Source organism: Pelobates fuscus, chromosome 5, assembly GCF_036172605.1.
Source record: "Pelobates fuscus isolate aPelFus1 chromosome 5, aPelFus1.pri, whole genome shotgun sequence".
Classification (NCBI taxonomy): Eukaryota; Metazoa; Chordata; class Amphibia; order Anura; family Pelobatidae; genus Pelobates; species Pelobates fuscus.
Window position 1 is genome coordinate 4,377,379 of NC_086321.1, and position 144,179 is coordinate 4,521,557.

General features: G+C 44.5%; 1 long non-coding RNA gene across 1 annotated transcript; it reads left to right on the forward strand.

Moving 5' to 3' along the window:
• Positions 1–36,090: 36,090 nt before the first annotated feature.
• Positions 36,091–86,335, forward strand: LOC134612344 (uncharacterized). The gene is made up of 3 exons (XR_010090924.1): positions 36,091–36,215; positions 67,620–67,675; positions 86,052–86,335. It is a non-coding gene; the product is annotated as an uncharacterized LOC134612344 (long non-coding RNA).
• The last annotated feature ends 57,844 nt before the right edge of the window (positions 86,336–144,179 follow it).

Consider the following 144,179-nt stretch of genomic DNA (forward strand, 5'->3'; position numbering starts at 1 on the left):
GGGTGGAATGTATTGAATGATTTCTGGAAGTCTGTAAGGCTTTCTTCTCCTTCTGTCCGTATTATGAATATATCATCAATGTAACGATATGTATATGGTTTGTGGGGCTGTGTACCTAAAACTCTGTCTTCTAGGTCAGCCATGAAAAAATTAGCGTATTGGGGAGACGTTTGTATGTGGGATGTTACTGTGTAAGGATTCCACATCCATTTTTACTAGTATAGTGTTTTCAGGTAGTTAATTTATCTGGTTACGTTTATTGAGGAAGTCTGTAGTATCCTGTATACATAATTGTATCATAGGCAGAGGGGAGGATTTTGTGTGTAAATGCTGGGAGTGTCTTCTGTAATGTACATGTATGATTGGTTATTTTGTAACACCCTGTGGGTGGTCCTACCTAAGGGAAACTGTCATAAAAGAAGGTTCTTTTGGTGCGATTAAACAGACCACTGCTTGACCCTCAACACGGAGCTCTGTCTTGTTCTTGGGGGGATTTACTGTATGCTGTTAGAGACTGATTGCCAGGAGTGTAAGCTGATTGTCTGCTTTTCCTGTTCGTCTGCTAGCAGCTATTTGTGAGGTTCCAGTTCGGGAGGTGGAGTGCTTTTGTATCCAGCTCGGGAGTTTTGGTGTTCTGCAGTAGCTGTGCCTGTGTCTCTGGAAGGGGAAGATCTCCTAAACGGCGGTTTAACCCTTTTATACCCGGGGTGCAGTTACAATTGGTGGCAAGCGGCGGGATCGTTCCTACAGCCAGAAGGACAGCTACAGGAGACACCATTTCTTTGGATTTACAAGTTAAGGGCAACGCATGTCCCAGTACAGCGACCCTGACAGCACCAGGATGAAACCAGCAGTGGCGTACAGCTACTCTATGAGAGAGTTTGACAATATGATGGGATTGCGGCTGAAGTTCTTCGGACCCAATCCAGCTGAGAAATACGTGCAGTCCATAAGGGACTGAGAGTTCAAGAATCTTCAATACCGGGCAGAAAGAGAAGGCCAGCTGGCACGTTGGGAGGAACTCCAGCGGCAGGTACTGCAGGGAATTGGGAGCCCAGTCTCCATTCCCCAGCGGCAGATACAGCAAGGAATTGGGAGCCCAGTCTCCATTCCCCAGCAGCAGTGTGATATGCCGGGAATTGGGAGCCCAGTCTCCATTCGCCAGCGGCAGTGTGAAGTGCAGGGAGAGGAGAGCAGCGTCCTCCCTCCCCAGTGGCAGGCTGAGTTACAGGGGGCAGAGGTAGTTGTTCCTGCCCTCCAGCAACAGAGTGATATGCCGGGAAGGCAGTGTGAAGTGAAGGGAGAGGAGAGCAGCGTCCTGCCTCCCCAGCGGCAGGCTGAGTTACAGGGGGCAGAGGTAGTTGTTCCTGCCCTCCAGCAGCAGAGTGGTATGCCTGGAAGGCAGTGTGAAGTACAGGGAGAGGAGAGCAGCACCCTCCCTCCCCAGCGGCAGGGTGAGCTACAGGGATGCTGGGCAGTCGGCTCAGATCCCCAGCGGCAGTGTTATTTTTTGGGAATTAGGAGCCCAATCTACATTCCCCAGCGGCAGTGTTATTTGTTGGGAATTGGGAGCCCAGTCTCCATTCCCCAGCGGCAGAGTGTCCAGCAGGGAATAGAGAGCCCAGTCTCCTTTCCCCAGCAGCAGGACTCTGTACTGGGAGTGGAGACAGTCGGTCTCCCTCCCCGGCGGCTGGAAGTATATATGGGAGAGGAGCTTGCAGACGGGACCGTGGTCTCTCCCCAGCGGCAGATTATTAATGTGCAGGGAATAGAGAGCCCAGTCTCCTTTCCCCAGCGGCAGAGTGTTCAATCGGGAGAGGAGCATGTTACCCCCTCTCCCCAGCAACAGCTTAGAGTACCAGGGTGTGGCGAAACCAGCTCCGCCACTGTGAACTGGAGAAGCCTGGTTGCTAGCCTCCTGCCCTGCGACTATGGCCCCTGGACATATTGCACTGTAAAAACTATATTTGGGCATGTAATAGTTTATATTACTGCTACTGGGCCTTTAAGGGCCATCCGTGGACCTATTGGGACTTTTGGGATACTGTACCTTTAAGACTGTGGAGCATATTACAGTAAGACTGCCTTTAGTCCTTTAATATCATGTATGCATTTATGTGTTCAGTTAACCTGGGTTATATGTATGCAGCATTCCACTGATTGTTCGGTAGAATCACTCCATTCAGTATATTGAGTGAAGCTACCGAACAACCAGACCACCCAGGAATAAGTGTGCCTCCAATTACCGTTTGCAACAATGTTGCAAACGGGTAATTGGCAATCATTGTAATGTATTCTTTGTCCTCTGGGTGGCCGCCATTCGGGAAACGAACACGTGGCAGCGGCCATCTTAAACTCCCGAACAGCGGTGTTTTGCCGTTGAGTGTCTGGAACTAAAATCGGACACTCGACTAGGCAAACACCGCTGAGACCTCCATACTTCCAGAAATTCGTATAGAAACTACCGAATGGCCCGCCGTTCGGTAGAAAGAACCCCACAAACAAGGGAATTCATTCAAACCCTCTCCAGGCTCTATAACACAGGCAATTCGCCTGTTTTCATTCCCTTGTCTGTGACCGACCGCAGGGCCAAAATGCATGGAACTGTTTTCGGATACTTTACCCATGCGGTCGGTCAAATCTTTGGAAACCCATATCTCCCGAACCGTTTATCCGAATGAACTGATTTTTGGATATGCATCTGGTGGTAAGTGCTACCTAACTACTTGGATTAATTGTGCGGTCAAGAAGTAAAGATAGCGATTAGGAAGGCCAAGGCCCCCTCCCATCTTCGGCTAATGTAATATCTGTCTGGATATTCAATGTTGCTTTTGTGCTCATATTAAATTATTGATCATGGTCTGTAGGTGGGTCAAGTCTCCTTTAGTAAGATTTGTTGGGAGCGCCTGGCATTGGAATAGTAGTCTGAGCAGTTAATTCATTTTTATGGCATGCAATCTGCATATCCATGAGATAGGCTTTTCATGCCACCTGTCTAAATCGTTAAGCAGAACTTTTATCAAGGTTGAGTAGTTTTCCGTATATAGTCTATCTGGGTCAGTAGTCAGGGTATTTGATCAAATTCAAGTAATTTTTATTGACTCAGTGGAATACAGCAGCACCACGTCCACATCCAATACATTGAGAGGAGGCATAGCTAAAGATCTAGGTTGATCTTGTACACTGATATATATATATTGATAAGTGTCCAGAAGTTCTAAGAGATGAAGCAGGGAGGAGTTTGATTCTGTGAGGGTGACCAGGACATCATCCTCATAAGAAGAAACTTTAATTTCTTCATTGACCACTCTTATACCTTTTATTTCAGGATGTGCTCAAGGAGTCATTGGCTAGTTTAATGGGCATTGAGGTACCCCCAGAATATGTGTTTGTGCTTGTGAACCTGTATGAAGGGCTTGGCTTGCTGTGATAAAATTTGATGTTCTTCACTGGAGAGACTCTCGCCTCACCGATGCTGTACGCCCTCCAGGGCCTCATACCAGACCTCTTTCCGGGCTTCATCCCACCAGTATGGGTCATTCTCCTTCTCATATAGGAACGCCGTCCGAGAACTAGCAGGTTCCATATCACTGTAGACAGGGACGCTGCACGGTAGATAGCTCTATCCCTCCATTTATAATCCAAAACTGGTGTCTCCATCCCACTCTGCCATCAAATGTGTATGTGGCAAACCTAGCCACTTCTGGACATTGCTGTACAAGGTTGTCCGCAGGCTGTAGGGGGGTACTGTATACTTTTGTGTTATGTGTGTATTATCTATGGCCGTTCGCATGCTGGCAGCCCTAAGCTACCAGCATGCAAACACTTCGTTTGACGAACTGCGGCTATCCGGGCCGTTCGCCAAACGAATACGGGCTCCCCAGGTGGACCACACACTTAGGGTCGTGTGGCGCTCATTAACCGATTGCAACAATGTTGCAATCGGTAATTAAAGGCTCTCCTAGGTGGCCGTCGTTCGACTACCGACCATGCGGCGGTCGGCCATCTTGGATCCTTTGTCTCTCCAGCGGTGTTCGGTCGTCGAGTGCCTGGAACTAAAAACGGCTACTCAATGATACGAACACCGCTGGACTTCCAGAGCGTTCGGGAGTTCCGCTCTCATCACATTTCGTTCCCCATCGGTGTTCGGTAGTTTTAAACCGAACTCGATGGTTAAATGTATTTCATGCGGCGTTCGGTCAATTCAGCTGGGAGCTGAGCGGTATTCTCCCAAAAGATGCGCTCAGACCCCAGCTATCTACCGAACGTTCGGTCACATTAATCTACCGAATGAAACTCAAAAAACTTATTTTAATGTAGATTGTCAGTTCTGCTGCACGAGGGGATAATCCACTTAATCGTCCATTTTAGTGGGAGTATCCTTCTCGTACAGCAAAGCCTGTTGGGATAATTATACTGCATGATGGGAGAAATCCCCTGAAACCACTGTATGGAAACCCCTTGCATGGGGAACTGTATAAATATGCCAGCTGTGAATAAAGCCAGTTAGTTGACTCCCAAACTGTGTTTCGTCCGGTTATTGGGAGGATTAGGAATATTGCCTTGCTTTCTAACTCTGACTGTGGATTACCTGAGATACCAACGGAAACCGTGGACTATACTATTGCATTCCGTTACAGTGTACCTCCGCCAATCGATGCTTCCTATCTGATGCTGAGGACCATAAGCACTGCATCGGACAACATAAGCACTGTAGACCCCACGAACTGCCGTAACTTGTGCAGCTGGAGGACCGATCGGGAACCGCAAGGTTTTTATGCTGAATGTAGTTCGAGGCCATTAGCGACTAAGTCCTCCTGAAGTCTATTTGCGTTTTTTGTCCATGCGAACAAGATGGCCACCAGCTCGTGGTCGAATGGCACTTCAAATGGCTTTGGGAGTTCGAACTGTGACTTCGAATGTTCGAATTGTTCCTGTTATAAGTGCCAACAGGCACAAATAGTGTTTTCAGATAGGTTTTAACACAGGCACCATAGTCATAGGGCAAGAGATTGGCAAGTATGCCCCTCCAAGAACCCGTGACGAAGTCCAGTTCGTCACATGAACCCACTTCATGCCCTTGGTAGTGACTACAAAGAAATCTATATGTGAGTTGGTTGGGTAAGGCACGGAGTAGAATGTATAATCTATTACTTCCTGGTGTTGGACACTCCATGGGTGTATAGATTCTGTTTCCCAGATACATTTGTTTAATAGTTTATCTTGGCTACCTCTGCCCTGTGATCTTGGTAGGCCACCCTTACAACTGTGGTCGACTGCATGAAATGACGCTGTGGTAAAGCCCCCCATCATTACTATAATCCTTCTAGGCAGAGAAGAGATCAGAGTCTTCAGGTCTGTCCAAAAATCCATGTCTGTGTCATTATGGCCTACTGCTCCCTCTCAATGTTCCCAGATTAAATCTAGGGGTCCTCGTACACTCCGTCCGAACAGTAGTTGGGCTTGGTTTGGATAGGTTTGGCAATACTGCAGAATGTCTTTGGAGATGCCAGGCCAAAAGAAGGGGTGGGTGAGCCGATATTTGGTTAGGCTGACCCCTACGTGTCCAGACAGGGGAATATTGTGGGGAGTAACTTGTGACATATCCCTCTGTCTTGGGACTATGCCTTTGGTTTCGTCTGTTTTTAGGTTAATTGCCTGTCCGTACCCCCCGTTCGTTTATTTACCAAACTCCTCAACAAACTGCCGAACGGCCGGCCACCCAGCATGGAAGTGTGCTGCTGGTTAACCTCTTGGCCTCATTAGAACATTGTGGTTAACCGCAGACACCTCCTAATTGTCAACGGTATGCTCGGTGGTCGTCGTTCGTCGTTGTGCGGTGGCCATCTTGGACGCACGAATGATCAGCGGTGTTCGTCGATGATATCATGGAACTGAAAACGGACACTATTTCTCCCGAACACCGCTGAAGCCGCCAACCTCCCTTCTCTGCCATCCATCGGTAATTTCCAGCACGAATAGACTTACCCCAGATAGCCATCCCATGGAGCCCATTTGTATACCGAAAGACAATGTGAAAGACTTTGGCTCCATGGCGATTGAACTGTGTGTACAGGATCTGAGCGCCATTCGGTAATAATGTGCGCTCAGATCCAGGCTATCTGGAGATACGTTAAATGTGGTCATTCCATTCATGTAATTTGAAGTTATTGATTTTTGTGCATTTTTATTACAATGTCTAAAATGGAGTTTAGCCTCTATCCGTGGAGATAATTGGAATCACTTCCCAATTATCTCCAGGATATAGAGGAGGGTCTTTCTCAGCTAAAGGGGAGTGTTTATGCTTGTGCCACTGTGATTGGCCACTATATTCATATTGTCCCAGTCTTCCATCTGGTCCCCTAGGGGAGTGTCCACCAGATGGAAGACCTGCATAAATACCAGGCAGGTAGCCCTCAATAAACCAGATCTCTGCTTAACCCTAAATACGGAGCTTGGTCTCATACTTGGGGGTATTGGATACATATGGTTCAGTCGTTCGGCTGTTTAGTTCGTGAAGGATTTCGTATGGTTCCTGTTCGGCTAGTTGGAGCTTTTGTTAGCTGCTTCTCCATTCGGAAAGGGAACGTCCTCAGCACTAGTAATCCCTCATATACCTGGGTGTACCGTAACATAACTCTCTTCTATATTTCTGGGGGACGACAAACTGTTGGGTAGGGACTGGTATGGAGCTGGCCATAATTTTCTCTGAGTCTCGGTACAATAACCCTTGATGCCAGGAATATCTCTCCCCCTATAATACTGCCGGTGTATTAGCCACTCTATATCTATATACCTACAGGGTAGGGTCACTAAGAGTTTCCTGTCCAAATTATTATCCTACCCAAGGTAGGAGCGAAAGGGTTTGGTCCTACCTGGATCTCAGAGTGCCAGAGGTTCTCCGTGGTTTGAGCCTGGGACCGGGTGGTGATTGAGTAGGTCTTGTTGGTTGTCTGAGAAGGCAGGAACACAGACGTTAACTGGCTGAGGTCGTTACCCAGCAAGACATCGGTGGGGAGTTCCTGCATTAGCCCCACATCGATCAGACCTGATCTGGCACCCCAATTCAAGTGTTCTCTCACAGTGGGTAGCCAGTGCACTGCTCCCCCTGCTACCCACACGGCTACAGAACCTCTGGTTCGGTAGGCAGCGGGGACTAAGTGCCTCTTTACCAGGGTTAGGGTAGCTCCCGTGGCTGGATTTCCATTCAGTTGGACAGACTGGCAATGAGGCCCAGGGTTGGCTGGGCATTGGTTTGAGGCTAGGTCGTTTCTGCCTGCGAGCATCTTGGTGCTCATCAGCTTGGCGGGCTGCTGTCTCTTACCCACTCTTGTATGTCGGGATTCAGTCCATTATAACATTGCTCCAACACGAACAGCTGCAGCGCATCTTCCCAGGATTTGGCTTGGTTTGTTTGAAACCAGACTAGGGCTGCCCACTGCATTCGGCAAGCCCATTCAGCATGAGAATTCTGTTTGAGCTTCTTCATTTCCAAATGTATCTGTCCTTCCCTGATTTCTCACCATCCCTCTTGACTCGTGTCTCTGACTGCCTCTCTGCTATCTCCAACTGGATCAAGACAAAGATAGAGTGATACTATGGGGTCAGCACTATTAAACCAGTTGGAAATAAATAGGATAAGGCAGCAACCCTATACAAGGGTTCTCTCACACCCTTGGAGGTAATCAAGGAAAACAAATACAAAAACAAGGTAGGGCTGCGCCACAAAACAACAGAACAATAGTGAAGAGAATACTATATGTTAAAAGGCCTGAACTTGTGGAGGCCTGAATTTGTGGGAGGAGTAAGTCCCCTACTTAAACTCCCAGCCCCTACTCACCTCTGCCTTTCAGCTGATTGTTTTGTCCCCATAGCAACCAGCAGCTATTTCCCGCCGTTCGGGCCTAAAAATGTAGGGGTAGGCTCCCTCTATCATATTCGTACAAATACACGCTTTTTTAACCGATTTCAGTGTTCACGCCAAAACAGACGAACGCTCGGCACTTTATCACGGCTTTTACATATTCGTACAGAAACTACCTAATATATTATTATTTATACAGGGAGTGCAGAATTATTAGGCAAGTTGTATTTTTGAGGATTAATTTTATTATTGAACAACAACCATGTTCTCAATGAACCCAAAAAACTCATTAATATCAAAGCTGAATATTTTTGGAAGTAGTTTTTAGTTTGTTTTTAGTTATAGCTATTTTAGGGGGATATCTGTGTGTGCAGGTGACTATTACTGTGCATAATTATTAGGCAACTTAACAAAAAACAAATATATACCCATTTCAATTATTTATTTTTACCAGTGAAACCAATATAACATCTCAACATTCACAAATATACATTTCTGACATTCAAAAACATAACAAAAACAAATCAGTGACCAATATAGCCACCTTTCTTTGCAAGGACACTCAAAAGCCTGCCATCCATGGATTCTGTCAGTGTTTTGATCTGTTCACCATCAACATTGCGTGCAGCAGCAACCACAGCCTCCCAGACACTGTTCAGAGAGGTGTACTGTTTTCCCTCCTTGTAAATCTCACATTTGATGATGGACCACAGGTTCTCAATGGGGTTCAGATCAGGTGAACAAGGAGGCCATGTCATTAGATTTTCTTCTTTTATACCCTTTCTTGCCAGCCACGCTGTGGAGTACTTGGACACGTGTGATGGAGCATTGTCCTGCATGAAAATCATGTTTTTCTTGAAGGATGCAGACTTCTTCCTGTACCACTGCTTGAAGAAGGTGTCTTCCAGAAACTGGGAGTTGAGCTTGACTCCATCCTCAACCCGAAAAGGCCCCACAAGCTCATCTTTGATGATACCAGCCCAAACCAGTACTCCACCTCCACCTTGCTGGCGTCTGAGTCAGACTGGAGCTCTCTGCCCTTTACCAATCCATCCATCTGGCCCATCAAGACTCACTCTCATTTCATCAGTCCATAAAACATTAGAAAAATCAGTCTTGAGATATTTCTTGGCCCAGTCTTGACGTTTCAGCTTGTGTGTCTTGTTCAGTGGTGGTCGTCTTTCAGCCTTTCTTACCTTGACCATGTCTCTGAGTATTGCACACCTTGTGCTTTCGGGCACTCTAGTGATGTTGCAGCTCTGAAATATGGCCAGACTGGTGGCAAGTGGCATCTTGGCAGCTGCACGCTTGACTTTTCTCAGTTCATGGGCAGTTATTTTGCGCCTTGGTTTCTCCACACGCTTCTTGCGACCCTGTTGACTATTTTGAATGAAACGCTTGATTGTTCGATGATCACGCTTCAGAAGCTTTGCAATTTTAAGAGTGCTGCATCCCTCTGCAAGATATCTCACTATTTTTAACTTTTCTGAGCCTGTGAAGTCCTTCTTTTGACCCATTTTGCCAAAGGAAAGGAGGTTGCCTAATAATTATGCACACCTGATATAGGGTGTTGATGTCATTAGACCACACCCCTTCTCATTACAGAGATGCACATCACATAATATGCTTAATTGGTAGTAGACGTTCGAGCTTATACAGCTTGGAGTAAGACAACATGCATAAAGAGGATGATGTGGTCAAAATACTCATTTGCCTAATAATTCTGCACGCAGTGTATACACAGTAATATTATTACGGGCATTCTCTTATTTCCGTTTGGTCACCCAGGACCAATCTATTTCGTACGATTAAAACACAAACACCTTGCTCTAAATCCATATTCGGCTAGTTCTTATTCAAATAGGCTACAGTATGCACTAAGTTCTATTTCACGAATTCTACTTTTCTTTACGTATATTCCCTGTTCGGTCATATTGCTACTGATACCTTTTTTTGTCAGTTTGGGGATATAATTAGCTTGTTTAAAAATCTGCCTTGTGATTTTCTTTCTATGTTAACCAGTTAATTTGTTTTACTACTTTTTAAAATATCCACGTCTATCATAAACGTACGGTTTCTATACACTGTGGCAGGATGGCCAGGCTCTTCACAAACTTCAAATGCAACAGTCAGGATAAAATAGTACTGCAGTTTATTGTCACTTTCCACAATATATACAAGGTTGTGCTCTCCCACAAAATAAAACAAAAAGAAAATAAATCCTACTCCAACTTGGAGACTTACTAAACAGTATTACTAACTATCCAACTGGCCAGCTAATCTAGTTCCCAGTTTTAAACAAAATGAAATACAGCACTTTAAGCAGGTTTCACACAGTACCTTTGTCTCAGGCTTAACTGCCCCCTCTCTCCCAGCTGTTAGATTCTCTGTCTTCAGAGGCTAACCTTTTAAAACCCTAGTGCTGGTTAATTACATTCACCTGGTATATAACATTCAAGGGGTGACTCCCACCAATTAACCCCATCATGCTGGGAATAGAGAGCACTCCAATCTATTACTAACATAGAAAGCCTCTCTGACCTTGCCGCAACACATATTTACCTATTAAACACTTCATTTTGTCACATATACTAATAAATACTGTTTATAAACACAATATCCGGCACATAAACGTCTGTACTATTCATTTTCCATATAATCACGCTGTCACATATTTTTGGCTTTACAGACTGCATCGGTTTATCGCTTTTTCTGCGCTAAAGTTGTTTATTTCAAGGTCTTTTATTACAGGAACAGGTATTGTATTTTATCACTTTGCATTATAAAGCCATAGGCCTAAAATGTTTACATATTGGGTTTTATTACTTACCTCCACACCTGTCGTTAACTATGGAATTTTTCTTCGGTTAACCCTTAGCTCCAGTATTATTCTAGGCTTCCCCCGGTTCTACACAGTTAAACCGTTTCGCATAACGTAATTTCTTTATGTCAAACCAAGGTATAGTTCACAACTCGTTTGTTACTACACCTCATATAAAACCACATATCACGGTCTCAAGTTCATTACTACTTTTCCACAGGCTTACGCCCACGGTACGTTAATTCTTTACTATTATTTCTACTCAGACATACGGTCATACAGCCATCAGGCTCCGGTAAACACCAAAACCTGACCCGGTACTCAGCCATACCTTCAGGTACTTACGTCTATACCCAAATACGTCCAATCGTCACCCCAAGGCCTCATCCAGCCTTCTCACAAATATCTATTTCAGCCCAGTCACACACTTAAACCTTCCAGATCCCTCAATGCAGGATCTCACGTTGCGCCCCTAACAAACAACCTACTCCCAATTCAAATCATACGCCACCACGATACGCATAAATACGTCAACATCTGTCTTAAAGCCTCAGGACTCTTCCTCAAGGACAGCATAAGACGAGACTTACCCCACTTATTACCACCAGAAGGTTCCAGATACCATTCGCTGGAAGTCAAGGTTAGTATCTACACAACATTCCAGTCCTCTCACCTTATCCTTAAATATACAATCGAACTGGCTACAGGGTCTAGGCTAATGCCTTAGCGCACCCTATCAGAAAACCCGTCCCAGCGAGGCCTTCCATCCCCCCCCACCTCAACACGGAGGTACGGCCCCACGCCCAAATCATAGTTACAAGCCTCGCATGCCCTACTACAGGGCGCTAGTCAGGGCCTCACCTGTCACGGCCACACGTTTTGATTTCTCTCTACTGTCACCGAGAGGCCAACATCCCGCCACCACGTCTGTGGCAACTACGTCATAAGCCAAATCATAGGTAGAGCCTCTCACCGCCACTTGGCATTAGCAGGGCCTCACCTATCCAAACATTCAACAGTTAAGTTTTTCGCTTTGGCATCTAGCATTACAGTCCAGTTCTTCCATATACACCACCCCACATACCCCGCCTACTTACCTTACGCCCCTTCTAATATATCTTTCACATAATCATTCCTTTTAGAATGTCCCAAGAACCTATTCCAACCAAAGAATTGACAGAAGAAACTCCATTCAGGCCTACCCGGGTCTCCAGGCGAATCACTCACTCTTTCAACCCCCACGTCCTTGAGAGCATGGACTATTCCCAAAATTACGGCCGAGCTTAGGCTCAGGGGAATCACCTTTCCGGCCACAGCTAGGAAGGCTGAACTTTATAGGCTACTTACTCACCAAGCCCCCGAGCCCAGGCCAGGGACTAGCTCTCAAGGACAACCACCAAGCAACAGCACGGCCACCCAGGATACCCTGGCAGAGATCTTGGCCAATCTACAGACCCTCAATAGCAGGCTATCTAAGGTGGAAAGCGCCATCTCCTCCCCAGGTACTACCACGGTAGTCCCAGTCGCTTTCAAGGCTGTACCTACTATACCAACATGCCCTCCTATACTCCCCCCTCCAGCACCGGGCACAGCCATTACACCATTTGAGTCACCAGCACACTCCGTCCCTGACTCTATCAGGAAAGATATCCTAGACGGGAAGGATGTGTGTCTGGTGTCCTTGCTCATAGCCTCACAGGATGTACTTGAGAACAAGGCATTCAATTACGGTGATATCTCTGTGGTGCTCAAGACAAGGGATCCCAGGCTTAATCATCTGGTGGGTTATCTCACCACAGGGTTCACTAAAGGGTTTCTCACGGGTATTGTAGCCATTCCCCCAGGTACAATAGAATGCCCTAATCTCCAGTCAGCACGTTTAGACCCAGTCTCCATAGACACTCTCATTGCCTCTGAAATCACCAACGGTTTCATGATCGGCCCCTTCACCTCTTCACCATTCTCCTCCTGGCGCACTAACCCCATTGGTATTGCTATTCACAAATATTCCCCCCAAAAAAACGTCTAATTATTGATTTATCGGCACCGCACTCCTCTTTTGTTCCAAGCATAAACGCACTCATTCCAGCAGACGAATTCTCACTTCAGTACGTAACCATCGACGACGCCATACAGTCCATCATATCATCTGGTAATCGACCCTGGCTTAGCAAAACTGACATCACAAACGCGTTTAAATTACTACCCATGCACCCCTCACTCTGGCACTTACACGGTGTTAAATGGCGAGGGAAATATTACTTCTCTACACGACTCACTTTCGGTTCTCGAAGCAGCCCCAAACTGTTCGACATTTTCGTAGAGTCACTATGCTGGCTGCTTCTGAACGTCACCAGGTGTCACTCCGTTATCCACTACCTCGACGACTTTTTACTAATAGAGCCAGGGTCACCTTCACCCACAGCAATCAGAAGCACTACTGCAATATTTTCCACACTTGGAGTCCCTTTGTCCACAGCCAAAACTATAGGCCCCACAACTAAATTGACCTTTCTGGGGATAGAACTGGACTCGGTTAACCTCAGAGCTAGCCTCCCCCACGACAAACTGTCACGTTTGAGAGGGGAGATGACTTGTTCCTGCGGAATGATGTTTGCACTAGAAAATAACTTCAGTCCCTTCTCGGATCCCTGAACTTTGCGATGCGCATCATTCCGCAGGGAAGGTCTTTCATATCCAGACTCCTTTGCCTGCTGCACGGAGTTCCGGACTCTGGCACAGTTTCTTTGGACCCCCACGCCAAGGCTGACTTAGCTATGTGGGGGAAGTTTTTGAAGGACTGAAATGGAATCTCCATGTTTATTCCCCCTCTCTCCACCTCTTCACCCATCATCCACACAGACGCAGCAGCCAATACCGGTTTTGCAGCCATTTTTGGGAACCACTGGTTCAGGGGCCATTGGCCCACTGATTCGGATGCCTTGCCAGGATTCAGAGAGACCTCAGCACTATTTGAAATTTATCCCATTGTGGCGGCCGCACACACCTGGGGTCATCTCTGGTCTGGCAAGGCAGTCAAATTCTACTCTGATAACTCGGCAGCTTGCGAAATCGTGAACAAAGGGCGATCATCTTCCCTGACCATCATGCGGCTGATTCGCAAGCTGACCTGGTTGGCAGCATCCGGCCAGTTTCACTTAGTTTGTTTTCACATCCCGGGTATTCACAACACGGCCGCTGACGCTCTTTCTCGTTCTCAATTTCAGGCATTTTCTCAGGCCAACGGCTCACCTACAACCATCCAGGACACCACGGTTCCACGATCTAATTCTGGATTAAGCACACTCTTGAACCACGCTAGAGCACTCACTCACCAAGCATTATCACCAAACACGGCTATCACTTACAATAGGGCTCTTAATATATTTAATAAATTCACAGCAGAGTTCGGTTTACAAGGTGACTTCTCTATTCAAACCATGGTGGCTTTTGCCTCTTTTTTCCACCTACACCTTAAACTATCTCACAACACCATTAAACTATATCTCACGGGGGTCCAGCACCACAGCCTCACCTTTTTTTTCCTAACAACACACCTTTCCTGTCTTCATACCCCGTCAAAAAGGTTTTGAAAGGAATATCAAAGGTTTCACCTCCACTCTCTACCATTAGATTACCTATAGATGGGCCTATCTTCAGGTCACTTAGCAATCTCCTTGACACAGCCCCATTCGACATCGGCACAAATACGGTGATCAAATCTGCTTTATAATCTCGCTTTCTACGGTTTTCTCAGACCTAGAGAGTTCACCGTAATTTGTCAAGGAGATACGAAGCTAAGACTTAAAATATCACACCTCACTAAAATAGAGGATCACTACCAACTTTCGATCCCTACAACTAAAACCAACCGGTCACTACACCCTACTATAATTCCTCTCTTCCCTACTGATAATGCCTGGTGTCCGGTAAAAGTACTAGACCACCTACGGTCAACTCTGCACGGTCACCTACTGGACTCTCCGCTCTTAACACTACAAGGGCACCCGTTAACCACAGCAAAATTGATGGTTCATATCAGAATTCTGTTATCTAAGCTCGGACACAACCCGATTGCATTCTCTAGGCACTCCTTCCGTATAGGAGCAGCCTCTAGCACTAACACACCGGTCCATATCATCAAGAGACTGGGGCGGTGGAAATCCTCCATATATACTGCATATATTCCACAGCCGGAGAAAGAGCTTCGCCAAGCTTTCAGCAACTTGGTTTTGTAAAAAATGCAATAAAGTGTGTATTTCTCGAATTTATCTTTTTGCCCTCTTTTATTTACAGGCCCACTCGTACGTTGGTTTCGGCACACCACAACCAACTTTGCTCACAGTTACTATCCATTACGTATTTAAATTCCGAGCACAAGTTAAAAGGCCTGAACTTGTGGAGGCCTGAATTTGTGGGAGGAGTAAGTCCCCTACTTAAACTCCCAGCCCCTACTCACCTCTGCCTTTCAGCTGATTGTTCCCACCCACCTACACCCTGTTATAATTACATTCTCCTTGGTGGGCCCTCTTTTATTTACAGGCCCACTCGTACGTTGGTTTCGGCACACCATAACCAACTTTGCTCACAGTTACTATCCATTACGTATTTAAATTCCGAGCACAAATATATATATATATATATATATATATATATATATATATATACAAATATAAAGACAGGTATCACAAAGGTAGGGTAGGGCTACGCCACGATACAACAATAAAATGTAGGTATATGTGTAAATAGTTCCAAGTGTCTTGTATAAGGTATTTGGGATTAATAGGGTATTTAGTGATCTTTGCACTTCACAGATGTCTGTATATACAGAGAGGGGTGATAAGAAGTGAAGAAGCTAATAGTGCATTAAATCTCACTGGGTATGAATAAGACAATACAATATAGGGTTACACTCACATTTAGTAGAGCTTAACCCAGCTCTGGTGTGTATAGTGTACAGCAGTACTGTAACAGACACCTTCCGTTGACGGATGCTCCTAGCACTTCCTGAGGACTCCAAGCACTGCAGACAACACCACAACCACCGCAGACTCCACAACCGCCGTAGCTTAACTGGAGCCGCGCCGTCTTCCTTCCACCCTGTATGAACCTCCAGCATCCAGGACCGTGTGGGGAAGACCTCTCCTCCAAGGAGAGCGAAACCGGAACAAACTCGCAAAAGAGCTAAGTGATTCAAGCTCAGGGGAGTACGCAAAGCATAGCAATCCCCAGTGTGATTATAACAGCTCCCTCCAATAACAAGACAAGGCTACGTTTTGAGGGATCAAGAAGGACTCTGGTTTAATTACACACACTCTGCTTTTATGCAATTCTCCCCTGCAAGGGAGACGCCCACATACAATTATGCATTACCCAATCACACAATTGTTACATCCCACATATTCCCTCCCCTTAGCCTGAAAGGTAACCCAATTATCCGTACAATTTAAACATACTTTTTACCCAACTTTCATAACTCTAAAACCATACATCCAATATTAATAACAGTTACTTATTATTAATCAGCACATTCCAAATACAAACATACCCAAAAATCATTCGAACCCGTTCAGCTGTTCGGGAGATGGGTATAAGTCCTTTGTGACCGACCGCAAGCACATTTTCATGCCCAAAACAGTTCCATGGATTTGGGCTGTGCGGTCGGTCTATTTTGCAACCGGACTTAGTCTCCAGCCGCGGTGTCGAAGAAGGTACGGGTCAGCGGTGTTCGTGCTATTGGGTAGCCGCAAACAGTTCCATAGATTTGGCTGCACACACCGCTGACCGCGTTCAAATAAGTTAAAATGGCCGCCGCCACATGTTCGTTTGTCGAATGGCGGCCACTTCGACGACTTCGGCACTACTGTGTTCGAAGTGCCAGTTTAAAAGTTGGAACCCTGCTCCAAAGCATTTAAAGAGCCAGGAACAGCATTCAAAAATCCATCATGCCCAAATGTAATTCTTACAGGGCAATACATTCCAGGGCCATAGTCGCAGGGCAGGAGGCTAGCGATAAGTCCTCTCCAATGCCCAGTGGCAAATGGCAGTTTGTCACAAGTACAATCCCCACTTAGGATATGACATGAGTGTTCTTGATGCTGAAGTTGTCGGGACCACAAAACGACAAAATAAAAGGGGATGGGGTATACAATAGTATTATACCAGTATAAAGGCCAGTAAGGAAAGAAATAATCAAATTAGATAATAAAATGGAGGGAACATTAAAACACTACTTGTTGGTTAAAAAAATAAAGAACATCTTATTTTTGTAGAGGTAAAGGGAATATAAATATACCATAAAATGAGAGTACTTAACCCTTTAAGGGCCGATGACGGTTCAGGAACTGTCACCGGAAACATCCCCTTAAGGACCGATGACAGTCCTGAACCGTCATAATGGAAATATTTACTTACCTGATCGTGGAACGGCGGCGATCAGGTAAGTAAATATTTCCATTATGACGGTTCAGGACCATCACTGGTCTTCAAGGGGATGTTCCTGGTGATGGTCCTGAACTGTCATTGGTCCTTAAGGGGTTAAGTACTCTCATTTTATGAGAGTTGCTTCCAGTCCGGGGGGACTGCCAGACAGCCAAGGCAGTCCCCCCTGGCGAATTAGGCCCCATATAACATGTACATATATGTATCTTATATACATAATGTCAAACTAAGTGTATTTTTATATTTATATATACTTATATTAATATAAAAATACACACACATATATATAGTATATATAATAACTATATATATTGTTTGTATATATATTATTATAAAATGTAAAAAAATAAGTAAATAAAAATAAAAATAATGTGGGGTAACCAAGCACTGTCAGCAAGGTATGGGGCTATATAGGCTGGTTGCAACCCCTCCCACAACTCCAGGCTCCGCCTTCCCATTTGTGGTCAGGGAAGAAAGACCTATACTTATAACCATTTAGTATAATATTCTAAGTCGGTTGTGGTGTGCCAAAACCGACATACGGGTAGGCCTGTAAATAAAGAGGGCAAAAAGAGAAAATATCAATTGCACACTTTAATACGTATTCATATATATTCTGTTACCAATGAGGTCTTATTTCGCCAATTGTTTAAAGGCTTGATTTACACCGGCCTAATTTTAGATGATATGTACCGGAACGTTTTGGCTGGAGGCTGAGGTTGCAGCTCCTATACGAAATGAGTGGCCGGTGAATGCTGCGGGATCGTACCCGATTCTTGTGAATGACAACCTTACGTATTTGATGAATTTAGAGGTAGTTAGTGGGTGGCCGTGTACGACAAAGAGGGGAGTGTGTTTGGGTAGTTCTGCCAAGGATGACATGAATTTGTCAAATAGTTGTACAGGGCACTAATTGTTACCGGTTGGGTAAAATTGAATGTCAAGGGGTAGACCCGTTTGATTGGTTTTGGAATGTCGTAATGACAGAGTGTAGTGATCACCCATTTTCTTTAGATGTGAAATGCGTAACATATTTGACTTGTCATTGCTGTTACCTATGGTGAGTTTGTTGGGTCGCAAAAACCCATAAAATGCCAGGTATATGGCTGTTTTGATAGTATTGTTCGTGTGGGTTTCAAATGGTTTGGTATTTATCATATCGGATAGTGCCCTGATTTTTAGGCATCGATTGGTTGTCATTTGGTAGGCTTAGGGTTTTCTAGGCGTTGAATGCCTTTTAGAATGTTTTTAATGGGGTGTGCAGACATGAAAGTTTTATTATTGGGATATGTGTTGCTTACATGATGCTGTATCCCGTTAGATAGAGTTTTATGGTGTTATGGACGAGTTTTAGGTTGAGGTGGCAAAAAGAGGTGAATGCCACCGTCCATAGCATCTAAAATATATTGGTACGTGCTTTGGTATTCTGCGATAAATTTGTTGAATAATTTTAGAGCTCTGTTGTATGAGCATTTAGTGTTTGCAGATAGTGCAACTTGTGCTAGTGCTCCATAAGTAATTTTGGTCCAGGATGAGGTCTTTGAACAGTGGCGTCTTGTTTGGCAGCTCCTCTGCTGTTGGGTGTAGCTGCCTGAAAACCTAAAAATTTTAACAGGACAGTGCGTCAGCTGCAGAATTGTGGTGACCAGGCACAGGCCCGAACTGGCCATCGGGCACACCGGGCAAATGCCCGGTGGGCCACGGTGGCCATGGGCCGAGGCCGGCAGGGGAGGTCCCAGGATCTCCCCTGCCGGTCTAAGCAGTGCCGGCACTATCCGAGCGCCGGCCCCCCTGTTTGCCATGGAGGGCCGGTGGGGAGATCAAATCTCTCCCTCACCGGCCCCCTTGGACAGACATGCGGCACATGTGGCTGGGGAGGGTGGGAGAGGACCCGGCGGAGCTCTATCTTGCAGCTCCGCCGGGTTCCTCTCGCGAGATCCGCCGCATTACCATGGCAACGACTGGATCTCGCGAGAGTGAACTCTAGCCCGCAGACTAGAGTTTACTCACCACTGGACCACCAGGGATAGTGTGCGACTGCGAGTGCCGGTCCCCCCCTGCCTCTCCTTGGTACCACCATGCTGGTCCCCCCCTCCCAGGCTAAAGGTAAGAAGGGAGGGGGGGATTTAACGCCTGTTTAGTTATTTTTATTCTTTACCCCCCCAAACAAACACACACACACACACAATCCATTCTAACATTCACACACAGCACTCTCACACCCATCACACACAGCACTCTTATACCCATCACACACAGCACTCTCACACCCATCACACACAGCACAATCACACCCATCACACACAGCACAATCACACCCATCACACAATGCACTCTCACACCCATCACACACAGCACTCTAACACCCATCACACACAGCACTCTTATACCCATCACACACATCACTCTCACACCCATCACACACAGCACAATAACACCCATCACATATAGCACTCTCACACCCATCACACACAGCACTCTTATACCCATCACACACAGCACTCTTATACCCATCACATACAGCACTCTCACACCCATCACACATAGCGCTCTCACACCCATCACACATAGCACTCTCAAACCCATCACACACAGCGCTCTCACACCCATCACACATAGCACTCTCACACCCATCACACACAGCACTCTCACACCCATCACATACAACATTCTTACACCCATCACACAAAGCACTCTCACACCCATCACACACAGCACTCTCACGCCTCACACCCATCACACACAGCACTCTCACACCCATCACACATAGCACTCTCACACCCATCACACACAGCACTCTCACACCCATCACATACAGCACTCTTACACCCATCACACACAGCACTCTCACACCCATCACACACAGCACTCTCACGCCTCACACCCATCACACACAGCACTCTCACACCCATCACACACAGCACTCTCACGCCTCACACCCATCACACACAGCACTCTCACACCCATCACATACAGCACTCTTACACCCATCACACACAGCACTCTCACACCCATTACACACAGCACTCTCACACCCATTACACACAGCACTCTCACACCCATCACACACAGCACTCTCACACCCATCACACACAGCACTCTCACGCCTCACACCCATCACACACAGCACTCTCACACCCATCACACACATCACTCTTACACCCATTACACACAGCACTCTCACACCCATCACATACAGCACTCTTACACCCATCACACACAGCACTCTCACACCCATCACACATAGCACTCTCACACCCATCACACACAGCACTCTCACACCCATCACATACAGCACTCTCACACCCATCACACACAGCACTCTCACACCCATCACACACAGCACTCTCACGCCTCACACCCATCACACACAGCACTCTCACACCCATCACACACAGCACTCTCACACCCATCACACACAGCACTCTCACGCCTCACACCCATCACACACAGCACTCTCACACCCATCACACACATCACTCTTACACCCATTACACACAGCACTCTTACACCCATCACACACAGCACTCTCACACCCAGTACACACAGCAACCTCATGTGGCGGAACCAACCTCGCCACTGTGAACTGGAGAGGCCTGGTTGCTAGCCTCCTGCCCTGTGACTATGGCCCTGGGGTGTATTAACCCTTCAAGAAGTATATTTGGGCCCAATGGATGTTTGTATGCTGTTCCTGGCCCTTTAAATACTTGGGAGCAGTGTTCCAATTTTTGAATGCATTCGAAGTGCCGAAGCCGTCGAAGTGCCGAAGCCGTCGAAGTGCCGAATTTGTCGAAGTGGCCGCCATTACAGTCGAACACGTGGCGGCGGCCATTTTAATCCAGTCGAACACGGTGAGCTGTACCTTTCCCTACCCTTCGACACTGCGGCTAGAGACTAAGTCCCGTTCGAAGATTCGAACACACGTTCGAACGGGACTTTGTCATTTCTGGGTGTAAAACAGACCTCTGGTAGACAATAGAACACCATGGAAACAACCCCGGTTTCACTTCGACACTTCGACAAAAGTCGAAGTGAGTTCGAAGATTCGAACGGCGCCTTCGGATGGGACTTTGTAACTTTTCAGAGCAGAAATAGACCGACCGCACAGCCTGAATCTGTGGAACTGTTTTGGGCAGGAAAATGTGCCTGCGGTCGGTCACAAAGGACTTCCGACTAACTTTTGAACTAATGGAAGGATTTGCATCATTTTTGAGTATGTTCATATTTCAAGTGTGCTGATTATTAATATGTGGTTGTGGCGAAACCAACATCGCCACTGTGAACTGGAGAAGCCTGGTTGCCCGCCTGCTGCCTTTGGATTATGGACCGGCAGTTAAACAGTTAATTTTACTGTGCAGAAAGATTTATTCCTTCCTTTCTGCACAGCCGTTCGGTAGATTCTATCTACCGAACAAACAGCCTTTTATCTGCCTCCCCAGAGGCGTGGGAAGCCGTCCGGCGCCGTTAATTGGCCACCCAGAAGCTGGCGTGTGCCCTCCATCTACCTCCCTGAAGCCGCGGTTAGCCGCGGCTTAACAAGCGTGTGCCGGCAATTGACCACCCAGTAGCTGCGGTTAACCGCAGCTTAATTGACTGTTACTGGGTGGTCGCGGTTACACATAGCCGCCACACGATGGCGGTGTTTTGGAGCTCTCCGGGCAGCCAACGCTTTTCTGGCCGGCTTTCATGCACTAAATGCGGACTCTTTTACGTGCAGGCACCGCTGAGCCTCCAGCCCCCTGGTTCCTATTCGGGACAATTTAGTTAAACACCTGGAACTTCGATAGTTTATTTTATGTGAATGTTTTAACCCAGATAGCTATGCCATGGAGCCTATTCGTGTAATTAAAGACTTTGGCTCCATGGCAATTAAACTGTATTTGTGTGGTCTGAGTGCCATTCACCTAATAATGTGCACTCAGACCTGAGCTATCTGGAGATATGTTACATGTCTGTGTTTTATGTGCAAAAAGTAACTTTGTGTATTTTAAAGTAATATTGTATCTGTGTTCACCACGTGCATAATGGAGTCTTGCCTCTGTCCTGGGAGATGATTAAATTACTTCTCAATTATCTCCAGGGCAGAGGGAGGGAAGCCAGGATGCATTGTGGGAAAGTATTGTGGCTGTATGTACTAAAATGATACATGTCTGTCTGTTGTTACAGTCTCCCATAGTAATGTCGTGAACACAAAATTTTCGGTTCGCGAACGGCGAACAGGAACTTCCGCAAACGTTCGCGAACCGGCGAACCGGGTGAACCGGGCGAACCGGGAGAACCGCCATTGACTTCAATGGGCAGGCAAATTTTAAAACCCACAGAGACTCTTTCTGGCCACAAAAGTGATGGAAAAGTTGTTTCAAGGGGACTAACACCCGGACTGTGGCATGCTGGAGGGGGATCCATGGCAAAACTCCCATGGAAAATTACACAGTTGATGCAGAGTCTGGTTTTAATCCATAAAGGGCCGAAATCACCTAACATTCCTAAATCACAATGGATATGGATTGACACCTGACATATGACATATTGACACCTTGACATATGGATTGACACCTGTCCTCAGAGACCCTGATACACACTGACACAGAGCAGAATAGAGACTGTTCCCCCTACATAGGGTCACTTGGCAGATATGGATTGACACCTGTCCTAAGGATCCCTGATACACACTGACACAGAGCAGAATAGGGATTGTTCCTCCTACATAGGGTCACTTGGCAGATATGGATTGACACCTATCCTAAGGATCCCTGATACACACTGACACAGAGCAGAATAGAGACTGTTCCCCCTACATAGGGTCACTTGGCAGATATGGATTGACACCTGTCCTCAGAGCCCCTGATACACACTGACACAGAGCAGAATAGGGACTGTTCCCCCTACATAGGGTCACTTGGCAGATATGGATTGACACCTGTCCTAAGGATCCCTGATACACACTGACACAGAGCAGAATAGGGACTGTTCCTCCTACTTGGCAGATATGGATTGACACCTATCCTAAGGATCCCTGGTACACACTGACACAGAGCAGAATAGAGACTGTTCCCCCTACATAGGGTCACTTGGCAGATATGGATTGACACCTGTCCTCAGAGACCATGATACACACTGACACAGAGCAGAATAGAGACTGTTCCCCCTACATAGGGTCATGTGGCAGATATGGATTGACACCTCTCCTAAGGATCCCTGATACACACTGACACAGAGTAGAATAGGGACTGTTCCTCCTACATAGGGTCACTTGGCAGATATGGATTGACACCTGTCCTCAGAGCCACTGATACACACTAACACAGAGCAGAATAGGGACTGTTCCCCCTACATAGGGTCACTTGGCAGATATGGATTGACACCTGTCCTCAGAGACCTAATTGTGTAATAATGGTAATACTATTACCTATTATATAATATTGGCAGGGGCAAGGAAATTCCCTCTAAATAGATGGGTATAGGCAGAGAGTATGGAGACCGGAGTAATAAAGTGTCAATAAGGTTAAATGTATCACAGACACACAGCCACCCTTTCTCTTAGCTAGTTTCCAGAAATGCTGGATAGGTAGAAGGGCTATAAAGACTCAAAGGACTCAGAAGAAGAATCCTCTAAACTAGCCCTAATCTCCTTAAACACCTTCAAGGGTGTTCTAAGCTAAAGCTCAATCTAAACGTTTAGATGACAGTCTGATTTCCCATCACAGATGCTGGCTAGGAATAACAGTGTGCAAGACAAAGAGTGGGTCTAAGTGCCCATAGTGCAGTAACGTGTCCCTAGTGAAGTGAAAAAGAGAATAACGAGCTGGCGCCCAAGAGAATAACGAGCTGGCGCCCTATCAGGGGACGTGTATATGGCATCGATTTTAGGAACCGGGAGATGGAAAAAGATGCTTGGTCGGTCCTCCTACTTCAAATTTGGGGCACTGCGCGTGCAATCTAATGTGCCACCAGATAGGAGTGGTGTGTTAAGTAGTACTATTCCTATCAGTTTAATCCCTGTTATGTGCCATTTTTTTGGTTTGGTTTTTGAAGCCACAGTGCAGCACCAGAGGGCCGAAGAATTAGGCATGTACACATGCCTGAAAAATTAGGTATTGTTGCAGCCGCTGCTGTAGCAGCGGCCATAAAATAGGATGTTTGTTTCCCAGTCAGAAAGTGCTCTAAAACATTGCGGCTTGAACCCTAGTTGGTGGCGGATAAGTCACGCAAGTCAACCGGCATTCAGAGCTAAAATACACCAGTGTGTGGACCATTTTTAGCCCAAGGCACCTCATCTCATCAGGCCTTTTTTTAGTTGAATGTATCGCCCACTGTCATTCCCTTCGGGATCCATCCCTCATTCATTTTAATAAAGGTGAGGTAATCTAGACTTTTTTGACCTAAGCGACTTCTTTTCACAGTGACAATACCTCCTGCTGCACTGAAGGTCCTTTCTGACAGGACACTTGAAGCGGGGCAGGCCAGAAGTTCTATCGCAAATTGGGATAGCTCAGGCCACAGGTCAAGCCTGCACACCCAGTAGTCAAGGGGTTCATCGCTCCTCAGAGTGTCGATATCTGCAGTTAAGGCGAGGTAGTCTGCTACCTGTCGGTCGAGTCGTTCTCTGAGGGTGGATCCCGAAGGGCTATGGCATGCGTAGGACTTAAAAAGCTCTGCATGTCCTCCATCAACAACACGTCTTTAACCCCTTAAGGACACATGACATGTGTGACATGTCATGATTCCCTTTTATTCCAGAAGTTTGGTCCTTAAGGGCTTAAAGCGTCCTGTCCTTGCCGGCGTGGTCGTTGGAGGAGGAGGTTGACTTTCACCTCTTCCCCTGTTAGATTCCCGTTGTGCTGTGACATCACCCTTATACGCTGTGTAAAGCATACTTTTTAATTTATTTTGAAAATGCTGCATCCTTTCCGACTTGTTGTAATTCGGTAACATTTCCGCCACTTTCTGCTTATACCGGGGGTCTAGTAGCCTGGACACCCAGTACAGGTCGTTCTCCTTCAGCCTTTTTATACGAGGGTCCCTCAACAGGCACGACAGCATGAAAGACCCCATTTGCACAAGGCTGGATGCCGAGATACTCATTTCCCGTTCCTCCTCCTCAGTGATCTCAATGAAGGTATGTTCTTCCCCCCAGCCACGTACAACACCACGGGTACCAGATAGGTGACAACGAGCACCCTGGGATGCCTGTTGTGGTTGGTCTTCCTCCTCATCCTCAAAGCCACATTCCTCCTCTGACTCCTCTTCCTCACAATCCTCTTCCAGCGTTGCCACAGGTCCAGCAAGCGATGCTGATAAGGCTGTTTCTGGTGGTGATGGTGACCACAACTCTTCCTCTTCCTCTTCACGCTCATCTACGGCCTGATCCAGCATTCTTTGCAGGGCACGCTCCAGGAAAAAAACAAATGGTATGATGTCGCTGATGGTGCCTTCGGTGCGACTGACTAGGTTTGTCACCTCCTCAAAAGGACGCATGAGCCTACAGGCATTGCGCATGAGCGTCCAGTAACGTGGCAAAAAAATTCCCAGCTCCCCAGAGGCTGTCCTAGCACCCCGGTCATACAAATATTCATTAACGGCTTTTTCTTGTTGGAGCAGGCAGTCGAACATTAGGAGTGTTGAATTCCAACGTGTCAGGCTGTCGCAAATCAAGGGCCTCACTGGCATGTTGTTTCGCCACTGGATATCTGCAAAGTGCGCCATGGCCATGCAGGAACGCCTGAAATGGCCACACACCTTCCTGGCCTGCTTCAGGATGTCCTGTAAGCCTGTGTACTTATGCACAAAGCGTTGTACGATCAGATTACACACATGTGCCATGCATGGCACATGTGTCAACTTGCCCAACTTTAATGCCGCCAACAAATTTGTTCCGTTGTCACAAACCACTTCTGCGGAGTCAGCCACTTTTCCACCTGTGCGTTCAGGGCGGACAGGAGTGCTTGTCCGGTGTGACTCTCTGCTTTCAAGCAAGTCAAACCCAAGACGGCGTGAGACTGCCGTATCTGGGATGTGGAATAGTACCTGGGGAGCTGGGGGGGATGCCGTTGATGTGGAGCAAGACGCAGCAGCAGAAGAGGACTCAGCCGAGGAGGTTATGGAAGAGGATGGAGTAGGAGGAGTAGAGGAGGTGGCAGCAGGCCTGCCTGCAAGTCATGGCAGTGTCACCAACTCCTCTGCAGAGCCACGCATTCCATGCTTGGCAGCCGTCAGCAGGTTTACCCAATGCGCAGTGTAGGTGATATACCTGCCCTGACCATGCTTTGCAGACCAGGTATCAGTGGTCAGATGGACCCTTGCCCCAACACTGTGTGCCAGACATGCCATTACTTCCTTTTGCACAATTGAGTACAGGTTGGGGATTGCCTTTTGTGAAAAGAAATTTCGTCCGGGTACCTTCCACTGCGGTGTCCCAATAGCTACAATTTTTTTGAATGCCTCAGACTCCACCAGCTTGTATGGTAAAAGCTGGCGGGCTAATAGTTCGGACAAGCCAGCTGTCAGACGCTGGGCAAGGGGGTGACTTTCTGACATTGGCTTCTTATGCTCAAACATGTCCTTGACAGACACCTGACTCTGGGCGGGAACTGCTCAAGGCGAGAGACGGAGTGGTGGATGGTTGAGAGGGGGCAAGGAGGACAGCAGTGATTGACGTGGCTGAAGATGCTGGACCAGAAGGAGGATGGCGGCTTTGAGTTTGCGTGCTGCTTGTACTCATGTGTTGATCCCATAGGCGTTTGTGATGTGCTATCATGTGCCTACGCAAAGCAGTTGTACCTAAGTGGGTGTTGGACTTCCCATGACTCAGTTTCTTTTGGCACAGGTTGCAAATGGCATCGCTGTTGTCAGAGGCAGACACACAAAAAAAAATGCCACACTGCTGAGCTCTGCAATGACGGCATTCTGGTGGTGGACATAGCATGCGTTGATTGGCGTGCTGTCGGGCTGACCCCGGGTGCCGATGCATGCTGTCTGACTGTGCCACTAGCTCCTTGCGACGACCTCCCCGTGCTTCCAACTCGTCTCCTCCTCCTCCTCTCTGTCTCCCCATCTGAACTTTCGTCCTGTTCTTCTTCTTGCCGAGCGGGCACCCACGTGACATCCATGTACGCAACCGCTTCACTTGTATCTGACAACTCAGCAAAGGAAGCAGCAGCAGGTACAACATCATCATCATCACACCGTACGTCCATGTGTGTAATGCTGCCTGCCTGAGACATATCCCTGTTATCTACATCCTCTGGAAATAATGGTTGCGCATCACTCATTTCTTCAAACGGATGTGTGAATAACTCCTCTGACATACCAAGTGAAGCGGCTGTGGTGCTAGTGTTGGTGGTGGCGGCAGGCGGGTGAGTGGTATCTTGAGAGGTGCCCGAAGCTAAGCTGGAGGAGGATGGTGCATCAAGGTTCCGAGCGGAAGCTGTAGAAGATTGGGTGTCCTGTGTTAGCCAGTCAACTATGTCCTCAGAACTTTTCAAGTTCAGGGTACGTGGCCTCTGAAAACTGGGCATTATTCTAGGGCCAAAGGGAATCACAGCACCACGACCACGATGGCCCCTGCGGGGTGGCCTGCCTCTGCCTGTCATTTTTTTTTTGGATTAGTGGTACTATGCGTGCAAGCTACTGTGAGACCAGATATGAGTGGCACTGTGCAGTGGCAGAGGTTGGCAGAGTACACGCTGAAGGCCTGACACACCCGCTTGAAGACAAGTAACTGCCTCACCACATTGTATTGGAGGAGCCTGGTTGCCCGCCTGCTGCCTTTGGATTATGGACCGGCAGCTAAAGGGTTAATTTTACTGTGCAGAAGGATTTATTTCTCCCTTTCTGCACAGCAGTTCGGTAGATTTCATCTACCGAACAAACAGCCGTTCACCAACCTCCCCAGAGCCGTGGGAAGCCGGCCAGCGTTGTTAATTGGCCACCCAGAAGCTGGAGTGTGCCCTCCATTTACCTCCCTGAAGCTGCGGTTAATTGCCTGTTAACTGTGTGGCCGCTGTTACACTTAGCGGCCGCTAGGTGGCGCTGTTCTGGAGCTCCCCGGGCAGCCAGCACTTTTCTGCCCGGCTTTCATGCACCAAAATCGGACACTTTTACGTGCAGGCACCACTGAACCTCCAGCCCCTGGTTCTAATTCGTATGAATTTGGTGAATGCAGGGAAATTCGGTAGTTTGTTTTATGTGAACTGTAGTAACCCAGATAGCCTGCCATGGAGCCTGTTCGTATAATTAAAGACTTTGGCTCCATGGCAATTAAAATGTATTTGTGTGGTCTGGGTGCCATTCACCTAATAATGTGCGCCCAGACCTGAGCTATCTGGGGATATGTTACATGTCTGTGTTTTATGTATAAAATGTGTCTGTGTGTATTTTAAAGTGATAGTCTGTTTCTGTGTCACCATGTGCATAATGGAGTCTGGCCTTTGTCTTAGGAGATAATTGAATTACTTCATTAATTATCTCCAGGGCAGGGAGGAGGAAACCAAGATGCATGGTGGGAAAGTATTGTGGCTGTGTGTACGAAAATGATACATGTCTGTCTGCTGTTTCAGTCTTCCATCTGGTCCCCTAGGGGAGTGTCCACCAGGTGGGAGACCTGCATAAATACAGGGGCAGGTAGCCCTGAATAAACAGACCACTGCTTGACCTTCAACACGGAGCCTTGTCTCGTTCTTGGGGGGATTCACTGTATGCTGTTGGAGATTTGACTGCTAGGAGTGTAAGCTGATGTCTGCTTTTCCTATTCATCTGCTAGCAGCTATTTGTGAGGTTCCAGCTGGAGTGCTACCTTATTCACCTATATCCAGTTCGTGAGTTCTGATGTTCTGCAGTAGCTGTGCCTTTCTGAGAAAAGGGGATTATCGCCTAAACGGATTTTAACCCCTCATATGCTGAAACGGTCCGTAACAAATGGTGGCAAGCGGCGGGATCGTTCCTACAGCCAGAAGGACAGCTACAGAACACCATTTCTTTGGATTTACAATTTGAGGGCAACGCATGTCTGAGTACAGCAACCCTGACAGCACCAGGATGGAACCAGCAGTGGAGTACAATGAGGGTGACATGGATGACCGGGATGCAATAAGGAAAGGCATCTGGTACCAGGCCCTGGATAACGTACAGTACCAGCGGGGCAAGAGTCTCCCCAGTGAAGAGCAGCGATGGCAGACACGACTGGCACTGCGGATACCCTTCCTGGGAGAGCAGCCCCTGAAGGGATGGGTGAAGGAACTAGAGCACCGGGTATGGCAGGAGCTATGGCTGGAGGATGCCTACCAGGCGCTCTGGTGGTTTATAGCACAGTATATACCCTGGACAGCCGAACATGACAAGCCAGAGGGAGAGGAGTTTGATGGTCCTGGCTTGTTATGGGAGTCCTTTGCAGAGCCTGGCTTCGGGAGCCCTGCGCAAACCAGATTGCAGGACATTTTCTATGAGAGGGAGGCTAGGCATGAGTGGGATGACCCCCATGAGGTAGAGCAAGACCTGGCTCACCTAGCAACCCTGGAGTGGGAACTGGAGCAAAACTACCAAGATCTCTTCCACTTCATTGGGAAGGCTCAGCAGGAGAGTAAGGTGACAGACCCAGATCCAGACCCCTTCCGCTGGGAAGATATTGTGGAGATTTACTGGGAAGAACCCCAGGTGGCCGGTAGAGATGGGACCGAGGTCTCTCCACCGGTCCTGCAGGGAATTGGGAGCCCAGTCTCCATTCCCCAGCGGCAGGCTGAGTTACAGGGGGCAGAGGTAGTTGGTCCTACCCCCCAGCAGCAGAGTGATATGCCAGGAGGGCAATGTGAAGTGCAGGGAGAGGAGAGCAGCCTCCTCCCTCCCCAGCGGCAGGCTGAGTTACAGGGGGCAGAGGTAGTTGTTCCTGCCCCCCAGCAGCAGAGTGATATGCCAGGAGGGCAATGTGAAGTGCAGGGAGAGGAGAGCAGCCTCCTCCCTCCCAAGCGGCAGGCTGAGTTACAGGGGGCAGAGGTAGTTGTTCCTGCCCCCCAGCAGCAGAGTGATATGCCAGGAGGGCAATGTGAAGTACAGGGAGAGGAGAGCAGCGTCCTCCCTCCCCAGCGGCAGCGTGATTTTTCGGGAATTGGGAGCCCAGTCTCCATTCCCCAGCGGCAGTGTGATGTGCCGGGAATTGGGAGCCCAGTCTCCATTCTCCAGCGGCAGAGTATCCAGCAGGGAATAGAGAGCCCTGTCTCCTTTCCCCAGCAGCAGGACTCTGTATTGGGAGGAGAGACAGTCGGTCTCCCTAAGCAAAAACTAAAAGTATGTATGGGAGAGGAGCTTGTTACCACCTCTCCCCAGCGGCGGATCATTAATGGGCAGAGTGTTCTATCGGGAGAGGAGCTTGTTACCCCCTCTCCCCAGCGGCAGCTTAATGTACCAGGGGGAGACTGTAAACCCCCCACCGGTGCAGATGGGACCGTGGTCTCTGCACTCACCTCACAGGGGGTAGGGACGGTCGGTCCTACCCCCCCACGACAGAGCTGTGTATCCAAGGGGGAGACAGTCCGTCTCCAGCAACCAGGCTCCAACCAGACTACTCCGGTGGTAGTACTGGCAACAGGACAGAGTACCGCTGGTCTCTGCCCACTCAGCAACCCACCAAGGCAGCCTACCGGTCCCCCACACAGCTGTGGTGAGGCACCTGGACATGGACAAGATTCTCCTCTACCCAGGTGTAGTAACCATTTATTGTGGGTGGGCTGTACTGTTTTTTCTGCTTTGTGGGTGGGCTGCTGGACTAACAAGGGCACTGACCGGCAGGAGGTCAGGTACCCTGTTAGTCTTTTTGGAAAGGGGGAGAGATGTGACGAAACCAATCTCGCCACATTGTATTGGAGGAGCCTGGTTGCCCGCCTGCTGCCTTTGGATTATGGACCGGCAGCTAAAGGGTTAATTTTACTGTGCAGAAGGATTTATTTCTCCCTTTCTGCACAGCAGTTCGGTAGATTTCATCTACCGAACAAACAGCCGTTCACCAACCTCCCCAGAGCCGTGGGAAGCCGACCGGCGTTGTTAATTGGCCACCCAGAAGCTGGAGTGTGCTGCCAATTTACCTCCCTGAAGTTGCGGTTAACCACAGCTTAATTGCCTGTTAACTGTGTGGCCGCTGTTACACTTAGCGGCCGCTAGGTGGCGCTGTTCTGGAGCTCCCCGGGCAGCTAGCACTTTTCTGCCCGGCTTTCATGCACCAAAATCGGACACTTTTACGTGCAGGTACCGCTGAACCTCCAGCCCCTGGTTCTCATTCGTATGAATTTGGTGAATGCAGGGAAATTCGGTAGTTTGTTTTATGTGAACTGTAGTAACCCAGATAGCAATGCCATGGAGCCTGTTCGTATAATTAAAGACTTTGGCTCCATGGCAATTAAAATGTATTCGGGTGGTCTGGGTGCCATTCTCCTAATAATGTGCACCCAGACCTGAGCTATCTGGGGATATGTTACATGTCTGTGTTTAATGTATAAAATGTGTCTGTATGTATTTTAAAGTGATAGTCTGTTTCTGTGTCACCATGTGCATAATGGAGTCTGGCCTTTGTCTTAGGAGATAATTGAATTACTTCATTAATTATCTCCAGGGCAGGGAGGAGGAAACCAAGATGCATGGTGGGAAAGTATTGTGGCTGTGTGTACGAAAATGATACATGTCTGTCTGCTGTTTCAGTCTTCCATCTGGTCCCCTAGGGGAGTGTCCACCAGGTGGGAGACCTGCATAAATACAGGGGCAGGTAGCCCTGAATAAACAGACCACTGCTTGACCTTCAACACGGAGCCTTGTCTCGTTCTTGGGGGGATTCACTGTATGCTGTTGGAGATTTGACTGCTAGGAGTGTAAGCTGATGTCTGCTTTTCCTATTCATCTGCTAGCAGCTATTTGTGAGGTTCCAGCTGGAGTGCTACCTTATTCACCTATATCCAGTTCGTGAGTTCTGATGTTCTGCAGTAGCTGTGCCTTTCTGAGAAAAGGGGATTATCGCCTAAACGGATTTTAACCCCTCATATGCTGAAACGGTCCGTAACAGCGAGCATCAGAGGTGGGAGTACGGACAGAAGATAGACGTAAGTCTTCAGCAGATCGTAAGGGCCTAGACGGGACATACTTGTGTGTAAGGGAGGATAGATAGGTGGGAGCAGCATTATGTAGACATTTGAAAGCAAGAACCAGAATTTTAAATTGAGCGCTATATTTTATAGGAAGCCAATGTAGGGACTGACAGAAGGGTGAGGCATGGGAGGTGCGGGCGGACAGGAAGATGAGCCTCGCCGCCGCATTCATTATGGACTGTAACGGCGCAAGTTGGGAGCACGTAAGACCACTGAGAAGCGGATTACAGTAGTCAAGGCGAGAAAGTACAGTGGAATGGACCAACACCTTAGTCGCATCTGGCGTTAAGTAGGGGCGGATGCGCGCAATGTTTTTGAGATGGAAATGACAGGATTTGGCGATAGAGTGAACATGAGGCTTGAAGGAGAGGTCGGAGTCAAAGAGAACACCTAGGCAGTGAGCCTGCGTGGTGGAGCTGATGGTAGCACCATTGACTTGGAGGGAGACAGACACAGGAGTAACAACACTTGAGGGAGGAAAGACCAGAATTTCAGTTTTGGTCAAGTTTAGTTTAAGGAAATGGGTAGCCATCCAGTTAGAAACAGCAGAGAGGCAGTCAGAGACACTAGTCAAGAGGGACGGGGAGAGATCAGGATCATTTTAAATGCAAGCTTAAGCTATTGTGACACCAGATATGAGTGGTGGCACTGGGCAAGTGGGCACAGTATCCACTGTGAGCCTGACACAGAAACTGGCAGACAACTAACTGCTATTACAGTGAAAAAAAATTGTTTATAAATGTTAAGCTTGAGCTATTGTGACACCAGATATGAGTGGTGGCACTGGGCAAGTGGGCACAGTATCCACTGTGAGCCTGACACAGAAGCTGGCAGGCAGGCAACTGCAATTACATTACACAGAAGAAAAAAAAAACAGACTGATGTTCTAGATGGGTGCTGTCCTTACAGCAGAGATCAGATGAGTCCTTCAGGACTGTAGTGGACACTGAATACCCTAGCCTAGCTATCAATTTCCCTATCTAATCAGCAGCAGCTAAACTTTCCCTCCTCTATCTAAGAATGCAGCTTCAGAATGAATCTAAAATGGATGCTGTACAGGAGGTGGGAGGGTGTGGAAGGGAGGGAGTGCTGCTAATTTGCTGGAATGTGTCTGCTGACCGTGAGGCACAGGGTCAAAGTTTGCTCAATAATGATGATAAGGGGGCGGATCGAACCGCGCATGTGTTCGCCTGCCGTGGTGAACGCGAACACGCTATGTTCGCTGGGAACTATTCGCCAGCGAACAGTTCGGTACATCACCAGTCTTGGCTAATGTTTGGGGGATTGGAGAACTACATACACTCTGGGGATTGCTATATCACAATACTCCCCTGAGTATAATCACTACCTCTTATAAGAACTGTTCCTGCTACGCTCTCTGTAATAGAAGAGGTTCACGCACTGGAAGCTGGATCCTGGTCTTGGGTCCAGGATGGGTGGAGGACAGCGAAACACCAACCAAGCTGCAGCAGTTCATGGGGTTTATGGTGGTTATGGTATTCCAATACAGTGCTTATGGTGCTCGCAAGTACTAGGAAGCAGCGACTGATGGAGGTACCCAGTCGGGGTGCCAGGCGGTCCGTCACAACGGGCATCTCCTAACTACTTTAGATCCTAATGTCATGAAACTGTTAGAGAATCTTTTTGCAGCTTATTCAAATAAAAATATCTTTACAAAGGTTCAATGTTTTTTTAAATCCCTGAAAAGGAAAACATTGGCACAGTGGCACAGTGATAGATAGCATGGCATGGAGTAGTATCTGGCTACAAGTTGGGAGAGCTACCTCTTGTTTAAATATCCAAGAATTACACTTTAAATTAATGCATAGATGGCATTTAGTCCCCACTAGAATGCATAAAATTAATTCTAATCACAGTGCCCTGTGTTGGAGATGTGGCCTAAGGGGAAGAACATTTGAACATGTTTGGTGGTCTTGTAGACTAGTCCATAATACATGGTCTAACGCAGAGGTAGGCAACCTACGGCACTAGTGCCGTGTACGGCACTCAAGGTGTCTTTGCACGGCACTCAAGGCTGCTAGAGCCAGGCTTTGGCCTATCAGGAGTCCCAGTGAAACTTCAGATATCTGCTAATACGAAAAGGTGGTGAAGGACAATCCTCAATTTATGCATTGCAGCACATAGAGTAAGTGATCTCAGGTCACTTCCTCCCAGAACTTGTGAATGGGAATCCACACTGTGGTAGAGCAGCCCACAGCGGATATTGCATCTCCTGCCCTTCACCTGTACCTGGCCAGCCTGGTCTCCACTGGAACCTAGGGAAGCCACCCATACTGCTAGATATACACAGAAATGCACAATAACCCTCCCCTCATACAAATAACATGAACAGCCCAAAAAATAAACATACACACAATCCGCACAAACGTAGCACTACTAACAATCCACATACATGCACACAACCCCACATGCAGCCTCTCACATGCAATACCCCAAACAGCCCCACACATACACACACTACCAAACACACAATGTGACATATCCATCCACACACACAATTCCACAAGCAGCCCCAATACACAGCCCACATTCATAGGTATCATACACGATACCACAAACTACTCATGAACATATACAATATAATAGCTCATATACGTACAAATACAAAGATACAAAGCAATTACAGTATAAATAACACAAGCAGAATACATACACACCTCAATTTAAAAAAAAATAGAATCGGCACGCTACGGGACATCACAATCCTATATGGGCACAGCGCTGCTAAAAGGTTGCCTACCCCTGGTCTAAGGGTTTTCTAATAATCTCAGATATTTTAAAGATTAAACTCACACCATCTCCAGAAAAAGCTTTATTACATTAAATCTGGATGGTATAAATAAGTGAGGCAAACCTTGACTATCTAGAACTTTATGGCCACAAAGTTAGTAATATCAAGAATGTGGAATAAAAAACAGGAAATTTCACTGATAGCTATTTTAAATCAAGTACATTTTCAATGCGGTATGGAGAAAAGCTAATTTTCGGCTCTTCAAAGCTTTGGTTCATATATAAAAATTTGGGAGCCTTGGTAAAATTCAGATCTTAAGTGCTATATTATCTGACTTTTCTTTCATTCTATTTTTCTTTTTTAACTTAGATCCATATGGTAGGGGGGGGGGGGGGGGGACTTTGACAGGTCGGGCAGACCATGTCTTGTCTTGTTGTATTTTTTACGATTTGTAAGATGCCACAGAACTTATATAGAGAGGATTTTTTTTACATAAATATCTAGTTGCATAAAGTATGAATTGTTTAGGCAGCTTGGTTCTGTATAGTTGGAGAATTGTACTTAGAATAACTGTTTTATAGAGTAATCAATCTCTGATACTCAAACTATGCATGAGAATAATATAAAAATAATAAAAAAAATTAAATCTGGAATTTAAAAAATAAATAAAAATGTACTTCTCAATTCATAGTGTGAGTTTCTTTGACTGCACAATAACTGTCACCAATGGCATTCTTCATTCATCTGTGTACAGAAAGCCCACAGACATGTACAGCTACCTCCACAATTCCATCCCAATTACACCAAACAAAGTGTCATCTACAGCCAGGCTAGGAGGGGACTAGGGGAGCGATGTAGAGGTGTCGGTAGGGGGGTTAAAAAAAAACCTCACATACGGCCATGACAGCGATGCTGTAAACAGAAATATCGTGGAACAAACACATTGCTAAAGTATCAGAAAGCCCTCAGTCGTGAACACATGTAAACTCAGAACAGCTTGGTTACTAAAGGGTTAAAATATTCTGACTGATTTCACCTTAATAAACATTTCCTGTTTCAGCTTGTCCTTCAGACGGGGTCCAGACCTGGATTCTCCTGGATGGGAAATGCTATTATTTTTCAAAAGAGAATAAAACATTTAATGAAAGTATTAATATTTGTAAATCGTGGAACTCTTCACTGGTGTCAGTGGTGGAAAAAGACAGCGCTTTACAGGTAATCAGAGACCTATACAGGTAATCAGAGCACCATACAGGTAATCAGATTGCTATACAGGTAATCAGAGAGCTATACAGGTAATCAGAGCACCATACAGGTAATCAGAGCACCACACAGGTAATCAGAGACCTATACAGGTAATCAGAGCACCATACAGGTAATCAGATTGCTATACAGGTAATCAGAGAGCTATACAGGTAATCAGAGCACCATACAGGTAATCAGAGCACCACACAGGTAATCAGAGACCTATACAGGTAATCAGAGACCTATACAGGTAATAAGAGAGATATACAGGTAATCAGAGAGCTATACAGGTAATCAAAGAACTATACAGATAATCAGAGCACTATACAGGTAATCAGAGAGCTATACAGGTAATCAGAGCACTATACAGGTAAACAGAGATATACAAGTAATCAGAGGGCTATACAGGTAATCAAAGCACTATACAGGTAATCAGAGAGATATACAGGTAATCAGAACACTGTACAGGTAATCAGAGAGATATACAGGTAATCAAAGAACTATACAGGTAAACAGAGATATACAAGTAATCAGAGGGCTATACAGGTAATCAAAGCACTATACAGGTAATCAGAGAGATATACAGGTAATCAGAACACTGTACAGGTAATCAGAGAGATATACAGGTAATCAGAGAGCTATACAGGCAATCAAAGAACTATACAGGTAATCAGAGCACTATACAGGTAATCAGAGAACTATATAGGTAAACAGAGATATACAGGTAATCAAAGAACTATACAGGTAAACAGAGATATACAAGTAATCAGAGAGATATACAGGTAATCAAAGAACTTTACAGGTAATCAGAGAGATATAAGGTAATCAGAGTGCTATACAGGTAATCAGAGAGATATGCAGGTAATCAGAGAGATATACAGGTAATCATAGTGCTATACAGGTAATCAGAGAGATATATCGGTAATTAGAGCTCTATACAGGAAATCAAATAATTATACAGGTAATCAGGGAGATATACAGGTAATTAGAGCGCTATACAGGTAATCATAGTGCTATACAGGTAATCAGAGAGATATATCAGTAATTAGAGCTCTATACAGGTAATCAAATAATTATACAGGAAATCAAATAATTATACAGGTAATCAGGGAGATATACAGGTAATCAAATAATTATATAGGTAATCAGAGAGCTATACAGGTAATCATAATGCTATACAGGTAATCAGGGAGATATACAGGTAATCAGAGCACTATACGGGTAATTGGAGTGCTATACAGGTAATCAGAGAGATATATCGGTAATTAGAGCTCTATACAGGAAATCAAATAATTATACAGGTAATCAGGGAGATATACAGGTAATCAGAGCACTATACGGGTAATTAGAGCGCTATACAGGTAATCAGAGCACTATACGGGTAATTAGAGCGCTATACAGGTAATCAGAGCACTATACGGGTAATTAGAGCGCTATACAGGTAATCAGAGCACTATACGGGTAATTAGAGCGCTATACAGGTAATCAGAGCACTATACGGGTAATTAGAGCGCTATACAGGTAATCAGAGCACTATACGGGTAATTAGAGCGCTATACAGGTAATCAGAGCACTATACGGGTAATTAGAGCGCTATACAGATAATCAGAGCACTATACGGGTAATTAGAGCGCTATACAGGTAATCAGAGAGCTATACAGGTAATCAGAGCACTATACGGGTAATTAGAGCGCTATACAGGTAATCAGAGAAATCACCTAACATATTATTAACATGTACCTGTCCTGGTCTGCAAATTTTACTTTTAATCACCATAAACATCTAATCACAAGTTGTGATAACAAATTTATAGATTTTTACATCAATGTAAATAAAAGTGTGGAATTTATCGTGTCAATCAGCTGTCAGCACTGTAGAGTCTGAGATGTAACTCCTGCTTTTTCTGCAATTTCTCTGAGTATGACATGAATTTGCTGGGATGTCCCCTCCTGGGAAGTTTGGCAACAATGAATGTTTTCCACTTTTGAATAATCTTTCTCATTGTAGTGTGGTGGAATCTCGGTAAAAATAAATTTAGTAGGCCGAGATTACCACGTGGCATGTGTACGTGCATATGCTGACGTATCGATCAGTTGGTTGCACGAGGCAAGATACGATCAGTAGTGTACGGAGCATGTGCAAGAATACAGGATATAGTATTCCCCCTCCTCCATTGTGCTGGACAAGCCATGCGGTCAAACAGGAAGTTAATTCTTATTTGTGTTGATTGGTTAAGAGAATGTGCGGGTGGAGCTTAATATGGGAGGAGTTATATGCCTATATAAGGAGCCTGCACTATTGTCCGGGGCTCAGAACTTGCTGTATTTTGGTGACGTTAGTCCCTCTGAGTCCCGATCGGTGATCCAATAAAGAATCTCTTCCTTCCTGAAGAAACCTGTGTCCATCTCTCTGTGCTTGGCTTCCGTCAGTTTCTCCGGTATCATTTGGTGCATTGGCCGGGAAGCTCATCGTTCAACGGTAGCTGAGAGGCAGAGGCGTGAGACGGTCTATCTTTGCCCACGTTCTCTACGGCTGCACCCCTGAACTTCTGCGTGGACCTCCCTTCGTCTCGGCGCCACTGGTCTGTTGTCCAGGAGATCATCGGCCTCTACGTGAGAAGTGCTGGGGTGTCCCCGTCGATGAGTGTGAACTCAGGTTCAGGAACGAGGAGGTAAGACAACTGCTGTTTTAGACGGCAGGACCCACTAGGGGTATACCGATTGTGCGGTAGGCCCAAAGGGGTTTTGAATCTGTGTATCTGCCCCCTCTGTCGGAGGGAAGGAGCGAAGGCGCACCGCTCGATCGAACGCTCTTTAGTCAGACCGTTTGATTTTGTTAGTCAGGCGGGGTCCTGGTGTAAATAGCCCTAGCCGGACACCGGTGTCTTGTCTAGACTAGCATTCTAGGGTGTATATTACGTTCGCTAGGTCGGAGGGACCGGGAGACTAAGCGGCGCCTGTGTAAATTCGGTTCGCTAGCTCTCAACCTATCTGGGCTAAGTGGGAAGGCGTGTAAATTTGGAACCCACTAGACTTTTGATAGTGCGACTAAGAGGCGCCTGTGTAAATTCGGTTCTCTAGCTCGCTATATGTGGTGATTGGGCAGTGTGGCTAACCAAAACGGGTGTATATAGTTTTAGGTAGTCCATCAAGGTACTGGCCAATAGTTTAGTTGGGAATTGTAAATGTGTTCACGATTGTTTAGTAAAGTGTATATCTTGTTAGATAGCGCGAGCTCAGCCGTCTAGCGAGAGTGTTAATAGTGTGTTGCTGTATCATAGTGCACGGTACCATAACCCTGTATATTTACTGACACTGTATATAAGTACTAATCATTGTCGTCCATTGCATGTTTAACACCATAACCACTAATAATTGTATTGTGACCTTAACTTGTGCTTTGACCTATGCTAACCGTACTGTAACCGCTATTTGTAAAAGACGATGTTACTGGGGTGTGTTATAGACGGGTAATTCGTATATAGAGAATTATAGCGTGGGTGACTGTATAGTTACGCCAAAGGGCATAATATTGATTATATAGTGACTGGTGTAGCAGCTGTGTGTGTACGGGAATTCCCTGAGTGTTTATTGTTATTGTGTACGTTTCACTTGGTAACCGTACCACGTGGTGCTGTTGCCAGAGGAAACGGGTGTGACTGTTGAATAAGTACGCGTGTATAGTATTCGTTGTCGACGACGTTCCATTGTTAAGTATGGGTGCGTCGCAGTCAACGATCCCGGATCCCTTAGGTTGTATGGTGAAGAATTTTAAAAAGGGATTCAAAACTTGTGATTTTGGGGTTAAAATGTCTCCTGTACGTTTGGTCACTTTGTGTACTAGGGAGTGGCCTACTTTGGTTGCGGCATGGCCGCCACGTGGCAGTTTGGATCCAACTCTGGTACAGCGCTTACACGTGGCTGTATCGGGTAGGCCTGAACTTTACGGCCAGTTTCCTTATGTTGATTGTTGGAGACAGGCCGTAAATGACTCGCCAAAATGGCTCCGGACATGCCACGAGGAGCAGTGTCGCCTCATGGTAGCTAGGACTTGTTCGTCCACTAGGACTGGTGTTAGGCCCATTTTGGACACGCCCCCTGAGTCCGAGATCCCTATGCCGCCCCCTTACTTTCCGTTAAGAGGAAGTGACGCAAATGCAGGAAGACCTGCAGCCCTCCCCTCATTACCCCCATCCACTTCCGCTTCCTCCTCCAGTACAGGATCCACCCCCCCTCGTACTAAATCTCCCCTTCCGGAATCAGAACCAACCCCCATTAAAAACGAATATCCTGATTTGGCGCCACTTCAGACTTCCGGTCAAGCTTCATCTAGCTCGACTCGGAGTGTTTTATTTACCACCTTTTCCCAAAACCAAGCTCCCACATCCCCATACCCTATTTCTCCCCGACTGGAACCCATGACTGACGCCCCTCCACGTAGCCCCATACAGACCCGACAGTTGACCGGTGCCCACTATCAGATGCCTCTTCGTCTGAATCCCGGGTCAGCCTATATCGATGCCGCAGGTCAAATGGCACACGCTGACCCTGTCTTCGTATATGTCCCATTTACCACAACCGATCTTTTAAACTGGAAGACCCACAATTCCTCGTATACCGAGAAACCACAAGCTATGACTGATCTGTTCACCTCAATAGTACAGACACATAACCCGACATGGGCTGATTGCCAGCAGTTATTAATGACTTTATTTAACAATGAGGAAAGGACAAGAATAAATCAAGCAGCCATTAAAGCATTAGAGGATAAAGCCCGTACTTTAAACCAAGCTAATCCATCAGCATGGGCCGCAACACATTATCCCAACACCGATCCCGATTGGAACGTAAATGGTGCTGATATGGCTCAACTCAGAGCCTATAGAGACGCTATAATTGCTGGCATGAAAGCCGGAGGAAAGAAAGCCATTAACATGTCGAAGACAGTTGAGGTGATTCAGAAAAGCGATGAAGCGCCCAGTGTCTTTTATGACCGATTATTGGAGGCATACCGCTTGTATACCCCCTTTAATCCGGAAGACGCAGATAATTCCCGAATGGTGAACTCCGCCTTTGTCAGCCAAGCTTACGGAGATATTAAGCGCAAGCTACAAAAGTTAGAAGGGTTTGCAGGTATGTCAATCACCCAACTAATGGAGGTAGCGAATAAGGTTTATATGAATAGGGAAACAGAAAGCAAGAGGGAGGAAGAGCGCAAGATGCGTAAAAAGGCTGATATGCTAGCGGTAGCGATCGCAGGCGTAGATAGACGGGGCCCAGATAGAGGCGATAGTAGATGGAGTAGGGAGCCTTTGAGTAGGAATCAGTGCGCGTATTGCAAGGAAGAAGGGCATTGGAGGAACGAATGTCCGCAAAGAGAGCAGTACGAGAGAGACCTACCCAGGGCAGGCTACGGAAACTTTAGAGGCAGAGCGAGAGGTAGAGGAGGCCCCGGAGGGAGTAATGGTTATAGAGGGAGTAATGGGAACAGAGGAAGTGTTAGGGAAGACAGGTATATTGCAGCGCAAAGGTCCCGCGATAGAGAAGGTAGGGGCTTCATAGGATTGGCTGACACGGTCATGGAGGACTATTGATACCGACCGGGCTCCATCCCCCTTGGTCGAGCGGAGCCTATGGTCGATGTATCAATAGGGGGAAAAAGGAGTGCGTTCATGATCGACACTGGTGCTGAACATTCAGTGGTGACTAATCTAGTTGCTCCTCCATCTGGAAGGACTATTACTGTGATAGGAGCAACTGGAAGAAGTGCTGAAAAACCGGTTCTTAAAAGTCGACTCTGTACATTGGGAGGCCACGTAATAAAACATCAATTCCTTTATATGCCTGAATGTCCAGTCCAATTGCTGGGACGTGATATGCTATCAAAATTACAAGCGCAGATTACGTTCCTACCAAATGGAACAACATCTTTAAAGTTTAATGGACCTTCAGGTATCATGACATTATCTGTACCAAAGGAAGAAGAGTGGCGACTTTATACAGCGTTGACTAGCCAAAACCCTAGGAGTGATGAGACATTATTTAACATACCAGGAGTTTGGGCAGAGAACAACCCACCAGGACTGGCCCGCAATATTCCACCTATAAAAATTGAACTAAAACTTGGGGTTTATCCAGTGAGCCTAAGACAATACCACATCCCGCAGAAGGCTAAGAAGAACATCCAATCCTATCTGGATAAGTTCATACGGTATGGTATCCTAAAATTCTGTACTTCCCCCTGGAACACCCCATTGCTGCCTGTTCAAAAGCCCGGTACAGATGAGTATCGACCTGTGCAGGACTTGAGAGCAGTCAATGATGCGGTTGTTAGTATACATCCAGTTGTACCCAATCCATATAACCTGCTTGCTTTAATTCCGGGCGGGGCTACTTACTTCACAGTCTTAGATCTCAAAGATGCCTTCTTTTGCCTCTGAATTGCCGCAGAAAGTCAATGTATTTTCGCTTTCCAATGGGAGAACGCTGTAACGGGCTCAAAACGCCAAATGACTTGGACAAGACTACCCCAAGGGTTTAAAAATTCACCTACCCTATTTGGTTCAGCCCTAAGTCAAGATCTACTGGATTTCGAGTCCATCCCAGGAGAGTGTGTCTTGTTACAATATGTAGATGACTTGTTGATAGCAGCAGTTACAAAAGAAATCTGTCAGCAAGCAACGCACGATCTACTGCACATTCTCTGGAAGGCAGGATACAAGGTGTCTAGAAAGAAGGCTCAGTTGTGTTTGCCAACTGTCAAGTATCTGGGATTCCATATCTCTGAAGGTCAAAGAATTATGGGGCCTGAGAGAAAAGAAGCTGTCTGCCAAATACCAATACCCAAGAATAGAAGACAAGTGCGAGAATTCTTGGGGGCAGCAGGCTTCTGTAGGATATGGATTCCCAGCTATGCGATGCTAGCAAAACCTCTGTACGCAGCTATCAAAGGTACAGAGCACGACCCCTTCTTATGGACCCAAGAACAGCAAACGGCATTTGAAGATGTGAAGAAGGCTTTGATGAGTGCCCCAGCATTAGGTCTACCTGATCACACACGACCATTCTACTTATATGTACACGAGCAAAGAAGAATGGCTGTGGGAGTATTGACACAGTACTTGGGATCATGGCAAAGACCTGTTGCCTATATGTCTAAGCAACTGGATGCAGTGGCCAGCGGACTTCCACCTTGTCTAAGAGCCGTAGCTGCAGCCGCCCTGCTAGTAGCTGAAGCCGATAAACTCACTCTGGGTCAAGAACTTTATGTACGAGTCCCACATGCAGTACAGACGTTGTTGGATTACAAAGGAAATCATTGGTTTAGTAACAGCCGTATGACCAAGTATCAAGCAATGTTGTGTGAAAACCCAAGAGTGCATTTAGAGACTGTAAACACCTTAAATCCAGCTACCCTTTTGCCACAACCTACTGAAAGTCAACATGATTGTTTGGAAGTAATGGATGAAGTATTCTCAAGTAGACCAGATCTTCGTGATTTTCCCATCCAGAACCCCGATGTTCAATATTATACTGACGGCAGTAGTTATGTGAAAGAAGGGATCCGCTATGCAGGATATGCAGTAACAACAATAGACAAGGTGATAGAAGCTCGGCCACTGGCGAAAGGAACATCAGCACAAAAGGCAGAATTAATAGCACTAACACGAGCGTTACAATTGGCTGAAGGTTTAAGAGTGAATATCTATACGGACTCTAAGTATGCGTTTTTGACCACTCATGCCCACGGAGCTTTGTATAAATAAAGAGGACTACTGAATTCAGAAGGCAAAGAAATCAAGTATGCAGCTGAAATCCTACAACTATTGGAAGCAGTGTGGGAGCCGAAAGAAGTCGGTATCATACATTGTCGAGCGCATCTGAGAGGAGATGGTGATGTAACCAAGGGAAATCGGATGGCAGATAGTGCAGCTAAGCGTGCTGCTGAATCAGGAAGACAGGAGTATGTGGGGCATATAGCTGCTCTTATACCAACTCCACTGTCCCAATGGACTCCAGTTTATACAGCTCAAGAAGAGGAGTGGTTAAAGACTGAACCGGGAAAGTATCTGGAGAACAAGTGGTATCAGCTAGAAGATGGAAGAATAGTCATACCAGCATCACTAGCGGTAGAAATTGTCCAAAATTATCACAACGGGACACATTCTGGGAGAGACAGTACTGAAGAATCTCTCACAAAACATTTCTACATACCAAGATTGTCCAACTTGACTCAGGCCATTGTACGAAGATGTGTAACGTGTGCTAAAAATAATGCAAGACAAGGACCAGTAAAGCCACCAGGAGTCCAGTTTATGGGGGGACTCCCCATGTCCGATCTACAAATAGACTTTACAGTGATGCCTAAATCGGGTGGACATCGTTACCTGCTGGTAATTGTGTGCACCTATTCAGGCTGGGTAGAAGCATGTCCTACTCGTACAGAGAAAGCAGGAGAAGTTGTAAGATTCCTGCTACGAGAAATAATACCCCGATATGGACTACCCTGTTCTATAGGATCGGACAATGGTCCAGCTTTTGTTCATCAGTGCCTACAACAACTGACTCATATGCTTGGTATAAAGTGGAGGCTTCATACTGCATATAGACCCCAGAGTTCTGGTAAGGTAGAGAGAATGAATAGAACTATAAAGAACCAGTTGGCTAAAATGTGTCAGGAAACCCAACTTAAGTGGAACGTTCTCTTACCCATAGCTCTATTGCGAATCCGCAGCACCCCTACCAGAAGGATGGGCCTCTCTCCTTTTGAAATCATGTATGGGCGACCACCTCCCGTACTTGGTAACTTAAGGGGGGATTTGAGTCAGTTGGGAGAAGGAATTACTCGGCAGCAGGTTGTAGAGTTGGGTAAGACTATGGAGGAGGTACAGAAATGGGTACAAGATAGATTACCTGTGAATATTTATCCCCCTGTTCATAGTTATCATCCAGGAGGTCAAGTGTGGATTAAAGAGTGGAATAATGTACCGTTAGGGCCCAAGTGGAGAGGTCCTTATGTTGTTCTTTTGTCTACCCCTACAGCGATAAAAGTAGCCGAAGTGACTCCGTGGATACATCACTCCAGGGTTAAGCCAGCAGCAGTCGATTCTTGGCAAGTTACAGCAGATCCAGAGAATCCCTGCAAGATCCGGTTAAAACGCACTACTCAGTCGGAGTAACGAGGAACTATTGTGGATTACAAATTTTATTATTTTTGGGATTTGGTGCGTGAGTGAGAAGGCCATAATAAAGCCTGTCCGCTTACCAACACATAGTGTATAAGCCAGGAAAGTCTCGAAGGGACACCTGTGAAGACGAGCAGAACTCCATTCCCTGCAGCCCTCACAGCCTGGAAGCTGAGGCGCCATCGCACGGACGAAGACTGAGGATGACGGCGAAAGATGTGCTTTTGATAGTGTTTATTTATATGTGTTTTTATATTCAGGAAGGTAGAGGTACCGACACTCCTAGCTGTGAGGTATGCATTAAGACTACGAGAACAGGTAACCATATTTCCCAAACCCTAATTTGGCATTCACAATACGAGTGTAAAGGAGATGTATCGAGATGTAGATACTTAAATATAGACTATAGTGTGTGCCATTTAGGAGTAGGAGAACCTAAGTGCTTCAGTCCGGAGTATCAACCTCGTACAATTTGGTTGACTCTCAGGAATGGAGATCCTCAGGGGACCCTAATTAATAAGACGGTGTTAGAATCCGTACATTCTTCGGGTGTTCTGCTATTTGATGCGTGTAAAGCGATATCGAGTGGTAGAAAGCCGTGGAATGTATGTGGGGATCTTAGATGGGAGAGGACGTATGGGTCTAATGATAAATATATTTGTCCCAGTAGTAAAAATAAATATGTAAGTCCTAGATGCCCAAATAAAGACTATAACTTTTGCCCATATTGGTCTTGTGTGGGGTGGGCGACTTGGGGACAGACAGTAGATAAAGACATGATAGTGACTAAGTTGCCGACTAGCCCATATTGTAAGTCTATGGAATGTAATCCCATCCATATACTTATAAATAACCCCGATAAGTTCTTAGACAAATATGGCAATTTATTTGGGTTTCAGATATACGGGACGGGTTTAGATCCTGGGACATTATTGTTTATAGGGATAGAGACTGATACGGTATCCTCCCAAACTCATCAAGTATACCATTCCTTTTATGAAGAGATGAGTATAGATAATAAGATCCCCCATAATGCTAAAAACCTGTTCATCGATTTAGCTGAAAGTATTGCCGGTAGTCTTAATGTTACCAACTGCTATGTGTGTGGAGGTACTAACATGGGCGACCAATGGCCTTGGGAAGCAAAGGAGGTAATGTCCGGTTCTGAGGCAGTTGACCAACTAATATCTACACAAGCCGATTATCATATGAGTGTTAGAGGTAAATCTGAGTGGAGATTAAAGACCTCCATCATAGGTTATGTTTGCATAGCAAGGAAAGGAATAATGTATAATACTTCTGTAGGAGAATTAACTTGTCTAGGGCAAAAAGCTTATGATGATGATACAAAGAATACAACTTGGTGGTCGGCTTCAAATGTCTCAGAACCATCAAACCCGTTTGCTAGATACGCCAATTTAAAGAATGTGTGGTTTGATTTATCCATCACATCTACCTGGAGAGCCCCAGCAAATTTGTACTGGATCTGTGGTAAGAAAGCCTATTCGGAGTTGCCACAGGACTGGGAAGGGGCATGTGTGTTGGGTATGCTCAAACCATCCTTCTTCTTGTTACCGATTGAAACAGGTGAGACTTTAGGTGTTAAAGTGTATGATGTGAATCATAGGAAGAAAAGGGGACCCATAGAGATAGGCACCTGGGAAGATAATGAATGGCCTCCCCAGCGTATCATAGATTATTATGGGCCAGCCACGTGGGCTGAGGATGGTACCTTTGGTTACAGAACCCCTATTTATATGCTCAACCGTATTATAAGATTACAGGCGGTGGTTGAGATTATCACTAATGAGACATCACAAGCGCTCAATCTTCTAGCGAAGCATAACACCAGGATGAGGACAGCAGTCTACCAAAATAGATTAGCCTTGGATTACCTTTTGGCAGTAGAGGGAGGTGTATGTGGGAAGTTTAACCTGAGCAATTGCTGTCTTCAAATAGATGACGAAGGGCAAGCAATAGCTGAGCTTACTAGCCATATGGTTAAACTAGCGCATGTGCCTACTCAGGTATGGAAAGGGTATAATCCAAGTAGTTGGTTTGGTAGCTGGTATGAGTGGTTTGGAGGGCTTAAGGCAGTGGTAGGTGGAGTCCTACTGATTTTAATGTTGTGTCTACTCCTGCCGTGTCTTATACCCCTAGTAGTTAGGTCTGTGCAAAGCCTGATAGGAAGTATAGCAGAGAGGAAGGCTGCTGCACAGATAATGGCGATTTATAAGTATAAGGCTTTAGATCAGGGAGAACCAATGCAGGAAGATGAGTGTTAAAAGATTCACATCATAAGATAAGTCTGGTCTGGTTCAAGGTAACTTGCGGTGTATGCAAACCAAGGTTAAGTGATGCCTCAAGTAATTGTAAAATATCAAGAGGCATCAAAGGGGGGAATGTGGTGGAATCTCGGTAAAAATAAATTTAGTAGGCCGAGATTACCACGTGGCATGTGTACGTGCATATGCTGACGTATCGATCAGTTGGTTGCACGAGGCAAGATACGATCAGTAGTGTACGGAGCATGTGCAAGAATACAGGATATAGTATTCCCCCTCCTCCATTGTGCTGGACAAGCCATGCGGTCAAACAGGAAGTTAATTCTTATTTGTGTTGATTGGTTAAGAGAATGTGCGGGTGGAGCTTAATATGGGAGGAGTTATATGCCTATATAAGGAGCCTGCACTATTGTTCGGGGCTCAGAACTTGCTGTATTTTGGTGACGTTAGTCCCTCTGAGTCCCGATCGGTGATCCAATAAAGAATCTCTTCCTTCCTGAAGAAACCTGTGTCCATCTCTCTGTGCTTGGCTTCCGTCAGTTTCTCCGGTATCAGTAGTATGATGGGATTTAAATTGTTTGGAATTGGCCCTATAACCCTTCCCAGTTTGATGGGCAGCAACAATTGCTTCTCTAAGATCATTCCTGGTGTCTTTCCTCCTTGACATTGTGTTAACACACCTGAATGTTCCAGACCAGCAAACTGCTAAAACTTCGGCTTTTTTAAAGGTGGTCACACTTGCTGATGATCAATTAATCTAGGGCATTTGATTAGCAGCACCTGTCTTATACTTAGCCTTTTAATTCCTGTCGAATTTTTCACACATGGCTTCTCCATTTTGGCTTTATTACTGGTAAATAAATCATGACACGGGGTAATATGCCATGTGTTTATCGGAGGTTCTATTTACCTAATGTTAAGACCTGCTATAGAATCGATGATTGTTATTATGTTATGGGGGCGTACTTTCTTATTCCCATAACTGTACATAATCCTCACAAAAAAACAAACAAGTGATTAATCGGTGGGTTTAAGTACACACAAGGGTTAATGATGGATAAGAGGCACAGAGAATAAGAAGATCCGCTGATCTACTGCCCTAAGTAAAAGCATTAGTTTAAAGCTATGCAGCCCCAGGAACGCAGTGTCCTGTGATTTATCTTACTCTACCAACATTCAGTGCGCACTTTGGAACGCCCACTCCATCTGATCTGAAATCTACGACTATACATGACCTCTTCAAAATCTCTCACTGAGACCTGTCTGTCTCCCGCTCCTGCTTCCTTCTCTTTCATTTGGCTACAATTCTCCCACACTCCCAGAACAAACAAATGTAAAGGAGCCGGTGTCGGCATCCTTCTCTCCACTCAATGTACCTTTTAACCAAGGCTGAAACGGTCGTCTGGGGTTGCTGTGTCTCACGTGCAGAGGGAACTTGCTGGCATTTCGGATCTGGACTGCCCGTATGGGTGGGACCAGTCTGATATGTTTCAGAGAAGTTCTCTCTGTAATGGCACAAGATGAGCAAAAAACAGCTTGAGAACTGTGCGGGGACCGACCGAAGGGCAGGCTATTTCAGCTGCTGCCCGTTCTCAGTATTCTCTTGCGACCCATTTTTTACTCACCACAATTTTAAAGGGATAATCCAGACGTGGACCCCTTGCTCACGGTGCCTAGGGAGATATCAGCTATGCCTCACTGATGATGCCTAACAAGGCTGAAACGGTCGTCTGGGGTTGCTGTGTCTCTCGTGCAGAGGGAACTTGCTGGCATTTCGGATCTGGACTGCCCGTATGGGTGGGACCAGTCTGATATGTTTCAGAGAAGTTCTCTCTGTAATGGCACAAGATGAGCAAAAAACAGCTTGAGAACTGAGCGGGGACCGACCGAAGGGCAGGCTATTTCAGCTGCTGCCCGTTCTCAGTATTCTCTTGCGACCCATTTTTTACTCACCACAATTTTAAAGGGATAATCCAGACGTGGACCCCTTGCTCACGGTGCCTAGGGAGATATCAGCTATGCCTCACTGATGATGCCTAACAAGGCTGAAACGGTCGTCTGGGGTTGCTGTGTCTCTCGTGCAGAGGGAACTTGCAGGCATTTCAGATCTGGACTGCCCGTATGGGTGGGACCAGTCTGATATGTTTCAGAGAAGTTATCTCTGTAATGGCACAAGATGAGCAAAAAACAGCTTGAGAACTGAGCGGGGACCGACCGAAGGGCAGGCTATTTCAGCTGCTGCCCGTTCTCAGTATTCTCTTGCGACCCATTTTTTACTCACCACAATTTTAAAGGGATAATCCAGACGTGGACCCCTTGCTCACGGTGCCTAGGGAGATATCAGCTATGCCTCACTGATGATGCCTAACAAGGCTGAAACGGTCGTCTGGGGTTGCTGTGTCTCTCGTGCAGAGGGAACTTGCTGGCATTTCGGATCTGGACTGCCCGTATGGGTGGGACCAGTCTGATATGTTTCAGAGAAGTTCTCTCTGTAATGGCACAAGATGAGCAAAAAACAGCTTGAGAACTGAGCGGGGACCGACCGAAGGGCAGGCTATTTCAGCTGCTGCCCGTTCTCAGTATTCTCTTGCGACCCATTTTTTACTCACCACAATTTTAAAGGGATAATCCAGACGTGGACCCCTTGCTCACGGTGCCTAGGGAGATATCAGCTATGCCTCACTGATGATGCCTAACAAGGCTGAAACGGTCGTCTGGGGTTGCTGTGTCTCTCGTGCAGAGGGAACTTGCTGGCATTTCGGATCTGGACTGCCCGTATGGGTGGGACCAGTCTGATATGTTTCAGAGAAGTTCTCTCTGTAATGGCACAAGATGAGCAAAAAACAGCTTGAGAACTGAGCGGGGACCGACCGAAGGGCAGGCTATTTCAGCTGCTGCCCGTTCTCAGTATTCTCTTGCGACCCATTTTTTACTCACCACAATTTTAAAGGGATAATCCAGACGTGGACCCCTTGCTCACGGTGCCTAGGGAGATATCAGCTATGCCTCACTGACAATGCCTAACAAGGCTGAAACGGTCGTCTGGGGTTGCTGTGTCTCTCGTGCAGAGGGAACTTGCTGGCACTTCGGATCTGGACTGCCCGTATGGGTGGGACCAGTCTGATATGTTTCAGAGAAGTTCTCTCTGTAATGGCACAAGATGAGCAAAAAACAGCTTGAGAACTGAGCGGGGACCGACCGAAGGGCAGGCTATTTCAGCTGCTGCCCGTTCTCAGTATTCTCTTGCGACCCATTTTTTACTTACCTTTCAACCAATCATAATTTCAGATGACTTAAAGGTTGGCAGACAATGTAATAGAGCAGTGGGGGGAAATGAGCAGCTCTCACTTCCACTCAGCCCTGCCAGTTTGAAAGATGCCCCTGCTGACACATGCCCACCGAATGGGCTAAGGTTATGGGACCCTGATGGGCCCCCATGGCAATCCAGAATTGTTGTGTGCAGCAGGCCCAAGGTTGCAGTATATTGCATACAGGCCACAGTATGTTGCATACAGGCCACAGTATGTTGCATACAGGCCACAGTATATTGCATACAGGCCACAGTATGTTGCATACAGGCCACAGTATGTTGCATACAGGCCACAGTATATTGCATACAGGCCACAGTATATTGCATACAGGCCACAGTATGTTGCATACAGGCCACAGTATGTTGCATACAGGCCACAGTATATTGCATACAGGCCACAGTATATTGCATACAGGCCACAGTATGTTGCATACAGGCCACAGTATATTGCATACAGGCCACAGTATATTGCATACAGGCCACAGTATGTAGCATACAGGCCACAGTATATTGCATACAGGCCACAGTATATTGCATACAGGCCACAGTATGTTGCATACAGGCCACAGTATGTTGCATACAGGCCACAGTATTTGCATACAGGCCACAGTATATTGCATACAGGCCACAGTATGTTGCATACAGGCCACAGTATATTGCATACAGGCCACAGTATATTGCATACAGGCCACAGTATATTGCATACAGGCCACAGTATGTTGCATACAGGCCACAGTATATTGCATACAGGCCACAGTATATTGCATACAGGCCACAGTATGTTGCATACAGGCCACAGTATATTGCATACAGGCCACAGTATATTGCATACAGGCCACAGTATGTAGCATACAGGCCACAGTATATTGCATACAGGCCACAGTATGTTGCATACAGGCCACAGTATGTTGCATACAGGCCACAGTATATTGCATACAGGCCACAGTATATTGCATACAGGCAACAGTATATTGCATACAGGCCACAGTATGGTGCATACAGGCCACAGTATATTGCATACAGGCCACAGTATATTGCATACAGGCCACAGTATATTGCATACAGGCCACAGAATATTGCATACAGGCCACAGTATGTTGCATAAAGGCCACAGTTTATTGCATACAGGCCACAGTATATTGCATACAGGCCACAGTATGTTGCATACAGGCCACAGTATTTTGCATACAGGCCACAGTATATTGCATACAGGCCACAGTATGTAGCATACAGGCCACAGTATATTGCATACAGGCCACAGTATATTGCATACAGGCCACAGTATGTTGCATACAGGCCACAGTATATTGCATACAGGCCACAGTATATTGCATACAGGCCACAGTATATTGCATACAGGCCACAGTATGTTGCATACAGGCCACAGTATGTAGCATACAGGCCACAGTATATTGCATACAGGCCACAGTATATTGCATACAGGCCACAGTATATTGCATACAGGCCACAGTATGTTGCATACAGGCCACAGTATATTGCATACAGGCCACAGTATATTGCATACAGGCCACAGTATGTTGCATACAGGCCACAGTATATTGCATACAGGCCACAGTATATTGCATACAGGCCACAGTATATTGCATAGAGGCCACAGTATGTAGCATACAGGCCACAGTATATTGCATACAGGCCACAGTATATTGCATACAGGCCACAGTATGTTGCATACAGGCCACAGTATATTGCATACAGGCCACAGTATGTTGCATACAGGCCACAGTATATTGCATACAGGCCACAGTATATTGCATACAGGCCACAGTATATTGCATACAGGCCACAGTATGTTGCATACAGGCCACAGTATATTGCATACAGGCCACAGTATATTGCATACAGGCCACAGTATATTGCATACAGGCCACAGTATGTTGCATACAGGCCACAGTATATTGCATACAGGCCACAGTATATTGCATACAGGCCACAGTATGTTGCATACAGGCCACAGTATGTAGCATACAGGCCACAGTATATTGCATACAGGCCACAGTATATTGCATACAGGCCACAGTATATTGCATACAGGCCACAGTATGTTGCATACAGGCCACAGTATATTGCATACAGGCCACAGTATATTGCATACAGGCCACAGTATGTTGCATACAGGCCACAGTATATTGCATACAGGCCACAGTATATTGCATACAGGCCACAGTATATTGCATAGAGGCCACAGTATGTAGCATACAGGCCACAGTATATTGCATACAGGCCACAGTATATTGCATACAGGCCACAGTATGTTGCATACAGGCCACAGTATATTGCATACAGGCCACAGTATGTTGCATACAGGCCACAGTATATTGCATACAGGCCACAGTATATTGCATACAGGCCACAGTATATTGCATACAGGCCACAGTATGTTGCATACAGGCCACAGTATATTGCATACAGGCCACAGTATATTGCATACAGGCCACAGTATATTGCATACAGGCCACAGTATGTTGCATACAGGCCACAGTATATTGCATACAGGCCACAGTATATTGCATACAGGCCACAGTATGTTGCATACAGGCCACAGTATATTGCATACAGGCCACAGTATATTGCATACAGGCCACAGTATGTTGCATACAGGCCACAGTATATTGCATACAGGCCACAGTATATTGCATACAGGCCACAGCATGTTGCATACAGGCCACAGTATATTGCATACAGGCCACAGTATATTGCATACAGGCCACAGTATATTGCATACAGGCCACAGTATGTTGCATACAGGCCACAGTATATTGCATACAGGCCACAGTATATTGCATACAGGCCACAGTATATTGCATACAGGCCACAGCATGTTGCATACAGGCCACAGTATATTGCATACAGTCCACAGTATATTGCATACAGGCCACAGTATGTAGCATACAGGCCACAGTATGTTGCATACAGGCCACAGTATATTGCATACAGGCCACAGTATATTGCATACAGGCCACAGTATATTGCATACAGGCAACAGTATATTGCATACAGGCCACATTATATTGCATACAGGCCACAGTATGTTGCATACAGGCCACAGTATATTGCATACAGGCCACAGTATATTGCATACAGGCCACAGTATGTAGCATACAGGCCACAGTATATTGCATACAGGCCACAGTATATTGCATACAGGCCACAGTATATTGCATACAGGCCACAGTATATTGCATACAGGCCACAGTATGTTGCATACAGGCCACAGTATATTGCATACAGGCCACAGTATGTTGCATACAGGCCACAGTATGTTGCATACAGGCCACAGTATATTGCATACAGGCCACAGTATGTTGCATACAGGCCACAGTATATTGCATACAGGCCACAGTATATTGCATACAGGCCACATTATGTTGCATACAGGCCACAGTATATTGCATACAGGCCACAGTATGTTGCATACAGGCCACAGTATATTGCATACAGGCCACAGTATATTGCATACAGGCCACAGTATATTGCATACAGGCCACAGTATGTTGCATACAGGCCACAGTATATTGCATACAGGCCACAGTATATTGCATACAGGCCACAGTATGTTGCATACAGGCCACAGTATATTGCATACAGGCCACAGTATATTGCATACAGGCCACAGTATGTTGCATACAGGCCACAGTATATTGCATACAGGCCACAGTATATTGCATACAGGCCACAGTATGTTGCATACAGGCCACAGTATGTTGCATACAGCCCACAGTATATTGCATACAGGCCACAGTATGTTGCATACAGGCCACAGTATATTGCATACAGGCCACAGTATATTGCATACAGGCCACAGTATATTGCATACAGGCCACAGTATATTGCATACAGGCCACAGTATGTTGCATACAGGCCACAGTATATTGCATACAGGCCACAGTATATTGCATACAGGCCACAGTATGTTGCATACAGGCCACAGTATATTGCATACAGGCCACAGTATTTTGCATACAGGCCACAGTATATTGCATACAGGCCACAGTATGTTGCTTACAGGCCACAGTATATTGCATACAGGCCACAGTATATTGCATACAGGCCACAGTATGTTGCATACAGGCCACAGTATATTGCATACAGGCCACAGTATGTTGCATAAAGGCCACAGTTTATTGCATACAGGCCACAGTATGTTGCATACAGGCTACAGTATATTGCATACAGGCCACAGTATATTGCATACAGGCCACAGTATGTTGCATACAGGCCACAGTATATTGCATACAGGCCACAGTATGTTGCATACAGGCCACAGTATATTGCATACAGGCCACAGTATATTGCATACAGGCCACAGTATGTTGCATACAGGCCACAGTATATTGCATACAGGCCACAGTATGTTGCATACAGGCCACAGTATATTGCATACAGGCCACAGTATATTGCATACAGGCCACAGTATTTTGCATACAGGCCACAGTATATTGCATACAGGCCACAGTGTGCTGCATACAGGCCACAGTATTGCATACAGGCCACAGTATGTAGCATTCAGGCCACAGTATATTGCATACAGGCCACAATATATTGCATACAGGCCACAGTATTGCATACAGGCCACAGTATGTAGCATACAGGCCACAGTATATTGCATACAGGCCACAGTATGTTGCATACAGTCAGGGCCGGCCTTAGGTGTGTGCGAGCTGGCTGGCCAGGATTATAAAAAAAAAAAAAAAAATGTAAATATAGTGGCGGGGCGGAGCTTCTGTGTGGTGGGCGGAGCTAAAATTACATAGGGGCGGAGCTAAAAGTGCCAGGTAACTGCTGCAGGGGAAGCAACAACCAGTCTCCAGAAGCTGCACTGCCTTCACTCCTCCATATTGATTAGAGGAAACTATGTGTGATCGTCTGCCTGTGTGTATGTGGCTATCTGTCTGTGTGTTTGACTGTCTGTCTGTGTGTGTCGGTGTGTGACTGCATCTGTGTGTGTGTGTGTGTGTGACGGTCTGCCTATGTGTGTCTGTGTGTATGACTGTCTGCCTGTGTGTGTGTGTGTGACTGTCTGCCTGTGTATGACCGTCTGCCTGTGTGTGTCTGTGTGTATGACTGTCTGCCTGTGTGTGTGTGTTTATCTGTGTGTGACTGTGTGCTTGTGTTTGTCTGTGTGTATGGCTGTCTGCCTGTGTGTGTGTGTGTGTGTGTGTATGACTGTCTGTGTGTGTGTATAACTGTCTGCCTGTGTGTGTGTGTGACTGCCTGTGTGTGTATGTATGACCGTCTGCCTGTGTGTGTCTGTGTGTATGACTGTCTGCCTGTGTGTGTGTGTGTGTTTGTCTGTGTGTGACTGTGTGCTTGTGTTTGTCTGTGTGTATGGCTGTCTGCCTGTGTGTGTGTGTGTGTGTGTGTATGACTGTCTGTGTGTGTGTATAACTGTCTGCCTGTGTGTGTGTGTGACTGCCTGTGTGTGTGTGGCTGTCTGCCTTTGTGTATGCGTATGGCTGTCTATGTGTGTGGCTGTCTGCCTCTGTGTGTGTGTGTGTGTGTGTGTGATACATTACAGTGGATCTCTGGTATATAAAATGCACATTACTCTGTATTTTATAGTTAGGAAACTCGGTGATACGCTAATAGACACATTACTTAGAGTTGTGTTGTTGTGTAGTGTATGATCTTGTCACAGAGCTCCACATTACTGGGAGTTTTATTGTTGTGGAGCTCTGTGATAAATGGAGAAGTAGCGCATTAATACAATTTTTTTTTTCAAAGAGATCAAGGTAAATAAGTATAATCCAGAGCTCCAAAGCAAAACCACTCACAGTATTATGTGACACTTAGTCTGCTCCTCTGTAATGTATATCGCGGCTATATCTCGGGATAATCAGAGGGCTGCCGCAGATTACCAGAGGGCACTGCAATTCTCTGATGAAGTACCCAGTGGAGGGGCAGACCAGATTCAGATCAGCATGCCCCTCTCCCAACTAGGTAACACCAGGAAAGGAGGAATGAATATTTGTTTTTAAATCATTATTAATTTAATAAATTCCCTATACAATCACTACACTCCTATACACACACACTATACATGGATGATGGGGAGGAGGGGCACTGTAAAGATTTTTCGCCCAGGGCGCCTAAAGGCCTAAGGCCGGCCCTGCATACAGGCAAGACTGCCATCAGAAATGTTAGGGCCCCTAACACAGCTCAAGGTCTGGGCCAGCACGTCCACCCCCAAGAATACCCACAGGGCCCGCCCTTTAATACGCCAACCGTGTCTGCTCCAGAGTCTGCCAACAAAGATGCAGTGTGTTTAAAATGGATGCAGTTGGAGGTCCGAGAAGATGGCAGCCTAATCCGTGAGCTCCCCGCATGCTCTGCACAATACCTCACCGACAGCACAACCTAAAACCTAAAATGGGGAAAACTAACCGCACATAAAGTGCCCAGCGGCCAGTGGACACTCCGAAGGGCAACCCAACCCCATCCGTGAAGCACTTTCTGGTGCCACAGGCGGACCTGGATCAACAGGCCTCGAGTGACTCCACGGCCTCCGGCCTTTCCCACCCGCGATCACCGCAGGGAGAGCTGACACATGAGGTCTCCCCCACATTCACACCGGAGCTGATCTCGCTGATACAGCAATTACCTACAAAGGCAGACCTGAAAACGGCGAACGCTGAACTCCGCAATTCCATAACCTCTGAACTACATGCATTGCGTGAAGAGATTCAAGGCCTTAGCCAGAAAGTGGCCCAGCTAGAAGCAGACAGTGACCACATGGCGGCAGCTCAGACGGCGAACACAGACAGATAGCAAACCCAAAATAAGGTACTACAGCAAATGGTGTTACACATAGAGGATTTAGACAACAGGGGAAGGAGACAAAACATACGCTTAAGAGGGGTACCTGAGGAGCTGGACAAGAGAACACCGATACAGACCACGTTATCAGAGTTATTCAATAAATTACTTGTCCGGCCACTCCAGACACCTATAAACTTTGTGCGAGCACACCGCGCACTGAGGCCTCAGGGTCCCCCAGAAGGCCCAGCCAGAGACATCATCTGCTGCCTGGAGAGCTTTCCCCTGAAGGAGGAGATCCTCCGCAAGGCCAGGGGCGCCGACAAAATATTACTAGAGGGCTCAGAGGTACACTTGTTTCCAGATTTATCCCCTGCAACCTTAACATTCAGGAAGGCGATGAAACCCCTAACCAGACAACTACAAGCAGCCAACATGAGGTACCGTTGGTGCTTCCCCACGGGCCTACAAGTCGCAACGCCCAACGGCCCCTTTACGGTCCAAAGTGAAGAAGACGCCGCAGCACTCCAGAGGGAGCTCCACCTGCCATCAGAGTCACTGCAATGGCCGAATCCACTGAACTTTTACGCCTTCGGCCCCAAGCAGCAGGGCACAGGCCCCAGGCCTCAACGAATAAGACCCCCCCGCGCACAAACAATCAGACCGGCGGGGACGCCTAACTGAACACCGCGGGTCTCCTCATTCTTGGGATCATACCCCCAGCAAGACAGACTATCAGGCAAATACCAGCTTTAGTAAATAACTTTGACTGTACGGACACGTTGGGACCCCCATAAACAAACTTTCTTTGCTTTTTGACTGCAGTGACGCTTTGACCCTGTGCCTTATATCTTCTTCTCTCCCCCACCTCCTACGGATGCAACGGGCATGCACGCCCTTGAAATTAAGGACACTCAGCTGGCACACTACCACGGACTGAATGCTCATCTACCCCCCTTCCACAGCAAGCACTGCCTGGGCTAGGATCAGGAGGGAGGGAGGAGGGTGGGTGGCGATGGGAACACTAGGACCCAGAGGGGATATCTATAACAGTGGAAGGGGGCAAGAACCACGCCGGGCCTCTCGCTGAAAGAGGGGAGGAGGGCGGGCAAGGTCCAAAACTATCCTGAGAGTAGATCTTGGATTCTAATCGGGGGTAAAACTCTTATACCACGAATTGACGTTCGAAGCCAGGGGGGGGAGGGAGGTAGGGGGGGGGGGGCGAAAGGGGGAAGAGGGGAGGGACGGGGGTAGGGAGACAAGCCTGTCACTGGACTACTCAGACAAGGCACACGGGGGGGTATGTTATGTTATGTTAAGTTATACTGTTTATGTTATGGCTGAATACCATGTTTAATTACCGTTACTTTTGGTGAGGTTAACACATATGCTACATTCTAGATGGATCGAGCCGCAAGTCGGGGAGACGGAAATTCCTGACTGGGTGGAGCCCCGAGAGACCACGGTGGTCTGCGACGACCGATTTGCGAGCGCACTTGGTCCCCTGGGCTTTGCCCACTTAGGAATTCTTGGACTCCTTCGACGGCCCTACCGGAGCGAGCGACAAGACTCAGGTGAGCGGTACCCCTCCACCCCCTTAGTGGAGAGGGGGTTTTACTGCCCCCCGACGCTCTTCTCCGAAATCGCTACACACAGCGATTATTTTTTCGGGACTGTGTAATACGGCCCCAGACCTTCCCTTTCCCGGTTACCCTACACTTTCCTATACCCTATCCCCGTCCTAACCTAAGATCCCTTGACTGACGTGACAGACCACAAACACATCTAACTATAAGACACTGACCATGTCTATTGCCCCAGCACCTATCACGATACTCTCCCTTAACGCCAGAGGCCTAAACAAACCTGAAAAACGGTCAGGAGCCATGAGAGAGTTCCTAACCCACAAGGCATCGATAGTATTCCTCCAAGAGACACATTTCAGAGAAGGGTCGAGACCCACACTGACTAACCACCACTACCCCATAGGCTACTACAGCGACTTCCAGGGAGGCAAATCTAGAGGTACGGCAATTCTCATTCACAAACACATCCCGTTTAAAGAGTCAGGAGTGCTGACAGACCCAGAAGGCCGCTACACGTTTATTAAAGGGGAGATAGCTGGCACAGTATACACATTCGCTAACATATATGTCCCAAATCGCAATCAATATCGCTTTATAGCTCGGGTACTTCGCACCCTCCAGCGCTTCACAGAGGGCGTCATGATACTAGGGGGAGACTTAAATGTGGCCCTGGACCCTAAATGGGATTCCTCCCTAGGACACTCCCATATCCCTACACAACATATCACGGCGATCAGAACTTTATTGGCCAAGGCACAACTGGTAGACAGCTGGAGGGCGCTACATCCAGACGAAAGGGACTATACCTTTTACTCCCACCCCCACAACTCGTACACCCAAATCGACTACCTCTTCATGACACATTACCACCTTCCGTTAGTGCTCAAAGCCGAACAAGGTACCGCGTCGTGGTCAGACCACGCACCGGTGACCATCACTCTTAAATCCCCCCTCTTCCGGCCAAAGGTTTCCAAGTGGAGGCTGAACGAAGCCTTACTTGCTAATCATGAGGTAGCAACAGAGATAGAAACGACCTTACAAGACTACTTCACACACAATAACGATCAGACCTCTCCCACCATATGGTGGGAAGCACACAAGAGTGTGGTCAGAGGACATTTCATACAAAAAAGCACACTTCTGAAGAGACGGAGGGAGGCACGGATGGCCACAATACTGACTGAAATACAACACCTAGACACCCTTAATAAACGCCTCCGACTCCCCACACATCAGGCAACGCTCCTCTCCTTACGGAGGGAACTGACTACACTTATACAATCCCAACACCATAGAGAGGCTTTGCGCCATAGGGCATTCTTTGCCATAAACGGAAATAAAAGTGGGAAGCTCCTAGCACGCATGATTAATAAAAAACGCCAGGCCACCTACATCGACCGCATACGAGACAAGGGCGGGACCCTACACAGACACCCCACAAAGATACAAGAGGTCATTCGAGCATACTATGCAGAGTTGTATTCCATACCGAGACCACAATCCACTACACACACCCACAAGCTCCGCTCCTCCATAGACGACTACCTCCAATCCCATGCACTCCCTAGTTTACCAACAACTGCGGTGAACCAACTAGAGGAACCCATTACCATAGAGGAGTTAGCTTTAGCGATCAAACACTCTAAAGTGGGGAAGAGCCCAGGCCCAGACGGACTACCCATTAAATATTATAAGAGATATGCAGATGTCCTATACCCCCCGTTACTGGCCATGTTCAACGCAATCAGGGAGGGACATGACATCCCCAAGCAAACATTGACGGCGCACATTACCATAATCCCTAAAGAGGGCAAGGATAGGGAACAATGTGGGAGCTACCGCCCTATCTCCCTCATCAATAACGACCTCAAAATGCTGGCAAAAGTCCTGGCGACCAGACTCCAGACACACATACCCAGACTGGTCCACGCGGACCAGGTGGGGTTTGTGATGGGACGAGAAGCCAGAGATAATACGATCCGAGCCCTCACACTCATGCATAGATCGACGGGGGTAGACAAGGGCCTTCTCCTGCTGTCCACGGACGCAGAGAAGGCCTTTGACCGGGTCTGCTGGGAGTATATGTTCAAGACGTTAGCACACATGGGAATGGAACCACACCTCCAGGGCTGGATCAAAGCCCTGTACTCCCAGCCGACGGCACATGTCCTGGTAAACGGGGCACTTACGGAAGCCTTCCCAATCTATAATGGCACTCGACAGGGTTGCCCTCTGTCCCCATTGTTGTTTGTTCTGGCCCTGGAACCCTTCCTAAACACTATCAGACACCACCCCGACATCAAGGGAATCCAAGCAGGAGATACACATCACAAAATAGCCGCATATGCGGACGACCTACTGTTTTTTATAACTCATCCCGAGTCTCTCTACCGAACCTACTACAGGCATTTCACACGTATGGGCTAATATCGGGACTGAAAATCAACTTCTCAAAATCTTGTATCTTAAACATTAACCTGCCCACGCAGAGGGCCACCCGACTAAAACAGAGCCATACATTCCAATGGGCCCCAGACAAAATAAGGTACCTTGGCACCTGGTTAACGACGAAGGCAGCGAATCTGTACGCGGCAAACTTCGCCCCACTACTACTCCAGTTCCAGAAAGAACTAAGAGAGTGGGCCTTCCCCACATATCCTGGCTGGGTAGAGTACAAGTGGTAAAAATGAATTTCTTGCCGAGGTTGCTATACCTCTTCCAGGCTCTACCCATAGTGATCCCAACCTCCTTCTTCAAGACACTTAGGGGAGCAATGGGGGCGTATGTGTGGGATGGCAGGAGACCTAGATTAAGATACACACTACTCACACAACCTAAAGACAAAGGGGGACTAGCCCTGCCAGACTTCACACTATACTATAAAGCATGTCACCTACAGCGCATTATGGAGTTGTCCAAAATGGGGGTCACCAAGCTCTGGAAAACGGCGGAGGAGGACATGGCCCGCCCCCCTTCTCCCGTGGCTAAACGCGAAAGGGGAAGAGGGGGAGGGAAGATACTCAGCCTACACCAAAGCCACGCTGACGGTGTGGCGGAGGAGCATGGGTCGACATGCCCTCTCCTCATATCCATCCCCACTGCTACCTCTCACACACAACATGGACTTCCCGCCGGGTCTAGACCCGCGAGCCCTTCGGGCCCTTGTGGGAGACCCTCTACCACGACTAAGACACATTTGCACCAGACGAGGACTGAAGGGCCTGACAGAGATGTGTGGGGAGACCCCTCAACCCTTCCTCATACAGTTTAGATACGAACAATTGCGCAGCTACGTGAGACTCCTCCCGCAAGGAGCAGCTCTGACCAGAGACCTCACTGCTTTTGAAAGGTTATGCACAGACCCAGATCCACTACCACACGGGGTGTCACACCTGTACTCTCTCCTCCAGTCACAAACACCAGGGGAACTACCTAAATTTATGGGGCAATGGGAGGAATCCTTAAACCAAACTTTCAGCACCCAAGAATGGGAAAAGATGTGCAACATCATTCATCACTGTTCGGTTTTTAGCAAAAGCCAAGAGATGGCTTACAAGTTACTTACACGGTGGTATTACACGCCAGCCACGGCACACCACATACACACCAGTGAGACTCGTCTCTGCTGGAGATGCGGCAAGACAATAGGTACACTCATACACATATGGTGGGACTGCGACCTCGTACAGCCTTTCTGGCACACTATTCACACAATACTATCCCGATTCTCGGATAACCCGCCACCACTGGAACCGGCAGCCATGCTACTCCATCACACGACAACCCCGATACCCAAGTATAAAAAATCACTCACGATTCGAATCCTCAACGTTGCAAAACAGACAGTCCCACAGTTCTGGAAGAAAAAAGAAACCCCATCCATACACAAATGGTTCACCCAAATGGAAGACCTCAGAGCCATAGAGGATCTTACCATGCACGCGGCTGGCCAGCAACAACAGACATACCTCGATATATGGACACACTGGATACTGACAACCGCTACACCCGAATTTCAGACACTGCTGACTGCACACGTACCTAGGGACACACAACTCACTGACACAGGGACCGAGGACTGACCCATCCCTCCTTCCTTACCTATACCTACCCCCCCCAGCCCCGTCTTATTCCGGGATCACCTACTGGAGAGGTGGGGATCCACAGACATGGAAAAGGGAACGATCTCATTGACAGGTCAACCTGTCCCACAATATTGATAACGTGCACATCACTATAATACTATGTTTATCATAATATGAAATTGCCACTTAAAGCTATGCTAGACACGGATAAGACACATGGTACGCGATATAGCTGTTTACAGAACCAACTAGCTGTGTTTTTCTCCTGCACATACTGTGAACTGACTACAACACTAAACTACTATCTGGGACCAGCGAACCCAGACAGGACCGTAATGTCTCAAAGAAATATTGCGCTGACAAAGTGTAACTACGACTATAAAAATGGCATAGTGGAAGCTAACATTTAACTTATAATATGATGACTTAGAGAAACCTACTAGGGACCTGCGAGTCCAACGATACTGAGGGCCTGCGCGCCCAACCGTTTATGATTTATACAATGTTTATTCCTTTATCCTGCTCTGACACATGTTGTGTCCTGACTACCTGATACAAATGCTATTGGAGACCTGCGAGTCTCACTATGAACCTTTCACTCAATAAAAATTATATTTAAAAAAAAAAAAAAAAAAAATGGATGCAGTGTGTGTATTGGATGCAATGTGTGTGAGTATATATGTGGGGTAGGGAAAGGTGCAGAGGACCCACAGGGGAAGTGATGGAACTAACCTAGATAAAGCCCTGGTGGAAGAATATTTTTTGAGCCCCTCCTCTAGCACAAGAGTAGCCAAAACGTAGATTACCAGCTGGGGACCTACAATTGACCCATCCTTGCAGGGTTGTACTCAGCACTGAGCAGTTTTTGTGTGTTTGAATGTAAGCATGTTTTTGTATGGAGTATGTGTGTGAATGTTGGCTTTTGAATGAAGGCATGCATTTGTGTGTACATTCAGACACACACATCAACATACATGCCAGTACACTGACACACCAATACACACAACTTGACACACAGATACACACAGCTTGACAAATACACTGACACATGCACACTCAATATTTAGCTTCCTCTAGTCCAGCTTTCTACATCACTGCATCTCCTCTCTGTGCCTCCCCTGGCCTACTCCCCCACTCCCCAGCCTTTCTGGAAGTGCATACCCATCTGAGTAATGCTCTATCGGAGCAAATAGTGTCCTGATCAGTGTTAGGGTGGACCAAGAAATAACCAATTAAAGATTTACAAGATCATAGCACAGTTCAAATCTGGCAAAACGTTCCATAGCGTTTCAGGGTATCTCCCGGTCAGGCACTGTGCAATGTGCAGGACTGGCCCAGGCAATTCCCAGAGGATCCCAGTTCCAGTTAAATAGCAGAGTAGGAGTTCCGGGGTCTGCATAGCCCCTTCACCTAATGAAAATAACTAGTTTTAGTGGATATGGGGACCAGGCCCATAGTCAGGGCCGGCGCGTCCATAAGGTGGCACAGGCGGCCGCCTTAGGGCGCACTGGCTCCGGGGGCGCAAGATTTCAGTGACCGGCAGGAGGGAAGCTCTCCCTCCTGCCAGGCCACCATCTCGCCCCCCGGCGCGGCTGTGCTGTGATCAGACGGCAAGGGAGCTCTAATCTCACCGTTCTGCTCCCTCGCGCGCTGTCTGCTGATACCGCGGGAGCCGGAATATGACGTCATCTTCCGGCTCCCGCGGTATCAGCAGACAGCGCGCGAGGGAGCAGAGCGGTGAGATTAGAGCTCCCTCGCCGTCTTATCACAGCACAGCCGCACGCCGCCCAGCAGCCACACTGGACCCCAGGGAATGACTCCTCATCCACACCAGCTCTCCAGGTAGGGAGGCTGGGTGGAAAATGTTTATTAAAATAATTAGTGAGTGTCTGTGAGTGAGTGTCTGTGAGTGAGTGTGTGTGTGTGAGTGAGTGAGTGTGTGTTTGTGAGTGTCTGTGAGTCTGTGAGTGAGTGTGTGTGTGAGTGTCTGTGTGTCAGTGAGTGACTGTGTGTGAATGTCGGTGAGTGAGTGTGAGTGTGTGTGTGAGTGTCTGTGAGTCTGTGAGTGAGTGTGTGTGAGTGTCTGTGTGTCAGTGAGTGACTGTGTGTGAATGTCTGTGAGTGAGTGTGAGTGTGTGTGAGTGTCTGTGAGTCTGTGAGTGAGTGAGTGAGTGTGTGAGTGTCTGTGTGTCAGTGAGTGACTGTGTGTGAGTGTATGTGTGTCTGTGAGTGTGTATGTGTGTCTGTGAGTGAGTGTGTATGTGTGTATCACTGTAATCACTGTGAGTGATTGTATGAGTATTGCATGTGAGTGTATGAGTGTGTCAGTGTGTGTGAGTGTCTGTCAAAACAGTGAGAGTATCTTTGTCATTGAGTCTGTGTCTGACTATCAGTGTGTCTGTCATTGAGTGTCAATCAGTGTGTGTGTGTCAATGAATGAGTGTGTGTCAGATCAGTGAGTCTGTGTGTTTGTCATTGAGTGTGTGTGACTGTCAGAAGAACACTAAGAGATAGGGAAGGGAGGGGACCAATAATGGACATGGAGAGGGGCTGGTTAAGAGGCACATAGGTGAAGATGTTATTTGGGGGGGGGGGGAGGGCGGAAAAATACATCTTCGCCTATGTACCCCAAAATCCTTGCACCGGCCCTGCCCATAGTCAGTGTGGAGGAGGCTGGCCTTCACACGTCTCAAAAAGGCCATTGCCCAGAAGCTTCCGTCACAGATAGATAGATAGACAGATAGACAGATAGATAGATATATAATAGATAGACAGATAGATAGATAGATAGATATATAGATAGATAGTAGATAGACAGATAGATAGACAGATAGAGAGATAGATAGATAGATAGTAGATAGACAGATAGATAGATAGAAATATAGATAGTAGTTAGATAGACAGATAGATGGATAGATAGATAGACAGACAGATAGATATAGATAGATAGATAGATAGATAGATAGATAGATATAGATAGATAGATATAGATAGATAGATAGATAGATAGACAGACAAATAGAGACAAGTTATAGGACCTGCTCTATGTAAATTTCCCATTGAATTTATTCAGATTGTTTTATTATATTATATTTTTTTCCATTTTTGTATAAGTGTGTTTATCGTATTATATAACGGGAGATTTTTGTGATAGTAGTGATTCGCTTTGTTATTCATAGATTTGTTTGTGTTGTTTTTGGAAAGTTATGTACGACATATGATGGTGGCATATACTAAATACTTACACATAGTATTATTAATATATTGAATAGCAGCGCTGATACACGGTTTATTATTTATTTCTTGTAGCGGAGGACTAGCCCTCACCAGGACTTTTCCTCCGCTGGATTCATGAAGACAGGAACTCTGGGACAAGACGCTGTGATGTGAATAGCTCTAACCCTCCCAGTATGATGGGGATGACACTAGTACTCACAGAACTGGATGACACACAGTTCCGGGAGTACAACTAGTTTATTCAGCTCAAACACCGCCTTTTATGCACAGACCCCCAGCATGGGGTCTCCATACAAAATATACACAAGCTCCCCCCTGGCGACCCTGTGTCTGGGAGATAATTGAGTCAAAACTGAGTAACTCCATTATCTCTCAGTTACTGGGAACTACAGGAAACATACATAAAACACCCCAAAAACATATTCATATTTTACAGGAACCCCACAAGTCCTATATCCCCGAATAACCTGGATCTAAGAGCCCAACATATCCAAATAGCGCTCAGATCAGATTTGGTAGAACGGAATCACCATTTGGGTAAAGTTCTGACTGACCGGCCACGAGGCAATGGACCAAAACAGTTCCACAGAAACAAGGGCAGCGGCTGGTCTACTTTCGGGGGTTCCTGTAACAGCCAGTAATGGTCGGTGTTTGGGGAGGTATAAAAGAGGGACCACACACCATATATTCGGGAAATGAACGAGGGGACAACTGAACAGAAGGTAAATGAGTCTGCTACATTTCTCACACGTGGGGTCCGTGTCACAGCAATAGCAGCAATTTATTATCAATGTATTCACATGAAAAATCTATAGATTATTTATACCCAAGATGTGATCATGTTTATTCTGAAATGCTGCTTAATTTGTAATTGTTTCTATTTATATTTTATCATATGCTTTCTATCTTTCAGGCCATTATTATGATAGCATCCCACAATTACTGGATCCACGCAGCAGGTGGAAACGAGTGAGTGTAAAACGCGTTTACATCACAATATCTGGATGTATTATAAACCAATCTACTGCACTAATTATTCATCATTAATACACGTAATAATTCATACTAGAAATATATTTTAATAGAGTTACAGATTAAATCTGTATATTAATTTATATTATACAGAAACAAGGGACAATCACAGTATTGGGAACTGGAAATATAATCAAACTATTATAAGGATATAACTACACGGTATCATAACATAACTCACATACTGTGTAAAATAAAATAAAATAGATACTGTCACGTACAAACATGACTATTAACATAACGTATAAATGATCTGCCATAAACGTCTGCAGAGCCTCAATTGTATACATGTACGCAGGCAACACTGTAATAATCTACATTAGTAAACCCAAGCTACCGCAGATTGTGGCTGTGCTCCAAAACCAATTCGCAGAGGTAGAAAAGTGGATAGCGGATAACAAACTCTTCCTAAACACCGACAAAACCATTACAATGATCTTAGTGTCACGTATTCATCCGCTTATAAAAATGTGATTAATGGAATTTACTGTCCACACAGGAAAAGTTGTGCCGAGCAACAACCAAATACACAGAAGGGTTAAGGCAGAGCAGAAATTATGCAAATGGGAACCTGGTAAATGCCTTTGGGGGTCAAAGGCCGGTTACAGCCTATCAGATCTAGAGGAGGGGTATTTAGGCCAAGTTCTCATCCTGCTCAATGCCCTGTCGTGGTTTCCCTTGTGGTTGTCCGAGAGCGCGTTATTGATTCTGGTTATTTGACTTTGGCATTGTTTTTGACTTCCCTGTTTTCTGGCATCCCTGACTCCTGGCTTTTCCTTATCGTTGTGTCTTTTTCTGTATCCCTTGACCTTGGCTATTCCGGACTATTCTTTGGTACGTTAGTCCGGCCATTCTAAGGTCCGGTATACGTTACCTATCAGTCCTCTGTGTGATACAATTCTACGTGCTGGATCATTCTGTAATCCTGACATTACGACATGGCCATAGATCCTGTAGAATTGTGTAAGCACATTGCTGCTTATGAAAAGAAAATGGAGGAGAATGATCACCGTATGGATCAATTTGCCCAGGCGCTTCTTACCCAAACAGCGCATCTGCAACCTGCGGCCTCACCTCCACCTTGTGTACCTCCAGCTATAGTACACAAGGCACCTTCTATCTCCCTATCTCCTCCCCTGCATTTTGATGGTAATATTCAAGAATGCCGGGGATTTATTAATCAAATGGAGTATCATTTTGAGGCCTCACCGGGATCTTTTCCCACAGACAGAGCTAAAATTGGTTACCTGATGAATCAATCAAAGGGTAAAGCTTTAGCTTGGGCCAATCCATTATGGGAGAGTAATAGGAGTGTGGCACACAATTACCAGGGTTCCTTACGGAATTCAAACTTACGTTTGAACCTTTAGGCAGTGAGGATGATGCCTCTACTACCCTGATGCACATCAGACAAGGGAACCGGTCTATCTCGGAATATGCCATAGAATTTCGTACCCTAGCTTCCGAGGTAGACTGGACTAATATTTCTATTTCAATTGCCTTTGACAAAATAACTTTTCATGCAAAGCCCTGATGGATTCAGGTGCTGCTGGAAACTTCATTGACGTTCAATTTGTCAAAGGTAATACTATACCTATCAAAGAGAGACTATCACCCCAAGCTGTTGAAGCTATTCATGGGAGACCACTCTCACAACCATTGATAACGCATTAAACCTTACCCATTAATATGTCCATTGGTGCATTACATAAGGAAGAGATTACATTTCAGGTGATTGCATCTCCTTCTTGTCCTATTATATTAGGATTCCCATGGCTTAGCAAGCATAACCCTCATATTGACTGGGCTAATGGGGAAATATTAGAATGGGGTAAAGATTTTTAATGAAAGGTGCATATTGCATGTCACCAGAAGAGTGGGCACTATTGAATTACCCACTGGTACACCTCAAAATCCCGAGATCCCTATACAATACCAAGACATTAAAGAAGGATTCAGCAAGACTCAGTCTAATAGTCTACCTCCTCACAGACCATATGACTGTTCCATTAATTTACTACCAGGTGCTATGCCACCTAAGGGAGCAGTCTATGCACTATCTCCTCAGGAGAGTAGTGTAATGGAGGAATATATTAAAGATTCATTGAATAAAGGCCATATACGAAAATCATCCTCACCTGCTGGTGCAGGATTCTTTTTGTATCTAAAAAGGATGGTGAGTTGCACCCAGGTATCGATTACAGGGCATTAAACAAAATCACCATTAAGAACGCCTACCCCATTCCTCTTATTGCTGAATTATTTGACAGACTCCAAGGCGCTAAAGTGTTTACTAAGCTTGACCATAGAAGCGCTTACAATTTAGTGAGAATCAATGAAAACCACGAGTGGAAGACTGCATTTAATACCAGAATTGGACACTGTGAATATCTAGTGATGCCAATCGGGTTGTGCAATGCTCCAGCGGTTTTCCAAGATTTCCTTAACAATGTACTCAGGGATTACATTTACTAATTTGTCTTGGTCTATCTGGATGATATCCTTATTTATTCTCATGACCTCCAGTCTCACCACGATCACGTTAAACAAGTTCTGCAGACCTTGTTAAAAAAAACTACTTTATTGTAAATTATGTATCTTTGACCAGTCTGAAGTACAAGTGTTAGGATATAATATTCCTCGGGGTTTCAGATGGATCCTAAAAACTAAAGTCTGTTCTACAGTGGCCTTTACCCACTGGGTTGAAAGCCATTCAAAGGTTCATTGGTTTTGCCAATTATTACAGAAGATTTATAAAGGGATTTTCTTCAGTAATAGCCCCCATCACCAATATGACACGCAAGGGGGCTAGTAGTACGATATGGTCTAAGGAGGCTATTGAAGCCTTTGAAACTCTCAAACAGCGGTTTGCCTCTGCCGACATATTGATACATCCTGACACCAGTAAGCCTTTCATACTGGAGGTTGAGGCTTCAGAGACAGGGGTAGGGGCAGTGCCCTCCCAGAGGGAGAGCCAGGAAACTCCATTACATCCTTGTGGTTACTTTTCTAGAAAGTTGTCTCCTGCTGAGCGCCATTACGATATTGGCAATAAAGAATTGTTGCCCATTATTCTAGCTCTCAAGGAGTGGCGACATCTTTTAGAGGGTTCCACAAAAACCTGGCTTACATAGGAGATGCTAAGCGATTATCTTCTAAACAAGCTAGGTGGTCTCTATTTCTTTCTTGCTTTAATTTTCTTATCACCCACAGACCTGGTTCTAAAAATGTCAAGGCCGACGCCTTGTCCAGGCAGTTTGATACTGAGGCTATACTAGAGCAAGAAACGTCCCATATCATTTCCCTGGAATGTATCATTGCGTCCACTGTCCTTTCATTGTCCTCTCCACTGCTTGGCTCCATCATGGAGGCTCAGTCTCAGGCGCCCCGCGGTAAATCTCAGGACAAACTGTTCGTTCCATTGGGGGAAAGGGTTAATATCATGAAGGTGTTTCACGACAATGTGTCTGCTGGTCACCCGGGTATTAATAAATCCACTTCTGCTATCATGAGGTAATTCTGGTGGGATTACCTCAGGAAGGATGTTAAGGAATATGTGCAGGCTTGTTCTGTTTGTGCGGTTTCCAAAGTGCCTCATAAACTCCCTTGTGGCTTGTTACAACCTCTTCCTATTCCTGAGGTCCCATGGTCCCACTTGTCCATGGACTTCATTGTTGAACTTCCTAGTTCTAACGGTTATACCACCATTCTCATGGTTGTGGACCGTTTTTCTAAAATGGCTCATTTTATTCCTCTCAAGAAATTGCCGTCATCTCAAGACCTGGTACTAATCTTTATATGAGAAATTGTCTGTCTGCATGGCATTCCTCACAATATAGTATCTGACAGAGGTTCTCAGTTTGTGTCTCAGTTTTGGAGGGCCTTCATTAAACAATTAGCGATTTAATTGTCTTTTTCCTCCTCTTACTACCTCCAGACCAATGGTACAGCTGAGAGGGCTAACCAGTCCTTGGAATTATATTTGCATTGTTTCATTAATAGCACTCAAGACAATTGGTCCGAATTACTACCATGGGCCGAGTTTGCTAGGAACAATGCTGACCATGACTTCTCTAGGCATAGTCCAGTTGTGTCTCTTTCTGTTTCCCTTGACCTTGGCTATTAATGACTATTCTTTGGTACGTTATTCCTAACATTCTAAGGTCCGGTATACGTTACCCAGGGCCGGCCTTGGGCATTTAGACGCCCTGTGCGAAAAATCTTCACAGCGCCCCTCTCCCCCCACCCCTGTCATCCATGTAAGATGTAATGTTTGTGTTGTCTGTGTATGTGATAGTAGGTGTGATGACTGTGTGTGATATGTATGCTATGTGTTGGCTGTGTGTGATATGTGTAATGGGTGTATTAACAGTGTGTGATATGCATGTATTGGTTGTATGTGACACACACACACACACACAGAGTCAGATGGCCATACGCACACAGGAAGACATACACACACACACAGAGGCAGACAGTCACACACACACACACACACACTGACAATCACACAGTTACCTGGGAGTTCACTGTGGAGGCAGTGCAGCTCCTGGAGACTGTTTGGTGGGGAAGCAGGGACTCCTTCTTGCTTCCCTTGCAGCAGTTTCCCAGCGCTTTTAGCTCCGCCCCACCGCACGGTAAGCTCCGCCCCACCGCAATTTTTATTTTTATTTTATTCCGGCCGCCCATGTGTGAGCTGTGTCAGCCACAGGGCGCCCCCTGCTCCATGGCGCCCTGTGCGGCCGCACAGCTCGCACACCCCTAAGGCCGGCCCTGACGTTACCTATCAGTCCTCTGTGTTACACAATTCTACATGCTGGATCATTCTGTAATCCTGACACTTTGGAATTGTACCTAAATTACATAAACTACAAAATCAACAACCGTGTATCAGAACAAATTCAAATAGCACACTGACAGCAGTCTGCTCTTTTAAATATCTATGTCTGTTGCTAGACCCCAATCTATTCTTTGGCCTTCACATTGAAAATATATCTTCAAAAACAATATATCTCAATGCAGAAGGTACCTGTCATGGCTGACTATATTTATTACCAGTTATGTATTAAATGTATATATGTGTCTGTGTATACATATGTGTTGTATTATTTTTTTTAATATTATATTGTATCGTATTGTAACAATTCAATATATGTGGGCACAGGACATACTTGAAAATGAGAGAAATCTCAATGTATCCCTCCTGGCAAAATGTTTTATAAAGAAATAATGTCCAATTTATGTAAGATTATTTATTTATCATTCCAGCAAAGGCAATTGACAGCCACTCAGCCCCCTGGTGTGCCTTGTTCAGACCTGCTTTTGTCCCTCCCATCCCCGCCTTCCCTCCTTTGAGCAGTGGTCAGTGGTGGGTTACGGCATTTTGGCGGCCCTAGTGTCTGCGCATCGCCTTCCCCCTATAGTGTTATTGAAGCGTATAATGGATTTTTGTGGTGTTGGTGTCAGTTTTGGTTAAAGACAGAAGATTTAAAAATAAAATCACTTAAGATATATATAGTTTAGTATAATTTTTTTTTTTTTTTTTTTTTTTTTATTTACAGTTTATATGGTACAAAGGCAGTATATACAATTTACATTTTCAGCAATGTACAGAGTTGTGAATGAGCATATACAGTTAAAAGTAGATTTCGTGATATTTATATCCCATATTCTTGTGGTGTATTTCAGGTCCATAGTACCTCATGTCATTTTTGTGGTCAGTATTGGGATTTTCAGCTCTGTCGGGTTTGTTGTTTACCCGCTGTCACTTTGTACCAATTTTATATTGTATAGTCGTGCTATAGGTGTAACTTAGGAGAAATGGTTAGGCGGGGGAGGATTGGTAAGGAGGGGAGGAGGGGGGAAACTTGGAAGGGGGGTCTTTTGTTCCCATTGGTTTAGCCTTGTCCCTGTTGCTGTTTTTGGGCGAGATTTAGGGTGTCGTGGTTTGTCTCTCTCTGCCCATGTTTTGGCCTCCGGCCTGGAGGGTCCTGTAGTCATCCCATAATTCCCACGCTTCCACCCAGAATCTTTTGGGAGTTTGAAAAGCCCTAGTTTTGCACTCGTAAATGCGTGTCAGGTCTAGGTGTTCCATACAGGTTTCTATGAGAGGTGCTTCCTTCTTAAGCCATGTCTTGGCGATAGCTGAAATAATGGTTACTGTTACATGGAAGATAAGATACCTATGTGTTTTGGATATTTCCAGTGGGACGTGCTGTAATAGGAAAATTTCTGGTGAAAGTGGGATCTTTATGCCCCCAACATTCTGTATGAGTGCTTTAGCGGAATCCCAGAGTTTTGCTATATCTGGGCAGCTCCACCACATGTGCCAAACGTCTCCCACGGCATGCCCACATCTCCAGCATGCCCCCGAATGTTTAGGGTCTATGACCTTCATTTTGGCTGGAACTATGTGCCATCTATATAGCATTTTTCTTGAAATTTCTGTGTGAGCGGTACATAGAGAGAATTGTCTATTGGCCGTAAAGATCCTCTTCCACTCTACGTCCGGTATTTGCCTACCTATATCTTGCTCCCATTTCCTTATAAAGGACAGTTTGCGCAACTCTATATGTGGTTGATAACTATGATAGATTCTGGACATTATACCCACGGATGTCTTCGTGGTTTGGCATAATAGTTCTATCTCCCGTATTTTGTCAATTGGTAGTGAATCTTGTCTGGTCGTTGTATGTTTTGAAATCCATGAGATTATTTGTCTATATGCAAATTCCGCGTTGTTTGGGAGATTGAAGTCCTGTCTTAGTTTGGGGTAGGGAGTGGGGTCCCCGTCTTTTATTAATTGATGGGTGAATTTCAGCCCCTTATCATGCCACCCTTTGATGTTGATATGCGGAATTAATAATTCAAAGGATCTAATCAACATGAATGGGAGTATTCCATCATTTGGGTTAGCAATTTTCATGTATTTGTCCCATTCTTTCAGTGTTAGAGATGTTGTGGAACACATATGTGGGAATTTTCGCCTGAATCATTTGTTTATCCCTGCTATAGTGGCGATTTCAAACCCCTCGGTGTGAGCCGCTTCTATCTGTACCCATTGTGGAGGTGAGGAATGGGGCCGAAAGGCTGTCACAAGGGGGGTGATGAGTGCTGCCCTGTAATAATGCTCTATGTTCGGGATACCCATACCTCCTTTCTGTTTGGGTTGATATAACGTGGATGCTGCCACTCTAGGTCGTTTATTGGCCCAGATGAACTTACCAAGGACACTTTGGATTTCTTTTAGATAAGTGGCTGGAAGAGGCATGGGGATAGTTCTAAACAGGTATTGCAGTTTGGGTAGTATCAGCATTTTTACTGCGGCTATTCTACCTGTCCATGATACATATTTATTTTTCCAGTTCATTAATTGGTGTTTAATCGTATGGAACAGAGGGAGATGGTTGGCCTTAAATAATTTCTGTGTGAGTTTCGGAAACTTTATTCCAAGGAATGTTAAGTGGTCTTGCCTCCACTCAAAGTGAAATGAATGTTGAAGGTTGTTTTCTAAGTCAGCTGAAGTGTGGAAGCACATGGCTTGGGTCTTTGTAACGTTCAATTTATAGTACGAACATGCGCTATAAGTTCCTAATAGTTTGTGGAAGGCTGGCAGTGACACCCTTGGGTTGGTTAGTGATAGCATTATGTCGTCTGCGAATGCAGTAATTTTATATTCCTCATCTCCTTTTGAGATACCTGTTATTTGTTTATCCTCCCTTATTGCTTGTAATAACGGTTCCAACGCCAGGATATATAAAATTGGGGATAGCGGACAGCCTTGTCGCGTGCCGTTTGTTATCTGGAATGGCTGTGACGCAAATCCGCCGTTTGTTACTCTAGCTGAGGGAACGGAGTATAGTGCTGATATTAGATTGAGCAATTTATTCGGGAATTGGAATTTGTTCAGTACTGCCTTGAGGAAGTCCCAGTGCAACCTGTCAAACGCTTTTTCTGCGTCTAGTGACAGGTGCACACAAGGACCCCTCTCTTGTTGTTTGGAGTATAGTAGGTCATAAAGTTTTCGTGTACCATCTGCCCCTTGCCTTCCGCTAACAAAGCCTACTTGGTCATTCCTGATGATCTTAGGGATCACAGATGCCATTCGATTGGCAAAGAGTTTAGCCAAGATTTTTGTGTCTGTGTTGAGTAACGATATGGGGCGGAGGTTCTGTGGCTTGTTTGGTGGCTTTCCTGGTTTGGGCAGAGTCACGATGTTTGCCATCAGCATGTCCTGTGGCATGATTCCTGTGGCAAGTATCTGGTTGAACGCTTCCACCAAATGTGGGCTTAGGGTAGCGCTAAATTTTTTATAATAGGAGTTGGTGAGGCCGTCCGGCCCCGGCGATTTGCCGTGTGGTAGTGATTTAATAACCTGTTGAATTTCAGTTATGGTTATCGTTTCATTTAATGTGTGTTGTTGTTCTGGGGATAGTGTGGGTAACTTTATCCGCGATAAGAAGTTTTGTATCTCTATATCATTTGGTTGATGTGTTAGGGGGTCCTGTTTCAAATTGTATAGGGAGGTATAGAACTCTGCCATTTCCGCTAGGATTTCTTGCGGGTGGTATGTCTTACTCCCTGCTTTAGTGTGCATGTATGCTATTTTAGAGTGGGATTGCTTTTGTCTGAGCAGGGATGCTAATGCTTTCCCAGCTTTGTTTCCCTGCGTATATGGCTTAGTTTTAGTTTGTGGAGGGCATGAGCTGTGTCCTCCACTAGTATTTCGTTGATTAATTTGGTAGTTTTATCAATTTCCAGCAGATTGTCTGGTGAGGGCGTTACAATTTGGGTGGACTGTTTCTCCTGTAATGATTTTAATAAGTCTCGGTATTTGGAGTCTCTAGCTTTTTTGAGGTAGGCCGCTCTACTGATGAGCGAACCCCTAATTACTGCTTTGTGCGCCTGCCATGTAGTTATGGGTGTGAGCTCTGGGAGCGAATTGTTATGGAAGTACTCCTGAAGTTCTTTATTGAGTTGTAGACCGAACTTTTCATTTTGTATTAGTGCATCGTTCAGTCTCCAAGGGGCCCTACCTCTGTGGTCTATAGTGGACTGAAGTGTTATGGAGGATGGGGCGTGGTCGGACCATATTATGTCCCCTATCCCGCTGTGCTTGACCTTTTGCAGTATGGCATTGGTAACTAGGATCATGTCAATTCTGGAAAATGACTTGTGTACCTGGGAAAAGTATGTGTATCCTTTTTCGGTGGGGTGTTGTATTCTCCACACATCATAAAGGTTGTGGTCTGACGTTAACTTAGAGATTGCTTTACATTGTTTTAGTAGATACTTGGCCCTGGGTGCATTAGGGTTTAGCGATGTGTCAGCAAGCGGATGCATGACATGGTTAATGTCTCCACACAATATTGTTGATGCCCTTTGTGGGGGTGGGATTTTATTAAGGACCTTAAGTAAGAAGTTTCTTTGGTTTGAGTTGGGGCTGTATACTCCTACCAGTGTATATGTGGTCGTATTGATAATGCAATGTATTATAATATACCTGCCGTGTGTATCTTTCTTAATTTGTAACAGTTCAAAGGTGAGTGACTTATGAAAAAGAAAGGATACCCCCCGTGATTTAGAGGAATGTGTTGCGTGGTATTGGGACGGGTAGTCTTTCTGACCGAATTCCGGGACCCTGTTATGCTTGAAATGTGTTTCTTGCACACACATTACGTCTATGAGATCTTGTTTCATGGATTTAAGAAGCAACCTCCTTTTGTGCGGCGTGTTAAGTCCCCTTGCATTAAGTGTCTGAATTTTCATACTAAGTGGGGTATATCATGAGGGCGCTTGTGCCGTATAACATCTGGACTCGGGTATGGTCACTGGTTTTGGGGTTTTGTTTTATTGCATATATGCGTGGCCCCCTGTGGTGCGGAGCTCGTGGCCTCCAACATGGCATGAGGTTTTGTGTTTCTCTTTGGTTAAACAGTGTCTGTTTCTTTTGGTGGGTTGTTAGGGTAGTTGGTGGGAAACAAGGCTTTTCCCAGTTGCAATGTATCGATTTCGGCCAACTGGGCCATTTTAGAACTGTAGGAAGGGTTGTAACTGAGGAAAGGGTGAGGGTGGGATATATACAAAACTCCCCTAGGGGAGGCTGGGTACTGATATGTAGTACCATGGGGTAAGGAACTGGTGGTTCCAGTTAGTGGCTTTGGGTCTATCTATGCGTTTGTTAGGGCGTTGAGGAAGAGCCTCTATATGACATCATTGTCCCTTCATCTCGTAGGGCCTGGTGCCAGTGATAGGTAATACTGGGGATCTATATTGGGCTCTAGTGGTCTTCACAACCTTATTCCGTCTGAGGGTTATACCAGTCTATTCACATCATAAGCATACATATCATATTTGCTGGAAAATCATATTTTGTACCTTGTGTATATATATACACTCCTATCTATGCCCTGGTGTCTCTTATTCTGTGTGAAACTTAAGTCCCCTTACATTCCAGCGCCTTATTTGTCAGCTAAGTTTCCCGCCATTGTTTAGCTATCTACACATTTTGTTCATTAGAAATTTCATCCCCACCGTGGGGATAACTGGAGATATTTTGTCAGATTGCTCTTCTATCATAGCATGTGACTTTGGGGTGCAAGTATAATGATAGCCTATCTGCCTGTAGTCACTGTGGTGCTAATGTTAACCTATTATGAAGCACATGTTATCTATCTTTTTACATTAACATATATCAGTGCAGAGAGGGAACTTATGGAACAAAATTATGAAACATTTAGAGCATCAAAGTTTACAACTAAACAGTGGGTATTAAAGTCCCGGAAGATTTGAAACATAGTGCTGTCTGGCTGTAGAAATTAGTATTATGCAGAATACTTGCGGATTAGATCTCTCCTCGCCGCGGTGAAGCAGGCTTCCACTCCAGCGGCAGTCGGTCTGTCGGGTTTGCCGTGGGCCCCGGTAAGTGCTCTGTCAGTCCCCATGCTCGTAGTTTGCGGAGGCCCTCTTCTGGTGAGGCGAAGCTGTGTAAAGTTCCTCCCTTGGTGACCAGCATCTTCGTCGGGTATCCCCAACGAAAGCGTAATCCTTGCGCCCTCAGTATGTCCGCGACCTGGGAGAAGTCTTTCCGTCTGCGTAGGGTGGAGGCTGATATGTCCGCAAATATCTTGATGTCCGGATAGTCCTCCGGCGGCGTTCCATTGTTGCGGCTGGCTTTCAAAATTAATTCTTTAATATGAAAGTAATGTGCACGTAATAGCACATCTCTCGGTGCTGTGTCTGGCAGGAACTTCGGTCTGGGTAAGCGATGAATTCTGTCTATTAACATCATGTCGGCCGGTATATCCGGCGCGTAGGCCTTGAACAGGCCTCTTGCGTATGCTTGTAGATTTTCTGGTGTTATATTCTCGGGGACTCCTCGTAGGCGCAAATTGTTCCTACGTGCCCTGTCTTCAAGGTCTGTGAGTTTGACCTCTGTTGCCTCCAGCTTTTTTTCCAATTTCTCTACATGGGAGGCCAAATCATTGTGAGCTGTGGCAAAGGTCTCCATTTTGGATTCCACATGTGAAGTGCGTTTCCCCAGTTCTTGGACATCTTTTCTCAAGGAGTCCACTGAGTGTTGCCAGTTCGTAATTAATTTCTGTGATTGTTCTTCCAGCGCTGCTTGCAAGAAAGTTTTAGTTATTTTATCCTGGTCCAGGGCGTTCTCTGTGTGTCCCTGTGCCTCGAGGCCGTCTTTGCTGGCGTCGCCATCTTGCATCGATGTTCGTCGGGTGTCCGGCTCTGTGTAGTTTTTACCACCAAAAAAATTCATTTTTTCGGCTTTGCCGGCATTCTTCTTGGTCTTCTGCTGTGCCATACTAATATTTTATGTTGGTTTCGTGCCCTATATTGTCGGATGCTTGCGGATTAACGACCCTGCTTGCCGGAGCTCGGATCTATGCGTCCATTACTCTCGGCAGTTGGCCACGCCCCCAGTATAATTGTTTTTTAAAGATTATTTTTAGTTCATTTAGATTATTGTGACCCTGTCACTTATTAGATGGATGGGGGTAGGTTGGGTCTTGGCTAATTTTGATGAATTTTATATAACTTACTTTACTTTGCCTTTCAGTCCCAGAGAGGAGCACTGACCATCACGCTGCTCCCTGACTGTGGCAGTGAAGGTGTTAATTAGACTGCAGTAGCCGGCCTAGTGATACCATACGCCTGGTCTCAGTTGGTATAGCCTTGCACTGACCATCACGCTGCTCCCTGACTGTGGCAGTGAAGGTGTTAATTAGACTGCAGTAGCCGGCCTAGTGATACCATACGCCTGGTCTCAGTTGGTATAGCCTTGCACTGACCATCACATTGCTCCCTGACTGTGGCAGTGAAGGTGTTAATTAGACTGCAGTAGCCGGCCTAGTGATGCCATACGCCTGGTCTCAGTTGGTATAGCCTTGCACTGACCATCACGGTGCTCCCTGACTGTGGCAGTGAAGGTGTTAATTAGACTGCAGTAGCCGGCCTAGTGATACCATACGCCTGGTCTCAGTTGGTATAGCCTTGCACTGACCATCACGGTGCTCCCTGACTGTGGCAGTGAAGGTGTTAATTAGACTGCAGTAGCCGGCCTAGTGATACCATACACCTGGTCTCAGTTGGTATAGCCTTGCACTGACCATCACGGTGCTCCCTGACTGTGGCAGTGAAGGTGTTAATTAGACTGCAGTAGCCGGCCTAGTGATACCATACGCCTGGTCTCAGTTGGTATAGCCTTGCACTGACCATCACGCTGCTCCCTGACTGTGGCAGTGAAGGTGTTAATTAGACTGCAGTAGCCGGCCTAGTGATACCATACACCTGGTCTCAGTTGGTATAGCCTTGCACTGACCATCACGGTGCTCCCTGACTGTGGCAGTGAAGGTGTTAATTAGACTGCAGTAGCCGGCCTAGTGATACCATACGCCTGGTCTCAGTTGGTATAGCCTTGCACTGACCATCACGTTGCTCCCTGACTGTGGCAGTGAAGGTGTTAATTAGACTGCAGTAGCCGGCCTAGTGATGCCATACGCCTGGTCTCAGTTGGTATAGCCTTGCACTGACCATCACGCTGCTCCCTGACTGTGGCAGTGAAGGTGTTAATTAGACTGCAGTAGCCGGCCTAGTGATGCCATACGCCTGGTCTCAGTTGGTATAGCCTTGCACTGACCATCACGCTGCTCCCTGACTGTGGCAGTGAAGGTGTTAATTAGACTGCAGTAGCCGGCCTAGTGATACCATACGCCTGGTCTCAGTCGGTATAGCCTTGCACTGACCATCACGTTGCTCCCTGACTGTGGCAGTGAAGGTGTTAATTAGACTGCAGTAGCCGGCCTAGTGATACCATACGCCTGGTCTCAGTTGGTATAGCCTTGCACTGACCATCACGTTGCTCCCTGACTGTGGCAGTAAAGGTGTTAATTAGACTGCAGTAGCCGGCCTAGTGATGCCATACGCCTGGTCTCAGTTGGTATAGCCTTGCACTGACCATCACGCTGCTCCCTGACTGTGGCAGTGAAGGTGTTAATTAGACTGCAGTAGCCGGCCTAGTGATGCCATACGCCTGGTCTCAGTTGGTATAGCCTTGCACTGACCATCACGCTGCTCCCTGACTGTGGCAGTGAAGGTGTTAATTAGACTGCAGTAGCCGGCCTAGTGATACCATACGCCTGGTCTCAGTCGGTATAGCCTTGCACTGACCATCACGCTGCTCCCTGACTGTGGCAGTAAAGGTGTTAATTAGACTGCAGTAGCCGGCCTAGTGATACCATACGCCTGGTCTCAGTTGGTATAGCCTTGCACTGACCATCACGTTGCTCCCTGACTGTGGCAGTAAAGGTGTTAATTAGACTGCAGTAGCCGGCCTAGTGATGCCATACGCCTGGTCTCAGTTGGTATAGCCTTGCACTGACCATCACGCTGCTCCCTGACTGTGGCAGTGAAGGTGTTAATTAGACTGCAGTAGCCGGCCTAGTGATACCATACGCCTGGTCTCAGTTGGTATAGCCTTGCACTGACCATCACGCTGCTCCCTGACTGTGGCAGTGAAGGTGTTAATTAGACTGCAGTAGCCGGCCTAGTGATACCATACACCTGGTCTCAGTTGGTATAGCCTTGCACTGACCATCACGGTGCTCCCTGACTGTGGCAGTGAAGGTGTTAATTAGACTGCAGTAGCCGGCCTAGTGATACCATACGCCTGGTCTCAGTTGGTATAGCCTTGCACTGACCATCACGTTGCTCCCTGACTGTGGCAGTGAAGGTGTTAATTAGACTGCAGTAGCCGGCCTAGTGATGCCATACGCCTGGTCTCAGTTGGTATAGCCTTGCACTGACCATCACGCTGCTCCCTGACTGTGGCAGTGAAGGTGTTAATTAGACTGCAGTAGCCGGCCTAGTGATGCCATACGCCTGGTCTCAGTTGGTATAGCCTTGCACTGACCATCACGCTGCTCCCTGACTGTGGCAGTGAAGGTGTTAATTAGACTGCAGTAGCCGGCCTAGTGATACCATACGCCTGGTCTCAGTCGGTATAGCCTTGCACTGACCATCACGTTGCTCCCTGACTGTGGCAGTGAAGGTGTTAATTAGACTGCAGTAGCCGGCCTAGTGATGCCATACGCCTGGTCTCAGTTGGTATAGCCTTGCACTGACCATCACGTTGCTCCCTGACTGTGGCAGTGAAGGTGTTAATTAGACTGCAGTAGCCGGCCTAGTGATACCATACGCCTGGTCTCAGTCGGTATAGCCTTGCACTGACCATCACGTTGCTCCCTGACTGTGGCAGTGAAGGTGTTAATTAGACTGCAGTAGCCGGCCTAGTGATACCATACGCCTGGTCTCAGTTGGTATAGCCTTGCACTGACCATCACGCTGCTCCCTGACTGTGGCAGTGAAGGTGTTAATTAGACTGCAGTAGCCGGCCTAGTGATGCCATACGCCTGGTCTCAGTTGGTATAGCCTTGCACTGACCATCACGGTGCTCCCTGACTGTGGCAGTGAAGGTGTTAATTAGACTGCAGTAGCCGGCCTAGTGATACCATACGCCTGGTCTCAGTTGGTATAGCCTTGCACTGACCATCACGGTGCTCCCTGACTGTGGCAGTGAAGGTGTTAATTAGACTGCAGTAGCCGGCCTAGTGATACCATACGCCTGGTCTCAGTTGGTATAGCCTTGCACTGACCATCACGTTGCTCCCTGACTGTGGCAGTGAAGGTGTTAATTAGACTGCAGTAGCCGGCCTAGTGATACCATACGCCTGGTCTCAGTTGGTATAGCCTTGCACTGACCATCACGTTGCTCCCTGACTGTGGCAGTGAAGGTGTTAATTAGACTGCAGTAGTCGGCCTAGTGATGCCATACGCCTGGTCTCAGTTGGTATAGCCTTGCACTGACCATCACGCTGCTCCCTGACTGTGGCAGTGAAGGTGTTAATTAGACTGCAGTAGCCGGCCTTGTGATGCCATACGCCTGGTCTCAGTTGGTATAGCCTTGCACTGACCATCACGTTGCTCCCTGACTGTGGCAGTGAAGGTGTTAATTAGACTGCAGTAGCCGGCCTAGTGATGCCATACGCCTGGTCTCAGTTGGTATAGCCTTGCACTGACCATCACGGTGCTCCCTGACTGTGGCAGTGAAGGTGTTAATTAGACTGCAGTAGCCGGCCTAGTGATACCATACGCCTGGTCTCAGTTGGTATAGCCTTGCACTGACCATCACGTTGCTCCCTGACTGTGGCAGTGAAGGTGTTAATTAGACTGCAGTAGCCGGCCTAGTGATACCATACGCCTGGTCTCAGTTGGTATAGCCTTGCACTGACCATCACGCTGCTCCCTGACTGTGGCAGTGAAGGTGTTAATTAGACTGCAGTAGCCGGCCTAGTGATACCATACGCCTGGTCTCAGTCGGTATAGCCTTGCACTGACCATCACGCTGCTCCCTGACTGTGGCAGTGAAGGTGTTAATTAGACTGCAGTAGCCGGCCTAGTGATACCATACGCCTGGTCTCAGTTGGTATAGCCTTGCACTGACCATCACGGTGCTCCCTGACTGTGGCAGTGAAGGTGTTAATTAGACTGCAGTAGCCGGCCTAGTGATACCATACGCCTGGTCTCAGTTGGTATAGCCTTGCACTGACCATCACGTTGCTCCCTGACTGTGGCAGTGAAGGTGTTAATTAGACTGCAGTAGCCGGCCTAGTGATGCCATACGCCTGGTCTCAGTTGGTATAGCCTTGCACTGACCATCACGGTGCTCCCTGACTGTGGCAGTGAAGGTGTTAATTAGACTGCAGTAGCCGGCCTAGTGATACCATATGCCTGGTCTCAGTTGGTATAGCCTTGCACTGACCATCACGCTGCTCCCTGACTGTGGCAGTGAAGGTGTTAATTAGACTGCAGTAGCCGGCCTAGTGATACCATACGCCTGGTCTCAGTTGGTATAGCCTTGCACTGACCATCACGCTGCTCCCTGACTGTGGCAGTGAAGGTGTTAATTAGACTGCAGTAGCTGGCCTAGTGATACCATACGCCTGGTCTCAGTTGGTATAGCCTTGCACTGACCATCACGGTGCTCCCTGACTGTGGCAGTGAAGGTGTTAATTAGACTGCAGTAGCCGGCCTAGTGATACCATACGCCTGGTCTCAGTTGGTATAGCCTTGCACTGACCATCACGGTGCTCCCTGACTGTGGCAGTGAAGGTGTTAATTAGACTGCAGTAGCCGGCCTAGTGATACCATACGCCTGGTCTCAGTTGGTATAGCCTTGCACTGACCATCACATTGCTCCCTGACTGTGGCAGTGAAGGTGTTAATTAGACTGCAGTAGCCGGCCTAGTGATACCATACGCCTGGTCTCAGTTGGTATAGCCTTGCACTGACCATCACGCTGCTCCCTGACTGTGGCAGTGAAGGTGTTAATTAGACTGCAGTAGCCGGCCTAGTGATACCATACGCCTGGTCTCAGTTGGTATAGCCTTGCACTGACCATCACGTTGCTCCCTGACTGTGGCAGTGAAGGTGTTAATTAGACTGCAGTAGCCGGCCTAGTGATACCATACGCCTGGTCTCAGTTGGTATAGCCTTGCACTGACCATCACGTTGCTCCCTGACTGTGGCAGTGAAGGTGTTAATTAGACTGCAGTAGCCGGCCTAGTGATGCCATACGCCTGGTCTCAGTTGGTATAGCCTTGCACTGACCATCACGCTGCTCCCTGACTGTGGCAGTGAAGGTGTTAATTAGACTGCAGTAGCCGGCCTAGTGATACCATACGCCTGGTCTCAGTTGGTATAGCCTTGCACTGACCATCACGGTGCTCCCTGACTGTGGCAGTGAAGGTGTTAATTAGACTGCAGTAGCCGGCCTAGTGATACCATACGCCTGGTCTCAGTCGGTATAGCCTTGCACTGACCATCACATTGCTCCCTGACTGTGGCAGTGAAGGTGTTAATTAGACTGCAGTAGCCGGCCTAGTGATACCATACGCCTGGTCTCAGTTGGTATAGCCTTGCACTGACCATCACATTGCTCCCTGACTGTGGCAGTGAAGGTGTTAATTAGACTGCAGTAGCCGGCCTAGTGATACCATACGCCTGGTCTCAGTTGGTATAGCCTTGCACTGACCATCACGCTGCTCCCTGACTGTGGCAGTGAAGGTGTTAATTAGACTGCAGTAGCCGGCCTAGTGATGCCATACGCCTGGTCTCAGTTGGTATAGCCTTGCACTGACCATCACGGTGCTCCCTGACTGTGGCAGTGAAGGTGTTAATTAGACTGCAGTAGCCGGCCTAGTGATGCCATACGCCTGGTCTCAGTCGGTATAGCCTTTACACCATTGCTATTTAAAGCCCTTGTAAGAGCAATGATCTTGGTTACGATGGAGTGTCCGCGCCTCTGTCAGAAATCTTTACTAAATAGCGTCACAGTAAATTGACACTCGTTAGTAAATATTCATTTTGGCGTAACTTACAAAGTCATTTAAAAGCCAGCTTAGAGAATTTAGCTGTAAGTTGGTAAACGAATACTTACCTTCAAGTTGTGCTTCTATTGACATCCACCAGCGGGAGGAGCTAGCAGAACCCAATTAGACCAGGAAATAGCTCCACCAATCAGGAGCCTCTCATTATAGTCTATCCCATAACCACCTATCGAGCAGATGTTTATGAGGTAAGTAGGCTGCACACAAGATCTAATGAGAGGAGCCGTATATCGGACCTGGTCAGCCTATCGTTCGAAGGATCTGTGAACCATTATTATTATTATTATTATTATTATTATTATTATTATTATTTGAAAGTATTAATTATGTCACTGTTTATTGTTTGATATTAGGAACAAGTCAGATGTCACAGGAAAATGTACAGAATTTAGTGCTCGTGTGAAGATGAGAAATTGCTCTGAAATGAGTCGTTGGATCTGTGAGAAATCACCGATAAAGAGTTAAAATTATCTCCGCTGGATTATCGATTATTAACTAAAACTGGACGTCTTCTACTAAATGCTGCCGAAAACCCACCCCCTTCCAATCCTTCTACCCCTCTGTATGACGGAAACCAATCGGCTTCATTAATCACTAATTGTATGTTTTTTTTCCTCAATAAAGCAAAGTGATTTTATTGATGACATTCTGACAGTGTTCTTATATTATAGGACTCTCTCTCCAAATACTGATACCCCACTAACCCAGGCGTTGACGTCCTCCTCACCTCTCTTCTTCTACATTTTGTATAACTCCATGGCCTATGTTAGCACGCTATAAATGGAAATTACCATAGTTTTATTCAGAAATAAAAGACTATAAACCACCTCAGATCGGTGGAAGACCCTTCAAGAATGTTTAAGATTTTTTTTTTACCTGTTTTACCCCTCAAAATTAAATGTTGTATTCTTCATAATTCCATGTGTTTTGGAGGTTAACCACGTGTTAACGTCTTCATTGTCAAGCGATGTCAAAACCCGACCACCAGAAAGCAGTTATTTTAATGCTCTGAAAGTGTGAATGTAGTATTGGTTTCATTATGCGTTTATAGCGTATTATTAAATAGAAACAAAAACACAAGTAAGCACATTCATTCACCTGCCACTATACAGTATGTGCATGCGTTTACATTGACACAGTCAGGGTCATTCACTGGTATGAGAATTGTCAGTGAATTTCAAATTAAAGGCCAAAGTAGCCGAACTCCTTAAAACTGAAATTCCCTTTCGATTTCTGATAGTTTTCACTTTAGTGACTACATGGAAAAACACGTACATTCACACAAATGCTGCCACACAAAAAAACACGCATTTGTACTATAGACAGTTGTAAGAAAAAGTATGTGAACCCTTTGGAATGATATGGATTTCTGCACAAATTGGTCATAAAATGTGATCTGATCATCATCTAAGTCGCAACAATAGACAATCACAGTCTGCTTAAACTAATAACACACACAGAATGAAATGTTGCCATGTTTTTATTGAACACACCATGTAAACATTCACAGTGCAGGTGGAAAAAGTATGTGAACCCTTGGATTTAATAACTGGTTGAACCTCCTTTGGCAGCAATAACTTCAACCAAACGTTTCCTGTAGCTGCAGATCAGACGTGCACAACGGTCAGGAGTAATTCTTGACCATTCCTCTTTACAGAACTGTTTCAGTTCAGCAATATTCTTGGGATGTCTGGTGTGAATCGCTTTCTTGAGGTCATGCCACAGCATCTCAATCGGGTTGAGGTCAGGACTGGGCCACTTCAGAAGGTGTATTTTCTTCTGTTTAAGCCATTCTGTTGTTGATTTACTTCTATGCTTTGGGTCATTGTCCTGTTGCAACACCCATCTTCTGTTGAGCTTCAGCTGGTAGACAGATGGCCTTAAGTTCTCCTGCAAAATGTCTTGATAAACTTGGGAATTAATTTTTCTTTCGATGATAGCAATCCGTCCAGGCCCTGACGCAGCAAAGCAGCCCCAAACCATACTTCACAGTTGGGATGAGATTTTGATGTTGGTGTGCTGTGCCTCTTTTTCGCCACACATAGTGTTGTGTGTTTCTTCCAAACAACTCAACTTTGGTTTCATCTGTCCACAGAATATTTTGCCAGTACTGCTGTGGAACATCCAGGTGCTCTTGTGCAAACTGTAAACATGCAGCAATGTTTTGTTTGGACAGCAGTGGCTTCCTCTGTGGTATCCTCCCATGAAATCCATTCTTGTTTAGTGTTTTACGTATTGTAGATTCGCTAACAGGGATGTTAGCATTTGCCAGTGACTTTTGTAAGTCTTTAGCTGACACTCTAGGATTCTTCTTCACCTCATTGAGCAGTCTGCGCTGTGCTCTTGCAGTCATCTTTACAGGACGGCCACTCCTACGGAGAGTAGCAGCAGTGCTGAACTTTCTCCATTTATAGACAATTTGTCTTACCGTGGACTGATGAACAGCAAGGCTTTTGGAGATACTTTTATAACTGTAATGGACCGTTTCAGCACACAAGGGGTTAAAATCAGTTTAGGCAATATTCACCTTTGCAGAGACAGGCACAGCTACTGCAGAACACCAAACTCCCGAACTGGATACAAAATAGCACTCCAACTCCCGAACTGGAACCTCACAAATAGCTGCTAGCAGACGAACAGGAAAAGCATACAATCAGCTTACACTCCTGGCAATCAGTCTCTAACAGCATACATTGAATCCCTCAATAATGAGACAAGGCTCCATGTTGAGGGTCAAGCAGTGGTCTGAGGTGCTGGCACACCCAGCCTGGTTTTTATTACGGTCTTGCACATACAGGACCGCCTACAGGGAGGTATAAAATAACCAATAGCATCACGGTTACAACCCACATATTCCCTCCCCTTATCCTGAGAGGTAACCCAATTATACGTACAGTTAAAACATACTTTTTACCCAACTTTCAAAACTCTAAAACCATACATCCAATCTCCATAAAAATTACATATTCCAACTCAACATACTTTAAACATAAACACTCTCAACAATCAGCCAAATCCATCCAGTATATCAAAAGTTACACATAAGTTCTTTATGACCGACCGCAAGCACATTTTCCTGCCCAAAACAGTTCCATAGATTTGGGCTGTGTGGTTGGTCAATTTCATGCAGAAAAACGACTAAGTCCCATTTGAACGTGCGTTCGAATCTTCGAACAGGTCTTAGCCTCTGCAGCTGAACGTTCAGTGTGGGAGAAGGTAAGGGTCAGCGGTGTTCGCGGAAATGTGTAACCGATTTTAGTTCCATGAATTTGGCTACACACACCGCTGACCGTGTTTAACCCTTAAGGACACATGACATGTGTGACATGTCATGACTCCCTTTTATTCCAGAAGTTTGGTCCTTAAGGGGTTAAAATGGCCGCCGCCACGTGTTCCTTTGTCGAATGGCGGCCACTTCGACGACTTCGACAACTTCGACTGTGTCCGACGTGCCATATAAAAAGTACCAATCCTTCCCCACAGTATTTAAAGGGCCAGAATGAGTGACATACACTCTGGTATGGCCGAATACTGTTTTTAAAGGGCCCAATCTCCCAGGGCCATAGTCCAAAGGCAGCAGGCGGGCAACCAGGCTTCTCCAATGCAATGTGGCGAGATTGCTCTCGTCACAATAACCCTTTCCAGCTTTATGCAAGTCAACAATTCTCGTAGGTCTTCTGAGAGCTCTTTTGTGCGAGGCATCATTCACATCAGTCAATGCTTCTTGGGAAAAGCAAACCCAGAACTGGTGTGTGTTTTTTATAGGGCAGGGCAGCTGTAACCAACACTTCCAATCTCATCTCATTGATTGGACTCCAGTTGGCTGACATCTAACTCCAATTAGCTCTTGGAGATGTCATTAGTCTAGGGGTTCACATACTTTTTCCACCTGCACTGTGAATGTTTACATGGTGTGTTCAATAAAAACATGGCAACATTTCATAATTGTGTGTTAATAGTTTAAGCAGACTGTGATTGTCTATTGTTGTGACTTAGATGATGATCAGATCACATTTTATGACCAATTTGTGCAGAAATCCATATCATTCCAAAGGGTTCACATATTTTTTCTTGCAACTGTATATACAGAACCATACAACAGTAACAGGACATTTGCCCAATGCGTGTAAATTACCCTCCAACGGATCGCGTTTAGGATTATTAACTTTTTGTTCTATTTAGAAACGGTCCATATTCAGACAGCTAATTATCTGATCTAATATAAAGGGTCAGTTTTCACACAGCCGGCTATCTGATCTAATATAAAGGGTCAGTTTTCACACAGCCGGCTATCTGATCTAATATAAAGGGTCAGTTTTCACACAGCCGGCTATCTGATCTAATATAAAGGGTCAGTTTTCAGACAGCTGGCTATCTGATCTAATATAAAGGGTCAGTTTTCACACAGCCGGCTATCTGATCTAATATAAAGGGTCAGTTTTCACACAGCCGGCTATCTGATCTAATATAAAGGGTCAGTTTTCACACAGCCGGCTATCTGATCTAATATAAAGGGTCAGTTTTCAGACAGCTGGCTATCTGATCTAATATAAAGGGTCAGTTTTGAGACAGCTGGCTATCTGATCTAATACAAAGGGTCAGTTTTCAGACAGCCGGCTATCTGATCTAATATAAAGGGTCAGTTTTCACACAGCCGGCTATCTGATCTAATATAAAGGGTCAGTTTTCAGACAGCCGGCTATCTGATCTAATACAAAGGGTCAGTTTTCAGACAGCCGGCTATCTGATCTAATATAAAGGGTCAGTTTTCACACAGCCGGCTATCTGATCTAATATAAAGGGTCAGTTTTCAGACAGCCGGCTATCTGATCTAATATAAAGGGTCAGTTTTCCGACAGCCGGCTATCTGATCTAATATAAAGGGTCAGTTATCAGACAGCTGGCTATCTGATCTAATATAAAGGGTCAGTTTTCAGACAGCCGGCTATCTGATCTAATATAAAGGGTCAGTTTTCACACAGCCGGCTATCTGATCTAATATAAAGGGTCAGTTTTCACACAGCCGGCTATCTGATCTAATATAAAGGGTCAGTTTTCACACAGCCGGCTATCTGATCTAATATAAAGGGTCAGTTTTCAGACAGCCGGCTATCTGATCTAATATAAAGGGTCAGTTTTCAGACAGCCGGCTATCTGATCTAATATAAAGGGTCAGTTTTCAGACAGCCGGCTATCTGATCTAATATAAAGGGTCAGTTTTCCGACAGCCGGCTATCTGATCTAATATAAAGGGTCAGTTTTCAGACAGCCGGCTATCTGATCTAATATAAAGGGTCAGTTTTCAGACAGCCGGCTATCTGATCTAATATAAAGGGTGAGTTTTCACACAGCCGGCTATCTGATCTAATATAAAGGGTCAGTTTTCCGACAGCCGGCTATCTGATCTAATATAAAGGGTCAGTTTTCAGACAGCCGGCTATCTGATCTAATATAAAGGGTCAGTTTTCAGACAGCCGGCTATCTGATCTAATATAAAGGGTCAGTTTTCACACAGCCGGCTATCTGATCTAATACAAAGGGTCAGTTTTCACACAGCTGGCTATCTGATCTAATATAAAGGGTCAGTTTTCACACAGCTGGCTATCTGATCTAATATAAAGGATCAGTTTTCACACAGCCGGCTATCTGATCTAATATAAAGGGTCAGTTTTCACACAGCCGGCTATCTGATCTAATATAAAGGGTCAGTTTTCAGACAGCCGGCTATCTGATCTAATATAAAGGGTCAGTTTTCCGACAGCCGGCTATCTGATCTAATATAAAGGGTCAGTTTTCAGACAGCCGGCTATCTGATCTAATATAAAGGGTCAGTTTTCAGACAGCCGGCTATCTGATCTAATATAAAGGGTCAGTTTTCAGACAGCCGGCTATCTGATCTAATATAAAGGGTCAGTTTTCACACAGCCGGCTATCTGATCTAATATAAAGGGTCAGTTTTCAGACAGCCGGCTATCTGATCTAATATAAAGGGTCAGTTTTCAGACAGCCTGCTATCTGATCTAATATAAAGGGTCAGTTTTCCGACAGCCGGCTATCTGATCTAATATAAAGGGTCAGTTTTCACACAGCCGGCTATCTGATCTAATATAAAGGGTCAGTTTTCAGACAGCCGGCTATCTGATCTAATATAAAGGGTCAGTTTTCACACAGCCGGCTATCTGATCTAATATAAAGGGTCAGTTTTCAGACAGCCGGCTATCTGATCTAATATAAAGGGTCAGTTTTCCGACAGCCGGCTATCTGATCTAATATAAAGAGTCAGTTTTCAGACAGCCGGCTATCTGATCTAATATAAAGGGTGAGTTTTCACACAGCCGGCTATCTGATCTAATATAAAGGGTCCATATTCCGACAGCCGGCTATCTGATCTAATATAAAGGGTCAGTTTTCAGACAGCCGGCTATCTGATCTAATATAAAGGGTCAGTTTTCAGACAGCCGGCTATCTGATCTAATATAAAGGGTCAGTTTTCACACAGCCGGCTATCTGATCTAATATAAAGGGTCAGTTTTCACACAGCCGGCTATCTGATCTAATATAAAGGGTCAGTTTTCAGACAGCCGGCTATCTGATCTAATATAAAGGGTCAGTTTTCAGACAGCCGGCTATCTGATCTAATATAAAGGGTGAGTTTTCACACAGCCGGCTATCTGATCTAATATAAAGGGTCAGTTTTCCGACAGCCGGCTATCTGATCTAATATAAAGGGTCAGTTTTCACACAGCCGGCTATCTGATCTAATATAAAGGGTCAGTTTTCAGACAGCTGGCTATCTGATCTAATATAAAGAGTCAGTTTTCAGACAGCCGGCTATCTGATCTAATATAAAGGGTGAGTTTTCACACAGCCGGCTATCTGATCTAATATAAAGGGTCAGTTTTCAGACAGCCGGCTATCTGATCTAATATAAAGGGTGAGTTTTCACACAGCCGGCTATCTGATCTAATATAAAGGGTCAGTTTTCCGACAGCCGGCTATCTGATCTAATATAAAGGGTCAGTTTTCAGACAGCCGGCTATCTGATCTAATATAAAGGGTCAGTTTTCACACAGCCGGCTATCTGATCTAATATAAAGGGTGAGTTTTCACACAGCCGGCTATCTGATCTAATATAAAGGGTCAGTTTTCAGACAGCCGGCTATCTGATCTAATATAAAGGGTCAGTTTTCAGACAGCCGGCTATCTGATCTAATATAAAGGGTCAGTTTTCAGACAGCCGGCTATCTAATCTAATATAAAGGGTCTGTTTTCAGACAGCCGGCTATCTGATCTAATATAAAGGGTCAGTTTTCACACAGCCGGCTATCTGATCTAATATAAAGGGTCAGTTTTCAGACAGCCGGCTATCTGATCTAATATAAAGGGTCAGTTTTCAGACAGCCGGCTATCTAATCTAATATAAAGGGTCTGTTTTCAGACAGCCGGCTATCTGATCTAATATAAAGGGTCAGTTTTCAGACAGCCGGCTATCTGATCTAATATAAAGGGTCAGTTTTCAGACAGCCGGCTATCTGATCTAATATAAAGGGTCAGTTTTCACACAGCCGGCTATCTGATCTAATATAAAGGGTCAGTTTTCACACAGCCGGCTATCTGATCTAATTTAAAGGGTCAGTTTTCACACAGCCAGCTATCTGATCTAATATAAAGGGTCAGTTTTCACACAGCCGGCTATCTGATCTAATATAAAGGGTCAGTTTTCAGACAGCCGGCTATCTGATCTAATATAAAGGGTCAGTTTTCAGACAGCCGGCTATCTGATCTAATATAAAGGGTCAGTTTTCAGACAGCCGGCTATCTGATCTAATATAAAGGGTCAGTTTTCAGACAGCCGGCTATCTGATCTAATATAAAGGGTGAGTTTTCACACAGCCGGCTATCTGATCTAATATAAAGGGTCAGTTTTCACACAGCCGGCTATCTGATCTAATATAAAGGGTGAGTTTTCACACAGCCGGCTATCTGATCTAATATAAAGGGTCAGTTTTCAGACAGCCGGCTATCTGATCTAATATAAAGGGTCAGTTTTCAGACAGCCGGCTATCTGATCTAATATAAAGGGTCAGTTTTCAGACAGCCGGCTATCTAATCTAATATAAAGGGTCTGTTTTCAGACAGCCGGCTATCTGATCTAATATAAAGGGTCAGTTTTCAGACAGCCGGCTATCTGATCTAATATAAAGGGTCAGTTTTCAGACAGCCGGCTATCTGATCTAATATAAAGGGTGAGTTTTCACACAGCCGGCTATCTGATCTAATATAAAGGGTCAGTTTTCACACAGCCGGCTATCTGATCTAATATAAAGGGTCAGTTTTCCGACAGCCGGCTATCTGATCTAATATAAAGGGTCAGTTTTCAGACAGCCGGCTATCTGATCTAATATAAAGGGTCAGTTTTCCGACAGCCGGCTATCTGATCTAATATAAAGGGTCAGTTTTCACACAGCCGGCTATCTGATCTAATATAAAGGGTCAGTTTTCACACAGCCGGCTATCTGATCTAATATAAAGGGTCAGTTTTCACACAGCCGGCTATCTGATCTAATATAAAGGGTCAGTTTTCCGACAGCCGGCTATCTGATCTAATATAAAGGGCCAGTTTTCACACAGCCGGCTATCTGATCTAATATAAAGGGTCAGTTTTCCGACAGCCGGCTATCTGATCTAATATAAAGGGTCAGTTTTCAGACAGCCGGCTATCTGATCTAATATAAAGGGTCAGTTTTCAGACAGCCGGCTATCTGATCTAATATAAAGGGTCCATATTCCGACAGCCGTCTATCTGATCTAATATAAAGGGTCAGTTTTCAGACAGCCGGCTATCTGATCTAATATAAAGGGTCAGTTATCAGACAGCCGGCTATCTGATCTATTATAAAGGGTCAGTTTTCAGACAGCCGGCTATCTGATCTAATATAAAGGGTCAGTTTTCACACAGCCGGCTATCTGATCTAATATAAAGGGTCAGTTTTCAGACAGCCGGCTATCTGATCTAATATAAAGGGTCAGTTATCACACAGCTGGCTATCTGATCTAATATAAAGGGTCAGTTTTCAGACAGCTGGCTATCTGATCTAATATAAAGGGTCAGTTTTCCGACAGCCGGCTATCTGATCTAATATAAAGGGTCAGTTTTCAGACAGCTGGCTATCTGATCTAATACAAAGGGTCAGTTTTCAGACAGCCGGCTATCTGATCTAATATAAAGGGTCAGTTTTCACACAGCTGGCTATCTGATCTAATATAAAGGGTCAGTTTTCCGACAGCCGGCTATCTGATCTAATATAAAGGGTCAGTTTTCCGACAGCCGGCTATCTGATCTAATATAAAGTGTCAGTTTTCCGACAGCCGGCTATCTGATCTAATATAAAGGGTCAGTTTTCAGACAGCCGGCTATCTGATCTAATATAAAGGGTCAGTTTTCACACAGCCGGCTATCTGATCTAATACAAAGGGTCAGTTTTCAGACAGCCGGCTATCTGATCTATTATAAAGGGTCAGTTTTCAGACAGCCGGCTATCTGATCTAATACAAAGGGTCAATTTTCAGACAGCTGGCTATCTGATCTAATATAAAGGGTCCATATTCAGACAGCCGGCTATCTGATTTAATATAAAGGGTCAGTTTTCCGACAGCCGGCTATCTGATCTAATATAAAGGGTCAGTTTTCCGACAGCCGGCTATCTGATCTAATATAAAGGGTCCATATTCAGACAGCCGGCTATCTGATCTAATACAAAGGGTCAGTTTTCAGACAGCCGGCTATCTGATCTAATATAAAGGGTCAGTTTTCCGACAGCCGGCTATCTGATCTAATATAAAGGGTCAGTTTTCAGACAGCTGGCTATCTGATCTAATATAAAGGGTCAGTTTTCAGACAGCCGGCTATCTGATCTAATACAAAGGGTCAGTTTTCAGACAGCTGGCTATCTGATCTAATATAAAGGGTCAGTTTTCAGACAGCCGGCTATCTGATCTAATATAAAGGGTACATATTCAGACAGCCGGCTATCTGATCTAATATAAAGGGTCAGTTTTCCGACAGCCGGCTATCTGATCTAATATAAAGGGTCAGTTTTCAGACAGCTGGCTATCTGATCTAATATAAAGGGTCAGTTTTCCGACAGCCGGCTATCTGATCTAATACAAAGGGTCAGTTTTCAGACAGCCGGCTATCTGATCTAATATAAAGGGTCAGTTTTCACACAGCCGGCTATCTGATCTAATATAAAGGGTCAGTTTTCCGACAGCCGGCTATCTGATCTAATACAAAGGGTCAGTTTTCAGACAGCCGGCTATCTGATCTAATATAAAGGGTCAGTTTTCAGACAGCTGGCTATCTGATCTAATATAAAGGGTCCATATTCCGACAGCCGGCTATCTGATCTAATATAAAGGGTCAGTTTTCAGACAGCCGGCTATTTGCTCTAATATAAAGGGTCAGTTTTCACACAGCTGGCTATCTGATCTAATACAAAGGGTCAGTTTTCAGACAGCCGGCTATCTGATCTAATATAAAGGGTCAGTTTTCAGACAGCCGGCTTTCTGATCTAATATAAAGGGTCAGTTTTCACACAGCTGGCTATCTGATCTAATATAAAGGGTCAGTTTTCAGACAGCCGGCTTTCTGATCTAATATAAAGGGTCAGTTTTCACACATCTGGCTATCTGATCTAATATAAAGGGTCAGTTTTCACACAGCCGGCTATCTGATCTAATATAAAGGGTCAGTTTTCAGACAGCCGGCTTTCTGATCTAATATAAAGGGTCAGTTTTCAGACAGCCGGCTATCTGATCTAATATAAAGGGTCAGTTTTCCGACAGCCGGCTATCTGATCTAATATAAAGGGTCAGTTTTCACACAGCCGGCTATCTGATCTAATATAAAGGGTCAGTTTTCCGACAGCCGGCTATCTGATCTAATATAAAGGGTCAGTTTTCAGACAGCTGGCTATCTGATCTAATATAAAGGGTCAGTTTTCCGACAGCCGGCTATCTGATCTAATATAAAGGGTCAGTTTTCAGACAGCTGGCTATCTGATCTAATACAAAGGGTCAGTTTTCAGACAGCCGGCTATCTGATCTAATATAAAGGGTCAGTTTTCACACAGCCGGCTATCTGATCTAATATAAAGGGTCAGTTTTCCGACAGCCGGCTATCTGATCTAATACAAAGGGTCAGTTTTCAGACAGCCGGCTATCTGATCTAATATAAAGGGTCAGTTTTCACACAGCCGGCTATCTGATCTAATATAAAGGGTCAGTTTTCCGACAGCCGGCTATCTGATCTAATATAAAGGGTCAGTTTTCACACAGCCGGCTATCTGATCTAATATAAAGGGTCAGTTTTCACACAGCCGGCTATCTGATCTAATATAAAGGGTCAGTTTTCACACAGCCGGCTATCTGATCTAATATAAAGGGTCAGTTTTCAGACAGCTGGCTATCTGATCTAATATAAAGGGTCAGTTTTCACACAGCCGGCTATCTGATCTAATATAAAGGGTCAGTTTTCACACAGCCGGCTATCTGATCTAATATAAAGGGTCCATATTCAGACAGCCGGCTATCTGATCTAATATAAAGGTCAGTTATCAGACAGCCGGCTATCTGATCTAATATAAAGAGTCAGTTTTCAGACAGCTGGCTATCTGATCTAATATAAAGGGTCAGTTTTCAGACAGCCGGCTATCTGATCTAATATAAAGGGTCAGTTTTCACACAGCCGGCTATCTGATCTAATATAAAGGGTCAGTTTTCACACAGCCGGCTATCTGATCTAATATAAAGGGTCCATATTCAGACAGCCGGCAATCTGATCTAATATAAAGGGTCAGTTTTCAGACAGCCGGCTATCTGATCTAATATAAAGGGTCAGTTATCAGACAGCCGGCTATCTGATCTAATATAAAGGGTCAGTTTTCAGACAGCTGGCTATCTGATCTAATATAAAGGGTCAGTTTTCAGACAGCCGGCTATCTGATCTAATATAAAGGGTCAGTTTTCACACAGCCGGCTATCTGATCTAATATAAAGGGTCAGTTTTCAGACAGCCGGCTATCTGATCTAATATAAAGGGTCAGTTTTCCGACAGCCGGCTATCTGATCTAATATAAAGGGTCAGTTTTCCGACAGCCGGCTATCTGATCTAATATAAAGGGTCAGTTTTCACACAGCCGGCTATCTGATCTAATATAAAGGGTCAGTTTTCAGACAGCCGGCTATCTGATCTAATATAAAGGGTCAGTTTTCAGACAGCCGGCTATCTGATCTAATATAAAGGGTCAGTTTTCACACAGCCGACTATCTGATCTAATATAAAGGGTCAGTTTTCACACAGCCGGCTATCTGATCTAATATAAAGGGTCAGTTTTCCGACAGCCGGCTATCTGATCTAATATAAAGGGTCAGTTTTCAGACAGCCTGCTATCTGATCTAATATAAAGGGTCAGTTTTCACACAGCCGGCTATCTGATCTAATATAAAGGGTCAGTTTTCAGACAGCCGGCTATCTGATCTAATATAAAGGCTCAGTTTTCCGACAGCCGTCTATCTGATCTAATATAAAGGGTCAGTTTTCAGACAGCCGGCTATCTGATCTAATATAAAGGGTCAGTTTTCAGACAGCCTGCTATCTGATCTAATATAAAGGGTCAGTTTTCCGACAGCCGTCTATCTGATCTAATATAAAGGGTCAGTTTTCACACAGCCGGCTATCTGATCTAATAGAAAGGGTCAGTTTTCCGACAGCTGGCTATCTGATCTAATATAAAGGGTCAGTTTTCCGACAGCCGGCTATCTGATCTAATATAAAGGGTCAGTTTTCAGACAGCTGGCTATCTGATCTAATATAAAGGGTCAGTTTTCCGACAGCCGGCTATCTGATCTAATATAAAGGGTCAGTTTTAGACAGCTGGCTATCTGATCTAATATAAAGGGTCAGTTTTCACACTGTCTTCTATCTGATCTAATATAAAGGGTCAGTTTTCAGACAGCCGGCTATCTGATCTAATATAAAGGGTCAGTTTTCAGACAGCCGGCTATCTGATCTAATATAAAGGGTCAGTTTTCACACAGCCGGCTATCTGATCTAATATAAAGGGTCAGTTTTCAGACAGCCGGCTATCTGATCTAATATAAAGGGTCAGTTTTCACACAGCCGGCTATCTGATCTAATATAAAGGGTCAGTTTTCACACAGCCGGCTATCTGATCTAATATAAAGGGTCCATATTCAGACAGCCGGCTATCTGATCTAATATAAAGGGTCAGTTTTCACACAGCCGGCTATCTGATCTAATATAAAGGGTCAGTTTTTAGACAGCCGGCTATCTGATCTAATATAAAGGGTCAGTTTTCAGACAGCCGGCTATCTGATCTAATATAATGGGTCAGTTTTCACACAGCCGGCTATCTGATCTAATATAAAGGCTCAGTTTTCCGACAGCCGTCTATCTGATCTAATATAAAGGGTCAGTTTTCACACAGCCGGCTATCTGATCTAATATAAAGGCTCAGTTTTCCGACAGCCGTCTATCTGATCTAATATAAAGGGTCAGTTTTCAGACAGCCTGCTATCTGATCTAATATAAAGGGTCAGTTTTCCGACAGCCGTCTATCTGATCTAATATAAAGGGTCAGTTTTCCGACAGCCGGCTATCTGATCTAATATAAAGGGTCAGTTTTCACACAGCCGGCTATCTGATCTAATATAAAGGGTCAGTTTTCAGACAGCCGGCTATCTGATCTAATATAAAGGGTCAGTTTTCAGACAGCCGGCTATCTGATCTAATATAAAGGGTCAGTTTTCACACAGCCGACTATCTGATCTAATATAAAGGGTCAGTTTTCACACAGCCGGCTATCTGATCTAATATAAAGGGTCATTTTTCCGACAGCCGGCTATCTGATCTAATATAAAGGGTCAGTTTTCACACAGCCGGCTGTCTGATCTAATATAAAGGGTCAGTTTTCCGACAGCCGGCTATCTGATCTAATATAAAGGGTCAGTTTTCACACAGCCGGCTATCTGATCTAATATAAAGGGTCAGTTTTCAGACAGCCGGCTATCTGATCTAATATAAAGGTTCAGTTTTCACACAGCCGGCTATCTGATCTAATATAAAGGGTCAGTTTTCACACAGCCGGCTGTCTGATCTAATATAAAGGGTCAGTTTTCACACAGCCGGCTATCTGATCTAATATAAAGGGTCAGTTTTCAGACAGCCTGCTATCCGATCTAATATAAAGGGTCAGTTTTCACACAGCCTGCTATCTGATCTAATATAAAGGCTCAGTTTTCCGACAGCCGTCTATCTGATCTAATATAAAGGGTCAGTTTTCAGACAGCCGGCTATCTGATCTAATATAAAGGGTCAGTTTTCACACAGCCGGCTATCTGATCTAATATAAAGGGTCAGTTTTCACACAGCCGGCTATCTGATCTAATATAAAGGGTCAGTTTTCAGACAGCCGGCTATCTGATCTAATAGAAAGGGTCAGTTTTCAGACAGCCGGCTATCTGATCTAATAGAAAGGGTCAGTTTTCCGACAGCCGGCTATCTGATCTAATAGAAAGGGTCAGTTTTCCGACAGCCGTCTATCTGATCTAATATAAAGGGTCAGTTTTCACACAGCCGGCTATCTGATCTAATATAAAGGGTCAGTTTTCCGACAGCCGGCTATCTGATCTAATATAAAGGGTCAGTTTTCAGACAGCTGGCTATCTGATCTAATAAAAAGGGTCAGTTTTCCGACAGCCGGCTATCTGATCTAATATAAAGGGTCAGTTTTCACACAGTCTTCTATCTGATCTAATATAAAGGGTCAGTTTTCAGACAGCCGGCTATCTGATCTAATATAAAGGGTCAGTTTTCAGACAGCCGGCTATCTGATCTAATATAAAGGGTCAGTTTTCACACAGCCGGCTATCTTATCTAATATAAAGGGTCAGTTTTTAGACAGCCGGCTATCTGATCTAATATAAAGGGTCAGTTTTCACACAGCCGGCTATCTGATCTAATATAAAGGGTCAGTTTTCAGACAGCCGGCTATCTGATCTAATATAAAGGGTCAGTTTTCAGACAGCCGGCTATCTGATCTAATATAAAGGGTCAGTTTTCAGACAGCCGGCTATCTGATCTAATATAAAGGCTCAGTTTTCCGACAGCCGTCTATCTGATCTAATATAAAGGGTCAGTTTTCAGACAGCCGGCTATCTGATCTAATATAAAGGGTCAGTTTTCAGACAGCCTGCTATCTGATCTAATATAAAGGGTCAGTTTTCCGACAGCCGTCTATCTGATCTAATATAAAGGGTCAGTTTTCACACAGCCGGCTATCTGATCTAATATAAAGGGTCAGTTTTCACACAGCCGGCTATCTGATCTAATATAAAGGGTCAGTTTTCCGACAGCCGGCTATCTGATCTAATAGAAAGGGTCAGTTTTCCGACAGCCGGCTATCTGATCTAATATAAAGGGTCAGTTTTCCGACAGCCGGCTATCTGATCTAATATAAAGGGTCAGTTTTCACACAGCCGGCTATCTGATCTAATATAAAGGGTCAGTTTTCCGACAGCCGGCTATCTGATCTAATATAAAGGGTCAGTTTTCACACAGCCGGCTATCTGATCTAATATAAAGGGTCAGTTTTCACACAGCCGGCTATCTGATCTAATATAAAGGGTCAGTTTTCAGACAGCCTGCTATCTGATCTAATATAAAGGGTCAGTTTTCACACAGCCGGCTATCTGATCTAATATAAAGGGTCAGTTTTCAGACAGCCGGCTATCTGATCTAATATAAAGGGCCAGTTTTCACACAGCCGGCTATCTGATCTAATATAAAGGGTCAGTTTTCAGACAGCCGGCTATCTGATCTAATATAAAGGGTCAGTTTTCCGACAGCCGGCTATCTGATCTAATATAAAGGGTCAGTTTTCAGACAGCTGGCTATCTGATCTAATATAAAGGGTCAGTTTTCCGACTGCCGGCTATCTGATTTAATATAAAGGGTCAGTTTTAGACAGCTGGCTATCTGATCTAATAGAAAGGGTCAGTTTTCCGACAGCCGTCTATCTGATCTAATATAAAGGGTCAGTTTTCACACAGCCGGCTATCTGATCTAATATAAAGGGTCAGTTTTCAGACAGCCGGCTATCTGATCTAATATAAAGGGTCAGTTTTCACACAGCCGGCTATCTGATCTAATATAAAGGGTCAGTTTTCAGACAGCCGGCTATCTGATCTAATATAAAGGGTCAGTTTTCACACAGCCGGCTATCTGATCTAATAGAAAGGGTCAGTTTTCCGACAGCCGTCTATCTGATCTAATATAAAGGGTCAGTTTTCACACAGCCGGCTATCTGATCTAATATAAAGGGTCAGTTTTCCGACAGCCGGCTATCTGATCTAATATAAAGGGTCAGTTTTCAGACAGCTGGCTATCTGATCTAAAATAAAGGGTCAGTTTTCCGACAGCCGGCTATCTGATCTAATATAAAGGGTCAGTTTTAGACAGCTGGCTATCTGATCTAATATAAAGGGTCAGTTTTCCGACAGCCGGCTATCTGATCTAATATAAAGGGTCAGTTTTCAGACAGCCGGCTATCTGATCTAATATAAAGGGTCAGTTTTCAGACAGCCGGCTATCTGATCTAATATAAAGGGTCAGTTTTCACACAGCCGGCTATCTGATCTAATATAAAGGGTCAGTTTTCAGACAGCCGGCTATCTGATCTAATATAAAGGGGCAGTTTTCACACAGCCGGCTATCTGATCTAATATAAAGGGTCAGTTTTTAGACAGCCGGCTTTCTGATCTAATATAAAGGGTCAGTTTTCACACAGCCGGCTATCTGATCTAATATAAAGGGTCAGTTTTCAGACAGCCGGCTATCTGATCTAATATAAAGGGTCAGTTTTCAGACAGCCGGCTATCTGATCTAATATAAAGGGTCAGTTTTCAGACAGCCGGCTATCTGATCTAATATAAAGGCTCAGTTTTCCGACAGCCGTCTATCTGATCTAATATAAAGGGTCAGTTTTCAGACAGCCGGCTATCTGATCTAATATAAAGGGTCAGTTTTCAGACAGCCTGCTATCTGATCTAATATAAAGGGTCAGTTTTCCGACAGCCGTCTATCTGATCTAATATAAAGGGTCAGTTTTCACACAGCCGGCTATCTGATCTAATATAAAGGGTCAGTTTTCACACAGCCGGCTATCTGATCTAATATAAAGGGTCAGTTTTCCGACAGCCGGCTATCTGATCTAATAGAAAGGGTCAGTTTTCCGACAGCCGGCTATCTGATCTAATATAAAGGGTCAGTTTTCCGACAGCCGGCTATCTGATCTAATATAAAGGGTCAGTTTTCACACAGCCGGCTATCTGATCTAATATAAAGGGTCAGTTTTCACACAGCCGGCTATCTGATCTAATATAAAGGGTCAGTTTTCAGACAGCCGGCTTTCTGATCTAATATAAAGGGTCAGTTTTCAGACAGCCGGCTATCTGATCTAATATAAAGGGTCAGTTTTCCGACAGCCGGCTATCTGATCTAATATAAAGGGTCAGTTTTCACACAGCCGGCTATCTGATCTAATATAAAGGGTCAGTTTTCCGACAGCCGGCTATCTGATCTAATATAAAGGGTCAGTTTTCAGACAGCTGGCTATCTGATCTAATATAAAGGGTCAGTTTTCCGACAGCCGGCTATCTGATCTAATATAAAGGGTCAGTTTTCAGACAGCTGGCTATCTGATCTAATACAAAGGGTCAGTTTTCAGACAGCCGGCTATCTGATCTAATATAAAGGGTCAGTTTTCACACAGCCGGCTATCTGATCTAATATAAAGGGTCAGTTTTCCGACAGCCGGCTATCTGATCTAATACAAAGGGTCAGTTTTCAGACAGCCGGCTATCTGATCTAATATAAAGGGTCAGTTTTCACACAGCCGGCTATCTGATCTAATATAAAGGGTCAGTTTTCCGACATCCGGCTATCTGATCTAATATAAAGGGTCAGTTTTCACACAGCCGGCTATCTGATCTAATATAAAGGGTCAGTTTTCTGATAGCCAGCTATCTGATCTAATATAAAGGGTCAGTTTTCAGACAGCCTGCTATCTGATCTAATATAAAGGGTCAGTTTTCACACAGCCGGCTATCTGATCTAATATAAAGGGTCAGTTTTCACACAGCCGGCTATCTGATCTAATATAAAGGGTCAGTTTTCTGATAGCCAGCTATCTGATCTAATATAAAGGGTCAGTTTTCACACAGCCGGCTATCTGATCTAATATAAAGGGTCAGTTTTCAGACAGCCGGCTATCTGATCTAATATAAAGGGCCAGTTTTCACACAGCCGGCTATCTGATCTAATATAAAGGGTCAGTTTTCAGACAGCCGGCTATCTGATCTAATATAAAGGGTCAGTTTTCCGACTGCCGGCTATCTGATCTAATATAAAGGGTCAGTTTTCAGACAGCTGGCTATCTGATCTAATATAAAGGGTCAGTTTTCACACAGCCGGCTATCTGATCTAATATAAAGGGTCAGTTTTCCGACAGCCGGCTATCTGATCTAATATAAAGGGTCAGTTTTAGACAGCTGGCTATCTGATCTAATAGAAAGGGTCAGTTTTCCGACAGCCGTCTATCTGATCTAATATAAAGGGTCAGTTTTCACACAGCCGGCTATCTGATCTAATATAAAGGGTCAGTTTTCAGACAGCCGGCTATCTGATCTAATATAAAGGGTCAGTTTTCACACAGCCGGCTATCTGATCTAATATAAAGGGTCAGTTTTCAGACAGCCGGCTATCTGATCTAATATAAAGGGTCAGTTTTCACACAGCCGGCTATCTGATCTAATAGAAAGGGTCAGTTTTCCGACAGCCGTCTATCTGATCTAATATAAAGGGTCAGTTTTCACACAGCCGGCTATCTGATCTAATATAAAGGGTCAGTTTTCCGACAGCCGGCTATCTGATCTAATATAAAGGGTCAGTTTTCAGACAGCTGGCTATCTGATCTAATATAAAGGGTCAGTTTTCCGACAGCCGGCTATCTGATCTAATATAAAGGGTCAGTTTTCCGACAGCCGGCTATCTGATCTAATATAAAGGGTCAGTTTTCACACAGCCGGCTATCTGATCTAATATAAAGGGTCAGTTTTCCGACAGCCGGCTATCTGATCTAATATAAAGGGTCAGTTTTCACACAGCCGGCTATCTGATCTAATATAAAGGGTCAGTTTTCACACAGCCGGCTATCTGATCTAATATAAAGGGTCAGTTTTCAGACAGCCTGCTATCTGATCTAATATAAAGGGTCAGTTTTCACACAGCCGGCTATCTGATCTAATATAAAGGGTCAGTTTTCAGACAGCCGGCTATCTGATCTAATATAAAGGGCCAGTTTTCACACAGCCGGCTATCTGATCTAATATAAAGGGTCAGTTTTCAGACAGCCGGCTATCTGATCTAATATAAAGGGTCAGTTTTCCGACAGCCGGCTATCTGATCTAATATAAAGGGTCAGTTTTCAGACAGCTGGCTATCTGATCTAATATAAAGGGTCAGTTTTCCGACTGCCGGCTATCTGATTTAATATAAAGGGTCAGTTTTAGACAGCTGGCTATCTGATCTAATAGAAAGGGTCAGTTTTCCGACAGCCGTCTATCTGATCTAATATAAAGGGTCAGTTTTCACACAGCCGGCTATCTGATCTAATATAAAGGGTCAGTTTTCAGACAGCCGGCTATCTGATCTAATATAAAGGGTCAGTTTTCACACAGCCGGCTATCTGATCTAATATAAAGGGTCAGTTTTCAGACAGCCGGCTATCTGATCTAATATAAAGGGTCAGTTTTCACACAGCCGGCTATCTGATCTAATAGAAAGGGTCAGTTTTCCGACAGCCGTCTATCTGATCTAATATAAAGGGTCAGTTTTCACACAGCCGGCTATCTGATCTAATATAAAGGGTCAGTTTTCCGACAGCCGGCTATCTGATCTAATATAAAGGGTCAGTTTTCAGACAGCTGGCTATCTGATCTAAAATAAAGGGTCAGTTTTCCGACAGCCGGCTATCTGATCTAATATAAAGGGTCAGTTTTAGACAGCTGGCTATCTGATCTAATATAAAGGGTCAGTTTTCCGACAGCCGGCTATCTGATCTAATATAAAGGGTCAGTTTTCAGACAGCCGGCTATCTGATCTAATATAAAGGGTCAGTTTTCAGACAGCCGGCTATCTGATCTAATATAAAGGGTCAGTTTTCACACAGCCGGCTATCTGATCTAATATAAAGGGTCAGTTTTCAGACAGCCGGCTATCTGATCTAATATAAAGGGGCAGTTTTCACACAGCCGGCTATCTGATCTAATATAAAGGGTCAGTTTTTAGACAGCCGGCTTTCTGATCTAATATAAAGGGTCAGTTTTCACACAGCCGGCTATCTGATCTAATATAAAGGGTCAGTTTTCAGACAGCCGGCTATCTGATCTAATATAAAGGGTCAGTTTTCAGACAGCCGGCTATCTGATCTAATATAAAGGGTCAGTTTTCAGACAGCCGGCTATCTGATCTAATATAAAGGCTCAGTTTTCCGACAGCCGTCTATCTGATCTAATATAAAGGGTCAGTTTTCAGACAGCCGGCTATCTGATCTAATATAAAGGGTCAGTTTTCAGACAGCCTGCTATCTGATCTAATATAAAGGGTCAGTTTTCCGACAGCCGTCTATCTGATCTAATATAAAGGGTCAGTTTTCACACAGCCGGCTATCTGATCTAATATAAAGGGTCAGTTTTCACACAGCCGGCTATCTGATCTAATATAAAGGGTCAGTTTTCCGACAGCCGGCTATCTGATCTAATAGAAAGGGTCAGTTTTCCGACAGCCGGCTATCTGATCTAATATAAAGGGTCAGTTTTCCGACAGCCGGCTATCTGATCTAATATAAAGGGTCAGTTTTCACACAGCCGGCTATCTGATCTAATATAAAGGGTCAGTTTTCACACAGCCGGCTATCTGATCTAATATAAAGGGTCAGTTTTCAGACAGCCGGCTTTCTGATCTAATATAAAGGGTCAGTTTTCAGACAGCCGGCTATCTGATCTAATATAAAGGGTCAGTTTTCCGACAGCCGGCTATCTGATCTAATATAAAGGGTCAGTTTTCACACAGCCGGCTATCTGATCTAATATAAAGGGTCAGTTTTCCGACAGCCGGCTATCTGATCTAATATAAAGGGTCAGTTTTCAGACAGCTGGCTATCTGATCTAATATAAAGGGTCAGTTTTCCGACAGCCGGCTATCTGATCTAATATAAAGGGTCAGTTTTCAGACAGCTGGCTATCTGATCTAATACAAAGGGTCAGTTTTCAGACAGCCGGCTATCTGATCTAATATAAAGGGTCAGTTTTCACACAGCCGGCTATCTGATCTAATATAAAGGGTCAGTTTTCCGACAGCCGGCTATCTGATCTAATACAAAGGGTCAGTTTTCAGACAGCCGGCTATCTGATCTAATATAAAGGGTCAGTTTTCACACAGCCGGCTATCTGATCTAATATAAAGGGTCAGTTTTCCGACATCCGGCTATCTGATCTAATATAAAGGGTCAGTTTTCACACAGCCGGCTATCTGATCTAATATAAAGGGTCAGTTTTCTGATAGCCAGCTATCTGATCTAATATAAAGGGTCAGTTTTCAGACAGCCTGCTATCTGATCTAATATAAAGGGTCAGTTTTCACACAGCCGGCTATCTGATCTAATATAAAGGGTCAGTTTTCACACAGCCGGCTATCTGATCTAATATAAAGGGTCAGTTTTCTGATAGCCAGCTATCTGATCTAATATAAAGGGTCAGTTTTCACACAGCCGGCTATCTGATCTAATATAAAGGGTCAGTTTTCAGACAGCCGGCTATCTGATCTAATATAAAGGGCCAGTTTTCACACAGCCGGCTATCTGATCTAATATAAAGGGTCAGTTTTCAGACAGCCGGCTATCTGATCTAATATAAAGGGTCAGTTTTCCGACTGCCGGCTATCTGATCTAATATAAAGGGTCAGTTTTCAGACAGCTGGCTATCTGATCTAATATAAAGGGTCAGTTTTCACACAGCCGGCTATCTGATCTAATATAAAGGGTCAGTTTTCCGACAGCCGGCTATCTGATCTAATATAAAGGGTCAGTTTTAGACAGCTGGCTATCTGATCTAATAGAAAGGGTCAGTTTTCCGACAGCCGTCTATCTGATCTAATATAAAGGGTCAGTTTTCACACAGCCGGCTATCTGATCTAATATAAAGGGTCAGTTTTCAGACAGCCGGCTATCTGATCTAATATAAAGGGTCAGTTTTCACACAGCCGGCTATCTGATCTAATATAAAGGGTCAGTTTTCAGACAGCCGGCTATCTGATCTAATATAAAGGGTCAGTTTTCACACAGCCGGCTATCTGATCTAATAGAAAGGGTCAGTTTTCCGACAGCCGTCTATCTGATCTAATATAAAGGGTCAGTTTTCACACAGCCGGCTATCTGATCTAATATAAAGGGTCAGTTTTCCGACAGCCGGCTATCTGATCTAATATAAAGGGTCAGTTTTCAGACAGCTGGCTATCTGATCTAATATAAAGGGTCAGTTTTCCGACAGCCGGCTATCTGATCTAATATAAAGGGTCAGTTTTCAGACAGCTGGCTATCTGATCTAATATAAAGGGTCAGTTTTCCGACAGCCGGCTATCTGATCTAATATAAAGGGTCAGTTTTCACACAGCCGGCTATCTGATCTAATATAAAGGGTCAGTTTTCACACAGCCGGCTATCTGATCTAATATAAAGGGTCAGTTTTCACACAGCCGGCTATCTGATCTAATATAAAGGGTCAGTTTTCACACAGCCGGCTATCTGATCTAATATAAAGGGTCAGTTTTCACACAGCCGGCTATCTGATCTAATATAAAGGGTCAGTTTTCACACAGCCGGCTATCTGATCTAATATAAAGGGTCCATATTCAGACAGCCGGCTATCTGATCTAATATAAAGGGTCAGTTTTCACACAGCCGGCTATCTGATCTAAAATAAAGGGTCAGTTTTCACACAGCCGGCTATCTGATCTAATATAAAGGGTCAGTTTTTAGACAGCCGGCTATCTGATCTAATATAAAGGGTCAGTTTTCACACAGCCGGCTATCTGATCTAATATAAAGGGTCAGTTTTCACACAGCCGGCTATCTGATCTAATATAAAGGGTCAGTTTTCCGACAGCCGGCTATCTGATCTAATATAAAGGGTCAGTTTTCACACAGCCGGCTATCTGATCTAATATAAAGGGTCAGTTTTCCGACAGCCGGCTATCTGATCTAATACAAAGGGTCAGTTTTCCGACAGCTGGCTATCTGATCTAATATAAAGGGTCAGTTTTCAGACAGCCGGCTATCTGATCTAATACAAAGGGTCATTTTTCAGACAGCTGACTATCTGATCTAATATAAAGGGTCCATATTCAGACAGCTGGCTATCTGATCTAATATAAAGGGTCAGTTTTCAGACAGCCGGCTATCTGATCTAATATAAAGGGTCAGTTTTCAGACAGCCGGCTATCTGATCTAATACAAAGGGTCAGTTTTCAGACAGCTGGCTATCTGATCTAATATAAAGGGTCCATATTCAGACAGCCGGCTATCTGATCTAATATAAAGGGTCAGTTTTCAGACAGCTGGCTATCTGATCTAATATAAAGGGTCAGTTTTCCGACAGCCGGCTATCTGATCTAATATAAAGGGTCTGTTTTCACACAGCCGGCTATCTTATCTAATATAAAGGGTCAGTTTTCAGACAGCTGGCTATCTGATCTAATATAAAGGGTCAGTTTTCCGACAGCCGGCTATCTGATCTAATATAAAGGGTCAGTTTTCACACAGCCGGCTATCTGATCTAATATAAAGGGTCAGTTTTCCGACAGCCGGCTATCTGATCTAATATAAAGGGTCAGTTTTCAGACAGCTGGCTATCTGATCTAATATAAAGGGTCAGTTTTCCGACAGCCGGCTATCTGATCTAATATAAAGGGTCAGTTTTCAGACAGCTGGCTATCTGATCTAATACAAAGGGTCAGTTTTCAGACAGCCGGCTATCTGATCTAATATAAAGGGTCAGTTTTCACACAGCCGGCTATCTGATCTAATATAAAGGGTCAGTTTTCCGACAGCCGGCTATCTGATCTAATAGAAAGGGTCAGTTTTCAGACAGCCGGCTATCTGATCTAATAGAAAGGGTCAGTTTTCCGACAGCCGGCTATCTGATCTAATAGAAAGGGTCAGTTTTCCGACAGCCGTCTATCTGATCTAATATAAAGGGTCAGTTTTCACACAGCCGGCTATCTGATCTAATATAAAGGGTCAGTTTTCCGACAGCCGGCTATCTGATCTAATATAAAGGGTCAGTTTTCAGACAGCTGGCTATCTGATCTAATATAAAGGGTCAGTTTTCCGACAGCCGGCTATCTGATCTAATATAAAGGGTCAGTTTTCACACAGTCTTCTATCTGATCTAATATAAAGGGTCAGTTTTCTGATAGCCAGCTATCTGATCTAATATAAAGGGTCAGTTTTCACACAGCCGGCTATCTGATCTAATATAAAGGGTCAGTTTTCAGACAGCCGGCTATCTGATCTAATATAAAGGGCCAGTTTTCACACAGCCGGCTATCTGATCTAATATAAAGGGTCAGTTTTCAGACAGCCGGCTATCTGATCTAATATAAAGGGTCAGTTTTCACACAGCCGGCTATCTTATCTAATATAAAGGGTCAGTTTTTAGACAGCCGGCTATCTGATCTAATATAAAGGGTCAGTTTTCACACAGCCGGCTATCTGATCTAATATAAAGGGTCAGTTTTCAGACAGCCGGCTATCTGATCTAATATAAAGGGTCAGTTTTCAGACAGCCGGCTATCTGATCTAATATAAAGGGTCAGTTTTCAGACAGCCGGCTATCTGATCTAATATAAAGGCTCAGTTTTCCGACAGCCGTCTATCTGATCTAATATAAAGGGTCAGTTTTCAGACAGCCGGCTATCTGATCTAATATAAAGGGTCAGTTTTCAGACAGCCTGCTATCTGATCTAATATAAAGGGTCAGTTTTCCGACAGCCGTCTATCTGATCTAATATAAAGGGTCAGTTTTCACACAGCCGGCTATCTGATCTAATATAAAGGGTCAGTTTTCACACAGCCGGCTATCTGATCTAATATAAAGGGTCAGTTTTCCGACAGCCGGCTATCTGATCTAATAGAAAGGGTCAGTTTTCCGACAGCCGGCTATCTGATCTAATATAAAGGGTCAGTTTTCCGACAGCCGGCTATCTGATCTAATATAAAGGGTCAGTTTTCACACAGCCGGCTATCTGATCTAATATAAAGGGTCAGTTTTCCGACAGCCGGCTATCTGATCTAATATAAAGGGTCAGTTTTCACACAGCCGGCTATCTGATCTAATATAAAGGGTCAGTTTTCACACAGCCGGCTATCTGATCTAATATAAAGGGTCAGTTTTCAGACAGCCGGCTATCTGATCTAATATAAAGGGCCAGTTTTCACACAGCCGGCTATCTGATCTAATATAAAGGGTCAGTTTTCAGACAGCCGGCTATCTGATCTAATATAAAGGGTCAGTTTTCCGACAGCCGGCTATCTGATCTAATATAAAGGGTCAGTTTTCAGACAGCCGGCTATCTGATCTAATATAAAGGGTCAGTTTTCAGACAGCCGGCTATCTGATCTAATATAAAGGGTCAGTTTTCACACAGCCGGCTATCTGATCTAATAGAAAGGGTCAGTTTTCCGACAGCCGTCTATCTGATCTAATATAAAGGGTCAGTTTTCACACAGCCGGCTATCTGATCTAATATAAAGGGTCAGTTTTCCGACAGCCGGCTATCTGATCTAATATAAAGGGTCAGTTTTCAGACAGCTGGCTATCTGATCTAAAATAAAGGGTCAGTTTTCCGACAGCCGGCTATCTGATCTAATATAAAGGGTCAGTTTTAGACAGCTGGCTATCTGATCTAATATAAAGGGTCAGTTTTCCGACAGCCGGCTATCTGATCTAATATAAAGGGTCAGTTTTCAGACAGCCGGCTATCTGATCTAATATAAAGGGTCAGTTTTCAGACAGCCGGCTATCTGATCTAATATAAAGGGTCAGTTTTCACACAGCCGGCTATCTGATCTAATATAAAGGGTCAGTTTTCAGACAGCCGGCTATCTGATCTAATATAAAGGGGCAGTTTTCACACAGCCGGCTATCTGATCTAATATAAAGGGTCATTTTTTAGACAGCCGGCTATCTGATCTAATATAAAGGGTCAGTTTTCACACAGCCGGCTATCTGATCTAATATAAAGGGTCAGTTTTCAGACAGCCGGCTATCTGATCTAATATAAAGGGTCAGTTTTCAGACAGCCGGCTATCTGATCTAATATAAAGGGTCAGTTTTCAGACAGCCGGCTATCTGATCTAATATAAAGGCTCAGTTTTCCGACAGCCGTCTATCTGATCTAATATAAAGGGTCAGTTTTCAGACAGCCGGCTATCTGATCTAATATAAAGGGTCAGTTTTCAGACAGCCTGCTATCTGATCTAATATAAAGGGTCAGTTTTCCGACAGCCGTCTATCTGATCTAATATAAAGGGTCAGTTTTCACACAGCCGGCTATCTGATCTAATATAAAGGGTGAGTTTTCACACAGCCGGCTATCTGATCTAATATAAAGGGTCAGTTTTCACACAGCCGGCTATCTGATCTAATATAAAGGGTCAGTTTTCAGACAGCCGGCTATCTGATCTAATATAAAGGGTCAGTTTTCACACAGCCGGCTATCTGATCTAATATAAAGGGTGAGTTTTCACACAGCCGGCTATCTGATCTAATATAAAGGGTCAGTTTTCACACAGCCGGCTATCTGATCTAATATAAAGGGTGAGTTTTCACACAGCCGGCTATCTGATCTAATATAAAGGGTCAGTTTTCAGACAGCCGGCTATCTGATCTAATATAAAGGGTCAGTTTTCAGACAGCCGGCTATCTGATCTAATATAAAGGGTCAGTTTTCAGACAGCCGGCTATCTAATCTAATATAAAGGGTCTGTTTTCAGACAGCCGGCTATCTGATCTAATATAAAGGGTCAGTTTTCACACAGCCGGCTATCTGATCTAATATAAAGGGTCAGTTTTCAGACAGCCGGCTATCTGATCTAATATAAAGGGTCAGTTTTCAGACAGCCGGCTATCTGATCTAATATAAAGGGTCAGTTTTCAGACAGCCGGCTATCTGATCTAATATAAAGGCTCAGTTTTCCGACAACCGTCTATCTGATCTAATATAAAGGGTCAGTTTTCAGACAGCCTGCTATCTGATCTAATATAAAGGGTCAGTTTTCCGACAGCCGTCTATCTGATCTAATATAAAGGGTCAGTTTTCAGACAGCCGGCTATCTGATCTAATATAAAGGGTGAGTTTTCACACAGCCGGCTATCTGATCTAATATAAAGGGTCAGTTTTCACACAGCCGGCTATCTGATCTAATATAAAGGGTGAGTTTTCACACAGCCGGCTATCTGATCTAATATAAAGGGTCAGTTTTCAGACAGCCGGCTATCTGATCTAATATAAAGGGTCAGTTTTCAGACAGCCGGCTATCTGATCTAATATAAAGGGTCAGTTTTCAGACAGCCGGCTATCTAATCTAATATAAAGGGTCTGTTTTCAGACAGCCGGCTATCTGATCTAATATAAAGGGTCAGTTTTCAGACAGCCGGCTATCTGATCTAATATAAAGGGTCAGTTTTCAGACAGCCGGCTATCTGATCTAATATAAAGGGTGAGTTTTCACACAGCCGGCTATCTGATCTAATATAAAGGGTCAGTTTTCACACAGCCGGCTATCTGATCTAATATAAAGGGTCAGTTTTCCGACAGCCGGCTATCTGATCTAATATAAAGGGTCAGTTTTCAGACAGCCGGCTATCTGATCTAATATAAAGGGTCAGTTTTCAGACAGCCGGCTATCTGATCTAATATAAAGGGTCAGTTTTCACACAGCCGGCTATCTGATCTAATATAAAGGGTCAGTTTTCACACAGCCGGCTATCTGATCTAATATAAAGGGTCAGTTTTCACACAGCCGGCTATCTGATCTAATATAAAGGGTCAGTTTTCCGACAGCCGGCTATCTGATCTAATATAAAGGGCCAGTTTTCACACAGCCGGCTATCTGATCTAATATAAAGGGTCAGTTTTCCGACAGCCGGCTATCTGATCTAATATAAAGGGTCAGTTTTCAGACAGCCGGCTATCTGATCTAATATAAAGGGTCAGTTTTCAGACAGCCGGCTATCTGATCTAATATAAAGGGTCCATATTCCGACAGCCGTCTATCTGATCTAATATAAAGGGTCAGTTTTCAGACAGCCGGCTATCTGATCTAATATAAAGGGTCAGTTATCAGACAGCCGGCTATCTGATCTATTATAAAGGGTCAGTTTTCAGACAGCCGGCTATCTGATCTAATATAAAGGGTCAGTTTTCACACAGCCGGCTATCTGATCTAATATAAAGGGTCAGTTTTCAGACAGCCGGCTATCTGATCTAATATAAAGGGTCAGTTATCACACAGCTGGCTATCTGATCTAATATAAAGGGTCAGTTTTCAGACAGCTGGCTATCTGATCTAATATAAAGGGTCAGTTTTCCGACAGCCGGCTATCTGATCTAATATAAAGGGTCAGTTTTCAGACAGCTGGCTATCTGATCTAATACAAAGGGTCAGTTTTCAGACAGCCGGCTATCTGATCTAATATAAAGGGTCAGTTTTCACACAGCTGGCTATCTGATCTAATATAAAGGGTCAGTTTTCCGACAGCCGGCTATCTGATCTAATATAAAGGGTCAGTTTTCCGACAGCCGGCTATCTGATCTAATATAAAGTGTCAGTTTTCCGACAGCCGGCTATCTGATCTAATATAAAGGGTCAGTTTTCAGACAGCCGGCTATCTGATCTAATATAAAGGGTCAGTTTTCACACAGCCGGCTATCTGATCTAATACAAAGGGTCAGTTTTCAGACAGCCGGCTATCTGATCTATTATAAAGGGTCAGTTTTCAGACAGCCGGCTATCTGATCTAATACAAAGGGTCAATTTTCAGACAGCTGGCTATCTGATCTAATATAAAGGGTCCATATTCAGACAGCCGGCTATCTGATTTAATATAAAGGGTCAGTTTTCCGACAGCCGGCTATCTGATCTAATATAAAGGGTCAGTTTTCCGACAGCCGGCTATCTGATCTAATATAAAGGGTCCATATTCAGACAGCCGGCTATCTGATCTAATACAAAGGGTCAGTTTTCAGACAGCCGGCTATCTGATCTAATATAAAGGGTCAGTTTTCCGACAGCCGGCTATCTGATCTAATATAAAGGGTCAGTTTTCAGACAGCTGGCTATCTGATCTAATATAAAGGGTCAGTTTTCAGACAGCCGGCTATCTGATCTAATACAAAGGGTCAGTTTTCAGACAGCTGGCTATCTGATCTAATATAAAGGGTCAGTTTTCAGACAGCCGGCTATCTGATCTAATATAAAGGGTACATATTCAGACAGCCGGCTATCTGATCTAATATAAAGGGTCAGTTTTCCGACAGCCGGCTATCTGATCTAATATAAAGGGTCAGTTTTCAGACAGCTGGCTATCTGATCTAATATAAAGGGTCAGTTTTCCGACAGCCGGCTATCTGATCTAATACAAAGGGTCAGTTTTCAGACAGCCGGCTATCTGATCTAATATAAAGGGTCAGTTTTCACACAGCCGGCTATCTGATCTAATATAAAGGGTCAGTTTTCCGACAGCCGGCTATCTGATCTAATACAAAGGGTCAGTTTTCAGACAGCCGGCTATCTGATCTAATATAAAGGGTCAGTTTTCAGACAGCTGGCTATCTGATCTAATATAAAGGGTCCATATTCCGACAGCCGGCTATCTGATCTAATATAAAGGGTCAGTTTTCAGACAGCCGGCTATTTGCTCTAATATAAAGGGTCAGTTTTCACACAGCTGGCTATCTGATCTCATACAAAGGGTCAGTTTTCAGACAGCCGGCTATCTGATCTAATATAAAGGGTCAGTTTTCAGACAGCCGGCTTTCTGATCTAATATAAAGGGTCAGTTTTCACACAGCTGGCTATCTGATCTAATATAAAGGGTCAGTTTTCAGACAGCCGGCTTTCTGATCTAATATAAAGGGTCAGTTTTCACACATCTGGCTATCTGATCTAATATAAAGGGTCAGTTTTCACACAGCCGGCTATCTGATCTAATATAAAGGGTCAGTTTTCAGACAGCCGGCTTTCTGATCTAATATAAAGGGTCAGTTTTCAGACAGCCGGCTATCTGATCTAATATAAAGGGTCAGTTTTCCGACAGCCGGCTATCTGATCTAATATAAAGGGTCAGTTTTCACACAGCCGGCTATCTGATCTAATATAAAGGGTCAGTTTTCCGACAGCCGGCTATCTGATCTAATATAAAGGGTCAGTTTTCAGACAGCTGGCTATCTGATCTAATATAAAGGGTCAGTTTTCCGACAGCCGGCTATCTGATCTAATATAAAGGGTCAGTTTTCAGACAGCTGGCTATCTGATCTAATACAAAGGGTCAGTTTTCAGACAGCCGGCTATCTGATCTAATATAAAGGGTCAGTTTTCACACAGCCGGCTATCTGATCTAATATAAAGGGTCAGTTTTCCGACAGCCGGCTATCTGATCTAATACAAAGGGTCAGTTTTCAGACAGCCGGCTATCTGATCTAATATAAAGGGTCAGTTTTCACACAGCCGGCTATCTGATCTAATATAAAGGGTCAGTTTTCCGACAGCCGGCTATCTGATCTAATATAAAGGGTCAGTTTTCACACAGCCGGCTATCTGATCTAATATAAAGGGTCAGTTTTCACACAGCCGGCTATCTGATCTAATATAAAGGGTCAGTTTTCACACAGCCGGCTATCTGATCTAATATAAAGGGTCAGTTTTCAGACAGCTGGCTATCTGATCTAATATAAAGGGTCAGTTTTCACACAGCCGGCTATCTGATCTAATATAAAGGGTCAGTTTTCACACAGCCGGCTATCTGATCTAATATAAAGGGTCCATATTCAGACAGCCGGCTATCTGATCTAATATAAAGGTCAGTTATCAGACAGCCGGCTATCTGATCTAATATAAAGAGTCAGTTTTCAGACAGCTGGCTATCTGATCTAATATAAAGGGTCAGTTTTCAGACAGCCGGCTATCTGATCTAATATAAAGGGTCAGTTTTCACACAGCCGGCTATCTGATCTAATATAAAGGGTCAGTTTTCACACAGCCGGCTATCTGATCTAATATAAAGGGTCCATATTCAGACAGCCGGCAATCTGATCTAATATAAAGGGTCAGTTTTCAGACAGCCGGCTATCTGATCTAATATAAAGGGTCAGTTATCAGACAGCCGGCTATCTGATCTAATATAAAGGGTCAGTTTTCAGACAGCTGGCTATCTGATCTAATATAAAGGGTCAGTTTTCAGACAGCCGGCTATCTGATCTAATATAAAGGGTCAGTTTTCACACAGCCGGCTATCTGATCTAATATAAAGGGTCAGTTTTCAGACAGCCGGCTATCTGATCTAATATAAAGGGTCAGTTTTCCGACAGCCGGCTATCTGATCTAATATAAAGGGTCAGTTTTCCGACAGCCGGCTATCTGATCTAATATAAAGGGTCAGTTTTCACACAGCCGGCTATCTGATCTAATATAAAGGGTCAGTTTTCAGACAGCCGGCTATCTGATCTAATATAAAGGGTCAGTTTTCAGACAGCCGGCTATCTGATCTAATATAAAGGGTCAGTTTTCACACAGCCGACTATCTGATCTAATATAAAGGGTCAGTTTTCACACAGCCGGCTATCTGATCTAATATAAAGGGTCAGTTTTCCGACAGCCGGCTATCTGATCTAATATAAACTGTCAGTTTTCAGACAGCCTGCTATCTGATCTAATATAAAGGGTCAGTTTTCACACAGCCGGCTATCTGATCTAATATAAAGGGTCAGTTTTCAGACAGCCGGCTATCTGATCTAATATAAAGGCTCAGTTTTCCGACAGCCGTCTATCTGATCTAATATAAAGGGTCAGTTTTCAGACAGCCGGCTATCTGATCTAATATAAAGGGTCAGTTTTCAGACAGCCTGCTATCTGATCTAATATAAAGGGTCAGTTTTCCGACAGCCGTCTATCTGATCTAATATAAAGGGTCAGTTTTCACACAGCCGGCTATCTGATCTAATAGAAAGGGTCAGTTTTCCGACAGCTGGCTATCTGATCTAATATAAAGGGTCAGTTTTCCGACAGCCGGCTATCTGATCTAATATAAAGGGTCAGTTTTCAGACAGCTGGCTATCTGATCTAATATAAAGGGTCAGTTTTCCGACAGCCGGCTATCTGATCTAATATAAAGGGTCAGTTTTAGACAGCTGGCTATCTGATCTAATGTAAAGGGTCAGTTTTCACACTGTCTTCTATCTGATCTAATATAAAGGGTCAGTTTTCAGACAGCCGGCTATCTGATCTAATATAAAGGGTCAGTTTTCAGACAGCCGGCTATCTGATCTAATATAAAGGGTCAGTTTTCACACAGCCGGCTATCTGATCTAATATAAAGGGTCAGTTTTCAGACAGCCGGCTATCTGATCTAATATAAAGGGTCAGTTTTCACACAGCCGGCTATCTGATCTAATATAAAGGGTCAGTTTTCACACAGCCGGCTATCTGATCTAATATAAAGGGTCCATATTCAGACAGCCGGCTATCTGATCTAATATAAAGGGTCAGTTTTCACACAGCCGGCTATCTGATCTAATATAAAGGGTCAGTTTTTAGACAGCCGGCTATCTGATCTAATATAAAGGGTCAGTTTTCAGACAGCCGGCTATCTGATCTAATATAAAGGGTCAGTTTTCACACAGCCGGCTATCTGATCTAATATAAAGGCTCAGTTTTCCGACAGCCGTCTATCTGATCTAATATAAAGGGTCAGTTTTCACACAGCCGGCTATCTGATCTAATATAAAGGCTCAGTTTTCCGACAGCCGTCTATCTGATCTAATATAAAGGGTCAGTTTTCAGACAGCCTGCTATCTGATCTAATATAAAGGGTCAGTTTTCCGACAGCCGTCTATCTGATCTAATATAAAGGGTCAGTTTTCCGACAGCCGGCTATCTGATCTAATATAAAGGGTCAGTTTTCACACAGCCGGCTATCTGATCTAATATAAAGGGTCAGTTTTCAGACAGCCGGCTATCTGATCTAATATAAAGGGTCAGTTTTCAGACAGCCGGCTATCTGATCTAATATAAAGGGTCAGTTTTCACACAGCCGACTATCTGATCTAATATAAAGGGTCAGTTTTCACACAGCCGGCTATCTGATCTAATATAAAGGGTCATTTTTCCGACAGCCGGCTATCTGATCTAATATAAAGGGTCAGTTTTCACACAGCCGGCTGTCTGATCTAATATAAAGGGTCAGTTTTCCGACAGCCGGCTATCTGATCTAATATAAAGGGTCAGTTTTCACACAGCCGGCTATCTGATCTAATATAAAGGGTCAGTTTTCAGACAGCCGGCTATCTGATCTAATATAAAGGTTCAGTTTTCAGACAGCCGGCTATCTGATCTAATATAAAGGGTCAGTTTTCACACAGCCGGCTGTCTGATCTAATATAAAGGGTCAGTTTTCACACAGCCAGCTATCTGATCTAATATAAAGGGTCAGTTTTCAGACAGCCTGCTATCCGATCTAATATAAAGGGTCAGTTTTCACACAGCCGGCTATCTGATCTAATATAAAGGCTCAGTTTTCCGACAGCCGTCTATCTGATCTAATATAAAGGGTCAGTTTTCAGACAGCCGGCTATCTGATCTAATATAAAGGGTCAGTTTTCACACAGCCGGCTATCTGATCTAATATAAAGGGTCAGTTTTCACACAGCTGGCTATCTGATCTAATATAAAGGGTCAGTTTTCAGACAGCCGGCTATCTGATCTAATAGAAAGGGTCAGTTTTCAGACAGCCGGCTATCTGATCTAATAGAAAGGGTCAGTTTTCCGACAGCCGGCTATCTGATCTAATAGAAAGGGTCAGTTTTCCGACAGCCGTCTATCTGATCTAATATAAAGGGTCAGTTTTCACACAGCCGGCTATCTGATCTAATATAAAGGGTCAGTTTTCCGACAGCCGGCTATCTGATCTAATATAAAGGGTCAGTTTTCAGACAGCTGGCTATCTGATCTAATATAAAGGGTCAGTTTTCCGACAGCCGGCTATCTGATCTAATATAAAGGGTCAGTTTTCACACAGTCTTCTATCTGATCTAATATAAAGGGTCAGTTTTCAGACAGCCGGCTATCTGATCTAATATAAAGGGTCAGTTTTCAGACAGCCGGCTATCTGATCTAATATAAAGGGTCAGTTTTCACACAGCCGGCTATCTGATCTAATATAAAGGGTCAGTTTTCAGACAGCCGGCTATCTGATCTAATATAAAGGGTCAGTTTTCACACAGCCGGCTATCTGATCTAATATAAAGGGTCAGTTTTCAGACAGCCGGCTATCTGATCTAATATAAAGGCTCAGTTTTCCGACAGCCGTCTATCTGATCTAATATAAAGGGTCAGTTTTCAGACAGCCGGCTATCTGATCTAATATAAAGGGTCAGTTTTCAGACAGCCTGCTATCTGATCTAATATAAAGGGTCAGTTTTCCGACAGCCGTCTATCTGATCTAATATAAAGGGTCAGTTTTCACACAGCCGGCTATCTGATCTAATATAAAGGGTCAGTTTTCACACAGCCGGCTATCTGATCTAATATAAAGGGTCAGTTTTCCGACAGCCGGCTATCTGATCTAATAGAAAGGGTCAGTTTTCCGACAGCCGGCTATCTGATCTAATATAAAGGGTCAGTTTTCCGACAGCCGGCTATCTGATCTAATATAAAGGGTCAGTTTTCACACAGCCGGCTATCTGATCTAATATAAAGGGTCAGTTTTCCGACAGCCGGCTATCTGATCTAATATAAAGGGTCAGTTTTCACACAGCCGGCTATCTGATCTAATATAAAGGGTCAGTTTTCACACAGCCGGCTATCTGATCTAATATAAAGGGTCAGTTTTCAGACAGCCTGCTATCTGATCTAATATAAAGGGTCAGTTTTCACACAGCCGGCTATCTGATCTAATATAAAGGGTCAGTTTTCAGACAGCCGGCTATCTGATCTAATATAAAGGGCCAGTTTTCACACAGCCGGCTATCTGATCTAATATAAAGGGTCAGTTTTCAGACAGCCGGCTATCTGATCTAATATAAAGGGTCAGTTTTCCGACAGCCGGCTATCTGATCTAATATAAAGGGTCAGTTTTCAGACAGCTGGCTATCTGATCTAATATAAAGGGTCAGTTTTCCGACTGCCGGCTATCTGATTTAATATAAAGGGTCAGTTTTAGACAGCTGGCTATCTGATCTAATAGAAAGGGTCAGTTTTCCGACAGCCGTCTATCTGATCTAATATAAAGGGTCAGTTTTCACACAGCCGGCTATCTGATCTAATATAAAGGGTCAGTTTTCAGACAGCCGGCTATCTGATCTAATATAAAGGGTCAGTTTTCACACAGCCGGCTATCTGATCTAATATAAAGGGTCAGTTTTCAGACAGCCGGCTATCTGATCTAATATAAAGGGTCAGTTTTCACACAGCCGGCTATCTGATCTAATAGAAAGGGTCAGTTTTCCGACAGCCGTCTATCTGATCTAATATAAAGGGTCAGTTTTCACACAGCCGGCTATCTGATCTAATATAAAGGGTCAGTTTTCCGACAGCCGGCTATCTGATCTAATATAAAGGGTCAGTTTTCAGACAGCTGGCTATCTGATCTAAAATAAAGGGTCAGTTTTCCGACAGCCGGCTATCTGATCTAATATAAAGGGTCAGTTTTAGACAGCTGGCTATCTGATCTAATATAAAGGGTCAGTTTTCCGACAGCCGGCTATCTGATCTAATATAAAGGGTCAGTTTTCAGACAGCCGGCTATCTGATCTAATATAAAGGGTCAGTTTTCAGACAGCCGGCTATCTGATCTAATATAAAGGGTCAGTTTTCACACAGCCGGCTATCTGATCTAATATAAAGGGTCAGTTTTCAGACAGCCGGCTTTCTGATCAATATAAAGGGTCAGTTTTCACACAGCCGGCTATCTGATCTAATATAAAGGGTCCATATTCAGACAGCCGGCTATCTGATCTAATATAAAGGCTCAGTTTTCCGACAGCCGTCTATCTGATCTAATATAAAGGGTCAGTTTTCAGACAGCCGGCTATCTGATCTAATATAAAGGGTCAGTTTTCAGACAGCCTGCTATCTGATCTAATATAAAGGGTCAGTTTTCCGACAGCCGTCTATCTGATCTAATATAAAGGGTCAGTTTTCACACAGCCGGCTATCTGATCTAATATAAAGGGTCAGTTTTCACACAGCCGGCTATCTGATCTAATATAAAGGGTCAGTTTTCCGACAGCCGGCTATCTGATCTAATAGAAAGGGTCAGTTTTCCGACAGCCGGCTATCTGATCTAATATAAAGGGTCAGTTTTCCGACAGCCGGCTATCTGATCTAATATAAAGGGTCAGTTTTCACACAGCCGGCTATCTGATCTAATATAAAGGGTCAGTTTTCACACAGCCGGCTATCTGATCTAATATAAAGGGTCAGTTTTCAGACAGCCGGCTTTCTGATCTAATATAAAGGGTCAGTTTTCAGACAGCCGGCTATCTGATCTAATATAAAGGGTCAGTTTTCCGACAGCCGGCTATCTGATCTAATATAAAGGGTCAGTTTTCACACAGCCGGCTATCTGATCTAATATAAAGGGTCAGTTTTCCGACAGCCGGCTATCTGATCTAATATAAAGGGTCAGTTTTCAGACAGCTGGCTATCTGATCTAATATAAAGGGTCAGTTTTCCGACAGCCGGCTATCTGATCTAATATAAAGGGTCAGTTTTCAGACAGCTGGCTATCTGATCTAATACAAAGGGTCAGTTTTCAGACAGCCGGCTATCTGATCTAATATAAAGGGTCAGTTTTCACACAGCCGGCTATCTGATCTAATATAAAGGGTCAGTTTTCCGACAGCCGGCTATCTGATCTAATACAAAGGGTCAGTTTTCAGACAGCCGGCTATCTGATCTAATATAAAGGGTCAGTTTTCACACAGCCGGCTATCTGATCTAATATAAAGGGTCAGTTTTCCGACATCCGGCTATCTGATCTAATATAAAGGGTCAGTTTTCACACAGCCGGCTATCTGATCTAATATAAAGGGTCAGTTTTCTGATAGCCAGCTATCTGATCTAATATAAAGGGTCAGTTTTCAGACAGCCTGCTATCTGATCTAATATAAAGGGTCAGTTTTCACACAGCCGGCTATCTGATCTAATATAAAGGGTCAGTTTTCACACAGCCGGCTATCTGATCTAATATAAAGGGTCAGTTTTCTGATAGCCAGCTATCTGATCTAATATAAAGGGTCAGTTTTCACACAGCCGGCTATCTGATCTAATATAAAGGGTCAGTTTTCAGACAGCCGGCTATCTGATCTAATATAAAGGGCCAGTTTTCACACAGCCGGCTATCTGATCTAATATAAAGGGTCAGTTTTCAGACAGCCGGCTATCTGATCTAATATAAAGGGTCAGTTTTCCGACTGCCGGCTATCTGATCTAATATAAAGGGTCAGTTTTCAGACAGCTGGCTATCTGATCTAATATAAAGGGTCAGTTTTCACACAGCCGGCTATCTGATCTAATATAAAGGGTCAGTTTTCCGACAGCCGGCTATCTGATCTAATATAAAGGGTCAGTTTTAGACAGCTGGCTATCTGATCTAATAGAAAGGGTCAGTTTTCCGACAGCCGTCTATCTGATCTAATATAAAGGGTCAGTTTTCACACAGCCGGCTATCTGATCTAATATAAAGAGTCAGTTTTAAGACAGCCGGCTATCTGATCTAATATAAAGGGTCAGTTTTCACACAGCCGGCTATCTGATCTAATATAAAGGGTCAGTTTTCAGACAGCCGGCTATCTGATCTAATATAAAGGGTCAGTTTTCACACAGCCGGCTATCTGATCTAATAGAAAGGGTCAGTTTTCCGACAGCCGTCTATCTGATCTAATATAAAGGGTCAGTTTTCACACAGCCGGCTATCTGATCTAATATAAAGGGTCAGTTTTCCGACAGCCGGCTATCTGATCTAATATAAAGGGTCAGTTTTCAGACAGCTGGCTATCTGATCTAATATAAAGGGTCAGTTTTCCGACAGCCGGCTATCTGATCTAATATAAAGGGTCAGTTTTCAGACAGCTGGCTATCTGATCTAATATAAAGGGTCAGTTTTCCGACAGCCGGCTATCTGATCTAATATAAAGGGTCAGTTTTCAGACAGCCGGCTATCTGATCTAATATAAAGGGTCAGTTTTCAGACAGCCGGCTATCTGATCTAATATAAAGGGTCAGTTTTCACACAGCCGGCTATCTGATCTAATATAAAGGGTCAGTTTTCAGACAGCCGGCTATCTGATCTAATATAAAGGGTCAGTTTTCACACAGCCGGCTATCTGATCTAATATAAAGGGTCAGTTTTCACACAGCCGGCTATCTGATCTAATATAAAGGGTCCATATTCAGACAGCCGGCTATCTGATCTAATATAAAGGGTCAGTTTTCACACAGCCGGCTATCTGATCTAATATAAAGGGTCAGTTTTTAGACAGCCGGCTATCTGATCTAATATAAAGGGTCAGTTTTCACACAGCCGGCTATCTGATCTAATATAAAGGGTCAGTTTTCCGACAGCCGGCTATCTGATCTAATATAAAGGGTCAGTTTTCAGACAGCTGGCTATCTGATCTAATATAAAGGGTCAGTTTTCCGACAGCCGGCTATCTGATCTAATATAAAGGGTCAGTTTTCAGACAGCTGGCTATCTGATCTAATATAAAGGGTCAGTTTTCCGACAGCCGGCTATCTGATCTAATATAAAGGGTCAGTTTTCAGACAGCCGGCTATCTGATCTAATATAAAGGGTCAGTTTTCAGACAGCCGGCTATCTGATCTAATATAAAGGGTCAGTTTTCACACAGCCGGCTATCTGATCTAATATAAAGGGTCAGTTTTCAGACAGCCGGCTATCTGATCTAATATAAAGGGTCAGTTTTCACACAGCCGGCTATCTGATCTAATATAAAGGGTCAGTTTTCACACAGCCGGCTATCTGATCTAATATAAAGGGTCAGTTTTCAGACAGCCGGCTATCTGATCTAATATAAAGGGTCAGTTTTCACACAGCCGGCTATCTGATCTAATATAAAGGGTCAGTTTTCAGACAGCCGGCTATCTGATCTAATATAAAGGGTCAGTTTTCACACAGCCGGCTATCTGATCTAATATAAAGGGTCAGTTTTCACACAGCCGGCTATCTGATCTAATATAAAGGGTCAGTTTTTAGACAGCCGGCTATCTGATCTAATATAAAGGGTCAGTTTTCACACAGCCGGCTATCTGATCTAATATAAAGGGTCAGTTTTCACACAGCCGGCTATCTGATCTAATATAAAGGGTCAGTTTTCCGACAGCCGGCTATCTGATCTAATATAAAGGGTCAGTTTTCACACAGCCGGCTATCTGATCTAATATAAAGGGTCAGTTTTCCGACAGCCGGCTATCTGATCTAATACAAAGGGTCAGTTTTCCGACTGCCGGCTATCTGATCTAATATAAAGGGTCAGTTTTCAGACAGCTGGCTATCTGATCTAATATAAAGGGTCAGTTTTCAGACAGCCGGCTATCTGATCTAATACAAAGGGTCATTTTTCAGACAGCTGACTATCTGATCTAATATAAAGGGTCCATATTCAGACAGCTGGCTATCTGATCTAATATAAAGGGTCAGTTTTCAGACAGCCGGCTATCTGATCTAATATAAAGGGTCAGTTTTCAGACAGCCGGCTATCTGATCTAATACAAAGGGTCAATTTTCAGACAGCTGGCTATCTGATCTAATATAAAGGGTCCATATTCAGACAGCCGGCTATCTGATCTAATATAAAGGGTCAGTTTTCAGACAGCTGGCTATCTGATCTAATATAAAGGGTCAGTTTTCCGACAGCCGGCTATCTGATCTAATATAAAGGGTCTGTTTTCACACAGCCGGCTATCTTATCTAATATAAAGGGTCAGTTTTCAGACAGCTGGCTATCTGATCTAATATAAAGAGTCAGTTTTCCGACAGCCGGCTATCTGATCTAATATAAAGAATCAGTTTTCGCACAGCCGGCTATCTGATCTAATATAAAGGGTCAGTTTTCCGACAGCCGGCTATCTGATCTAATATAAAGGGTCAGTTTTCAGACAGCTGGCTATCTGATCTAATATAAAGGGTCAGTTTTCCGACAGCCGGCTATCTGATCTAATATAAAGGGTCAGTTTTCAGACAGCTGGCTATCTGATCTAATACAAAGGGTCAGTTTTCAGACAGCCGGCTATCTGATCTAATATAAAGGGTCAGTTTTCACACAGCCGGCTATCTGATCTAATATAAAGGGTCAGTTTTCCGACAGCCGGCTATCTGATCTAATAGAAAGGGTCAGTTTTCAGACAGCCGGCTATCTGATCTAATAGAAAGGGTCAGTTTTCCGACAGCCGGCTATCTGATCTAATAGAAAGGGTCAGTTTTCCGACAGCCGTCTATCTGATCTAATATAAAGGGTCAGTTTTCACACAGCCGGCTATCTGATCTAATATAAAGGGTCAGTTTTCCGACAGCCGGCTATCTGATCTAATATAAAGGGTCAGTTTTCAGACAGCTGGCTATCTGATCTAATATAAAGGGTCAGTTTTCCGACAGCCGGCTATCTGATCTAATATAAAGGGTCAGTTTTCACACAGTCTTCTATCTGATCTAATATAAAGGGTCAGTTTTCTGATAGCCAGCTATCTGATCTAATATAAAGGGTCAGTTTTCACACAGCCGGCTATCTGATCTAATATAAAGGGTCAGTTTTCAGACAGCCGGCTATCTGATCTAATATAAAGGGCCAGTTTTCACACAGCCGGCTATCTGATCTAATATAAAGGGTCAGTTTTCCGACAGCCGGCTATCTGATCTAATATAAAGGGTCAGTTTTCACACAGCCGGCTATCTTATCTAATATAAAGGGTCAGTTTTTAGACAGCCGGCTATCTGATCTAATATAAAGGGTCAGTTTTCACACAGCCGGCTATCTGATCTAATATAAAGGGTCAGTTTTCAGACAGCCGGCTATCTGATCTAATATAAAGGGTCAGTTTTCAGACAGCCGGCTATCTGATCTAATATAAAGGGTCAGTTTTCCGACAGCCGGCTATCTGATCTAATATAAAGGGTCAGTTTTCAGACAGCTGGCTATCTGATCTAATATAAAGGGTCAGTTTTCCGACAGCCGGCTATCTGATCTAATATAAAGGGTCAGTTTTCAGACAGCTGGCTATCTGATCTAATATAAAGGGTCAGTTTTCCGACAGCCGGCTATCTGATCTAATATAAAGGGTCAGTTTTCAGACAGCCGGCTATCTGATCTAATATAAAGGGTCAGTTTTCAGACAGCCGGCTATCTGATCTAATATAAAGGGTCAGTTTTCACACAGCCGGCTATCTGATCTAATATAAAGGGTCAGTTTTCAGACAGCCGGCTATCTGATCTAATATAAAGGGTCAGTTTTCACACAGCCGGCTATCTGATCTAATATAAAGGGTCAGTTTTCACACAGCCGGCTATCTGATCTAATATAAAGGGTCCATATTCAGACAGCCGGCTATCTGATCTAATATAAAGGGTCAGTTTTCACACAGCCGGCTATCTGATCTAATATAAAGGGTCAGTTTTTAGACAGCCGGCTATCTGATCTAATATAAAGGGTCAGTTTTCACACAGCCGGCTATCTGATCTAATATAAAGGGTCAGTTTTCCGACAGCCGGCTATCTGATCTAATATAAAGGGTCAGTTTTCAGACAGCTGGCTATCTGATCTAATATAAAGGGTCAGTTTTCCGACAGCCGGCTATCTGATCTAATATAAAGGGTCAGTTTTCAGACAGCTGGCTATCTGATCTAATATAAAGGGTCAGTTTTCCGACAGCCGGCTATCTGATCTAATATAAAGGGTCAGTTTTCAGACAGCCGGCTATCTGATCTAATATAAAGGGTCAGTTTTCAGACAGCCGGCTATCTGATCTAATATAAAGGGTCAGTTTTCACACAGCCGGCTATCTGATCTAATATAAAGGGTCAGTTTTCAGACAGCCGGCTATCTGATCTAATATAAAGGGTCAGTTTTCACACAGCCGGCTATCTGATCTAATATAAAGGGTCAGTTTTCACACAGCCGGCTATCTGATCTAATATAAAGGGTCCATATTCAGACAGCCGGCTATCTGATCTAATATAAAGGGTCAGTTTTCACACAGCCGGCTATCTGATCTAATATAAAGGGTCAGTTTTTAGACAGCCGGCTATCTGATCTAATATAAAGGGTCAGTTTTCACACAGCCGGCTATCTGATCTAATATAAAGGGTCAGTTTTCACACAGCCGGCTATCTGATCTAATATAAAGGGTCAGTTTTCCGACAGCCGGCTATCTGATCTAATATAAAGGGTCAGTTTTCACACAGCCGGCTATCTGATCTAATATAAAGGGTCAGTTTTCCGACAGCCGGCTATCTGATCTAATACAAAGGGTCAGTTTTCCGACTGCCGGCTATCTGATCTAATATAAAGGGTCAGTTTTCAGACAGCTGGCTATCTGATCTAATATAAAGGGTCAGTTTTCAGACAGCCGGCTATCTGATCTAATACAAAGGGTCATTTTTCAGACAGCTGACTATCTGATCTAATATAAAGGGTCCATATTCAGACAGCTGGCTATCTGATCTAATATAAAGGGTCAGTTTTCAGACAGCCGGCTATCTGATCTAATATAAAGGGTCAGTTTTCAGACAGCCGGCTATCTGATCTAATACAAAGGGTCAATTTTCAGACAGCTGGCTATCTGATCTAATATAAAGGGTCCATATTCAGACAGCCGGCTATCTGATCTAATATAAAGGGTCAGTTTTCAGACAGCTGGCTATCTGATCTAATATAAAGGGTCAGTTTTCCGACAGCCGGCTATCTGATCTAATATAAAGGGTCTGTTTTCACACAGCCGGCTATCTTATCTAATATAAAGGGTCAGTTTTCAGACAGCTGGCTATCTGATCTAATATAAAGAGTCAGTTTTCCGACAGCCGGCTATCTGATCTAATATAAAGAATCAGTTTTCGCACAGCCGGCTATCTGATCTAATATAAAGGGTCAGTTTTCCGACAGCCGGCTATCTGATCTAATAGAAAGGGTCAGTTTTCCGACAGCCGGCTATCTGATCTAATAGAAAGGGTCAGTTTTCCGACAGCCGTCTATCTGATCTAATATAAAGGGTCAGTTTTCACACAGCCGGCTATCTGATCTAATATAAAGGGTCAGTTTTCCGACAGCCGGCTATCTGATCTAATATAAAGGGTCAGTTTTCAGACAGCTGGCTATCTGATCTAATATAAAGGGTCAGTTTTCCGACAGCCGGCTATCTGATCTAATATAAAGGGTCAGTTTTCACACAGTCTTCTATCTGATCTAATATAAAGGGTCAGTTTTCTGATAGCCAGCTATCTGATCTAATATAAAGGGTCAGTTTTCACACAGCCGGCTATCTGATCTAATATAAAGGGTCAGTTTTCAGACAGCCGGCTATCTGATCTAATATAAAGGGCCAGTTTTCACACAGCCGGCTATCTGATCTAATATAAAGGGTCAGTTTTCCGACAGCCGGCTATCTGATCTAATATAAAGGGTCAGTTTTCACACAGCCGGCTATCTTATCTAATATAAAGGGTCAGTTTTTAGACAGCCGGCTATCTGATCTAATATAAAGGGTCAGTTTTCACACAGCCGGCTATCTGATCTAATATAAAGGGTCAGTTTTCAGACAGCCGGCTATCTGATCTAATATAAAGGGTCAGTTTTCAGACAGCCGGCTATCTGATCTAATATAAAGGGTCAGTTTTCCGACAGCCGGCTATCTGATCTAATATAAAGGGTCAGTTTTCAGACAGCTGGCTATCTGATCTAATATAAAGGGTCAGTTTTCCGACAGCCGGCTATCTGATCTAATATAAAGGGTCAGTTTTCAGACAGCTGGCTATCTGATCTAATATAAAGGGTCAGTTTTCCGACAGCCGGCTATCTGATCTAATATAAAGGGTCAGTTTTCAGACAGCCGGCTATCTGATCTAATATAAAGGGTCAGTTTTCAGACAGCCGGCTATCTGATCTAATATAAAGGGTCAGTTTTCACACAGCCGGCTATCTGATCTAATATAAAGGGTCAGTTTTCAGACAGCCGGCTATCTGATCTAATATAAAGGGTCAGTTTTCACACAGCCGGCTATCTGATCTAATATAAAGGGTCAGTTTTCACACAGCCGGCTATCTGATCTAATATAAAGGGTCCATATTCAGACAGCCGGCTATCTGATCTAATATAAAGGGTCAGTTTTCACACAGCCGGCTATCTGATCTAATATAAAGGGTCAGTTTTTAGACAGCCGGCTATCTGATCTAATATAAAGGGTCAGTTTTCACACAGCCGGCTATCTGATCTAATATAAAGGGTCAGTTTTCCGACAGCCGGCTATCTGATCTAATATAAAGGGTCAGTTTTCAGACAGCTGGCTATCTGATCTAATATAAAGGGTCAGTTTTCCGACAGCCGGCTATCTGATCTAATATAAAGGGTCAGTTTTCAGACAGCTGGCTATCTGATCTAATATAAAGGGTCAGTTTTCCGACAGCCGGCTATCTGATCTAATATAAAGGGTCAGTTTTCAGACAGCCGGCTATCTGATCTAATATAAAGGGTCAGTTTTCAGACAGCCGGCTATCTGATCTAATATAAAGGGTCAGTTTTCACACAGCCGGCTATCTGATCTAATATAAAGGGTCAGTTTTCAGACAGCCGGCTATCTGATCTAATATAAAGGGTCAGTTTTCACACAGCCGGCTATCTGATCTAATATAAAGGGTCAGTTTTCACACAGCCGGCTATCTGATCTAATATAAAGGGTCCATATTCAGACAGCCGGCTATCTGATCTAATATAAAGGGTCAGTTTTCACACAGCCGGCTATCTGATCTAATATAAAGGGTCAGTTTTTAGACAGCCGGCTATCTGATCTAATATAAAGGGTCAGTTTTCACACAGCCGGCTATCTGATCTAATATAAAGGGTCAGTTTTCACACAGCCGGCTATCTGATCTAATATAAAGGGTCAGTTTTCCGACAGCCGGCTATCTGATCTAATATAAAGGGTCAGTTTTCACACAGCCGGCTATCTGATCTAATATAAAGGGTCAGTTTTCCGACAGCCGGCTATCTGATCTAATACAAAGGGTCAGTTTTCCGACTGCCGGCTATCTGATCTAATATAAAGGGTCAGTTTTCAGACAGCTGGCTATCTGATCTAATATAAAGGGTCAGTTTTCAGACAGCCGGCTATCTGATCTAATACAAAGGGTCATTTTTCAGACAGCTGACTATCTGATCTAATATAAAGGGTCCATATTCAGACAGCTGGCTATCTGATCTAATATAAAGGGTCAGTTTTCAGACAGCCGGCTATCTGATCTAATATAAAGGGTCAGTTTTCAGACAGCCGGCTATCTGATCTAATACAAAGGGTCAATTTTCAGACAGCTGGCTATCTGATCTAATATAAAGGGTCCATATTCAGACAGCCGGCTATCTGATCTAATATAAAGGGTCAGTTTTCAGACAGCTGGCTATCTGATCTAATATAAAGGGTCAGTTTTCCGACAGCCGGCTATCTGATCTAATATAAAGGGTCTGTTTTCACACAGCCGGCTATCTTATCTAATATAAAGGGTCAGTTTTCAGACAGCTGGCTATCTGATCTAATATAAAGAGTCAGTTTTCCGACAGCCGGCTATCTGATCTAATATAAAGAATCAGTTTTCGCACAGCCGGCTATCTGATCTAATATAAAGGGTCAGTTTTCCGACAGCCGGCTATCTGATCTAATATAAAGGGTCAGTTTTCAGACAGCTGGCTATCTGATCTAATATAAAGGGTCAGTTTTCCGACAGCCGGCTATCTGATCTAATATAAAGGGTCAGTTTTCAGACAGCTGGCTATCTGATCTAATACAAAGGGTCAGTTTTCAGACAGCCGGCTATCTGATCTAATATAAAGGGTCAGTTTTCACACAGCCGGCTATCTGATCTAATATAAAGGGTCAGTTTTCCGACAGCCGGCTATCTGATCTAATAGAAAGGGTCAGTTTTCAGACAGCCGGCTATCTGATCTAATAGAAAGGGTCAGTTTTCCGACAGCCGGCTATCTGATCTAATAGAAAGGGTCAGTTTTCCGACAGCCGTCTATCTGATCTAATATAAAGGGTCAGTTTTCACACAGCCGGCTATCTGATCTAATATAAAGGGTCAGTTTTCCGACAGCCGGCTATCTGATCTAATATAAAGGGTCAGTTTTCAGACAGCTGGCTATCTGATCTAATATAAAGGGTCAGTTTTCCGACAGCCGGCTATCTGATCTAATATAAAGGGTCAGTTTTCACACAGTCTTCTATCTGATCTAATATAAAGGGTCAGTTTTCTGATAGCCAGCTATCTGATCTAATATAAAGGGTCAGTTTTCACACAGCCGGCTATCTGATCTAATATAAAGGGTCAGTTTTCAGACAGCCGGCTATCTGATCTAATATAAAGGGCCAGTTTTCACACAGCCGGCTATCTGATCTAATATAAAGGGTCAGTTTTCCGACAGCCGGCTATCTGATCTAATATAAAGGGTCAGTTTTCACACAGCCGGCTATCTTATCTAATATAAAGGGTCAGTTTTTAGACAGCCGGCTATCTGATCTAATATAAAGGGTCAGTTTTCACACAGCCGGCTATCTGATCTAATATAAAGGGTCAGTTTTCAGACAGCCGGCTATCTGATCTAATATAAAGGGTCAGTTTTCAGACAGCCGGCTATCTGATCTAATATAAAGGGTCAGTTTTCAGACAGCCGGCTATCTGATCTAATATAAAGGCTCAGTTTTCCGACAGCCGTCTATCTGATCTAATATAAAGGGTCAGTTTTCAGACAGCCGGCTATCTGATCTAATATAAAGGGTCAGTTTTCAGACAGCCTGCTATCTGATCTAATATAAAGGGTCAGTTTTCCGACAGCCGTCTATCTGATCTAATATAAAGGGTCAGTTTTCACACAGCCGGCTATCTGATCTAATATAAAGGGTCAGTTTTCACACAGCCGGCTATCTGATCTAATATAAAGGGTCAGTTTTCCGACAGCCGGCTATCTGATCTAATAGAAAGGGTCAGTTTTCCGACAGCCGGCTATCTGATCTAATATAAAGGGTCAGTTTTCCGACAGCCGGCTATCTGATCTAATATAAAGGGTCAGTTTTCACACAGCCGGCTATCTGATCTAATATAAAGGGTCAGTTTTCCGACAGCCGGCTATCTGATCTAATATAAAGGGTCAGTTTTCACACAGCCGGCTATCTGATCTAATATAAAGGGTCAGTTTTCACACAGCCGGCTATCTGATCTAATATAAAGGGTCAGTTTTCAGACAGCCTGCTATCTGATCTAATATAAAGGGTCAGTTTTCACACAGCCGGCTATCTGATCTAATATAAAGGGTCAGTTTTCAGACAGCCGGCTATCTGATCTAATATAAAGGGCCAGTTTTCACACAGCCGGCTATCTGATCTAATATAAAGGGTCAGTTTTCAGACAGCCGGCTATCTGATCTAATATAAAGGGTCAGTTTTCCGACAGCCGGCTATCTGATCTAATATAAAGGGTCAGTTTTCAGACAGCTGGCTATCTGATCTAATATAAAGGGTCAGTTTTCCGACTGCCGGCTATCTGATTTAATATAAAGGGTCAGTTTTAGACAGCTGGCTATCTGATCTAATAGAAAGGGTCAGTTTTCCGACAGCCGTCTATCTGATCTAATATAAAGGGTCAGTTTTCACACAGCCGGCTATCTGATCTAATATAAAGGGTCAGTTTTCAGACAGCCGGCTATCTGATCTAATATAAAGGGTCAGTTTTCAGACAGCCGGCTATCTGATCTAATATAAAGGGTCAGTTTTCAGACAGCCGGCTATCTGATCTAATATAAAGGGTCAGTTTTCACACAGCCGGCTATCTGATCTAATAGAAAGGGTCAGTTTTCCGACAGCCGTCTATCTGATCTAATATAAAGGGTCAGTTTTCACACAGCCGGCTATCTGATCTAATATAAAGGGTCAGTTTTCCGACAGCCGGCTATCTGATCTAATATAAAGGGTCAGTTTTCAGACAGCTGGCTATCTGATCTAAAATAAAGGGTCAGTTTTCCGACAGCCGGCTATCTGATCTAATATAAAGGGTCAGTTTTAGACAGCTGGCTATCTGATCTAATATAAAGGGTCAGTTTTCCGACAGCCGGCTATCTGATCTAATATAAAGGGTCAGTTTTCAGACAGCCGGCTATCTGATCTAATATAAAGGGTCAGTTTTCAGACAGCCGGCTATCTGATCTAATATAAAGGGTCAGTTTTCACACAGCCGGCTATCTGATCTAATATAAAGGGTCAGTTTTCAGACAGCCGGCTATCTGATCTAATATAAAGGGGCAGTTTTCACACAGCCGGCTATCTGATCTAATATAAAGGGTCAGTTTTTAGACAGCCGGCTTTCTGATCTAATATAAAGGGTCAGTTTTCACACAGCCGGCTATCTGATCTAATATAAAGGGTCAGTTTTCAGACAGCCGGCTATCTGATCTAATATAAAGGGTCAGTTTTCAGACAGCCGGCTATCTGATCTAATATAAAGGGTCAGTTTTCAGACAGCCGGCTATCTGATCTAATATAAAGGCTCAGTTTTCAGACAGCCGTCTATCTGATCTAATATAAAGGGTCAGTTTTCAGACAGCCGGCTATCTGATCTAATATAAAGGGTCAGTTTTCAGACAGCCTGCTATCTGATCTAATATAAAGGGTCAGTTTTCCGACAGCCGTCTATCTGATCTAATATAAAGGGTCAGTTTTCACACAGCCGGCTATCTGATCTAATATAAAGGGTCAGTTTTCACACAGCCGGCTATCTGATCTAATATAAAGGGTCAGTTTTCCGACAGCCGGCTATCTGATCTAATAGAAAGGGTCAGTTTTCCGACAGCCGGCTATCTGATCTAATATAAAGGGTCAGTTTTCCGACAGCCGGCTATCTGATCTAATATAAAGGGTCAGTTTTCACACAGCCGGCTATCTGATCTAATATAAAGGGTCAGTTTTCACACAGCCGGCTATCTGATCTAATATAAAGGGTCAGTTTTCAGACAGCCGGCTTTCTGATCTAATATAAAGGGTCAGTTTTCAGACAGCCGGCTATCTGATCTAATATAAAGGGTCAGTTTTCCGACAGCCGGCTATCTGATCTAATATAAAGGGTCAGTTTTCACACAGCCGGCTATCTGATCTAATATAAAGGGTCAGTTTTCCGACAGCCGGCTATCTGATCTAATATAAAGGGTCAGTTTTCAGACAGCTGGCTATCTGATCTAATATAAAGGGTCAGTTTTCCGACAGCCGGCTATCTGATCTAATATAAAGGGTCAGTTTTCAGACAGCTGGCTATCTGATCTAATACAAAGGGTCAGTTTTCAGACAGCCGGCTATCTGATCTAATATAAAGGGTCAGTTTTCACACAGCCGGCTATCTGATCTAATATAAAGGGTCAGTTTTCCGACAGCCGGCTATCTGATCTAATACAAAGGGTCAGTTTTCAGACAGCCGGCTATCTGATCTAATATAAAGGGTCAGTTTTCACACAGCCGGCTATCTGATCTAATATAAAGGGTCAGTTTTCCGACATCCGGCTATCTGATCTAATATAAAGGGTCAGTTTTCACACAGCCGGCTATCTGATCTAATATAAAGGGTCAGTTTTCTGATAGCCAGCTATCTGATCTAATATAAAGGGTCAGTTTTCAGACAGCCTGCTATCTGATCTAATATAAAGGGTCAGTTTTCACACAGCCGGCTATCTGATCTAATATAAAGGGTCAGTTTTCACACAGCCGGCTATCTGATCTAATATAAAGGGTCAGTTTTCTGATAGCCAGCTATCTGATCTAATATAAAGGGTCAGTTTTCACACAGCCGGCTATCTGATCTAATATAAAGGGTCAGTTTTCAGACAGCCGGCTATCTGATCTAATATAAAGGGCCAGTTTTCACACAGCCGGCTATCTGATCTAATATAAAGGGTCAGTTTTCTGATAGCCAGCTATCTGATCTAATATAAAGGGTCAGTTTTCACACAGCCGGCTATCTGATCTAATATAAAGGGTCAGTTTTCAGACAGCCGGCTATCTGATCTAATATAAAGGGCCAGTTTTCACACAGCCGGCTATCTGATCTAATATAAAGGGTCAGTTTTCAGACAGCCGGCTATCTGATCTAATATAAAGGGTCAGTTTTCCGACTGCCGGCTATCTGATCTAATATAAAGGGTCAGTTTTCAGACAGCTGGCTATCTGATCTAATATAAAGGGTCAGTTTTCACACAGCTGGCTATCTGATCTAATATAAAGGGTCAGTTTTCCGACAGCCGGCTATCTGATCTAATATAAAGGGTCAGTTTTCACACAGTCTTCTATCTGATCTAATATAAAGGGTCAGTTTTCAGACAGCTGGCTATCTGATCTAATATAAAGGGTCAGTTTTCACACAGCCGGCTATCTGATCTAATATAAAGGGTCAGTTTTCACACAGCCGGCTATCTGATCTAATATAAAGGGTCAGTTTTCAGACAGCCGGCTATCTGATCTAATATAAAGGGCCAGTTTTCACACAGCCGGCTATCTGATCTAATATAAAGGGTCAGTTTTCAGACAGCCGGCTATCTGATCTAATATAAAGGGTCAGTTTTCACACAGCCGGCTATCTTATCTAATATAAAGGGTCAGTTTTTAGACAGCCGGCTATCTGATCTAATATAAAGGGTCAGTTTTCACACAGCCGGCTATCTGATCTAATATAAAGGGTCAGTTTTCAGACAGCCGGCTATCTGATCTAATATAAAGGGTCAGTTTTCAGACAGCCGGCTATCTGATCTAATATAAAGGGTCAGTTTTCAGACAGCCGGCTATCTGATCTAATATAAAGGCTCAGTTTTCCGACAGCCGTCTATCTGATCTAATATAAAGGGTCAGTTTTCAGACAGCCGGCTATCTGATCTAATATAAAGGGTCAGTTTTCAGACAGCCTGCTATCTGATCTAATATAAAGGGTCAGTTTTCCGACAGCCGTCTATCTGATCTAATATAAAGGGTCAGTTTTCACACAGCCGGCTATCTGATCTAATATAAAGGGTCAGTTTTCACACAGCCGGCTATCTGATCTAATATAAAGGGTCAGTTTTCCGACAGCCGGCTATCTGATCTAATATAAAGGGTCAGTTTTCAGACAGCTGGCTATCTGATCTAATATAAAGGGTCAGTTTTCCGACAGCCGGCTATCTGATCTAATATAAAGGGTCAGTTTTCAGACAGCTGGCTATCTGATCTAATACAAAGGGTCAGTTTTCAGACAGCCGGCTATCTGATCTAATATAAAGGGTCAGTTTTCACACAGCCGGCTATCTGATCTAATATAAAGGGTCAGTTTTCCGACAGCCGGCTATCTGATCTAATACAAAGGGTCAGTTTTCAGACAGCCGGCTATCTGATCTAATATAAAGGGTCAGTTTTCACACAGCCGGCTATCTGATCTAATATAAAGGGTCAGTTTTCCGACATCCGGCTATCTGATCTAATATAAAGGGTCAGTTTTCACACAGCCGGCTATCTGATCTAATATAAAGGGTCAGTTTTCTGATAGCCAGCTATCTGATCTAATATAAAGGGTCAGTTTTCAGACAGCCTGCTATCTGATCTAATATAAAGGGTCAGTTTTCACACAGCCGGCTATCTGATCTAATATAAAGGGTCAGTTTTCACACAGCCGGCTATCTGATCTAATATAAAGGGTCAGTTTTCTGATAGCCAGCTATCTGATCTAATATAAAGGGTCAGTTTTCACACAGCCGGCTATCTGATCTAATATAAAGGGTCAGTTTTCAGACAGCCGGCTATCTGATCTAATATAAAGGGCCAGTTTTCACACAGCCGGCTATCTGATCTAATATAAAGGGTCAGTTTTCTGATAGCCAGCTATCTGATCTAATATAAAGGGTCAGTTTTCACACAGCCGGCTATCTGATCTAATATAAAGGGTCAGTTTTCAGACAGCCGGCTATCTGATCTAATATAAAGGGCCAGTTTTCACACAGCCGGCTATCTGATCTAATATAAAGGGTCAGTTTTCAGACAGCCGGCTATCTGATCTAATATAAAGGGTCAGTTTTCCGACTGCCGGCTATCTGATCTAATATAAAGGGTCAGTTTTCAGACAGCTGGCTATCTGATCTAATATAAAGGGTCAGTTTTCACACAGCTGGCTATCTGATCTAATATAAAGGGTCAGTTTTCCGACAGCCGGCTATCTGATCTAATATAAAGGGTCAGTTTTCACACAGTCTTCTATCTGATCTAATATAAAGGGTCAGTTTTCAGACAGCTGGCTATCTGATCTAATATAAAGGGTCAGTTTTCACACAGCCGGCTATCTGATCTAATATAAAGGGTCAGTTTTCACACAGCCGGCTATCTGATCTAATATAAAGGGTCAGTTTTCAGACAGCCGGCTATCTGATCTAATATAAAGGGCCAGTTTTCACACAGCCGGCTATCTGATCTAATATAAAGGGTCAGTTTTCAGACAGCCGGCTATCTGATCTAATATAAAGGGTCAGTTTTCACACAGCCGGCTATCTTATCTAATATAAAGGGTCAGTTTTTAGACAGCCGGCTATCTGATCTAATATAAAGGGTCAGTTTTCACACAGCCGGCTATCTGATCTAATATAAAGGGTCAGTTTTCAGACAGCCGGCTATCTGATCTAATATAAAGGGTCAGTTTTCAGACAGCCGGCTATCTGATCTAATATAAAGGGTCAGTTTTCAGACAGCCGGCTATCTGATCTAATATAAAGGCTCAGTTTTCCGACAGCCGTCTATCTGATCTAATATAAAGGGTCAGTTTTCAGACAGCCGGCTATCTGATCTAATATAAAGGGTCAGTTTTCAGACAGCCTGCTATCTGATCTAATATAAAGGGTCAGTTTTCCGACAGCCGTCTATCTGATCTAATATAAAGGGTCAGTTTTCACACAGCCGGCTATCTGATCTAATATAAAGGGTCAGTTTTCACACAGCCGGCTATCTGATCTAATAGAAAGGGTCAGTTTTCCGACAGCCGGCTATCTGATCTAATAGAAAGGGTCAGTTTTCCGACAGCCGGCTATCTGATCTAATATAAAGGGTCAGTTTTCCGACAGCCGGCTATCTGATCTAATATAAAGGGTCAGTTTTCACACAGCCGGCTATCTGATCTAATATAAAGGGTCAGTTTTCCGACAGCCGGCTATCTGATCTAATATAAAGGGTCAGTTTTCACACAGCCGGCTATCTGATCTAATATAAAGGGTCAGTTTTCACACAGCCGGCTATCTGATCTAATATAAAGGGTCAGTTTTCAGACAGCCTGCTATCTGATCTAATATAAAGGGTCAGTTTTCACACAGCCGGCTATCTGATCTAATATAAAGGGTCAGTTTTCAGACAGCCGGCTATCTGATCTAATATAAAGGGCCAGTTTTCACACAGCCGGCTATCTGATCTAATATAAAGGGTCAGTTTTCAGACAGCCGGCTATCTGATCTAATATAAAGGGTCAGTTTTCCGACAGCCGGCTATCTGATCTAATATAAAGGGTCAGTTTTCAGACAGCTGGCTATCTGATCTAATATAAAGGGTCAGTTTTCCGACTGCCGGCTATCTGATTTAATATAAAGGGTCAGTTTTAGACAGCTGGCTATCTGATCTAATAGAAAGGGTCAGTTTTCCGACAGCCGTCTATCTGATCTAATATAAAGGGTCAGTTTTCACACAGCCGGCTATCTGATCTAATATAAAGGGTCAGTTTTCAGACAGCCGGCTATCTGATCTAATATAAAGGGTCAGTTTTCACACAGCCGGCTATCTGATCTAATATAAAGGGTCAGTTTTCAGACAGCCGGCTATCTGATCTAATATAAAGGGTCAGTTTTCACACAGCCGGCTATCTGATCTAATAGAAAGGGTCAGTTTTCCGACAGCCGTCTATCTGATCTAATATAAAGGGTCAGTTTTCACACAGCCGGCTATCTGATCTAATATAAAGGGTCAGTTTTCCGACAGCCGGCTATCTGATCTAATATAAAGGGTCAGTTTTCAGACAGCTGGCTATCTGATCTAAAATAAAGGGTCAGTTTTCCGACAGCCGGCTATCTGATCTAATATAAAGGGTCAGTTTTAGACAGCTGGCTATCTGATCTAATATAAAGGGTCAGTTTTCCGACAGCCGGCTATCTGATCTAATATAAAGGGTCAGTTTTCAGACAGCCGGCTATCTGATCTAATATAAAGGGTCAGTTTTCAGACAGCCGGCTATCTGATCTAATATAAAGGGTCAGTTTTCACACAGCCGGCTATCTGATCTAATATAAAGGGTCAGTTTTCAGACAGCCGGCTATCTGATCTAATATAAAGGGGCAGTTTTCACACAGCCGGCTATCTGATCTAATATAAAGGGTCAGTTTTTAGACAGCCGGCTTTCTGATCTAATATAAAGGGTCAGTTTTCACACAGCCGGCTATCTGATCTAATATAAAGGGTCAGTTTTCAGACAGCCGGCTATCTGATCTAATATAAAGGGTCAGTTTTCAGACAGCCGGCTATCTGATCTAATATAAAGGGTCAGTTTTCAGACAGCCGGCTATCTGATCTAATATAAAGGCTCAGTTTTCCGACAGCCGTCTATCTGATCTAATATAAAGGGTCAGTTTTCAGACAGCCGGCTATCTGATCTAATATAAAGGGTCAGTTTTCAGACAGCCTGCTATCTGATCTAATATAAAGGGTCAGTTTTCCGACAGCCGTCTATCTGATCTAATATAAAGGGTCAGTTTTCACACAGCCGGCTATCTGATCTAATATAAAGGGTCAGTTTTCACACAGCCGGCTATCTGATCTAATATAAAGGGTCAGTTTTCCGACAGCCGGCTATCTGATCTAATAGAAAGGGTCAGTTTTCCGACAGCCGGCTATCTGATCTAATATAAAGGGTCAGTTTTCCGACAGCCGGCTATCTGATCTAATATAAAGGGTCAGTTTTCACACAGCCGGCTATCTGATCTAATATAAAGGGTCAGTTTTCACACAGCCGGCTATCTGATCTAATATAAAGGGTCAGTTTTCAGACAGCCGGCTTTCTGATCTAATATAAAGGGTCAGTTTTCAGACAGCCGGCTATCTGATCTAATATAAAGGGTCAGTTTTCCGACAGCCGGCTATCTGATCTAATATAAAGGGTCAGTTTTCACACAGCCGGCTATCTGATCTAATATAAAGGGTCAGTTTTCCGACAGCCGGCTATCTGATCTAATATAAAGGGTCAGTTTTCAGACAGCTGGCTATCTGATCTAATATAAAGGGTCAGTTTTCCGACAGCCGGCTATCTGATCTAATATAAAGGGTCAGTTTTCAGACAGCTGGCTATCTGATCTAATACAAAGGGTCAGTTTTCAGACAGCCGGCTATCTGATCTAATATAAAGGGTCAGTTTTCACACAGCCGGCTATCTGATCTAATATAAAGGGTCAGTTTTCCGACAGCCGGCTATCTGATCTAATACAAAGGGTCAGTTTTCAGACAGCCGGCTATCTGATCTAATATAAAGGGTCAGTTTTCACACAGCCGGCTATCTGATCTAATATAAAGGGTCAGTTTTCCGACATCCGGCTATCTGATCTAATATAAAGGGTCAGTTTTCACACAGCCGGCTATCTGATCTAATATAAAGGGTCAGTTTTCTGATAGCCAGCTATCTGATCTAATATAAAGGGTCAGTTTTCAGACAGCCTGCTATCTGATCTAATATAAAGGGTCAGTTTTCACACAGCCGGCTATCTGATCTAATATAAAGGGTCAGTTTTCACACAGCCGGCTATCTGATCTAATATAAAGGGTCAGTTTTCTGATAGCCAGCTATCTGATCTAATATAAAGGGTCAGTTTTCACACAGCCGGCTATCTGATCTAATATAAAGGGTCAGTTTTCAGACAGCCGGCTATCTGATCTAATATAAAGGGCCAGTTTTCACACAGCCGGCTATCTGATCTAATATAAAGGGTCAGTTTTCCGACAGCCGGCTATCTGATCTAATATAAAGGGTCAGTTTTCAGACAGCTGGCTATCTGATCTAAAATAAAGGGTCAGTTTTCCGACAGCCGGCTATCTGATCTAATATAAAGGGTCAGTTTTAGACAGCTGGCTATCTGATCTAATATAAAGGGTCAGTTTTCCGACAGCCGGCTATCTGATCTAATATAAAGGGTCAGTTTTCAGACAGCCGGCTATCTGATCTAATATAAAGGGTCAGTTTTCAGACAGCCGGCTATCTGATCTAATATAAAGGGTCAGTTTTCCGACAGCCGGCTATCTGATCTAATATAAAGGGTCAGTTTTCAGACAGCCGGCTATCTGATCTAATATAAAGGGTCAGTTTTCAGACAGCCGGCTATCTGATCTAATATAAAGGGTCCATATTCCGACAGCCGTCTATCTGATCTAATATAAAGGGTCAGTTTTCCGACAGCCGGCTATCTGATCTAATATAAAGGGTCAGTTTTCAGACAGCTGGCTATCTGATCTAAAATAAAGGGTCAGTTTTCCGACAGCCGGCTATCTGATCTAATATAAAGGGTCAGTTTTAGACAGCTGGCTATCTGATCTAATATAAAGGGTCAGTTTTCAGACAGCCGGCTATCTGATCTAATATAAAGGGTCAGTTTTCACACAGCCGGCTATCTGATCTAATATAAAGGGTCAGTTTTCAGACAGCCGGCTATCTGATCTAATATAAAGGGGCAGTTTTCACACAGCCGGCTATCTGATCTAATATAAAGGGTCAGTTTTTAGACAGCCGGCTATCTGATCTAATATAAAGGGTCAGTTTTCAGACAGCCGGCTATCTGATCTAATATAAAGGGTCAGTTTTCACACAGCCGGCTATCTGATCTAATATAAAGGGGCAGTTTTCACACAGCCGGCTATCTGATCTAATATAAAGGGTCAGTTTTTAGACAGCCGGCTATCTGATCTAATATAAAGGGTCAGTTTTCACACAGCCGGCTATCTGATCTAATATAAAGGGTCAGTTTTCAGACAGCCGGCTATCTGATCTAATATAAAGGGTCAGTTTTCAGACAGCCGGCTATCTGATCTAATATAAAGGGTCAGTTTTCACACAGCCGGCTATCTGATCTAATATAAAGGGTCAGTTTTCCGACAGCCGGCTATCTGATCTAATATAAAGGGCCAGTTTTCACACAGCCGGCTATCTGATCTAATATAAAGGGTCAGTTTTCCGACAGCCGGCTATCTGATCTAATATAAAGGGTCAGTTTTCAGACAGCCGGCTATCTGATCTAATATAAAGGGTCAGTTTTCAGACAGCCGGCTATCTGATCTAATATAAAGGGTCCATATTCCGACAGCCGTCTATCTGATCTAATATAAAGGGTCAGTTTTCCGACAGCCGGCTATCTGATCTAATATAAAGGGTCAGTTTTCAGACAGCTGGCTATCTGATCTAAAATAAAGGGTCAGTTTTCCGACAGCCGGCTATCTGATCTAATATAAAGGGTCAGTTTTAGACAGCTGGCTATCTGATCTAATATAAAGGGTCAGTTTTCAGACAGCCGGCTATCTGATCTAATATAAAGGGTCAGTTTTCACACAGCCGGCTATCTGATCTAATATAAAGGGTCAGTTTTCAGACAGCCGGCTATCTGATCTAATATAAAGGGGCAGTTTTCACACAGCCGGCTATCTGATCTAATATAAAGGGTCAGTTTTTAGACAGCCGGCTATCTGATCTAATATAAAGGGTCAGTTTTCACACAGCCGGCTATCTGATCTA